This window comes from Trichosurus vulpecula, chromosome 3 (genome assembly GCF_011100635.1).
Source record: "Trichosurus vulpecula isolate mTriVul1 chromosome 3, mTriVul1.pri, whole genome shotgun sequence".
Taxonomy (NCBI): Eukaryota; Metazoa; Chordata; class Mammalia; order Diprotodontia; family Phalangeridae; genus Trichosurus; species Trichosurus vulpecula.
The window spans coordinates 356,383,199-356,527,377 of record NC_050575.1 but is presented as its reverse complement, the minus strand read 5'-3'; the positions used below and the strand labels follow the sequence as shown (position 1 = coordinate 356,527,377).

The window sequence follows — 144,179 nt, the reverse complement described above, 5'->3', positions numbered from 1 at the left end:
TGATACATTGTTTCAACAATCCGCCTAGCAGCTTCTGTGGGGGTATAAGATCCACCCACAGCCAGCACCTAGAAAGCTGCCAACAGCACAGGTTCTTTTGATCTGCTTAAGCAAGAGAAGCAAGGTGAAGGAGTTGATAAGCTTACTTTTAATTCAGCATTCAAATATTATTCAGTTAGTTCAGGGGAAAAAGCCAGCACCCTGAACCTCAAAATAAAATGCAAACAAATTACAAACATCAACAGACTTTGTCTGATTCAAATCCTAACACAGTTACCAGAGTTCAACAAAGTTTCAACATCCAGGTTTACAAGCTGGAGGGCTCCTTAGCTACAGCTGCCCAGAGTCTCCTCATCAACACCATTTCCAGAGCCCCGCACAAATGGCTCTGTCCTCCCTTCTTATAGGGCTTCAGACATCATCAAACGTCATCTGAATCACCAGAGCTCAGGCTCTGGTGATTGGTTCTTGAGTTGGCCTCTCCCCTTAGGACCCTGGGAGGTTCACATCCACATGGATTACATTAACACCTAATGGGGTTTGGGCCTGGGGCTTAGCACCTAGTAAAGCTCACTGAGATAAATTGAGTCACTCAAAGAAAACAAAGGCCATTCTGGTTACATACATATGAAGGATGGAGGAAGCACGGTGCAATGGAGACTCACAGAACTTTTGAATTGTACAGTTATCATATGACATTGGACAAGTGACTTAACATCTCTGGGACTCAGTTACCCCATATGTAAAGGGAGAGGTTAGACTAGGTGACCTTCGAACTCCCTTCCAGCTCAGGATATATGATCCTGCACCTTAAACCTTAAAGTGCTATATAAACACAGTCCATCAGCCTCCACTAACTACTTATAGGTAGAGATGCCAGCATTATCTCCATTTTACGGAGGAAGAAACTGAGACTCCTATCGCCCCAGGCTACAGCCGGTCAAGGGTAGGGCCCAAATCCAAACCCAGCCCTTCCACTGCAAGTCTAGAGTTCATTGATTAACCCACACTGGCCTTTCCTCAAATACTCGAAGCATTTGCCAAGTTAGATTCACATTTTCCAACTACGGTGGCAACTTGAAATGATAAAAAAGCTACCCGCCAGACTATTCAGCCATCACGCTGCTTTTGTTTCTGGCTTTCTTCCTCTGTAAATAAGAAGGCCCTGGGTAAAATGGGGAAGTCAGTAAGGTTTAGCTTGAGTTTCCTCAGACCTCCCATTGCAGGGACTCCCTCCCTTTTCAGGGGGATTCACTCACAGCCCCACTAGGCACTCGGTGACTGGATGCTGCCTTCAGCTTCTTTGCTGTATGGCCTCAAAAAGCCAGCAAAACCTGGCAGTCTCTCTGTCTTGTTCCTTGGACTCAGATCTTCTCATCCTCACCCCTACCCTCTCCTCTCCTCTGTTTTTTTTTTTTCCTATTCTCAGCTATCTATTTGGAAAGGATTTTTTCAAATTAATTCCCATAAAGATGATAGGACCATAGGCCTAAGGTTGGGAGGGATCTCAGCAACTAACTGGTCCAACCTCCTCATTTTAAAGACGAGGAAATTGACATCCAGGGATGTTAATTGCCAACATACAAACTGTTAGAAGCAGAATTTGAACCCAGACTCACTGACTGCCAAGTCTCTGATCTTTGTCCTATGACATACTCCTTCCTGGTAATTGATATTTACACGATAATGCTTTAAGGTTTGCAAAATACTTTAAATTATCTCATTTGATCTTCACAACAAGTAAATACTTCAGGTAATTATTATCCCCATTTTACAGATAAGGACTGAGGCTCAGTTGTCACACAGGAAACATCAGAGGTAAGATTCAAACCCAGGCCATTCTAGCCTCCAGGTCTAGCACTGTATCACATTGTTGCTCCACGATCAATAATACTTTTCTTCATCCCTTCTCCCCCTCTTCCTTCCCCCTTTTCTTCCCTCTCTTATTTTCCTCCCTTCCCCCCTTCCTCTCTTCCCTATTTCTTTCCTTCTTTATCCTTCCCTTGCTATCTCCTTTCTTTTGTTCCTTCCTCCCTCCTTCCTTTTGTCTCTACCCCCCTCCTCCTTCTTTTTCTCCTCCCTTCCTTCCTCATTTCTTCCCTTTCTTCCTTCATCTCTCCCTCCCTCCTCTCTATCTTCTCCTCCCACCCTCCTTCCTTCCTTCATTCCTTTTTTCTTTCCTTCCCCCTTCATTTCTTCCTTCCTTGCTTTCTTTTCTTCTTTCCTTCCTTCCTTCCACATGTATTAATTCCTATTTATTAATCCCTGCAAAGCAGTATTCTAGGCACTAGGAGAAAGGAACAGTCCCTCCAGAAACTTAAGATGCAGTAGAAGAGAACAGCTAGACACATATAACACTAATGTGATAGATACATGCATTTTCTAGGATCTATAGTTTCATAGTGTGGACACTCCCCCTACCAAAACAGATCACAACTTCTCTATCACCGTGATCTTCAAGAATTGTTGTTGCCAAAAAAATTCATCTATGCGGTGATAAAGCCTATAATCTGACCTTGGCTAATCTGGTCCTCGAATGACAGATTTATGATCCATCAAAGCCAGCACTTGCAGCCTTCCCAGCTAGACTGGATGTGCCTGGGCTCCAACAGCATAGCCTTCAGGAATCTAAAGTCACTTCCATACCATGACAAAACATTGGGCAAGTCTTTAGTGGAAAGATGAGTGCATGAGAGAGGTACAAATAAAGAGTTATTCAAGGACAGAGTAACATAAGGAATTTCCCCTCCAGAAACCAAGAACAACTTCATGGGAAAGAGTTGCATCTAAGCCAGGTCTTAATAGATGAGAAGCATTTTTATAGACAGAGATGGGGGCATTTCAGGCCCAGGGAGTCGTATGAGCAAAGACATTGAGGTGGAAAGGTCAGAGACCAGAAAACAGATGATTTGGATGGATGTGGGAACGGTGCATGCCCCAGATTTCCCACTAAGCTGGAAGTCAGTCAATCAACTAGGATTGAAGTACCTACTATGTGTCAGACACTGCTTGGGATACAAGAAAGACAAAAAACAATTGGTGCTCTCAAGGTGCTCAACGTCTGATGGAGGAGACAATATTCAAACAACCATGTGCAAATATGATATATGCAGGAAAAATCGTGGGTAAACTCAGAGGGAAGGTGCTAAGATTAAGTGATATCATGAAAGGGTTTTTGCAGAAGATGGGACTTTAGCTGAGAATTTAAGGAAGCCAGAAGGCAGAGATAAGGAGGGAGAACATTCCAGGCATGGAGGATAGCCAGTTATTTAGGAAATGGAGTTTCTTGCATGAAAAACAGCAAGGAGTCAGTGTCACTGGATCAAAGTGGTGTTGTTTGTACAACTGGGTCATAGTAGTTTGAATGGGTGTGGGATATCTGGTACTGTGTCTAAGATGGTGGCCCGTTTCAGTGCATGAAAAGACCTTAATGTAAACCAGCAACTCTACACTGAAAATAGGGATAAAAGTGAGTTCCAGTTGTAAACTGATGATCCTATGATCCTGTAGCAATGCTCTGGAATGATTATCCCAACCACCCTTAACACCGGTGAGGTGGATCTTCAGAATGTGGCTGCTATATCCTCTCAGGACTCTAGGGGTAGCCCTGAGGGTTTGAGGAGTTGTTTTTCTAGTGTTATAACTCATGAGCCCCCACCAGTATGCTTCCTGCTATGATTGTCAGTTGATTAGCTCTTAGTGAGCCAGACTGAATTAGCTTTTAGAAAGAGATATTTATCACAGTGGTAAAGTTGGCACAAAATATGCCCAGCCATAGGTCTGTAACATATTTTCCCACAAATACATACAGAGTCCATGTGCTTAAAGTATGATAAAAGGGTAACTCACAGCTCCTGGAAGTCCTTTTTTTAGAGTCCTTAAGATGTTCCTCATAGATAGCTTTTCTCCTGTACTCTTTGTCATGCTTTGAATCTGTGTCTTTGGCTCCCATTGCAAATAGATAGCTCCATGAGTTGATCTAGGGATGCTGCTAGATACATAGTGGGACATAGGAAATTCTCCAGGCCCTAATTGGAGATAGTCTGTGTGGAAAGCCCACACAAATGAATCATCTTCTTTAGAAAAGAGCAGTCTGTTTGTGGAGCAGACTAAACATAGGTTTGAAATAGAATTATTTCAAATGACACATTCTCGATAAATGCCCTGTTCAATATCATGGTCAAGGAGGTATAGACATCAGAGCCCCCCTAGCTTCCACTAGAGTTTCTTCATATACTGGAACAGATCTCAGTCTCAGATATAACATATAACATGCGCATTTACTGGTGCAAATATTGATTGTGGTTTAAAATTTTGTGTATGTAGCTCAGCTGATGAAAGAATGAATTTTTTAAAATATTTAATAAATGTCTACTATATGCAAGGCATTCTGCTAAGCCCTGGGGATACAAACACAAAAATCAGATAATCCCTGCCCTCAAGATGCTTAGATTCTACTAGGAGGAGGCAACACATACAAGGAGGGGAGTGGTGGCCAGAAAAGAGAATCTTCATCCAGGGAGTCACAGGGGTCACGAGAGAAGCCATAGGGCATTGCTAAGAACTCACCCTAAATGTACCTATAACCTCCCAATAGGATGCTACCATCTTACAACGCAGAAAATGGCTAAAAAAGAACAATTCGTATTAATTTCCTATCAAAAGCCACTCACACCTAATCTGTCCTGGAATGCTGGTTCCATTTTCCAAAAGCCCACATTTCCTTTTGCTGACTCTTAAAATGTGTGTGTTGGGGGATAGGATGGAGCAGAGTGGCCATTTGTGGTACTGGAGAGATATCTACAGTGAACAACACAGGCCCTGTAACCACTACCAGCAACTCACAAAGCCTCTCCCCAGAGCCTGTGCACAATTTCCATCATGCAGTCTAGGGGGCAAAGGGGAATGAGGAACTGTACTAATGGTGTTGGTGATTCCATGTCTAGAGATCACAGGCAAATCATGAGATTAATGGAACAGAACCCCATACAGTGACTATCTCAAATGATAACCAGGCTGACTCAGCAAGGTCAGAACAACGTAGAAACTCCAGTCCCAGAAGCCTGACACACCCATCCACCTCCAACACCTAGCAACTGGGGAAGTACTAAGGGTGGCTGAGGCAAAAGAACACCCAGGAGGAAGCGACAGGAAGATACAGATCACAGAGCCCTCTGGACCAAAGAAACACCCAGATCCTAGACACAGACACACCCTTTCTAGGTCCAGATGGCTTAGCTGGGTGTGAATCACTCTCCACGACTGACTAAATTTGCCACAAGGCCATATAATAGCATCCAGGCTAATAATCACTGCAAATACCTCTCTCTTTCTCCTTCTCAGTCTTGCTGCTGTGTATTCCATCCCATGCTCCCACATAAGCAATGAAATGTAGCCTAGATCTAACAACTCCCTTCTTTATTCAACCTTGGTACTGACTGAGCTAGTGGTTATTTGGTCCTCTTGGGCAATTAGTTGGCACAGTGGTGGGCCCAGGGTTAGGAGGACCTGAGCTCAAATCCAGCCTCAGAGGCTTACTAGCTGTATGACCCAGGGTAAGTCACTTAACCCTGTTTGCCTCAGCGTCCTCATCTGTAAAATGAGCTGGAAAAAGAAATGACAAATCACTCAAGTATCTTTGCTAAAAAAAAAAAAAAAAAACCCAAATGGCATCATGAAGAGCTGGACATGGCCGAACAACGAATGTTGGGTCTACTGCTATGTCTGATTCTGGTACTCTCACCACAAGACTTAGCAATATGGCTGCAGCATGTCTCCTGAGTGGGGACCCAAACTTTGACTGGAAAGTGAAACTTTTGCGTCCACCAAAAAACTGATTAAAATGCAATCAAGTAAAGTCTTTGTTACGAGGGATAGCTCTTTGGGAGAGAAGAGAGGGAATGATGTGGGGAAACTTTGGAGCAATACAAAAAGTAACAGTAACATTTATTTTAAAAAGAAATAAAACTATAATAAAATATAGTCTCTCCCACTTTCTTCATCACAAAGGCTACTGGTGCCCCGTCTCTTGAAATGTGTGGGGCTGTGTCCAAGAGACCGATTATAATAGATAGCCTTTATATAGTGCTTTGAGGTTTGCAAAGAATTTTGCCTAAGTTACCGCTAATGATGATGATGGTAATTATACAGCGGCTACTATGTGCCAGGCACTGTGCTAAGTCCTTTACAAATATTATCTTATTTGATCCTTACGACAACCCCGGGAGGTAGGTATTACTGTTGTTCATTCATTTCAGTTGTGTCCAACTCTTCGTGACCCCATTTTGGGGCTTGCTTGGCGAACATACTAGAGTAGTTTGACATTTTCTTCTCCAACTCATTTTACAGATGGGGAAACTGAGGCAAGTAGGATTAAGTGACTTGTCCAGGGTCACACAGCTAGTAAGTGCCTGGGGTAGGAACTGAACTCATCAAGATGAGTCTTCCTGATTCCAAGCCCAGTGCTCTATCCACCACACCACTTAGCTTCCCGAGGTGTTATCCTTATCTCCATTTTATGGATGAGGGAACTGAGAGTTAGAGAAATTAAGTGACTTGCCCAGGATCACAAACTAGTAAGTATCTGAGGCTAGATTTTAATTCTGATCTTCCTGACTCCAGTTCCAGCACTTAATCGACTGTATCAGAGACAAGTGAAAACTCCTTCAGAAAGACTTGTTTCTTCCTGCTGTTTCCTGAGAATGGGCAAGGACATGGTCACAGTTCCCAGATCCAATGCCTGTAGCAGCTATGATTGGGAGCCCAGGCTCTGCACCAAACCACCCCATGTGACAAGGAAAGACAGAACTGCTTCTATTATTTCCTGGTGTGATTGTTTGGAGTGTCCCTCCTGCTGGTGATCTCCTTCTCAGTGAACAGGAACTAGGAACAAGCTCAGCTGATGCAACGCAGATGAACACTATTAGTCTGGTTCTGATATGATAGCATTGTCTTAGCTGGTTTCCTGTGCTGCTATACCCTGGAGTGGGGGGTGGGGGGGGAGGAGAGATGCAGTAGTAACACCAGGCATGACCTAGATCAACACCTATGCTGTGATGATTCCCCATATACCACAAGAACCATTTAAGGGGAGGAGACCCGAGGCCAAGCCCACAGCACTGCTAACCCTACCTTTCTCAGCTTCTGCTGTTTTCTTTCCTGCAAACATTCTTCTTACTCTATACACAATGTTCTCATACCAAGTAATTCTCTGCTCATAACTCATCCACTGCCTCTTCCTACATTTTCAACATCATTACGTGTTCTTTGCACCAAGGCCTGTCTCTCTCATCTACCATCCTTTGTATCCCACACTCTTAACAAGCGGCATCACAACTCCATGTCAATAAAATACAAGAAGAGACCACAGTCAAGACTGCCCTTCTCCTTACCCCATCTGATAAACTATTAATGTAGCTTCTTATTGAAGTTGGTATTCAAAATAAATTCCCATAAAGAGTTCTTATTCCTTACCAAGACTTTTAAAAAAAAATTTCAATGAAAATCCACCTTCTTATCCTCTTATACCACCACACCCAAATGAGAAAGAATGAGAAACAAAACCCTGATATAAATATGTATAGTCAAGAAAAAAAAACATTCCTATTTTGGATTGGATTAGCTATGTCCTCCAAAAATCATCCCTATACCAGGAGATGGGTGGCATGATTTGTAATGAGTCCTCTAGGGCTGTGGTTTTAAATCTTTGGAAGTTGTTTATCTTTACAATATTGTTATTACTGCATAAACTGTTCTCTTGGCTCTGCTCACTTCACTCTGCGTCAGTTCATACAAGTCTTTCCCAGGTTTCTCTGAAGCCATTCCCTTCATCAATCTTACAGCATGATAGTATTCCATTATATTCATATACATGACTTGTTCAGCCATTCCACAATTGATGGGTGTTACTTCCATTTCTAATTCTTTGCCACCACAAAAAGAGCTATTATAAAATCAGTACTTTCAATACTTTAAAGTATTATCATTTTAAGCCCTTATTGATAATTGATCATCTCTATCAAATTTAACAATCCTTTGATTATCACTATCCAGTAAGACATAAAAAAGGGATGCATATGTTCATTAAAGGCATACATCACTTTCATTAGGAATATAATGTGTAAAATTTAAATAAAAGACCATAATTTGTTCGGCCATTTTCCTGATAAACAAATTATGATCTTTCATTCAATCACATGGGAAGTGGTTGAATAAATTATGACACGTGAATGTAATGGAATACTCTTATGACATAAGAAATGATGAAAGGGATAGCTTCAGAGAAACTTGGGAAGATTTGTTTGATCTGAAGCAGAGAGAAACAAAGCAGAACCAGGAAACCAATTTGTACCATAACAGCACTGTAAAAACAAACAACTTTGAAAGACTCGTGAATTCTAATCAGTGCAACGACCAACCACAATTTCAGAGAACCGATGATGAAGCAAGTTTGCCAACAGAGGGGTACAACCAACAAGATTCAGAATCAGACATACATCATTAGATCTGGCCAGTGTGGAAATTTGTTTTCTTTGGCTAAGAATATTTGCTACGAGGATTTTGCTTTTCTTTCTTCCTTTTTGTCCAAAGGGGAGGGCTTTGTAAGAGAGAAAATAAATGTTTCTTAATTGAAAATAAAATGAAATTTTGAAAGAAAAAAAAATTCAAATGGAAGAGAGATTTCCTAAGGATGACAAGGTCTTCTATATGCAAATAGACATTGCTCTGGTTGAATCTAGCTTCAGAATACTACAGGACCTCTTTAATGGGATACATGGCCACTCAAAAGAGACTGGCCTAGAAAACACATGGGAAAACCCAAGTGAATTGAAAAATATGCATTGCTCAGATTATACTAATCAAGTGAATGGACAGTCCTTTGAATTAATCCATCAGTCCAAACCTATATCCTGGACAGGCACAGCAGATGGATAGCGAGATGAGTTACCCCCAGAGTTGAACAGAAGCAGGGAGAAAGGCTAAAATAATTCCAGATCAATCTCTGACACCAAAGCCCATCTTTTCCACAAAATATTCTCCCAGTGATGATACTTGGCTCTGATTCCTGGCACACTGCAATATCCAAAGGCTCAAAGCTGCAAATAACTCAAAGAGCAATAGAGAGATGCATAGTGATTATAACCAAGCTACACAATATTATTAATGATGATTTTTGTGCAGGATCTTCTGTAAAAAATATATAGATCATCAAGAACAAATATGACTGGGAAAAGAGATGGGCTAGTCACATATTAGCCCATGAAATAACAGATTGACTGCCCCTGTGTTGCACTGGTATTGATGAAATGTTAAAAGACCTGTAGGAAGGTTTTGTTGAAAGTTATACTGACTCAGTGACCCATTGTTCTCAGACCTCCTTGTCAGTCAGTGTTGGGGGAGGTGTCGCCCAGTCTGCAGCTTTGTTCTGTCTCCTATTTATCACATTATCAAGTCACGCCCTACCTTTTTGTACCTATTGAACATCACATAGCCCTCATGCATCTGCTACCTTGGGGAGGTGCTGAAATGCAGTGGTCCATCCTGTTCACTGACAGGGACCCATCCAAATTGTCTATATCTCATTAAGAATGTTACGTTATCAATAAAAACTGGCTCCATCTTGAATCCCTTTCTGATCTCCAATGATCAGCCTGTCAAGGTGTTTACTGACAGGGACCTATCCAAATTGTCTATATCTCATTAAGAACATTACGTTATCAATAAAAACTGGCTCCATCTTGAATCCCTTTCTGATCTCCAATGATCAGCCTGTCAACATGTTGCTACCTCGATGTGCTTTTAATAAACTCCTTTTAATTCTCTTTGTCCTGAGTTTGCATGAGAGCCCAAACAAAGAATTTTCCTTTTAACAGCTTCCAGCACATTGGGTGAATCGTCTACAGAAGGGCATGAAAAATAACTATACAGGTTGAGAAAACATGGTTGGGTTGAAATGTGTATCTGTGGAAGGAAAATCTGCATTGATAAGTTCATGGAATGGATGAAATAGAATAAGTAAGCATTTATTAGGCACTTACTACGTGTCAGATACTGTCCTAATTACTTTACAAATATTCTCATTTGATTATATGATGGACACATTATAGCATCATAATATTTAAAAATAATTTTTACTTTATTCACTAATTTTTTAGTTTATTATTATGATACTAGGTGGTAGTGGAGATAGAGCCCTGGATTTTGAGGAAGATTTGAGTTCAGATTTGACCTTACTAGCTGTGTGACCCTAGGAAATCACTTAACCTCTGTCTATCTCAGTTTTCTCATATATTAAATGTGTTTAATAATAGGACCTACCTCCCAGGATTGTTATGAGGATCAAATGAAATAATATTTGGAAAATGGTGTACATTTCTTAAAGCATTATATAAATGCTCGTTATTAGAAGTAGTAGCAAAACCACTGTAATAACAAAAAGCTTTATCAAGTGGTTTGAAAAGATGAAGAAAATAAGAAGAAATTCACTGGTAGTCTAGGTACCAAAGATAAATATGCAAAGTGACTCACTAAACACTGAGCTTAATTCTACAAAATGTCCCTTGGGGCAGATCCAAGTTCTGAGTTGCCACTGACTTCAAAATGATATGCACTCAATTCTGGAAAATAAGGAACAAAGGGAAAATTTAGTTCGAAACAATTTCATCTCAGCCACCTACACCTAGTTATGGGCAGACAAAAACCCAGGGGATGTTTGGTTTCATTGTAGAAAGAGTTTAAAATATTTTGTCAATGCCCATCTTGGGGTCATTTTAGGAATTCAGTGTTAAACATAAGAAGAGAAGATGAGTGGTGATTTTTAGCATCAAACAATATGCCATATGAAAAGAAATTTTTATCTATTTTAGCAAGATACGGTGGGAGGGGGGAAAGTTAAAATCAGTGTCTAAAATATTTTGATAATTAATCTAGTTATTTTATACCTTTCCTCATTAGCACAGATGATTAAAAACTGTATTTGACATTCCTAATGAATGTGGTCAAATAATATAAACAACCAGTTCTCAAAAGAAGAATTATAAAATATTGTCAATCATATACAAGATTGCTCCAAATCCATAATAAGAGAAATACAATCAAACAACTTCTGAGGTTTCATCTCATACCCCCACAATTGGTAAAGACGACAAAGAGGAAAATACTCAGTTGTTGGAGTAGTTGTGGAAAGTCAGGCTAATACAGAGTTGGTGGAGCTAAGCAGTGGTCCAACTGTTCTGGAAAGCAATTTGGAATTATACCAAGTGGCAAAAAAGTCTATACCCTTTGACCAAGTGATCTCATTGCTAGATATATACCCCAAAAAGGCCAATGATAAAAACAAAGTTTTCATAAACAGCAAAATATGCTTGGTAGCATTTTTTTGGTGATAATAAAGACCTGGAAAAGAATTAGATACCCATTGATTAGAAGGGGCTGCCTTTCTTTGTATCTTTGTATTCTCAGCATCTAGCACACTACCTGGCACACAATAGGCTCTTAATAAATGCTAACTGATGACTGACTGAATGGTTTAATAAATAGGGTACATGAATTTAATGGAACATCTGTAAGAAATGATGAATGTGAAGACTACAGAGAAGCATGAGAAGACTTATATGAACTGATGCAAAATGAGGTAAACAGAACTGGAAGAACAATATACATGATGACCACGACAATGTAAATGGAAAAAACAAACAAACAAAAAAAGATGAAACTGGATGCTGTACAATTATAATGACTGAGCTGGTCCCTAAAGAAGAATTATCAAAATGGATCTCCCTCCCTTTTTTCCAGAGGTAAGGGGTCTAGGGATATAGAACACTGTATTTGTTGTTAGATTTAGTTGATGTATTGGTTAGTTTCGTAGAATTGCTTTTTTTCACTTTTAAACAAATGTCGTTATAAAAAATGGCTCTGGGGGGGGGGCGGAGCCAAGATGGCGGCTGGTAAGCACGGACTAGAGTGAGCTCCGTACCCGAGTCCCTCCAAAAACCTATAAAAATGGCTCTGAACCAATTCTAGAACGGCAGAACCCACAGAACAGCAGAGGGAAGCAGGGCTCCAGCCCAGGACAGCCTGGATGGTCTCTGGGTGAGGTCTATTCCACATGGAGCTGGGAGCTGGGAGCTGGGAACGGAGTGGAGCAGAGCCCAGCCTGAGCGGCGTGGACGATCCAGACCAGAAGCCGGGCGGAGGGGGCCCTAGCGCCCTGAATACGTGAGCTGCGGCAGTTACCAGACCCCTCAACCCACAAACACCAAAGACTGCAGAGAAGGTTAGTGGGAAAAGCTGCGGGAGTGGAAGGAGTTCCCGGTTCAGCTTCCAGCCCCAGGGGCAGCGGAGGTGGGGCAGCTACAGCTGTTGTTACTTCCGGCTCCAGGCCCACCTGGTGGGAGGAATTAAGTGGCGGATCAGAGCAGGAGTGCAACAGCCTGCTGAAGATCTAAGCCCAGTCTGGACTGGGGGTCCTTGGGGAAGGAGGAGTGCGGCTCTGACAGAGCTGGCACCTCCCCCCGAAACGTAGAACATAGAATTCGTAAGTCTACAAGCAGTCATACCCCACTGAAAAACTCAAGGGTCAAGTTAGTTGGTTGGGAATATGGCCAGGCAGCGAAAACGCGCCCAGATTCAGTCTCAGACTTTGGATTCTTTCTTTGGTGACAAAGAAGACCAAAACATACAGCCTAAAGAAGACAACAAAGTCATAGAGCCTACAACCAAAGCCTCCAAGAAAAACATGAACTGGCCCCAGGCCATAGAAGAACTCAAAAAGGATTTGGAAAAGCAAGTCAGAGAAGTAGAGGAAAAATTGGGAAGAGAAATGAGAAGGATGCAAGAAAACCATGAAAAACAAGTCAATGACTTGCTAAAGGAGACCCAAAAAAATACTGAAAAATACACTGAAGAAAACAACACCTTAAAAAACAGACTAACTCAAATGGCAAAAGAGCTCCAAAAAGCCAATGAGGAGAAGAATGCCTTGAAAGGCAGAATTAGCCAAATGGAAAAGGAGGTCCAAAAGACCACTGAAGAAAATACTACTTTAAAAATTAGATTGGAGCAAGTGGAAGCTAGTGACTTTATGAGAAATCAGGATATTATAAAACAGAACCAGAGGAATGAAAAAATGCAAGACAATGTGAAATATCTCATTGGAAAAACCACTGACCTGGAAAATAGATCCAGGAGAGATAATTTAAAAATTATTGGACTACCTGAAAGCCATTATCAAAAAAAGAGCCTAGATACCATCTTTCAGGAAATTATCAAGGAGAACTGCCCTGATATTCTAGAGCCACAGGGCAAAATAGAAATTGAAAGAATCCATCGATCGCCTCCTCAAATAGATCCCAAAAAGAAATCTCCCAGGAATATTGTTGCCAAATTCCAGAGCTCCCAGATCAAGGAGAAAATCCTGCAAGCAGCCAGAAAGAAACAATTTGAGTATTGTGGAAACCCAATCAGAATAACCCAAGATCTGGCAGCTTCTACATTAAGAGATCGAAGGGCTTGGAATGCGATATTCCGGAGGTCAATGGAGCTAGGATTAAAACCTAGAATCACCTACCCAGCAAAACTGAGTATCATGTTCCAAGGCAAAATATGGATTTTCAATAAAATAGAGGACTTTCAAGCTTTCTCAGTGAAAAGACCAGAACTGAATAGAAAATTTCACTTTCAAACACAAGAATCAAGAGAAGCATGAAAAGGTAATCAAGAAACGGAAATTGCAAGGGACTTACTAAAGTTGAACTGTTTTGTTTACATTCCTACATGGAAAGATGATGAGTATGATTCATGAGACCTCAGTATTAGGGTAGTTGAAGGGAATATGCATATATATATATATATGTATATATATATATATATATAGATAGATATATGTTTATGTATATATATAAGTGAATGTGTATGTATGTATATATCTATGTGTATATGTATGTATGTGTATGTATGTGTATATATATACATATATATATGTAAAAGAGAGAGAGCAGACACAGGGTGAGTTGAAGATGAAGGGAAGATATCTAAAAGAAATAAAATGAAATTAAGGGATGAGAGAGTAACATACTGAGAGAGGGAGATAGGGAGAGATAGAATGGGGTGGATTATCTCGCATAAAGGTGGCAAGAGGAAGCAGTTCTATGGGAGGAGGGGAGAGGGCAGGTGAGGGGGGAATGAGTGAACCTTGCTCTCATCAGATTTGGCCTGAGGGGGAATACCATACATACTCAGTTGGGTATCTTACCCCACAGGAAAGAAGAGGGAGGAAGATAAAAAAAAATAAATAAATAAAAAATAAAAGGCGGGGGGATGATGGAGGGGAGGGCAGATGGGGGTGGAGGTAATCAAAACAAACACTTTGGAAAGGGGACAGGGTCAAGGGAGAAAATTCAATAAAGCGGGATGGGTTGGGAAGGAGCAAAATGTAGTTAGCCTTTCACAACATGAGTATTGTGGAAGGGTTATACATAATAATACATGTGTGGCCTAGGTTGAATTGCTCAACTTCTTAGGGAGGGTGGGTGGGAAGGGAAGAGGGAAGAGAATTTGGAACTCAAAGTTTTAAAATCAGATGTTCAAAAACAAAAAAATTTTTATATGCAACTAAAAAATAAGATACACAGGCAATGGGGTGTAGAAATTTATCTTGCCCTACAAGAAAGGAAGGGAAAAGGGGATGAGAGGGGAGGGGGGTGATAGAGGGGAGGGCTGACTGGGGAACAGGGCAACCAGAATATAAGCCATCTTGGAGTGGGGGGGAGGGTAGAAATGGGGAGAAAATTCGTAATTCAGAATGTTGTGAAAATCAATGCTGAAAACCAAATATGTTATATAAATAAATTGCATTTAAAAAAAAAAAAACAACCAAAAAAAATGGCTCTCTAAGAGGGGAAATGAGGAAGGATGCATTGGGAAATGAAGATGATATAAAAATGAAATATAGGAATTAAATATTTAACTTTGAAAATTCCATCAAAATATTTATCCGACTGATGTCTCAGAATATTTGCTGAATGAACTGCTCTTTTTATAGCCTTCGATCTAACAGGATTCCAGTAGTTAGCTACAAAATTAATTTCTGTAAAGCAAATTGTTTTTCCATTGAATGCTATTGTAAATTTTAAAAATTAATCCCTTCACAATAATAACCCAATAGACTGAGCTGAAATTTTGAGAAAGAAGAAGTCTAATATGGCGGCAAGGCTTGAGTATGGTATATATGACATGATACCAGGAATGTGCTGGAATCTGTGAGTCCCTCCCTAACCCACCCCAATAGTTCACTTTTCCTTTGTGATATTTTCCCAACTCCAGGGTTTCCTCATTGCTAATATTCATGCCTGAGGGCTCCAGAAAATCACAGGAATTTCTCCTATTCCTGGACTAACATTTGCTCAAAGTTAGCTATTTCATAATTAATTTAATAATAATAATAACAATAGCTAACATTCATATAGCACTTATGAAACACTTTGTGTGTGTTATATGGTTGGCACACTGTATTGAGTCCTGGACCTAGAGTCAAGAAGACCTAGAGTTTAAATCCTGTCCCAAACACTTGCTAGCTGTGGAACTTAGCTAGCAAGTCACTTAATCAATCTACCTAAATTTCATTATCTGTCAAATGCGGATGGTAATTATATGGACCTCCCAGGGTTGTCGTGAGGATAAAATAATATAATGTTTGGGAAGTACTTTGCAAACCTTAAAGTGATGTAAATGCTGCTATTATGATCTCCTTTGAGCCTCACAACAATCCTGTGAGGCAGGTGCCGACTAAGACTGAGAGAGGTTAAGTGACTTGCCCAAGGTCACACAGCTAGCAAGTGTCTGAGGCAGGATTTGAACTCCCGACGTTCTACACTCCACTTCCTGACTCTATCCACAAATTCTGCTGCCTAGTAGCCTGCTGAGACATGGCTCCTCTGAGCCTGGAGACTTGGATCCATTTAGTGCAGACAGCAGTACTCTACTGATATTCCATTTTTTCCCCCATCTTGGATTTCCAATTTCCTTTCAAATGTGTTTGTCCTATTATTTCTAGTTTGAAGATTCTTGGAAGTGATTCATGAGTTAAGCAGTTCTATCATCAGTTAATATTATATCTCCCCAAGCAATAGATTAGTGCTTCCTTAGTTTCCTCTTGCTCCCACCAGGACCCAATAAAGTCCTTTATGGTGTCTTTGACCTGTTTCACAAGTCTCCATCCATTCTGGGCCTTGGCTTCCTGACACTCCTTTTACAGGCTCAGCTCCTATTTTTTTTTACAGCCAGCCCCAGTTAGTACATGCTCTCTCTTCCACCTTTTGATGGGCTATTTTAAAACTCAAGGTCATTACAGAAGTTTCTGCAATGCCACATCATAGTTCCTCTGGTTGCTTCACACTTTTCTTCCTCATCCTGCCCATTTGTGGTTTTACTGTGAAACTGGCATGTTTTGGCGCCTTCTCAACCCCCTCTCAGAGACCTCTTCTGTGCCATCACACCAATCCTATCTCTGAATATCTTGAAGTACGCTTTCCTAAAAGTCAAGGGTTGTGGATGATCATACTCAGCAATTCCTTCCTTCATTAATACAAACTCTGAGGTCACAAGATCACTTTCATTCAAGATGCCCAGTTCTTATTTGTTGGTCAGAATTCAGTTCAGACTTGGCAGCTGCCCTTGGGCTTTTGCCAACTTTCTTAAAGGAAAAGTGTCAGCAAAGCAAGAATTTATCATAGAATAGACACGGCAGTGTCTATTCATAGAATGACAGGGCTAGAAAGGGACCTTAGAGATGGGTTAGTTAACCCCCTCATTTTACAGATGGGGAAACTAAGGACCATCAAAGGGGGTGTGTCTTTCCCAATATGACTCGATAATTAGGAACAAAATAGTTCCTATGCCTGTTCCACTATACCACACTAAACTGTCCCTTGGATGTTCAGTTATCAGAAAAACAAGACTAATCAATTCTATGTCCTGGTGGTTGAGTTTTTCCCCAGTCTATACTATCTTATCACTGTAAGCCAGGTGGAGAATCAGGGTGATGTAATCTGTACCTCAAAAGCAGCACTTTTAGAGATAAGATAGTATAGTTTGGAGGAGCCTCAACTGTTGAAACATAGAATTGATTAGCCTTGTTTTGCTAAAGACTGAACATCCAAAGGGCAGTCAGTGTGGGGTAATTAGATGGTGCAGTGGATAGAGCACTGGACCTGGTGTCGAGAAGACCTGAATTCAAATCCAGACTCAGACACTTACTAGCTATGTGTCCCTGGGCAAGTCGCTTAAACCTGTTTGCCTCAGTTTCCTCATCTGTAAAATGAGCTGGAGAAGGAAATGGCAAACCACCCCAGTATCTCTGCCAAGAAGACCCCAAGTAGGGTCGTGAAGAGTTGGACACAATTGAAACAACTGGACAACAAATATATCAGGTTGAATTTTTTTTGTGGGGGGAAGGAAATTGTTCAGGACTTTCAATGATCCCAAGCCATTCCTTAACACGAAAGTCTATCTTTTACAGGGAAGAAAACAAGTATTTATTAACTGCTTACTATGTGCCAGACACTATGCTAAGCTCTTAACACATATCTCACTTGATCCTTACAAGAACCTTGGGAGGCAGGAACTTTTATTATCCCCATTTTACCAATGAAGGAACTGAAGCTCAGAGAAATCACATGACTTGCCTTGAGTCACAAAGCTAATAAGTAGTAAAAGCTCCATGCTGACCCTGAGCGATCTTGACTTCAAATCTAGGGCTCTTTCTAATTTGACACAACACTTGGCTATATGTCTGTGAGTGTGAGACTCCCTCGAATAATGCAGATTTCAACCCAGCCACCCCTTCTTAGCCTAGGTACCAGGAAGATTCCTTTAGTTGTCTCTTCATCACATGGATGCTAGTTGTACCTATGGATTTGTTGTTGTTGTTCGGCCGTGTCTGTTTCTTTGTGAGCTCCATTTTTCTTGGCAGAGATACTGGAGTGGTTTGCCATTTCCTTCTCCAGCTCATTTTACAGATGAGGAAACTGAGGCAAACAGAGCTAAATGACTTGCCCAGAGTCACACAGCTAGTAAGTATCTGAGACCAGGTTTAAACTCAGGTCTTCCTGACTCCAAGTCCAGTGCTCTTATCCACTGCACCACAAAATTATAAATCTTCTCTTTGGTGCAAATGTGCAATACCTCCTAGAATGAGACTGTTTTTGAGGCAAGGAGGTGAGAAGTCAGGCATTTGTGCTGGCATCAACAATACCTGCATTTTCAGAAAGCCTGTAGAATGCTCCCACAGAGGATTCCCCTGTACTGGCAAAGAAACAGTGGAAATTCTCCAGGGAACTAATAGCTTTTCAAAGTGGTAGAATTTAGTATATCTATTTTACCAGAAAATCAAACTAATACTATGAGTATGTAATCCTTACCATTCAAAATTTGGTATGGGGAGACAGAGACAGAGAGAGACAGAGACAGAGAGATAAAGACAAAGAAAGAGAAAGAGACAGAGACAAAAAGGAAGGAGAAAGGGCCAGGGAAGGATTAGGTGTCTTTAAATTAAACTATGAAACACCTGGAAACATTGAGCTCCACCTTTGCTCTGAAAGCTTAAGAGATGCTAGATCCTGTGACATGCTCCTGGAAGACTAATAATAAAGAAAGTTCTACCTTAGCCTTAAGATTTCCCTCTCCCCAAGACAAAGGATATATTATTGCTAAATAAGACAGGAATCCATCAAGGTCGTAATGTCCTGATTTTTCATGGTACAAAAATTGGTCCAAAGTTATGTGACAAAGATGCCAGCAATGCTGAGTAAAGGCTTGGCACCAGAACAAGTTGGCATCAGGCAAAAAATTTTGCCCATTCATTGGATAACCCACTGGGAAGGAGAAATCTGAGACCAGGGCCTTCCTTGGGCACTCCCCTGTTAACAAAGATATTAACTGGTATCATCCCTCCAAAGGTAGTTATTTTTTTTAATATGGTCTCTCAAAGATCAAAAAGACTTTCAAACCTAAAGGAATGACTCTATGATACCGGAATTTTAGAAAATATGACTCTCTGAGGAAGGAAATTTGAGCAACAAGAGTTTTCCTAAAACTTTTAAAATAAGAACGTGTAGACAGACACCTGCTCCCTTACTTGTAAGGTCTATTCTACCTTCTCTGCATTGCTATGAAGAAGAATTTAGCCAACAACTGGGGGGCTCCTCTTCCATCACTTTTTTTAAATGCTAACAGCTCATGGGTAATCCTTTGATTACATATGACCATATCCTCAGGCAATGGTAGCAAACCTCAACTGGTCAGATAGATTTAGCAGTTCTTAATGATTATAAGACTGAACATGTTCACAAAGGGCTTTTAGGAGAATTGTAGCAAAAGCCACATAGAGCTGAAGATAGGTCTTATTACAGAGAGTACTCCGTTCTGCTAACTGAGGGTGGCCTTTTTGTTGCTAAGAAACCTCGGTAAAGTTTGTCAGTTTTTTTCTCAGTGCCAATGATCATGAAGACTTTAGCTGGCTAACCATGTTTATTAACCACCTACTATGTGCTGAGATGTTTAAAAAGTTCGAGAGACATAGTTTCTGGGTAACTAATCATTTTATTAATAATGCTATCATATTATTAATAAAAGGGGTCAGTTATACTCTCAAATGCCAAAGACCCCTCATGGAAGCCACTCAATGCTTATATGCCTTTGGAAGGGTAGGTGTTCCTGAGGGTGGCAATCAACTCTGATTGGTTAACAAGTCATGAGAGAGAATATTATAATGAGAAGAGAACTTGTTCTAATGAGGGGCTGTAGGGACATAACTTTTTTAATCATGTCATTTACTTCCAAATCATCCCCAGCCTTGGGCAATTTAATCAAAGAATTTATCTCTACCCAGACCTGAGTGGAGTACAATGGGCTTCCCCACCTGGATGGGGTCTGAAGGAGACTTTTTAATAAAGTTAATCCAATCTCAGTATCAGCAAAATCCTTCAGAGACTGAATAACCTATAGACTTCTGAAAAAATCCTGTTCCTTATTCAATAACTGATCAGCAATATGAGAAAGAAATAACAATCATTTCTCTCAGTGCCCAGTACTATTAGGGGTTATTGGGGAATAAGAAAGGGAAAAAACAGTTTCTGTCTCCCATCAAAGCACTTACAATTTGGCTGAAGAGAATAAAAGTACATGAAATGTGGTTCATTGGAAGGAGCCAGGAGACTGGGTTCAGATCTGTGTGACCTTGAGCTCTTGGTCATTTATCTTGCCTGGGCCTCAGTTTCCTCAGCTGACAAATGATGGGGTTGGACTAGATGGCCTCCGCGGTGCCTTCCAACTCCAGATCAAGCATCCTATTAAATATATGTATGTATGTATGTATATGAGTGTGTGTGTATACATACACACATCTAGGTGTATGGATGTATGTGTGCATATGTATATATGTGTGTGCATTATGTATATATACACATATATGCATACACATATATATGACCAAGAACAACTACAAAGAACCATATACGAAATAATGGACACTCTAAAGGCATAAATTTTTTAGCCATCCAGAATAAGGGAAGCATAAAAGTAGAAAGAAAGAAATTGATGAATGCTTCCTGAAAAAGTTTAGAGCCAGATTTCGAAGGATAAAAATGGATGGGTAGAAAGTAGAAGAGAACTTTCTTTAATCAAGTGGTTTAAGCAAAGGGGATAAAAGCAAGATGTTGTAAGCCCTGTGAGTGAGAGAGTCAGACCACAAGGAGACTGGCCTAGTTGGAGCTGTGTTAGGGAGGAAGACAGCAATACCTAGAGTGTCTGAGAGTCTCTTCATGTTGCACTGATACAGATCATAACTCATCCTTAGGAAAGCAATCCATCAGTAAGCATTTATTAAGCACCTAATATTACCAGGCTCGGTGCTAAGTGCTAGGGATGTAAATGCAAAATGAAGCAGATACTCAAGGAGTTAACCTTCTGTTGTGGGATGGTGCAGTGGATAGAGCAAACCAGTTCTGGAGTCAGGAAGACCTGAGTTCAACTCTGGCCTCAGACACTTACTAGCTGTGTGACCTTGGGTAAGTCACTTACCCCTGTTTGCCTCAGTTTCCTCATCTGTAAAATGAACCGGAGAAGGCAATGGCAAACCACTCTAAGTATCTTTGCCAAGAGTCAGACATGACTAAACAACGACAACAAAACACATCTAAAGCAGCAAATAAAGGTAATATGCAAAATAAATAAGTGATTTTGGAGGACTAGGAAGCTCTCTCTAACAATGGAGGAAATCCTGAAAGATCTCTCGGAGGAAGTAACACCTGGGCTGATTCCTGAAGGGAGCTAGAGTTTCCAAAAGGAGGAAGGGAGAAGGGAAGAGTATTTCCAAGAACGACAAATAGCCTGTTCAGAGGCACAGAGAGAGAATATCGAGTATGGGGAATCACAAGAAAGCCAGTTTTTTTCTGGAACAGAGTACACATGAGAGGAAGTAATGTGCAATTAGCTTGTAAAGATAGACTGGAACCAGACTGCAGGACTTTAAATTCCAAATAAAGGAGATTATATTTATTAGATATGTCTTAGAAAGTTGTCTGAAGCTCAGAGTTTGAGTGGCTTGTTTAAGGTCATACAGTGACAGATGCAGAATTTGAATCCAGATCTTCTTGACTTCAAGTCCAGCTCTGCCACACTACCATACAATGGACTAAAATAATTGATAATTAGAGATACTGAATTAATATTAGCTCAGAGCTAATTTAGAGCATTTAGAGACATCGAGGTGGCACAGTGAGCAGAGGTCCAAGGACACTTTCAAGGCCTCTCTGAAGAACTTTGGAATCAAACGTGAAACATGGGAGACACTGGCACAGGACCACCCAGCACAGCGTGCCTGCATCAAAGAAGGCACTGCACTCTATGAGTGATGCAGAATTGCAGCAGCTCAAAAGAAACGTGAGATGTGCAAATTTAGAGATGTCTCCACTTCGTATGTTAATATGGACTATTTGTGCCCAACCTGTGGTAGAGCCTTCTGAGCTTGTATTGGACCAATCAGCCACCGTCAGACAAATTATGCCTTGACTCCAACATAATGATGTTATTTTGGTCCTCTTTGAGAACAAAGGACAACAACCGCCATGATTTCTTTGCCACATTGAGAAAGAAAGAAGACCAAAACTCTTTTTACAAATATGTATAGTCGAACAAAATAAATTCTTGCACTGGCCACGAACCCTCTCAATATTCAATCTGGATCCATCATTTCTCTTCCAGGAGAAGCTTACAGTTCATCATGAGAATCATGGTGCAAGTATCTAACACAGGTGGAGCATTGTGCTAAATACTGTGATGAGGTGGAGATGGAAAGGGAAGCAGAGGACGTAAAATTGGAAAGGACTTTAAGGACCACTTAAACCAATCCCCTCATTTTATAGAAGAAACTGAAGCCTCAGAGATGAAGTGACTCCACAGATGTCACATAGCTACTAAACAGAGCCGGGATTTGAACACAGAATTTCTATTCCAAACCCAGCGCTCTCTCCACTATACCACACTACACAGCAGAAAGCACTGTGGTTAGGATTAAGGGAGGAAATGGGAGACGGGACCATAGAGCCAGCCAGAAGAAATAGATAATTCCAGTTATGTAAGCCTTACTGGAATAGAGGTCAGATACAATTGTGATGGAGACCTTCATAATATGGGGTCTGAACAAGATTTTTAAGAAATTTAATCCAATCTCAATATCAGCAAAATCCTTCAGAGACTGAATAGCCTACAGGCTTCTGAAAAAATCCTGTTCCTTCTTTAATAACTGATTAGCAATATGAGAAAGAAATAATAATCATTTCACAATACTGAACCGGCTACTACAAATTTCTCCCTACCTTTTTGAGTAGAACTTCTGATAAATTCTTGACTTGCTTTATTAATGATTTCATCATTTAGAAACTAGAGGAAGTAATTCATGCAAATACAATTCTGGCCTTGATTCAGACTCTTAAAGATCAAAGGATTCTTGAAGTAACCATAACCTCCTAAAGCTCTTGATAGATAAGGAAGGAAGACTTCATGATAGATAAGGAAGGGAACACTGAGCATAGCTTGATGAGTTCTTTTGACTTTAAGAGAGCAGATTTCAGAGTTCAAAGATGAATTATGCAGGATGAAGGTTCGTGCCAATGGAGGATGGATGATGTACGATGCCAAGGCCTGAGATTCTAAAAGGTATTATATTATGTCTTGTGTTTAGTTCTGGACACCGTATTTTAGAAAGAACACTAATAAGTTAGAACATATACAAAAGAAGTTGACTAGGCTCATGAGGTAACTTGAAACAATGCCATTCAAGGATAAACTTAATTATCTGGAAATGACAGCCTTAAATAAGAAGAGGCAGTATAACAAATTGAACAAACAGAGTCTGTTAAGTAAAGATGTGCTTTGAAATTCACTGAGCTAGGAGCTGGCAATACAAAGACCAAAATAAAACTGTGCTTGACTTCATGGACTTTATATTTTTCTTGAGGGATGAGGGATATAGGTCTTCAAGTATCTGAAGGACTGTGATATGGAAGGAGGGATGAGACATGTTCTAATTGGCCCCAGAGGGCAGAAATAGGACTAGTGAATAGAAGCTACAGGGGATAGATTTTTACTTGATGTAAAGGAAAAACTTCTTCAAATTATTTGTCCAAAAATCAAATGGGTGGCCTTGGTGGGTAGTGAGCTCCTTATCATTGGAATTCTTCAAGTGGCTAACCACTTTTCAGGGTTTCTGTAGAAACAAAATTCATTCTTTAGATAAGGGTTGGACTAAACCAAAGGTTTTTAACCTTTTTGTGTGCGTCACGGACCCCTTTGGCAGTTTGGGAGTCTATGGACTCCCTTCACAGAATAATATTTTAAAATCATAAAATAAAATCTATAGAATTACAAAGAAAACACATTTTATTGAAATATAGTCATCAAAAAAATTTTTTCCCCTAACTTCATGGACCCCAAGTTAAGAATCCCTGGACTAAATGATCTCTGAGATTCCTCTCAACTCTGGGATTCAATGATTTCATGAAGGCATTAAAAGTATTCCCCCTCAAACAAAGTATTCCCCCAAATAAATTTATTAGGGATTATATTATAAACCCTATTTAAATGTGTACCAAAAAATTTCTTTCAGAGAAATGTAAATGTGGAATTTAGATAAGCCAATGTCAGAGCTGATTGACAGGCAAGAAGATAAAACCAAGGCTTTGGCCATCTATGTGGGCTGATGACCTAGAATTGAGAACAACGATAAGGAAAAAAGGAAGCATTTAGAGAAACCAGTTCAGATAATAGAATGATTTGATGCAGGCTAGAAGGCTTCAGGAGCACAAAGAATATATTAATTGACAAAAGTTAGTTGGGAAAAGCTGGGGTATAGGAAAAAAAAGAGCAACTATATTGGAGAAATTATCCAGGCAAGCAGAAAAGACCTGGGGAAGACAAATGTATTAAAAAGGTGCTGAGCCAAACAGGGAGTGGAGAAGACAAATTAGGAGGATCTGTCTGAAGAGGCTGATGTGGATATAGAAGATCCTCAACAGAGACATGTACCAAAGCTGGAAGAAAAGGGTAAGTAACCTAAGATAAATACAAAAGGATGGCCTTGAATAACAGCACAGGGGTACAAAATGACAGAATGAATAGAGATTGGAAAGGAAGGTCAAGAAGAGTATGGAAGGATTATTGGTATAGCTATCCTGGAGAAAAAATGATGAAGGAAGGGAGAATGCCACAGCTTAAAGTACATGGGAATGGTGGTAATGGATATGGGAGAATAGAGAAAGCTGCTTCTCCTTTATTTTGCTTCTATTTTCTCAGCCAAGGAGAATGAACCTTGGATGAAAAAGGCCCAAGGTAATGGATGACATAATAAGAGAACACTGGCCTTTCCCTGATGAGTTCAAGCAACCCGGACTGTGAACTCATCCAAGGGTAAACATTGTTGGTAATCTTTGCAAAATCGTGGAATTGGATTGGAAAAGGGCAAGTGCCTGCAAACTATAAGAACATGAACTTGACATCAATTCTTGACAAAATTTGAGGTCATATTATTAAAAGGACAGTTAGTGAGCATCTAGAAAAGGAAATGGTGATCAAAGAAGGGCAATGTGATTTTATCAAGAGCAAGCGATGTCACCTTGATGATTTTTTTATATCAAAAAAAAGTTCCTTTTTTTTCACTATGGCACTAGACAGTAAGTTCTCCTCAGAGCTAGGAATGTCTTTTACCTTTGCCTGTATTATCAATGCTTAGCATAGTGCTTAATAAATGCTTGTTGACTGACTGACTAACTGACACACTGGTATATCAGGGGCAGCAGTCAAGCATTTATTAAGCTCTTACTATGTGTCAGGTACTACTCCAGTGCTAAGCACTGGAGATACAAAGAAAACCCATCAAACAAACGAACAAATAACCACAACAACAAAAAACCCAGTCCCTCACCCCCCAAGGAATTCACAGGAAGAGATGAAGGAGACAATATGAAAATTAATATGTATAAACAAGACTGAATAAATTGGAAATAATCAACAAAGGGATGCATTTCCATTACGAAGGACCGGAAAAAGCTTCTAGCAGAAGATGGGATTTTATCTGGGACAGAAGCCAGAAGGAGGAGATGAGGATGGAGAGTATTCCAGGCAATTTTAACTGAGCACTAGATAAGGACCTTCATACTATTTTTGTGGAACAGACAAAGGCTTTCATACTATTTTGTGGAAAAGACAAAGACTTTCATGCTATTTTTGTGGAAAAGACAAATAGACTACTTGATAGCACAATTGGATGGATTCTTCAATGGCTGAATGATGTGTCCAAAATGTAATGATTCAATGTGAACTTGGTAGCGGGTCTCTAGCATAGTGCCCCAGGGCTCTTGGCTTAGCCCTGGTTTATTTTTATCAGTGACTTGCGGATGGCAAACTCATCAAAGCAGTAATTAACATAAAGCTGCAAGAGATACATAGTCAACAAAGTGGATGAAAGACTTTGGCTTAGAAAATACCTTGACAATAAGCAACTTTGTAAGACTTAGAACACAATGACACAATGTAATCAACACAATGACCCACCACAGTTCCAGAGGATTCATCATGAAACACGCTATCCACCTCCAGAGAGATAACTGATGGACTCAGGGTATACTACAGATTAAAGCGTATTTTTCCCCTTTCTTTTTCTTGCTTTTTTTTTTTCCTGGAACATGACTAATGAGGAAATTTGTTTTGCATGACTATACAAATTTGTAATAGGTTTTGTGGGTTTTTGTTTTTTGGGGGGTCTTCTCATTGGGTAGGAAAAAGGGGAGCGACAGAATGTAGACCTGGAAAAAAAAAGAATCAAAAAGTCTCTGTGTTTTAAAAAAGAAAAGAAAGGAGCTAAAACACTAGGCAATACCTAATAAGACGAAATTTAATAGAGATGATGAAAAGTATTATACTTAGTTGTTTTTTTTTTTAAATCTTCCTGATGTGGTCAGGTCAAGAGGTCCTGGTGAACAGCATCCAAGGGCACTTAATGAACTGTCCAACCTGTGATTGTGGAGATATTATTAGTGATCTTTACATAATCATGGAGAACTAGAAAGTTGGGGGACTTCAAAAAGTTGGGGTAGGTGAGGGCTAGATGGGGAAGGTGCTGCTAGAGAGAGCCGTCTATCTGAAAGATCTAAGTGATTAAGTGGCCTGTAAGGTCAATATGACATTAACAATGTAATACGACAGTCACCCCAGGAAGCTGCTCACCCCAACACCCCATCAGGTAACTAACTTTCTATTTTAATTACTTATTCTTGCTATCTTAGTACTAAACTGTTGTTTCTATGCTGTGGATGGTGGTCAAGTATCAGAGATCTCTAAATTTAGCCCCTGGCTAAAAGCTCTAGTCACCCCGGCCTAGTGCTCAGAGCACACCCCACCCCCAAAAAAATTAAAAGATACCGCAGCAGAGGGTTTATCTTTGGCAGAATACTATTAGGCTCTTCTGTTTGGAGGATCCTTGGGCCTTGTATATCCAAATGGAAAACCAGCACAGTGCCTGGCATGTAGAAAGTACTATATAAATGTTAGCTACCATCGTCATTATGATTAAGACACAGTCCCCAAGAAAACAATTGAGGAGACAACCAGTATCCACAGCCATATATAATAGGGAACAGGTTAGTTTGGTATGGGCCTGGAAGGAAGTAAGAAATTATTTTGATGAATAATTGGTAACTCCTCATTTGACTCAGCCTCATCTACTGCCCCCATACCTCTGCCACTGATCACTACCAGGACCATACGCATAGTTCCCTTAGGGTAAGGGTACTTAACCATTTTGCGTCATGGACCCCTTCTATGACTGTCTGGTGAACACCCTCCTCAGAATGATGTTTTTAAAATGCATAAGATAAAACACATAGAATTACAATGGAAATCTTAATGTACTAAAATATAATTATCAAAATATTAAAAGTTCCAAGTTCATTAAATCTATCCCCAGATCCCCTTGTGGGTCCCCAGGTTAAGAACCATCTTTTAGGAGGTAGCAAGAGTGTCTTAAGCTAAAAAATAAAATAAAACAAATGCTTCATTCTCTAAGTGGCTCAGTAATGAGGAGAACTAAGCCCAGACATGGATCAATTTTGTTATTGTCATTTCGGTTGTGTCTGACTCATTGTGACTCCTTTTGGGGGTTTTCTTGGCAAAGATACTGGAGCAGTTTGCTATTTCCTTCTCTAGCTCATTTTACAGTTGAGGAAACTGAGGCAAACAGGGTTAAGTGACTTGCCCAGGGTCACACAGCTAGTAAGCGTCTGAGGCTAGATTTGAACTCAGGAAGAGGAGTCTTCCTGACTCCAGAGCTGATACTCTATTGCATCACCTAGCTGCCCCATTTCATTTTATAGATAACGAAATTCAGAGGGACTGAGGTAAACAGTGTTAAGTGACTTGCCCAGGGTCACACAGTAAATGTCCTGATAAAAATCTGCAATAGAGAGAAACTAAGGCACAAATTTCTTAGCACGATCAATTTATTAGTTACTAGCAAATATCAATGGGTTGGATCCAAGATGTCTCACTAGTTAAGGATCCAGCTGCTAGTCAGAGCAGCTCCCTTATACAGTTGAAAAGGTAGCAGATTATATAGATACAAAAATAGCCCAATGATGGGGGGCGGAGCCAAGATGGCGGCTGGTAAGCAGGGAATAGCGTGAGCTCCCTACCGAGACCCTCCAAAAACTTATAAAAAATGGCTCTGAACCAATTCTAGAACGGCAGAACCCACAAAACAGCAGAGGGAAGCAGGGCTCCAGCCCAGGACAGCCTGGATGGTCTCTGGGCAAGGTCTATCCCACACGGAGCTCGGAGCTGGGAGCTGGGAGCTGGGAACAGAGTGGAGCAGAGCCCAGCCTGAGCGGCGTGGACGATCCAGACCAGAAGCCGGGCGGAGGGGGCTCTAGCGCCCTGATTCAGTGAGCTGCGGCAGTTACGAGACTTCTCAACCCACAAATACCAAAGACTGCAGAGAAGGCTAGTGGGAAAAGCTGCGGGAGTAGGAGTTCGCAGTTCGGCTTCCAGCCCCGGGGGCAGCGGAGGTGGGGCAGCTACAGCTGTTGTTACTTCCGGCTTCAGGCCCACCTGGTGGGAGGAATTAAGTGGCGGATCAGAGCAGGGGTGCACAGCCTGCCGAAGATCTAAGCCCAGTTCGGGTTGGGGGTTGGGGAAGGAGCAGTGCTAGTGTGGCAGAGCTGGCACATCCCCCCCAAACGTGGAACATAGAACTCTGTAATCTACAAGTAGTCATACCCCACTGAAAAACTCAAGGGTCAAGTTAGTTGGCTGGTAATATGGCCAGGCAGCGAAAACGCACCCAGATTCAGTCTCAGACTTTGGATTCTTTCTTTGGTGACAAAGAAGACCAAAACATACAGACAGAAGAAATTAATAAAGTCAAAGAGCCTACAACAGAAACCTCCAAGAAAAACAGGAACTGGTCCCAGGCCATGGAAGAGCTCAAAAAGGAGTTGGAAAAGCAAGTTAGAGAAGTAGAGGAAAAATTGGGAAGAGAAATGAGAAGGATGCGAGAAAACCATGAAAAACAAGTCAATGACTTGCTAAAGGAGACCCAAAAAAATACTGAAAAATACACTGAAGAAAACAACACCTTAAAAAACAGACTAACTCAAATGGCAAAAGAGCTCCAAAAAGCCAGTGAGGAGAAGAATGCCTTGAAAGGCAGAATTAGCCAAATGGAAAAGGAGGTCCAAAAGACCACTGAAGAAAATACTACTTTAAAAATTAGATTGGAGCAAGTGGAAGCTAGTGACTTTACGAGAAATCAGGATATTATAAAACAGAACCAAAGGAATGAAAAAATGGAAGACAATGTGAAATATCTCCTTGGAAAAACCACTGACCTGGAAAATAGATCCAGGAGAGATAATTTAAAAATTATTGGACTACCTGAAAGCCATGATCAAAAAAAGAGCCTAGATACCATCTTTCAAGAAATTATCAAGGAGAACTGCCCTGATATTCTAGAGCCACAGGGCAAAATAGAAATTGAAAGAATCCATCGATCACCTCCTCAAATAGATCCAAAAAAGAAATCTCCTAGGAATATTGTTGCCAAATTCCAGAGCTCCCAGATCAAGGAGAAAATACTGCAAGCAGCCAGAAAGAAACAATTTGAGTATTGTGGAAACCCAATCAGAATAACCCAAGATCTGGCAGCTTCTACATTAAGAGATCAAAGGGCTTGGAATGCGATATTCCAGAGGTCAATGGAGCTAGGATTAAAACCTAGAATCACCTACCCAGCAAAACTGAGTATCATGTTCCAAGGCAAAATATGGATTTTCAATAAAATAGAGGACTTTCAAGCTTTCTCAGTGAAAAGACCAGAACTGAATAGAAAATTTGACTTTCAAACACAAAAATCAAGAGAAGCATGAAAAGGTAACCCAGAAACGGAAATTGCAAGGGACTTACTAAAGTTGAACTGTTTTGTTTACATTCCTACATGGAAAGATGATGTGTATGATTCGTGAGACCTCAGTATTAGGGTAGTTGAAGGGAATATGCATATATATATGTTTATGTATATATATATAAGTGAATGTGTATGTATGTATGTATCTATGTGTATATGTATGCATGTGTATGTATGTATATATATGTGTGTTTTTGTATATATACATATATATGTATATATATATGTAAAAGAGAGAGAGCAGACACAGGGTGAGTTGAAGATGAAGGGAAGATATCTAAAAGAAATAAAATGAAATTAAGGGATGAGAGAGCAACATACTGAGAGAGGGACATAGGGAGAGATAGAATGGGGTGGATTATCTCGCATAAAGGTGGCAAGAGGAAGCAGTTCTGTGGGAGGAGGGGAGAGGGCAGGTGAGGGGGATGAGTGAACCTTGCTCTCATCAGATTTGGCCTGAGGAGGGAATACCATACATACTCAGTTGGGTATCTTACCCCACAGGAAAGAAGAGGGAGGAAGATTAAAAAAAAAATAAAAGGGGGGGGATGATGGAGGGGAGGGCAGATAGGGGTGGAGGTAATCAAAACAAACACTTTGGAAAGGGGACAGGGTCAAGAGAGAAAATTCAATAAAGTGGGATGGGTTGGGAAGGAGCAAAATGTAGTTAGCCTTTCACAACATGAGTATTGTGGAAGGGTTATATATAATGATACACGCGTGGCCTAGGTTGAAGTGCTCCACTTCTTAGGGAGGGTGGGTGGGAAGAGAAGAAGGGAGAGAATTTGGAACTCAAAGTTTTAAAAACAGATGTTCAAAAACAAACAAAAAAAAAGTTTTTGCATGCAACTAAAGAATAAGATACACAGGCAATGGGGCATAGAAATTTATCTCGCCCTACAAGAAAGGAAGGGAAAAGGGGATGAGAGGGGAGGGGGGTGATAGAGGGGAGGGCTGACTGGGGAACAGGGCAACCAGAATATATGCCATCTTGGAGTTGGGGGGAGGGTAGAAATGGGGAGAAAATTTGTAATTCAAACTGTTGTGAAAATCAATGCTGAAAACCAAATATGTTAAATAAATAAATTTAAATTTAAAAAAAAAATAGCCCAATGATGCAAATTACGTCTGCAACTGTGATTGGTCTGACCCCAGATTGGAGGACAGGCTATACTTGGCTTAATTCAGAGGGGATTTCCATAATCCGGAGCAACAGGAAAAAACATGGAGTTGACTAACATACTCTGGAAAATCTCATGGGGAACAAACATCTAGTGACCAAACTGACTCATCTCCTCCCGTGCTTGGAAAAAGCTCACAGATTTGAATCTTTGTGGTTGGACTTTAACCCATAGGAACAGGGAAGTTGATTTTGACTATTACAAATACACAAATTAGCTACAAAGAAATAAAAAGGAAAATGCTATTTGTGTCCAGAGAAAGAACTGATAAATAGAAGTGTTTATGGAGTGTATGTATGTGTATATATAGATATATATACCTATACCTATACACATATGCATTCATATTTGTGTTTAATGGTAGCCATCTCTAGGGTGGGGGAAGGGAGGAAAAGTAAAAACAAATTTACATGACAACTTTTTTATATATTTAAAAGGAATAGCAAGTTGTACATAATAGATTTGTAGTTTCATGTGCAAGATCTTTTTTAAAAATTATACCAGGTTATGGAAATGCTTGTTTTATTTCATAAATTCAAAATAAAAGATTTTTTAAAATACAGATACATTTTAACATGTGTTAATTAATTTAATGATAACGATAAATCCATTATATGTCCAATACATAAGCTAACATGTGAAAAAATATTAATCATGCGATATCAACATTTAAATTTCAAAATAGGCAACTGAAATTACAGGCTTAAGGAAACTCAAAGTCAGATAATAAGGGGGCCAACCAATACACAGTGAATTGATCTTTAATATATAATAAATTGAAAATAATACAGAATAAACTGGGGAATCAACTTTCAATTTCACAATAGCATTAAACACCTGTACATCTGTTTCCCTTCATTTTCCCTCAATTACAGTACGCCAGGGGGGCCAAGGTAAGTGAATCAAAATTACAGCTCAGAAAACAAGAAAAAAAAAGAACAAAGGGAGCTTACAGAGGTATGTTGCTAGTCAGTTCAGACTGGCATAAAAACGAAACTAAAGATTTTTGAGTTTCTGGGTCAATTTCTTTTTTTTTTTTAAGTGTGGTTTCCACAGATATCCTCTGGCTTATGGTTTAGTTTGTGTCTAAATAGTCACCGGTCTGCCATCTTTCTTGGCGTCTGCAAAGCTGTCCAGAGGATGTCCTTTCTCATCAGTCTCTGGGGGAGGGGGAGGGAGATGGTAATGAACATGACCTAGTATGCATAAGCTCACAGCTGTGGTTACTACTGTTAAAATCCACTTTGAAGGCACCAACCATTTATTTTTGTCAATGAAGAATTTGAACAATAAAGTAAAGGCAATGTAGCATAATGGGTAGAGAGGTGGCCTCAGAGCCACCCCCGGGTTCAAGTCCCCACCTTGGACGCATCCTGGCTGTGTAACCCCGAGCAAATCACTTAAGCTCTTGGTGTTCTAGGGAACTCACATTATAAACTGCAGAGAAGTTGCTGAGCTCCATTGGTAGAGGGAGTTTCCTTCCCTGGGACTTCCCTATGCCAATGAAATCATCATTCCAATCCCCATCCCTATTGATCCATAGTGAATGGGAACAGAAATAATTCCTTTGAGAGTAATGACATATTAGCCCTTTTTCCTGAACTTTTAAGACTAATGTAAATTGTTTGTTTCGTTTCAACTCCCTAAAGTGAGGTCAATGGTTTAAAACCTTACAGAGGAAAAAAAATGTTACCCTAATTTCTTTTCATTTATGTTCTCTTTACTCTCTTTTGTCCTTCCTTTGGATTCTGCAATCAGATGCATCCTTTTCATGGAAAATGAGGAAATTCTGACATTGCTAAATTTTTTTTTAAAGAAGGGAGAAAAACGAGGCCATTCAAATTTCATGGAGCCTATATAATGGTAAGTGATAACAGCTTCCAGCAATTATTTTACTCTTAAGAAAAGTAATTACCATAGCAACCACTTTCTGCATCAAGCATTTCCAAAAAGCTCTTCCTAAGCTCAGTGCAAAAAGCAGTGAGGGAAAACAGATTTCAGAGACCACATGTGCTCTGCCTGGAGGTAAGGGAGTGTGCAGCTAAGAGTAATAGTAATGTCTCATACCATGGAATAGCTTACTTGTCAGATCTATGGAGAAGGGAAGAATTTATGACAAAACAAGAGATAGAGAGCATTATGGGAAGCAAAATGGATAATTCTGATTACATTAAATTAAAAAGGCTTTGCACAAACCAATCCAACACAGTCAAGATTAGAAGGAAAGCAGAAAACCAAGGGGAAATTTTTAGAGCAAGCATCTCTGATAAAAGCCTCATTTCTCAAATACATAAAGAACAGAATTCAAATCTATAAGAATATGAGTCATTCCTCAATTTACAAATGGTCAAAGGATATGAACAGGCAATTTTCAGAAGAAGAAATCAAAGCTATCTATAGTCATGTGAAAAAAATGCTCTAAATCAGTATTTATTAGAGAAATGCAAATTAAAACAACTTTGAGATACCACCTCATACCTATCAGATTGGCTAAGATGAAAGAAAAGAGAAATAACAAATATTGGAGGGGAGGTGGAAAAATAGGGACACTAATGCACTGTTGGTGGAGTGGTGAACTGGTCTAGCCACTCTGGAGAACAATTTGGAAGTATACCCAAAGGGCTATAAAACTATATATATAAGTATGTTTATATAAATATAAATATATAAAACTATAAAATCCAACATGGCTGCTACCAGGTCTATATCCCAAAGAAGTCAAAGAAGAAGGAAAAGGACCTAATGTATAACACTATTTGTAGTAGAAAAGAATTGGAAACTGAGAGGATGCCCAGCAATATGGCTGAACAAGTTATGGTATATGATTGTTATGGAACACCATTGTGCCGTAAGAAATGATGAAGGGGATAGTTTCAGAAAAACCTGAGAGGACCTGTATGAACTGATGCAAAGTGAAATGAGCAGAACCAGGAGAACATTGTACACAGTAACAGCAATGTTGTAATGATAATCACTTGTGAAAGACTTAGCTACTCTGATCAACACAGTGGTCCAAAAAATTCCAAAGGACTCATGAAAAATGCCACCCACCTCCAGAGTGAGAACTGATGAACTCTAAGTGCAAACTGAAACATAATTTTTTTTAACTTTATTTTTCTTGGGTTTTTTTGCCTGTTTTTTTCTGCAATGTATGTAACTAATATGGAAATGTGTTTTGCATGACTGCACATGTATAATCTAGATCAAATTGGTTGCCTTCTCAAGAAGGGAGGAGGGGAGAGAGGGAGGAGAGAATTTAGAATTCAGAACTTTAAAAAACCCAAATGTTAAAATTATTTTTACATGTAATTGGAAAAATAAAATTTTAAATTTAAAAAAAATTTCAAATAGCATGTCATATTTATATAGTACAGGATGATTTTACAAAAGTGCTTTACATATATTAGCTCATTTGATTCACAGTTAGACCCTTGACAACATTTTAAGTTTTGAGAAGCAATGTGCATAGTGGTTGATGTGGCAGAGTTGGAGTCTGGAAGTTTTGAGGGTTTGAAATCTGCCTCAGACTACCTATGGGACTCAGGACAAGTCAATTAACCTCTTAGCCTCAGTTTCCTCACCTGTAAAATGTGCATGATAACTGGAACAAGTGCCTTATGAGTTTGTTGTGACAATAAAATGAGATGATGTATTAAAGCTCTAGATGGGACCATCATCATCAAGTTTAAACACCAAGGCCCCAAGCTAACATTTCTGAATGGATGTGACCTTTGATGCCTAGGACTTGTTTTGAGAGGGAGAGCCAGATGCGGATGACACATTTTCTTTCGGACAGATCGAGTTTGAGACAGCAGTGTGACATCCAAATTTCTGCGTGGCCGAATGTCCAGAAAGTAGCTAGACACAATAATGTCACAATTATATCAGACTTTAAGGTTCACAAAGCACTTTCTTCCCAACAAAATAGCAAAGTAGATCGTATAAGCATTACTATCCCTGTTTTGCAGAAGAAGAAACTGAGGCCCATTGTGGTTAATAATAACAATAGCTGACACTTTTAGGTTTATTAAATGTTTTTGTATTTTCTATTAGTCCAGTCCTGTATTTGAAGGAAGTGTTCCATACTTTATTGATCTGACTATTGGGTTTGTTAATTACCAACCACTTGTGGTACATGCAATTAAAGAATACAAGGAGACTTGTGAATCTGCTCTGCTGCCCCTTGGGCCATTTCGGTCCTGAGACCACCAGCAGTAGCTCCAAGAAACTGTCCTTACCCAGAATTTCAGGCTAACTCTGACTGCCCATGACTAAAGAGAGAAAACCTTTACAAATATTCCATTATACAAGAAGCCAGTCTAGGTGGTTCAGTGCCAGGCCTGAAGTCAGGAAGACTCATCTTCCTGAATCCAAATCCAGACTCAGACATCTACTAGGTATATGACCCTGGGCAAGTCACTTAACCCTGTTTGCTTCAGTTTCCTCGTCTGTAAAATGAGCTGGGGAAGGAAACAGCAAACCCCTCCAGTATCTCTGCCAAGAAACCCCCAAATGGGGCCATGAAGAATCTGACACACCTGAAACGACTGAATAACAACAAACTAACCTGCCTATGAATGTGCCAATCATGAATGAGCCAGGTAAGAATATACATAGGGTTGGGTAAAATTCCTTTGGTGTTCAATGGTTGTTCTTAGGTCACTCTAGCTATTTCTGCCATCATCTCCCATCTTCTCCCTCTGGGGTAAAGGGTTTAGTCTAATCAGACTGATCCACAGGTATTATCTTATCTGATCCTCACAACTCTATGAAGGCATCATTTCCATTTTACAGATAAGGAAATTGAGATTCATCATAAAGATATGACTTTGGCCAGTGTTACTTAGCTAGTAAGTGTCAAATGCAGATTCACACACACATCTTTTCCAGCTCCAAGTCCAGAATTCTTTCCACTACACCAGGGGTTCTTAAACTTTTTCCACTTGGGACTCCTTTTCATCAGAGAAATTTTTACGCAACCCCAGGTATATAGGTATATAAAACAGGTATACAAATCAAATATTTACTGGTAATAAATCATAAAGAAATTTATTTTAAAACAATTCTTTGGAATGTATATAATTTTACCATTTATTAAAGATGAAAGCAAATTTGCATACTAATGAGATGGATGTGCTTCTTCATTTTTACATAAAGAATTAAATCTTTGCAGAATATTTAATACTGAAAGACACAGAGCAACTTCAATGTTTTTCAAAGTTCTTCAATATTTTGATCTCATAACCATCAATGCTGAGAACACCCCATAGCATAAATATGTAGTACAAAATGGCAGAAGTATGTTTAGGGCCAGTTCAGATATCATTGGAAATTCTGTCCTAATGCCAATACTGCAAGTCGTAACATACAATAGTCTTGAATCTGAGGTGAGGAGTTTCTAGCAGCTACGTTTTGTGGCCTGAGGGCATGCACTGTGCAAAGGGCACATTACTTTGTGCTCAGAACCAAGGCTGCAGTGAAGCTGCATGATGCAATTTGGACAAGCGCTGCCAGAAACACCTTGGATTCATTACGAGTTTGATTTTTAATTAATTTTTGGTCCTTCCTCAGAAACCATTTACAGTTGTCAAATTTTTCATATAAGGTCACGACCCACAGTTCACTGTGTAGAACTGCTATCACTGGGACTGTAGAACAGAAGCTCAGGTGAGGGGATTAGAAACTGAACCAATTGAAAAACGTTAGACACCAAGGGAGAAAACAGAAGGAAAGAAGAACAGAGGGATAAACCCCCAACTTGAATAAATTAGAATTCTTCTAAGCTCTTGTTGCCCAGGAGTCAAACATTTATTAACTGCTGTGTTTCAGGCATTGTGCTGAGCACCAGGCACTCAAAGAAGGGGAAAAGACAGACAGTCCCTGCTCTCAAGGAGGGAAGGAAGGAAGGAAGAAAGGAAGAAAGGAAGGAAGGAAAGAAAGAAAGATAGAGGGGGGGAGGGAAAGAAACATTTATTAAATTCCTACTATGTGCCAGGCACTGTGCTAAGCATTTTACAAATATCATTTCATTTTGTCCCCACAACGACCTTGGGAAATAGGTGTCATTATTATCCCTATCTTATAGTTGAGGAAACTAAGGCAGAAAGAAGCTAAATAAATTGTCCCAGGATCACAAAATTAGCAAATATCTGAGGTCAAATTTGAACTCAGGACTTCCTGATTCCAGGTCCAGCACTCTGATCACTGTACCACCTACTTACCTTGCAACATACAAACAAGTACATAAAAACAAGATCTATATGAAATAAATTGGAGTTAATCTCTGTGGGAGGGCATTGGTTTTAAATGGGACCAGGAATATGAATTTCTAAATTTACTGTCAAATTGAAAATCCTTGCCTTTGCTTGGTTTAGGAAGGGATCAAGAAATGGATATTTATTGCTTCCTTAAAGATGGAATGAATAGTGATTTTATCTACCAATCTAGCATCCATATTTACATAATTATAGTTTTGAAATAAGAGATGAATATGCGATGATACAGACTCCATTTTTAATGGTCCTGCTCCTGAAACAGAATAGAAAATCTTCAAAGCTAAAATATTCAGGGTAGGTTCCTGCAACTTCTATCTGCACATTTGTTTTTGTGTTCAGTTGTTTCAATCATGTCTTTGTGATCTATTTGGGTTTTCTTGGCAAAGGTGGGGTGTTTTGCTATTTCCTTTTCCAGTGGATCCGTTTTGTCAGGCAACCAAAAGTTAAATGACTTGCCCCAGGTCACATAATTAGGCAGTGTCTGAGGCTGGATTTGAACTCAGGTCTATCCTGACTGAAGTCCCAGTACTCTCTCCACTGAGCCACCAGCTGCCTCTATCTGCACATTAAGAAGTCTCAAGGAATTGGCATCATCATAATGCTCTGTCACAGCAATCCGAGGGCAGATCTTCTCAAAGATATTTGTTCTATCCATACCTTCTTGAACCTTAAGATCAGAAAGACCAGCTAGAAAGACATTTCAGCTTTTGTTTAACTACCACTTTTTGGTGCCTTGATGATAAGCAACTATAGTTTCCTGTTTTCTGCTATTATCTGAAAGACAGGTATCACAGCAAAGCAGGATGTAGCAGCTAGATGGAATATTGCAAGATGCACATGAAAGTATGAGTTGTGAGTATCAGCTTTTGTTTTGACTCAGGAGGTTAAAAAAAAACCATTCATGGGCAACTATAGCTTTTCTGTTCCCCTCCTCATCCTTGAAAACAGAAATATCAAGGCAAAAAGTCAGCAGGTCACACTCTTAAAAAGTGAGCTCCTGAGTAGATATTCCAATTGGAATACATAATAAAAGGCATTAAATTTGACAATAAGAACCCTGCTTGCTCCCAGTGGATGGAACGCTTTTTTTAAATCATGACTACACTTCTTTTAAAGTATTTTATTATTTCCATTTACATGTAAAGACAACTTTTACCATTCTTTTTTTTATGAAATTTTGAGTTCCAAATTTTCTCCCTCCCTTTTTTCCCTTCCCCTTCCCTAAAGCAGTAAGTAATTTGATATAAGATGTGCAATCATGTAAAACATATTTCCATATTAGTCATGGTGTGAAAGAAGAAACTGTTTGCAAAAGAAAAAAAAAACCATGTAAAAAAAAACAAAGAGAGTGAAAGTAGTATGCACTGATCTGCATCTGACTCCATAATCCTTTCTCTGTGGATAGCATTTACAATCATGAGTCTTTTGGAATTGTCTTGGATCACTGTGTTGCTGAGAAGAGCTAAGTCAATCATAGTGGACCATTGCACAATGCTGCTGTTACTGTGTACAATGTTCTCCTGGTTCTCCTTATTTCTCTCTGCATCAGTTCATGTAAGCATAACTACACTTTTTTAATGTGTTAGAAGATGTAATGTTTTCAATCAGTGTGGGCACTCTCTTCACTATTTTAGATCTGGCATAGATTTAGAGGAGGAACTGAACTTCAAGATCACCCCAACAAAATCAAAGAGAGATGAAAAGGTCCTATAAAGGCAGAGTAAAACCTTACTGTTTTAGTAAAAACTGGCATTATTAAGAAAGATTTTTCACTCTAAAGCCTTTTTCAAGCTCAACAAAAAAAAGCCCATTGGAAAAATGGATGATAGATAAAGGACAAAGGCTTTTCCTAGAGAAATGGATTGAGTAGTACAAAATTTCACAACAAAGAGTAACTTATGTCTTGTTTACATCATTGCCTTCCTCGTTCCTGAAGTGGTTTGATCATTGGTCCATCCATACAGGTTCCCAAAGTGTGTGATACTGCCCTCTGGGAGGTGCTGAACTGATGAGAGAGGCAGCAGTAGCTTCAGTGCAGTTGGGAGGTGTTGAATAAAAATAAAGAGGCAGTAGAAGCATGAGGAAAAAAAGAGAAGAAAATTTTGAAAAACCGTCTGTATATGCTTCATCTGTTGTATAATAGAATTAAAGTCATAGCCATTACATTGTTTTCCAAATAAACACACAAAATGAACACACCAAATGCAAGTTATAACCAATCAGTGGTCAAGTCCTCTGACAGGTCTTAACAAGCAAGTGTTGGTAGGTGAGTGTGTTGCACATTATAGGGAAGTCCAGCATGCATTAGCAGGAATATGTAGGTGTAATGACTTGTTTATAATATGACACTGTATGGTTACATGACACAATATGCAGAAAAAACCCCACAAATTTACAATAAATTATAAAATTTAAGATGCACCATAATATATTTTTTATTTTTTGAAATGACACAAATTTCAAAAAAAAAAACAAAACATTAAAGGGTTAAAGAAAGTAGATTTCCATATGGGTGCTGAGTAATTTTTTTTGAGGGAGAGATAGGCCAAATAAGTTTGGGGAACCTCTGACCTAAAGGCAGTCTCCTCTTTATATGCTGACCTAAAGTGATTACCACACTAGGGCCAGATATCAATGGAAGATATCAGTGGAAGAGAGGTCCTTTTATTTAATCCCAGAAATGAGCAGGTATTCAACAATTATGGAATGTTAATGCAGAATCTATTTTGAAATATCGTTTAGTTGTGTAAGAGTGCTACAAATATTACCTGAAATTTTCCTGGGGCAGAGAGTCATGTCAGAGACCATGGAGGATTATGTAGCTTGGACTTCTCTCGAAGAAAGAGATGGCTTAGATATTAGAGTATTATTGAATTAAATGAAAAGTTGTTTCTGGCAGACCTGAACCTGATTCACAGAGTATAGTATTAGCATTATTATTTTTTCTTCAACAGTCCTATATGGCACTAAAATATTTGTAGCGGCTCTTTTCGTGGTGGAAAAAAACTAAAAATTAAGACCATCAATTGTGGAATGGCTGAACAAATTATGGTATGTGAATATAATGGAATGATACTATGCTGTAGGAGATGATGAAAGGGATGGATTCAGAGAAAGCTGGGAAGACTTGGATGAAATGATGCAAAGTAAAATCAAGCCAAGAAACATATGTGGTCGTTATTCAGTTGTTTCAGTGGTATCCGATTCTTCATAACCCCCTTTGGGGTTTTCTTGCCAAAGATAGCAGAGTGGTTTGCCATTTCCTTCTCCATTTTACAGGTGAGAAAACCGAAGCAAACAGGATCAAGCGACTTGCTCAGGGTCACACAGCTAGGAAGTGTCTGAGGTTTGAACTCAGAAAGATCCATCTTCCTGACTCCAGGCCCAGCGCTTTATCTACAGCACCACCTAGCTGCCAAGTATTTATTAAGCCCCTCCTATGTGCCAGGCAGAGTGCTAAGGCAAAAAAACAAAAACAAAAAAAAACAACCCTGCTTTTTAATATCTCACAATCTTATGGGAGTGAAGTGAGCAGAACCAGGAAAATAATTTATGCTATATCACCAACATTTTAAAAAGGAACAATTTTGAAAGAATTACAGACTCTGATCGATGCAATAATCAACCATGATTCCAAAGGAGTGATGATGAAGAATGCAACACTCTCCCAACAGAAAGGGAGGTGATGGACTATTACACAGTATGAGATGCACATTTTTGTACATGGCCCGTATGGAGAATTTTTAAAATATATGTATACATACACATCTTGACTATATTTTTAATTTAATCAATTAATTATAATTATAAAATATTACATTACATTTTATAATTATAAAAATAAAATATGTTAATTAAATTTTACTTTTCTTTCTCTTTTTCACTGGTGGTTGGGAGGTAGGGTGGGAGGGAGAAAAACAAATGCCTGACAATTTGAAAATATATAATTTAGTTTTTTTAAAAGGTCATCCAGTCCACCCCTCTCATTTGACAGTTGAGGAAACTGAAGCCCATAGAAGTTAAGTGACTTGCCCAGGGTCACTAAGCTACTGTGTGTCAGAGACAGGCCTTGAGCTCAAATCTTGATTCCAAGGCCAGACTTTCCATCCATTATAATACACTGACTTAACTTGCATATGATCCTTTATAAACACACATATATGTGTTTTATAAATCTTTGTTCATTTGAATTGCTTTTTCTCTCATTCGTCTGGCTATAACAATTACACAGAGTATACACCTACCATAACGCCTGGGACATAGTAGGCACTTAACAAATGCTTGTTGATTTTTTAACTTTATGTCCCCACCCTGATCTTCTCTCCCCCTCCCCACTCCTGCCACATCCTAGGGGCTTTATACATTGGTGCCAAACTTAGTGCCGACATCCAATCTCAGACCCAAGCAATCCACCATCCTCAGCCTCCTCAGTAGCAGGGACCATAGCCTAGCTATGCCACTGTGATTTAACAATAATAAAGTGGTCTTTGAACCCCGAAGAGAAGACCATCCTTAAGAGGGCTAAGAGATGATGCCCACAAAGCAGATGCAAAACATGTAACGTGCCTCCCAGTAATATCCTCTTTCCCCCAGGATAAGCTGATCACCTGCAATGTCATCACCATTCAATCTGACTTGATTTCAAAATTCAATACTTTCTCAACTTCTCCAGTGGCCTCTCCCCTCTGATTGGAGGGCTCAGAACTTTTAAGGTAACCCTCCATTTTCCTTCAGGAGCTCTGCTTGGTTTGAACTCCAAGGAACATGACGCTCTTGAGCTGGGGTACTCCCTGACAGTGCCCTCCCCCACCTTTTCAGCTTCCTTTTGTGTTTGGTCTTCTTCCATTACATTGTAAGCTCCTTAAAGGCAAGGACTAACATTCTTTTTCTTATTTGTATCCCCAGTACTTAGCACAGTGCCTGGCACATAGTAGGCACTTAATAAATGTTTATCGAATGGAATTGAATTTTAAGTTAACATTTATGATAGACTTTGTGAGGCCCAAATTGAATTCATCTCACATGGAAGGAGATATCAACCATATATATTAAAGTTGTGTCCAGAAGAATGACTCCATAATCTTTGAAACAAATTATCCCCCACTTCCCTACCTTTGTATTATCATCTACTGGAAACTAGAATTGGGTAAAAATAAGGAAGAATGCGATCCTTAACAAATATGGCCCAATTAGGAGGTATGGAATTCTCTTCAGTGTCAAAACACAGCTGCCCAAAACACATATTCTAATTAGCTATTTCATCAAGTGTTCCCATGCCAAGAGACATAGCAACACTATTTTGTGTTAGCAGGGGTTGTGGTGTCAGGAAATTATTGCTGGGGTATCTGGGATACTCAGTAAGAATTTTAAGAAACACTATTTTCAGGTTCTGCAGCAACGGAGACAAGCACATGCCTGTAATTAAGAAAATCCCTCAGCTGAGGTAGGGGAAGAAGAATAATTAGCACTTGAGGGAGGAAAAGCCAGGCTCAAGATGGGAGAAAAGGAGCCTTTGACAAAATACAACAGCCATCCCTATTAAAAACACTAGAAAGCATATGAATCAATGGAGCCTTTCTTAAAATGATAAGTACTATCTATCTAAAACCCAAAGCAAACATTATCTGTAACAGGGATAAACTTGAAGCCTTCCGCATAAGAGGAGGGGTGAAACAAGGATGTCCATTATCACCGCTATTATTCAATATTGTACCAGAAATGCTAGCTACAGCAAAAAGACAAGGAAAAGAAATTAAAGGTATTAGAAAAGGCAATGAGGAAACAAAACTATCGGTCTTTGTAGACAGTATGACGAAAACCTAGAGAATCAACTAAAAAACTAGTCCAAACAATTAACAACTTCAGCAAAGTTGGAGGATATAAAATAAATCCACATAAATCATCAGCATTACTACGTATTACCAACCATATAAAACTATATATTATCAACCATATAAAACCCAGGAGGAAGATATAGAGAAATTCCATTCACACAATAACTGTCGACAATATAAAATAATTGGGAAATCCACCTGCCAACAAGAACCCAGAGATTATATGAACACAATTACAAAATACTTTTCACAAAACTAAAGACAGATCTAAGCAATTGTAGAAATATTAATTGTTCATAGATAGGCCAAGCCAATACAATAAAAATGACAATTCTACTTAAGTAGATCTACTTATTCAGTGCCACACCAATCAAACTGGCAAACAATTATTTTTATAGAACTAGAAAAAAATAGTAACAAAATTCATCTGGAAGAACATCAAGGGAACATCAAGAGAATCAATAAAAAAATGTTAATAAAAGAGGTCTAGCAGTTCCACTTTTCAAATCATATGAGAAAGAAGTATTAATCATCAAAACGAAGAAATAGAGTGGTGGGTCAGTGGAACATATTAGGTCTACAATACACAGTGGTAAAGGACCATAGTAAGCTAGTATTTGATGAACCCAAAGATCCAAGTTTTTGGAGTAAGAACTCAACATTTGACAAAAATTGCCAGGAAATCTGGAAAGCAGCTTGGCAGAAACTAGGCATAGACCAACATCTCACACCATGTAACAAGATAAAGTCAAAATGGATAAATGATTTAGACAGAAAGGATGATATCAAAAGTAAATTAGAGAAACATGGAAAAAAATGTACCTGTCAGATCTATGGATAAAGGAAGGATTTATGCCAAATAAGAGATAGAAGGGATCATGGGAAGTAAAATAAATCATTTTGATCACAGAAATTAAAAAAACTTTTGCACAAAATAATAAAGCCAATTATTAGAAGGAAAACAAGAAACTAGAGAAAAATTTACAGCAAGTTTCTCTGGTAAAAGCTTCATTTCTCAAATATATAGAGAACTGAGTCAAATATATAAGAATACAAGGCATTCCCCATTTGATAAATGGCCAAAGGATAGGAAAAGGTAGTTTTCAGATAAAGAAATCAAAGCTATCTATAGTCATATGAAAAAAATGCTTTAAATTGCTATTGATTAGAGAAATGCAAATTAAAACAACTCAGGTACCACCTCACACTTATCGGATTGACTAATGTGAATTAGGAAAATGATAAATGCTGCAGGGGATGTGGGAAAATTGGGGCACTGATGCACTGTTGGTGGACTGATCCAACCACACTGGAGAGCAATTTGGAACTATGCCTAAAGGGCTATAAAACTGTGCATACCCTTTGATCCAGCAACACCACTACTAGGTCTATATCCCAAAAAGACAAAGAAAAGAGAAAGGGGTCTATTTGTATAAAAATCTTTATAGCGGCTCTTTTTATAGTGGCAAAAAATTGGAAATTGAGGAAATGCCCATCAATCAAGGAATGGTTGAACAAGTTGTGGCATATGATCGTGATAGAATAGTATTGTACTATAAGAAATGCAAAGTGAAATGAATAGAACCAGGAGAACATCATACACAGCAACAGCAATATGGTAAGGATGATTGACTGTGAATGACTTAGGTACTTTGATTAAGACAATGGTCCAACACAATTCCAAAGGATCCATAATGAAAATGCTGTCCACCTCCAGGGAGAGAACTGATGAACTCTGAGTGAAGATTGAGGCATATTTCTTTTTACTCTCTTTATTTCTATCATTTCATTTTGTTTGTGATTTCATTTGGAGCATAGCTAACATGGAAACGTCTTATATGACTTTGCATGTATAATTGAAATCAAATTCCTTGCCTTTTCAAGGAGGAGGGAGGAATACAAAGAATTTGGAACTCAGAATTTTTAAAAATTATTTTTAAAATTTTTACATGTAATTGAAAGATATCTAACAAAATAAATAAAAATAATTAAATTTTTAAAAAGATAGAAGGAAAGCAGACATATTCCAAAGGCTGGGTACTATCACTCAAGTATCAAAGAGGTACCAATATCTACTGATCAAAGTGAGCAGCTGGGCCTCTGGGTCTTGGGTGAAGGAAAAAGTCTCTAATACTAAACATACTGGGTAATATCATAGTATAATTACAGCCACCAGAAGGTTATAAATCAGTATCCATGATCCAGCCTGGCCCTGGGCTGTAGGACTGAAACATTGGTCAACTAGCCTTGTCGAGAGGGAGGCACAAGTACAAATGGAAATGTGAATGGCTATCTGAGATCATCTTGAATGGGATGTCTAGAAAACATTTTAAACTCAACGTGTCAAATGAAACTCATTTTCTTTCCCCCTAAACCCTCTTCCCTCTTCCCCACTCCCCACCTCCACCCAGCCCCAATCCTACCTTCCTTATCACTGTAGAGAGCAACATCTTCCCAGTCCCTTAGGTTTGTAACTTCAGAGTCATCCAGGATTCCTCATCTGTTGCCAAGGACTGCTGGTTTCACCTCTGTAACATCTCTCAAATATGCCCCCTTCCCTCCTCTGACGGTGATGCCACTCTACTGAAGGTCTTAATCTCCCAGTGCCAGCATTATTGCAATTGTCTGCTGGTGGATCAGTCTGCCTCAAGTCTCTCCCCACTCCAATCTATGCTCCATTCAGTCACCAAAGACATTTCTCTTAAGCTCAAGCACAATCATGCCGACCCCCTACTAAATACATTCCAGCGGCTCCCTCTTGTTTTTCAGATCAAATACAAAATCTTCTGTTAGGTCTTCAAACATAACCCCTAGACCCTCCCTCACCCCTATTCTTTGATCCAGTGACACTGGCTTTCTGGCTGTTCCACAAACAAGTTTCTGTATCTCTCAGCTCTGGGAATTTTCTGTCTTGAATGCTCTCTTTCCCCAGCTCCCCTTATTGACCTCCCTGACTTCTTTTAAGTCCCAACTAAAATCCCATCTTTTACTGGAAGGCTTCCTCATCCCCTCTTAATTCCAGTGTCTTCCCTCTCTTGATTATTTACTATTTATCCTATATATAATTTGCTTTGCATATGTTTGCTTGCATATTGTCTCCTCCATTAGATTAGAGCTCCTTGAGGGCAGGGACTGATTCTTTCTTCTTTTTAGTACCCTCAATGCTTAGCACAGTACCTGGCACATAGTAGGCTTTTAATTAATGTTTATTGACTAAGTGGCTGACTGACTGACTATATATATACTTATATTTGTAAATTACTGTGACATCTAAAAAGAGATATAGTTTCTGGGTAATTAGTCATTTTATTAATAATGCTAGTATATTACTAATAAAATGGACAAGTGACACTCCTGAATGCCAAAGCTGAATCATGTCGGTGGTCTCACAGTTTATATGCCCTTGGAAGAGTGTATTCTTGAGGTAGCAATCAAGTCTGATTGGTTAACAATTAATGAGAAGAATGGATATCGCAATGAGAGTGGACCTATTCTAATGAGGACCTGGGGGGGATATAACTTTGACCTTGTCATTTACTTCCAAATCACCCCCAGCCTTGGGGGGATCTGTATCCCCCCACCCAATGCTGAGCAGAAGACAGTGGGCTGGAGTTTCACTTTAGATTAAATTTCTTGTAAGACTGGGTGGGGTAGCAATACCTAGATTGATAAGAATATTAATCCCATCTGCTATCTTTAGTAATGTCCTTCAGAGGCTGAGCCTTGAAATGAGGACTTCAGAAAAAGGGGGAGAACTGTGTTCCTCCCCAAATCATTGGTTATTAATAATAATTTCTTGCATCACCTCTGACAAATTCTATCGTAGAGGTTCTTAACCTGAGGTTTGTGAGCTTGTTTTTAAAAATATTTTATAATTATATTTCAATATAATTGGTTCCCTTTGTAATCCTATAAATTTTATTTTATTAAATATTTTATTCACTTATAGAGACAGTTAGATGGAGCATTGGATATAGCTTTGGACCTGGAGTTCAAGAAAATATTCAAGAGAGAATCAAGAAAATAATATTCACAATGGCTAAAATATTGTAAAGGGAAATAAGAACCAAATCAAGGCCGACTGCTAAGGAATTATAATAACCAACATGGCCCCAAAGATGAGATATGAGAACACATCTCCTTCCCTTTTTTATAGAGGCTGTGGGGGCTCTATGGGTGGGGAACATTGTATATAACGTTGAATTTGTTCAATGTGTTGGTTACTTTTGCTTGCTGTATTGTTTTTTCCCTCTCCTATTCTTTGTTATAAAAGATGGCTCTTTGAGAGGGGGAGAGAAAAAACATGCTGAGAAATATAGGTAATAAAAAAAGATATCAATTAAAAAATCATTTTCAGATTAAAGGGAAGTGGTTCTTGTCTTCAAGGAATATGCATGCTCACAGGGAAGACATGCTCCTGTATTGATGTATGCAAAGTAGATACGTAATATTGTGTTTATGAACTTGGAAATTCCCTTATCCAAGCACAATTTATTGTCATTCCGTTTCCCCCTCTGCCTTGCCACCCCAAACCCTTTACTTTGTCTACATCTTGACCTCCAATCCCATGACCCCTCAGTTCTTTCTCAGGTCATCAACTCTATGCTAGCTACACTCTCCTCCTTTCCCTGTCTTGAATTCTTAAAGAACCAATTCTACTTCACACCATCTTCTTGTCTTGAGTATCTTGTCTCCTTATTATATCACCAATTTTGCCCTGCACAGCCTCAGACACGGATCATTCCCATCATCCATTACCTTTGCTCTACATACTGAATCAAGCTAGAGAAAATCACAAAACTGCGCTGATCGGGTCTACTACAAATTCATATTACATAATCTCAACTGGGCTCTCGTCACTACAAGGAAAATTTTTTGTAGTTCCCCAGTTAACTCACTATCCCACTCAGCACAGTAGCTTTTCCAGATTTTTTCACCCTTCCTCAAAACTCCCATGGGTCTCCCTTTCTCAGCTCTGTCAGCTGAGAGTCTTGTCCATCTTTTACTGAAAAAGCTGAGGCCATTTGGCTGAGAGCTCCCTATTCTCCCCTACTCTTCATCTGGTCTCTAGGGAGAATAGGCTCAGCTTTAGGACAGTTTCAACACAGTATTGGTCCCACTAAGTGCATGTCAAAATGCCAGATTGGTTCTTGTCACAGTTACTGGGATAGGGAGGTGGGAGGGGTGGGGTTGAGACACTGGGCCTGGGTGCAGGGAGGGGAAAGGAGGGCAGGCCCCAAAGGTCATTCCTTGCTCCTTGGGGCTGGCTGCAAAATCTATCTTGACTCAGACTCTCAAAATCCTAGACTTTGGGATTCTCCTGCCCTTTTGAAACTCACAAGGTCAGAACCTCCAGATAAATCTCCTTTACTTAAAACAAAAGAATAAATGCTAAGACAAAAAGCCTAGACCCATTTCTATGGCAGAATATGTTGGCCTCAAAGAGAGAGGACCCAGGGCCTTTCCCTCTACACTGGTACTCTCAGTGGAGTCAAACCATCTGAGAAATTCACCATGGAAAAAGAGAAGTAAATACCCTTTAAGTTGGTCAAAGAATCTGCTATCTACTACATGGTTAGAATGCTTACACAGGTGATGAGGTTAGAGAAAATGATGAGGGTAGGGAACCATAGTTTTTAGGGGTGCTTGAGACCCCCAAAATACCGACAAACTGAGTCCTGCCGAACGAATTTGACTCAAGCCTTCTCAGCCAAAGAAAAACAAAGTTTATTAGAGGTTTGCCATAATGTTAGGGACTGTTAGGGAGCCTGAGCATTTGTGACGCTAATGCCAGCGAGCCAGAACAATCTGAGCTGAGCTAGATTGAATCTGAGTGCCTTCATGGAGGCAAGATGAGACTTACATACAGAAAGACTGTGGGAAGGAGTGGGGGGTGGTCAAGTAGTCTGGGGTGACTAGAGGAGGGGTTTAGGGAGGGTCTTGAGGAGGGGTCTAAGGAGGATCTTGATAGGACTGGGGTGACTAGAGGTCAGGACTCCAGGTGTGAGATTAGGAGTGGGAAATAGCTGAAGGCTACCTGGAGATAACAGACCACACAGGGCTAGGCTAGGTTTAGGGTAACAGAGATTTGGGCCTAGTGATAAGGAAAGGTTTATGGCCTCGGGCGAAGGCCAGATCAAGTGGGAAGATTCAAGGAGAGTTCAAGGAGGTTCCCAAAGGCTGTAGCCCGTCACAGGTACCACAGTTTCTCTCCAAAGCACGTCCATTACACGTTATCACCACACTGCCTGAAACAGGCTCCCCCTCCTCTTTAACAATTTGCATCAGTTGAGCACACTGAAGCATTCTGCCTGGTGCCAATCCCCCAATACACTTCAAAAAGGAGCCACACCACAGTTAAACAAGTCACGGACACTTTCTTACCAGCGTGATCCTGTAAGGACCCATGGCTTCCTAAGGAAATGCCCATCTTCCTTTGATGGTACAAGTACTTCAGAGCTCAAAGAACAGACTGCTGAGAAAAAAAATACACAATCCTCCTCTCCAAAGAAGGACACCTGCATCTTTGTCAACAAAGCATTGCCAAAAAAGGGGGGGCGGCGGGAGTGTTATACATCAGAGTTATACATGTAAAAGAGGAAGACAGGCGCTTTTCACAGTTTATGGGAATTTCTCATAGAAAGCAGCAAACACTGGCACTTGGTGCTGCCTGAGTACCATATGCAATGTCATTTGGTGTATTTTGATCCTGGTATCTGTAATGTGTTTCAATTTCACTGAAGACACTTATGAGCTCCCTCTTCCCTTTGCTTTCAGATCTTTGCTTCAAAAGGGAAAGTCAGAGCTTGTGGCTGAAATCTAAGCAGGCTGTGAAGAAAGTGCCCGCATTCTTTGGAAAGGGCTGAGAGACTGATGATATGTTTTATTAGCATCTCATTCTGGGAATGCAGTTGTATTTCTCCTAATTCTCAGGTCCTATATGTATTTCTGTACTCTCAACAACTCTATATGTCTGGTCAGAGCATTAGTTGGGAAACAGAGGCTGGTTGATTTTGGTGGGGAATGAAGAATGCCTTTCCCTCAGGCCAAGCCCCAGGGCAAAATTGGGAAGGAAGTCAAAGTTTCTTTCTGTCTCATTTTTAGGCTTTGTTGGGGCCATTATTTCTCTTCCCAGGTCTCTCTCATTTTGTCTATTCTGCAAACATTTATTTCAGGCCAACAATGTACAGGAGGACTAGACTTGGGAAATGGAAGTCCTGTGTTCAAATTCTGCCTCTGACACACAATAGCTGTGTGACCATAGATAGGCAAGTCACTTAATCTTCTTGTTCCTCACATACTCCATCTCTCAGCCCTTGTCCTAGTTGTCCCCATGTCTCTTCACCCCCACTTCCACATTGTGAAATTCAAAGCTCAGGGCCAACACCAACTACTTCTTTTTATGTGTAATATTTTCCCCCAATTACATGCAAAGACAATTTTTTAAAAGAATTTTTTAAAAAATTTGGGTTCTACAATTTCTCTCTCCTTCCTTTACCATCACCCCCTCCCAGAGACGGTAAGCAATTTGATGTGGGTTATACATGTTCAATCACGTAAAACATATTACCATACTAATCACATTATAAAAGAATACACAGCCTCAAAGGATAAAAATAAACCACGAAAAAAATACAGAAAGTGAAAAATAGTATGCTTTGATCTGCATTCAGACTCAATCAGTTTTTTCTCTGGAGATGGAAAGCATTTTTCATCATGAGTCCTTTGAGATTGTCTTAGATCATTGTATTGCTGAGAATAGCTAAATCATTCATAGTTGATAATCGCACAGTATTCCTGTTACTGTGTACAATGTTCTCCTGATTCTGCTCACTTCATTCTGCATCAGCTCATATAAGTCTTTCCAGGTTTTTCTGAAGTACACTTTCTCATCATTTCTTATAGCACAGTAATATTACTATTGCAATCACATACCACAACTTGTTCAGCCATTCCCCATTTTATGTATATCGCCTTAATTTCCAATTCTATGCCACTATAAAAAGAGCTGCTATAAAGATTTTTTGTACCAATCGACCCTTTTCCCTTTTTAGAAATCTCTTTGGGATATAGACCTAGTGGTAGTGTTGCTGGATCAAAGGGTATGCACAGTCTCATAGCCCTTGGGCATAGTTCCAAATTGCTCTCCAGAATGGTTAGATCAGTTCATAAGTCCATCAACACTCTATCAGTGCCCCAATTTTCCCACATCCCCTCCAGCATTTGTCATTTTCCCTTTCTGTCACATTAGCCAATCTGATAGGAGTGAGGTGTTGTTTTAATTTGTAATTGTATTTAATTTGTATTTCTCTAATCGATAGTAATTTAGAGCATTTTTTCCTATGACTATAGATTGCTTTGATTTCTTCATCTGAAAACTGCCTGTTCATATCCTTTGACCATCTGTCAATTGGGGAATGCCTTGTATTCTTATAAATTTGACTCAGTTCCCTTTATATTTGAGAAATGGGGCCTTTATCAGGACTATGCTATAAAAATTGCTACTTTGTTTATAATCTTGGTTGCATTGGTTTTGTTTGTGCAAAACCTTTTCAATTTAATATAATCAAAATTGTCCATTTTACATCTAGTAATGATCTCTATCTCTTGTTCGGTCATAAATTTTTCCCTTTTCTATTCCTTGCTCTCTCAATTTTAAGCACCAATTTCTACATGAGGCATTTCCTGGCCACCCTTTTTAATCAGTCAGTCAATAAACATTTGCAAGCACCTAAGTAGCAAAGTAGATAGAGTGCCAGGCCTGGAATCGGGAAGAGGCATCTTCATAAGTTCAAATCCAACCTCAGACACTTACTGGCTGCTTGACCCTGGGCACTGAACCTGTCTGCCTCAGTTTCTCATCTGTGAAATGAGCTGGAGAAAGGAATGGAAAACCACTCCAGTATCTTTGCCAAGAAAACCTCAAAATGGGGTCATGAAGAACTGGACATAAATGAAACGACTCAACAACAAGAAGCACCTGGGGCCAGGTGCCAGGCCCTGTGCTAAGAAATGGGGATACAAGAAGGTAAAAGCCAGTCCGTGCCCTCAGAGGAGCTCACGGTCTAATGGAGGAGACAGGCCAATAACTTTATACAGGATAAATAGGATATACTCAACAGAGGGGCTATTTTTATTGATAGCTTTGGTTTTTACATATTTCCCACATGACCCTCCTCCCCCCACCCCTCCATTCTTAATGTACAGTTATTGTTCTCCACACATTCTATGATCCTGACATTTCTCACATATGACCCTCCAGTTCTCATATTTGTACCTGTGTATCTCAAGCCTGAAATGTATTCTCTTCCTCACTATTACCTGGAGCAATCTCTAGTTTCTTCAACAAATGAGCCGACTACGGCAGGAGGCCTTTCTGGTTCCCTCAGCCACCAGTTCTCCCCAGTTAAAGATACTTTAGGCTTTAGGTTCACTTGTAATGGAATGTAAACTCCCAAATCAGGCCAAAAAAAAGAAAAGTGTAAGACGCTGTCCCGGGTCAAGTAGGAGTGAAGATAGGAAGCTATAAGACATGATACCTAACATCAAGGATTTTGGGAATGTGGATTTAGAAGTAAAAGGTCTCTTAGAGGTCATCTGGTCAATCCTCTCATTTTATAATCTCTCAGAGGGGAAGGGAATAAACACCTACAAGTTGCCCACTATGTGCTGGACACTGGGCTAAGTACTTTACAATTATAATCTTTAATTCTCACAACAATCCTGCAAGGTCGGTGCTTTTATTACCCCATTTTACAGCTGATGAAACTGAGACAAAGAGAGGTTAAGTCACTTGCCCAGAGTAATACAGCCAGTATGTGACTGAGGACTGATTTGAGCTTAGATCTCGGGGCAGCTAGGTGGTGCAGTGAGTAGAGCACCAGCCCTGGAGTCAGGAGAACCTGAGTTCAAATGCGGCCTCAGATACTTGGCACACTTACTAGCTGTGTGACCTTGGGCAAGTCACTTAACCCCAGTTGCCCTGCCTTCTTCCCTCAACAAAGGTCTTTCCCATTCCAGGCCCAGTCCTCTATCTGCTGTGTCACACAGCTGCTTAATTAACTAGTCACTCAAATAGTTTTTATCAAATTCTTAGGGTGTGCTAGGTATTGTGCTAAATGCTGGAAATATAAATAAAGGTAAAAACCGGTCTCTGCTCTCAAGGAGCTCACAATCCAATGAGGGGCAGGGGTGGTGATATGCAAACAACTGTGTCCAAATTAGATATATGCAGGACAAATCTCAGAGGGAAGGCACTTTGATTAAGGAGGACTAGGGAAGGCTTCTTGCAAAAGGGTGGTCTTTGGCCACAGATTGGATGTGGAGGGTAAGAGACGGAGGTGTTGAGGATGACTTGTAGGTTTTGAGCTTGAGTGACCTGGGAGGATGGTAGTATCCTTGCCTGGAAAGGACAGAAAGTTAGCAAGAGAGAAGGCTCTGGTGGGAGGGAAGGATAGTTTTGGAAATGTTGATTTGAAGATGCCTTTGGGACATCCAGTTTAAGATCTCCAGTGTGAGAAGGAGGTCTGGCAAAATGTTAGGGATGAACAAATCCGAGACTCATCTGCATAGTTGTGATAATTGAATCCTGGGGAACAGATGAGATCACCAGGCAAGATACAATATTCAGAGAAGAGAATAGGGCCCAACCCAAGGCAGAAACTTGTAGGACACCAAAGGTTCCTAAGGTTGACTTTTCCAAGATCACACACCCAGTAAGTATCCAAGGCAGGATTCAAACCTAGGTCCTCTAACGCCACATATGAATGATCCTTGGAAGAGGGAGAGAGAAGTAACAGCTGGGGAGTAAAACGGGGACACGAGGAAAAGTTTCTCACAGAAGGTGGCACCAAAACTGAGTATTGAAAGGAAGCAAGATTTATAAATGTGGAAAGAGTACATAATAATAAAATACACAAAATAAGTAAAAATAAAGGAGTACATAATAGTAATAGCTAGCATTTACACAACACCTTAAGATTTGCTTTACAAATAATATCTCATTGGATCCTTACAACAACCCTGATCAATGCTATCATTATCTACACTTTACAAAGGTGGAAACTGAGGCAAACAAATTAAGCGGCCCACCTAGACTCATACAGCAAGTAAGAGTAGTCACTGAGGCTGGATTTGAACTCAGGCTTTCCTGACTCCAGGTCCATCCATCCATCCAACACACCATTTAGTGTATTCCAGACATGGAAAAACAACCTGGTCCAAATTACAGCAGCAGGATGGGCGAGCAGGTCAGTTTGTCTGGAATGTGGGGCATGTGAATAGGTGTGGAAGGGTAGCTTGGAGACAATTTGGAAAGGGCTTTAAACGCCCAAGATAGGAGATTCTATTCTGTCTGAGGAACTATAAGAGGCCTCTGAAGTTTTCTCAGCGAGGAAGAACATAATCAGACTTGTTCTTTAGGAAGATTGCTGCAGCAGCTCTGACTTCAACTCTTTCATCATTACTATGGTTTTAAAAAACAGCTATTAGAAAGAAACATTAATAACCCCTAAAATTTGTATATATGTCTCTTTAACAAAGTCCTTTCTGATGCTCAAGGACTTTAGAAACCATCCCCGCTAACTTGAGATGACCTATCCCATTGGGAATGCTCTCTTTACTGAATTCCTATAATACCTAATGGAGGCTTCTCAACATTTTTTCCAGTGTTTTGCACCTCTCTGACAACCTGGTAAAGTCTATGGAGGATGACAGCGGTCATCGAGGTGGCCAAGTGTCTGAAAGCCCCAAGTTCAAATGCAATCTCAGACACCTACTAGCTGTTTGTTTGCCTCAGTTTCCTCAACCATAAAATGTAGATAATAATTGCACCTCAAGTGAGGCTCCAAAGAGATAATCATCGCCATGGCTTAGCAACTCCTGGGGTTGAATGAGATAAGAATTGTAAAATGCTTGGCATCTCTAAATTGAAGTAGTGATCATCGTAAAGCCCTTAGCACCTCCCGGGGTTGAATAAGATGACAATTGTAACACACTTTGAAACTCCCCGGGATGTGGTGAGAATTCAGTCGGATAATTGTAAACCTCTCAGCACAGTGCCGACACATCGTATTATTATTATTATATTATTATATATTATTGTTTTTAAATATCTAAAATAAAATCCAAGCGATAAACAATAGAAAACAATGATATGGAAATAACTATTATTAAAATGTCACAGCTATTAATTAAAAAAAAAAGTTCAATCCCAGGTTAAGATTCTTCCCATGGTGTCCGCGGTGACTGTATCCCCGATGCCCACAGCCACGGAACTCTCTCCTTATCGGTGGAGATAAACGCCCTGCCCTTGCCCCTAGCTTCTCTCTATCTGTTAGGATCTCTCTGATTTGGGAATTTCCTCCAAGATCTAATCTTCTCTTTCCCAACTACGTGACCTTGGTTCTTCAATCACTTGACCAACCCTCTGGGTGTGGAGCGTCCAAAGTACGCGCCTCTCTCTCTCTCTTACAGAGAGAGCCCCTCCCAGGCTACACCCTCCCTGGTTACAGTTTAGAGCTATGGAAAAATTGTAACCAGGATGGGAAAAAAAAAAATCCTCCATGCTTAGCTTACTCTCAGAGAGCAGCCTCGCCCTTGGAAGACTACCACTCCCAAAATGCAATGCAAGAAAAGTTGCGAAAAAGAAGGAAAGCACGTGCTGCGTCCGTCTCTTTCCTGCAAAGTAACCTGAAATCTAGGAGCGGGCCAAGTTAAGTGGGGCTCGTCCTCCAATCCCGGAGATACAAGGGGCGGACGGGAGGAGGGGTTTAGCTTCTCTTTTATAAAGTAATTTCTGTCCGCCCTCCCGGTGCGTGACATCTGCCCCTAGGTGTGCTTGCTACCTGCGCTGCACCTCGGTGTTGTGGTCTCGCTGGTTGCTTTCCTTCCCCTTCCTCCCATGACTTCGGTGACCAGAAGTGTGTTTGGGGACCTCCCCGGTGGAGGAGGGATTGTAGAGAAGTTCCATCTACAGTCAGACCAGCTGAGGGTGGAGATAATCACCCTGGGCTGCACCATCACCGCTTTGGAGGTCAAAGACAGGGATGGGAAATTCTCAGATGTGGTGCTGGGCTTTGCCGAGCTAGAAGGTGGGTCGAACTGCTTTGGGGTAACCTAAAGTCAGAGATCAGAGAGCTGGAAGGAACCCCAGAGCCCCTGGAGTCCACCTTTCCTCCCCTCCCCCGCTCCTGTATTTTACAGACGAGGAAATAGGCCTAGAAAGTGACTAGCCCAGGGTCACCAGGCCAGTAAGTGTTGGGAGTGGGAGCGGAACCCAGGATTTCTTGATCCTTTTTTGACCACTACCCCTCGTGGGAAAGATTCAGGGTGGGTTCCATCCCTTTGCTCTGGGTGTGGAGATTCAACCTAACTTAGGTGCGTTTGGCTAACAAATGGAATTGCTCTGGGCTTGGTAAATACTTGCTAGAGGAACATGAATATGGACTTAGCCTTCTAGTTATATGCTGAACTCATTTAACTGGTCCAGAGTCCATTGAAGGCGAGTTGGAGATTAAAAAACAAAAAATTCAAAAACTGGCCTGAAAGTGATCTTTGAACTGTTTAACACTGAGGGAAAGTTCCACCCTGGTAGGGACTCAGTCTAGAGGAAATTGGCTTAGATGGATTGGGTTTCCCCCATGCACAAGGAAAAAAATAATGGCTGTTTTCTTTTTTTTTTCTTTACCAGTTTTTCTGCAAGAATTAGGCATCCCAGATAATTTATTTTAGTGGCCTCAGCTTCTTGGCTGGAACTCTGGCACATGAGTTAGACTGCAGCTTTTTTTTTTCCTTTGGAAATCTCTCTTTTGCATTGTGTTCTAAGAAGTTAGTTCTGGGGTGGGGCAGGGGAAAGTAATAGGGCAGAGAGGATGGGGGGAGGGGAGAGACCCTCAAGAATGAATGAATTCAGCCTTCTCGGTGAGCATGGGTCACCGGCTTTGAGGTTTATCTTTTTAAAAGCCTGCTTGTATGGATTTTTTTTAACTTCAGAACTTGCTTTTCACCCCAATCCCCCCCCCCCTTAAAGGTTTGATTATTGGTAAGATCTGAGTTCAAAAAACAACCACAGATACTTTACCAGCTTTGTGACCCTGTGCGAGTCACTCAACTTGTGTATGCCATAGTTTACTCGTCTATAAAACAGGGATAATAATAGCACCTACCTCCCATGAGAATCGAATGAGATAATTATAAAGCACTTTGCACATAGTAAGTGCTACGTAAATGTTAGCAATTATTGCTATTATTATTATAAAGAGCTCTTAATGGTTCAGTGGATAGAGGCTCTGGAATCTTAAGTTGTTGTTGGGTCATAAGTAATGATTTCCTTTGGCGTTTTATCAAAACCTGCCTCTGATGCTTATTACTTGTGTGACCTTGGTTGGGCTTGGCATCAAAAGTCTCTGGGCCGCTGTTCCCCAACCGTAATGAGAACTGGAAGAGGTAGCCTAGAGCTATTCTAGATCTAGGATCCCTAAACAAACTTCCCGGCCTCCTCCTAAATTCAGTGGCCAAAAATATTTATGGTGCCTTTAAATGTCTTGTGAAACCTCTACTCTGTACCCTGTGGTTTTCACTGAGCTCCTGTTATGTTCCATGGTTTGCCATGGTGCTGGTTTATTTTGAAAAAGAGGGAAATTCCTTTACCATAAATTACTGCATTTAGTCATTTCATCTAATTTCCCTGGTAGGAAAATGTACAGATGTGGGAAAATCTTTCCTTCTCCCCCACCCCCATCCACCCCTGGGTTTTCCCCCAGGGTTCTAGTGTATGGTGAGGTGAGGTTAGGGAAGAGCTGTTGATTGATGGGGTTTTGCTTCCTACTGAATCAGAAAGTGAGAATCAGGATGATTTTCAAAATAATCTTTACCCATGAAGACATTTTCCAAATTCTCTCTCTCTCTCTTTCTCTCTCTCTCCCTTCCTTCCCTCCCCCATCTTTTTCTCTCCTCCCCATCCACCTGACCCTCCATCTCTCTCTCCCCTGTTTCTCTCCCTTTCTCCCTCTGGTTCCCCATCCCCTCCCCTTTCCTCTCCCTCCTCCTGTCCCTCTTCTTCTCTCTCTCCAGTCACCACAGTTTACAACCTGAATCACCTTCTTAACCACAGAAAGGTTACAGTTTGCAACCTGAATCACCTTCTTAACCACAGAAAGGTTAAGTGACTAGTGCAAAATACAGCCAATGGAGTCAGAAGACATCCCCAGACTCCAATGATTCAAAGAGAGGTGATTTTCTCCACCATTGCTTCTATTCTGCATCATTAGTTGATTTGAATAAGGCTGCCTCTTCTGGTTTATCTGCCCATTCCCACCACTGCCTAATTTCCAGAACATGACTCTAGGTGATCAAATGATAATATCTAGTATTTATTTGATTATTTTAGTACTTTTAGATTTGCCAAGTGCTTTACAAATATTATTTCATTTGCTCCTCTCAACAACCCTGGAAAGATAGCTGCTAGTATTATCCCCATTTTACAGACAGAGAGACTGAGGCAGAAAAAGTTGCCCAGGTTTGTGGAGCCAGTAAGTGTCGGAGGGTGGATTTGAACTGAGGCCTTGCTCCAAGTCTCTTGCTCCAAGTGGAGCACTTAATCCGCTATGACACTTAGCTGCCCTGTGTTTGTGTAATTTGAGCCGTGTAACTCAAAGCCCGAAAGTGTTTTGGACGTGCATAATGGGCTTACATTATCACAAGGTAGGAGCTAGAAGCCAGCCAACTTCTTAGAGTCTCAGCTTCCACTTCCTCATCTGTCAGAACCAAGGGGGTAGAACCCAGGTGATATTGGAGGTCTCTCCTAGCTCTTAACGTTCTATGGTGAGCATCTCTTGTTATCCTGCTAACCCTTAGGCATCTCAATAGAAAAAAAGATTACCAGAATGAATATAAGAAGGAAAAAGGAATTAACCAAGGCTTCTACATTGTAACAGGCCAGACATAGTAGTCTGTGGAAACTTTCCATTCGGAGAGTTCATGGGGAAAGTCAGTGATCAAATTTTTCCTCCTGGGAGAATTGTTCAGTGTTGAGTCATGGTTTTTAAAATATTTATCTAGGTGCTGGATTGATATTGACATGGCTTTAAAAATATTAAACTGTATAATTTAATATAGTTTAATAATTCAATTTCCTTTTTACTTAAAGGCTGATAGTGAAGGGGGAGGTGGAAGGAGGGGAACTACTTTTAAAGGAGTGGAATTTGGAAAACAATCCCTGAATACCAAGCCTCCAACATACACACTCAACACTCCTCCTGGATTATCCATGGACTCCTGTTTCTCTTTTATGATGCAGTCTTTCTATTCAGTCTTCCCTGAAATATTAGGGGCCGTCTAATTCTTCTAATTCTTGGGAACAGCCACCGTGGCCAGCTGTTAACAGGAATTGCATCAACAAACTCTGCTATTATATTGCTGAATTCTAGTTTATTAATAACCTGCAGTAAGCAAATTTCAGTAGTAAAGACTTGACAGAGGAGGAAATAGTTACTTTGAGATAATAAAATCCTCAAGACTGTCTTTGTGCACCATAGGGAACAGCTGAGAATGTCTAATCCCCTGACTCACAGCCCCTTTAGACGGAACGTGAGCTATCTCCCAATTTCACAGATAGATGAAATAAGCTTCTCAGATGTCTTGAGGTGACAGATGAGGTCAGAGTGATTCAGATGTCTCCGGGAAAATGAGATCTGTCCTCTATAGCATTCTGAGGAGGTAATCCAAATGTTCTTTTAGTTACAGCCCAGAAAAATGTCAGCAGAGTCTTATGTGAAAAAATTTTTACATTTTGAAAACTGGCTCCCCTCTCCATCACCACCATGGTTCTCTTAGGCCATGTAAGGAAGTCCCAGGTACTCACAGTACTTGGGTTGCTTTCTTAACATGTCATTTTGGCCACATTTTACATTGTTGTACAAATCCCCTTTGTTTAGGCCAGTCTGTGAAGGGATTTTCACAGAGGAAATTGGGAGGAGTTAGTTTTTAATGACCAAACTGAACTCTGTACTGCTCATGCAGATGAAGGGGGTGGCAGCTGTTTTATATGTGAAATATATCCTGAGTATAGACTGTCAAGACTCTCAGCTGCTTGGGGGGTGAGGAGGGGAGGGTGTCACAGCTGAATAAAATAGAGATTTATGGTTCCGGCAGTATGGTTAATATTATCCTCATTTATTTTCACCTTACAGGAGAGTAAAGCAAAGCCTAGAAAGATGAAATCATTGCCCAAGGTCCCACTAGAACTAGTAAGGACTGGAATCATAGATGGAACACCACTCTCTTGTACAGCAATCCTCTCAGGAACTGAGCAGTTATACAGATTGCCCAAATTGGAATGACTAGTAATGGATAGCGCAAGGGTAGCCAGCACTTGTTGGGAAAAAGGTACTGCCTCCCTCTGATAACTTGCATGAGACCCTAGCTGTGTTTTACATCCCTTCCTCCAGGTGTTTGAAGGAACTTACCCACCCTTGCAGACCATCTCTTCCTCCCCTCTTCTTTTTGGGGGAATCAGTTCACATCCTTCTGATACTGCCCACCCCTCTGGATTGGTCATCTTTTTGCCATCTTTGACTTTTTTCCAACTTAGGTATTAGATTGAACCATATGCCAACCATCCCCCACTTGGGTTCTGTTTTTTCTCTGGGTGACAGAATGATTTTAAGCACCCCAGGGCAGGAACTTTCATTTTTTTGTGCCTGTATTTCTGGGGTCTAACACACAGTAGGTGATTAATAAATGCTTGTAGATTTATTGATTGATAATTGCTAATCTTGGACAGAGTCAACTCTGCTATCTTCTTTTCCCTCTCTCCCCCCAGCCTCCAAGGGTTTTGGGGACACCTTGTATAGGCATATATACAAAACAATAACTATAGCTTATCATTCATATTGTGCTTTAAGGTTTAAAAGGGCTTTTACAGGTGTTATCTCATTTAGTCCTCATAAAGAACCCTAAGGTATAAGCATGATATAAACGTAAGTTACTGTATTTTGGAAGGTAGATGTGGGACGCTGGACTTAGAGTCAGAATGCTTGGGTTTGAATCTCAACTCTTGCTACTTGACCCTAAGAAAGTGACTTCTTGGTAAAGTATATCAATTTGCTGAATTTCCCTGATCTACCAGTATGGCCTCCTTGCAAAGAAAAAAAAAAAAGAATTTCTTTAAGTTTATGGCCTGTTCTTGATGAACCCATGTACATTGTTTGTGATCACAGCTTCCTTTTCTAGAAGTGTGTTAATCATCCCTCTGATCATATACTGCACAATTTTTTTCAGGAATGAAAGTCAAGCTCACTAGCTAACAGTCTGCAGGCTCCACTTGTCTTCTTTTTTTGGAAAATCTTTTAAATTGTCCTTTTTCACTTCGGTATTAACCATGGGATCCCTGATAGTGAGTAGCTCAGCAGGACCCATCTGTCAGTACCTGTGGATGAGGTTAATCTGGGCCTGGTGAATTGAACTTTTTCTGTCCTTTGGTGTCAATTCCTTATTAGCCATTTTTATTACATCTTTTCCAATCCAAAGATCATTCTTCTTTGCATTGAAAAACAGATTCAGATTAAGAGTTGAAGTGCTCTGCTTTTTCTCTGGCATCTGCATCTTTTATCATCATTACATCCATGCCAAGCAGCTGTCCTAACCTTTCTTTGATCATCCTTTTTTTCCCTAATCCCTGTTAAAAAAAAAAACCCCATTACCCCTTTTTGTTAGCTTTCTTCAGCTCAATTTCCATAATCAATCAGTAAACATTTATTAAGCCCCTAAATATGTACCAGGTACTATGGTAATCTCAACTTGAGCTTTAGGGCTCCTGACACCACTTTTACTGGATCGTACCACTCTTACGTATTCATCTGCCATTACCTGCCCTTGCGTCCATCTTTTTCTGTACACATCTTTTAAAAATTTAAGTTCATCTGTGAGGTCCCCTTGCACCCAAGCCTCAACAATACCTGTGTCCAATTTATCTTTTTTAGGTCACCTTCCTTTTGTTAATCGTGTTTTGTGCATATATGTATAGAATATCTGAGGCCAAGGGTTTTATTATTGATTCTAGATTTGATCTCCTGTGAATTTCTAGAGGACCTGAAAGCTAATCTTCCTGCCGTGTTGTAGCTGCTCTTTGGTGTCTAGTTCCATAAATATACATAAACAATTTTGTGTCTCTTCATTTCCTGTTTGAAATTTTTTTTTGACTATCATGGTTTCAAGACTCCCAGCAAATACACTTTTACCAGCCCTTTTTAGGTATACTTCATCTCTGGCCAGGTTTTTGGTCTTCCCTGTAATTTTAAGCTAGGGTCCAGAAATCCAAATTATGTTCGTATACCTCATTTTTTAAAACCCTTTTTTCACTTCTCAAATCTCCCTCCCGAAGTCCTCGTCTTTGATGAGAAGCATTGATGTGTGTGTGTGTGTTGATGGTCTTCATTTTCTTGCCCCAGACTTCATAATCTTTGCTGATGCTTATTTACTTCGTTGCTTCACACAGTATCATTTGTGCCCACACCCATCTCCAGAAGCGAGTAGTATTTGTCTTTGCGCCAATTAGACGGTAGCTTCCTTGTGAGCAGAGTCTGGGTCTCATCTTTGTACTTTGCGTAGGGTGGGCACTTAATCAGTTTGTTCATTGGAATTGGTTGTCTCTCCTTGGATTATGCTACAAGGAGAAGAAACATTTTAGCTCCAAGGTTACTTTGCAGAGTTGAAAATAATAATTGAAAAATAATTCATTATTATTATTATCATCATGAAAAATACAACTAACCAATGTTTACATGATAACGTACCATATAATCCTTACAGTATCCTTCGAAACTCAGTAGCAGACAGGAATTAGTGCCCTTCCTCTTGTTTAGCAAATTAAAGGAATGATCCTGTTTGTTTTGTAGGGTATCTCAAGAAGCATCCATACTTTGGAGCAGTAGTTGGTCGAGTGGCCAACCGAATTGCCAAAGGGACGTTCACTGTGGATGGGAAAGAATACAAGTTGGCCATCAACAACGGACCTAATAGTCTACATGGAGGACTAAAAGGCTTTGACAAGGTAAGCTTGAGGATACTTGGTGAGAGTTCTCACTAAACTCTATTTGTGGCTCACGGTACTCATTGTCACAGTCCTCCCCTCCCCCATATCTTCCATTCACTCCGCACAATCCTAGACTCAAACATCTTAGCAGAAAACCAACTCACTGCACAACGTGAACAGTATAAGGGAAGGAGGAGGAAGAAGACTACTCTCGGTTACAAGGGTGCGAGGATGGGATTCGTCTGCTAGTCATAGGAAGAGGTTGGATGTGATCATAATAGCTAACATTTATACAGTGCCTTCAGGTTTGCAAAGTACTTTACAAATATTATCTCAAGTGATCCTCTAAATAACCCTCTGGAGCTATTAGTATCCCCATTTTATGGGTGGAGGAGCCTGAGGCAGATAGAATGAGAAGTGGACCTGGAGTCAAGAAGACTTACTGGGTTCAAATCCAGCCTCAGACACTCACCATGTGATCCTGCGCAATTCCCTCTCTCTTCACTATGCCACCTAGCTGCTTTGTCTCTGAGGAGGAGAAGAGGCAGGGTTGGTCCTAGTCAAAATGGCAAAGTAAATTAAATCTTTGAGCCTTTATTCTCCCCCTAAATTCTGTGTAAATGTCCTGGAAATTTTTGTAGCTGTGATAGAGAACAAAATCAACAATACACAGTAGTTGTCACAGTTTGGTGATGTAGAGAAGTTGACATATTTTTTTTCCAGAAAAAAAAAAAAACAACCTCTTTCTCTTCTTTGTTTTTAGAAATTATTTGGTGGAGGCAATAAAAGCTGGGGACCCATACATGAAAACCTTACCCTAACTTCATAGGCCTGCCTGCCCCCGCAACTGTCCTATGTTCCAAATTATCTGTAACTTCTCTGAAATTTGCTATTTTCTCAGTGAATTTCAGCCAAGCATTTGAAAAGCAGTCTGATTAAATGATTTCATGTTGAAGTATGAATGACAACTTGACCTTAACTCTCCCACAAGCTCGGGCAGTATAAAGGCCACTGGATTTAGAGCCAGAGAACCTGACTTTGAATCTTACTACCACTTACTACCTGTGTGGCCTTAGACAAGTCACTTCACTAGTCCAGGCCCTTCACTAGTCTGGGCCTCGGCTTCCTCAGCTATAAAATGAAGGGGCTGGGCTTAAGTAATTGCTGAGATCCCTTCCAGTTCTATATCTATGAGCCAAATATAATGTTTGGTTATTATGATATGATCTATGAACCTAATATAATCCCTTCCAGTTCTGTAGTCCTATGAACCAAAATGAATCTCTAGTTGGTAAAAATTTCAGATAGTGTGCTAGAAAGGAATGGATAGTCTTTCCTGTAACCACAGCATTCCATTTACTCCCACACATAAAGCCTGACCTAGGAAATAGAAAAGGAATGAAGAATTTGAAAATTCTAGGAACCATGAACTTTCCTTCCCCTTACCCCTTTCCAGGGCTGGACAGAAAGGCTAATAATTGCTCTGCTTGACCCACTCCTACCAGCTTCTTCATCTGTTTGTGGGACTCAAGTTGCCCTGCCTGACCTTCCTTCCTTCCTCAGTGGGCAAAGCAAGTTCCACTGCAGAGGGGAGAAGGCTGCCCACCCCAAACCTGAACCCTGCATACATCAGTGCCCAGCCTCTCCTGGCTGGCTCCTAATGCCCGAGGGATGATGGACCCAGCAAGACTATTTTCAAACACCCGGTTCATTCCTTTCCCTCAGCTGACTCTCCCAAATGCTTAGTTAATCTGTGGAAAAGTAATATTAATTACAGTCTTTTGTGTGGCCTGCTTATCATTTATTCTTAGTTGCCATGCACCACAGTGATGATCGTGTGTCCCATTAATTATAGGCCGGATTAATTTATTACAAATGCGTACCAGATTTCTGCACTGAGCTCTGTTCATGTATTCTCAGTTTTCATAATTCATTGCTCAAGTGACACCATCATCCATCTCCTCGTGATTATTTAAAAATGAGGATACCAGTTGTTGGATGCTCATTTCTGAGAGCATTTTTCTATTTGTGACATCCATGAAAGACTATTTCTTCTTAGAGTCCTATCAGAATCAGAAATGCTGAGTGTAGGCCTGGGCATAGAAATGTCCTGGAAGTTTTTGTAGCCAAGATGGAACAAAATCCATAACACACAGTAGCTGTAATGGTTTTGTGATGTAGAGAAGCTAACTTTTTTTTTTCCAGAAAAAACAGACAAACCAAAAAAGGCTCTTTCTCTTCTTTGTTTTTAGAAATTATTTGGCAGAAGGAATAAAGGCTGGGTGCCCATACATAAACATCTTACCCTAAACATTCTATTTATCATTCTTTAAAAAGTCTTCATGATCTAAATGTTATAAAAAAAACACATACAGGCATAGGAAAAACAAATATGACGGCATCTAAATAACAATAATGCACACATATAATTTAAATTATAGAGCTATATATTATATGTAATTGATTATTTTAATTAGGCAATATGGATACATTGTTGCTGCTTTTATTTTCCCCGGCCTTCACATTTTTAGGTTAGAGCTCACATTTTAAATTTATTTAGAAGTCAAAGTTTCCACTTAATGATTTGCATAGGAGATTGATCTCACTGAAGTCTGGGACTTAATTTCAAATTCAGCTGTTTTTCCTGTGGTTGGGGACATGAATCTTTTCCAGTATTCTTGTGTTCTAAAGTCTTGCGACAGAACAGACTCAGTCCCCAGGACCAATCCATCCCACAGCTATAAGATGGAAGAGTTATAGCTAGTTGTATTGGAAAAAAAAAAAAAGGAGTAGGTATTTTAGTAAACTGCCATCTCAACCCGAGTCAGCAATGTCACATGAGAGCCAAGAAAATTCATGAGATCTTATACTCTAAGGATAATAATATTAGTAGCCAACATTATAGGGCACCCACTATGTGCCAGGGCACTTTACAATTATTGTCTCATTTGATTCTCATAACAACCCTGGGAGGTAGGTACTGTTATTATCCCCATTTACAGATGAGAAAACTGAGGCAAACGGTAGTTAAGTGACTTACTCAAGGTCACACAGTTGATAAGTTTCTGAGACTGGATTTGAACTCAGGTCTTCCTGAGGCCCAGTACTGTATCCACTGGGCAACGTAGCCACCTCTCTATCTTGGGCAGGCTACAGCAGGTGTTATAATATGTTCAGTTCTAAATGCTTTAATTTTGGAAGGCCATTGATGAGCTGGAGAGTATCCAGAGGAGGGCAGCCAGGATAGCGAAGGGCTTTGTGATTCATGCTATATGAGGACTGGTTAAATGAACTGAGAAGATTCCCACGTGGGAGGTGCTGGAGCCAGCTCTAACCAGCTCTGCAGATTGTTAAATGTTCAGTCTGAGCATTTACACCTCCCAAATCTGCAAGCACTATAAATCAGGATTTGATGTATTGTTTTGTTGATTGTCTAGACTGAAGAAAGTGATAGAGAAAATGGTAAAAATAGAGGGCAGATTTTAAAGTGTGCCTTACATAATTTCTTTCTTTCTTTTTTGAAGATAGTGCAGAGCTGGTTGTTAAACATTTATTAGCACATCAATCTAGAGGCCACCTTGTCCAGCCTTTCCCACTCTCCCCCTCCTATTTTATAGATGAGTAAAATGAGGCCCAGAGAGATTTAAGGGACTCACCCAAGGTCACGCAAGTAATAAGTGGCAGAGGTGGGATTTGAACGCAGGTCCTCTAACTTCAGAGTCAGTGCTTTAACCTAGAGAAGATAGAGGAATTTGATTTCTGGTTCTTGGTCCCAGAAGGCAAAACTCAGAGCAAGCGATGGAAGCTGCAGAAAGATAGTTTCCACAGAATCCAATTTACAGCTAGACTAGAGGTTATCTAGTCTGACTTTGTCATGTTATAGATAAAGAAACTGAGACCAGAGAGGTTCCCAGTTCCAAACTGTAACAAGATCTGATTTCATTTTCCACTCCCGTTGGTGGAGGATCCCAGGGAAGGATTAATTTTTTAAACCAAAGCCCAAGATAGCCATACCAGTCTCCAGTCATCATTTGCTAAAGCAATTATTTTGGTATTGGGCCAGAATGTGAGCAAGGTGCTAGGAGGAAAAATGGAAAAGCTGAGGATTTTTTTTTTAAATCGAGTTCAGAAGGGGAAGAAGAAATAGTATGTTATATACTTCTTTGCAGGAAAAAAAAAAGAAATAAAGACTTTTTTTTCACAATTTTTTCCATATCGAATAAACAACAGAAAGATTAAAAATTAAACCCTGCTCTCAAAAAAATTAGGGAGTCGGTGTAATCATTTTTATACTCCTGAGTTTAGATTTCCTGGAATATTTTGCATGGGATATTTACTTTGTGTTTTGGTTATTCTAATATCTTCCTCCAGGTCCTTTGGACCCCTCAAGTGGTACCAAATGGCGTTCAGTTCTCCCGGATCAGTCCAGATGGAGAGGAAGGCTATCCTGGCGAGTTGAAAGTTTGGGTCACGTACACGCTTGATGGGGGGCAGTTAATAGTGAATTACAAAGCCCAGACCAGCAGCACCACACCAGTCAGTCTGACCAACCACTCGTATTTCAACTTGGCGGGCCAGGTAAGTGTTGGCATGTTCTTCTGAACTATATGTATGCTTTGTGGGGGGGGGGGGGCCCTGAGGTGAGAGAAGCCCCAGTCTGGGCATTGGTTTGATAGGGATAATCCTGATGATAATGATGCAGATCAGGTAAGGATATTGGACTGATGTATTAATGTTCTTTCCCATGTGTTAGTCACCAGCTATTTCTGTACCCTGGTTAACTTCCAGCTCCCCTTTTCCACCTCCCTCTTGGGGCTGACCCACAAGTGCCCATTTATGTAAGCAGCCTGGCGAATAAAGAGACTGGCTTGGAGTCCTGAGTTTGAACCACACCTGATGCTTATTAGTCGTGGGAGTATGGGCCAGGCATGGAACCTCTTTGAGGCTGTTTGGATATAATGGATATAAATGGATATAATAATATACGTAACACCTAGTTTACAAGGTTGTTGTGGGAATCAAATTAAAAATTACGTGTGTGTGTGTGTGTGTACACATATATATGTGTGTACATACATACACTTGGTAAAACTTAAAGCACTCTCTAAATGTCAGCTATTAATATACTCTGCATCTATACTAACTTCAGCTCTGACCTTTGCACACTTTCCTTCCCCAAACCCATAGACTTTTTGCTACAGGAGACTGGCAGGAAACCAATTCTAGGTTGAGAGGCACACTCTGTTTCCTTTTAAGGGCTGTGCTCAGGTCAATTACTTGTCCCTCCATGCTTTCATCTTAGTTATCCTGCCCATCTTTGTGGTCTCCCACTGTGTGCTATGCTGTCGCTCCTGGGGTCATGTGAGGATGGCCGTTTAATGCCCTGGTGATTCACCCAAGAATGTTTCTTTCTTTCTTTCCTTCCTTCTTTCCTTTTCTTTCTTTCTTTCTTTTTCTTTCTTTCTCTCTCTCTCTCTGTCTCTCTCCCTTCCTTTCTTCCTTCCTTTCTTCCTTCCTTCTTTCTTTCTTTTTAAATTAATCTCCCTCTCATGTTGTTAAATATTGAATGAGCACCCACAGTGTGCTAGCTGTTGTCTAGAACATACATATGAGAGTAGCCTGGTTTTGCATGGGAACAGTTCCATCATGCTGTTTGCAAAAGAACGGCTTTGCCCAAAGTCTCACAGTAGGTCATGAGTCAGGACTTGAGCATCAGAACAGTGTTTCTCTCTCATATTCTTTCTCCTCTTCCTTCTCTCTCCCTCTCTCTTTCTCTTTCTCTGTCTCTCTCATTCTCTGTCTCTGTTTCTTTCTGTATCTCTGTCTCTCTTCCTTCTCTCTCTTTATCTCTGTTTCCCTCTCCTCTTCCTTCTCTCTCCCTTTCTCTGTCTCTCTCTCCTCTTCCTTCTCCTGCTCCCCTTCTCTGTGTCTCTATATCTTTATCTCTGTTTATATGTGTGTGTGTTCTCCTTTTCTCTCCCTCTCTCTTTTTCTGTGTCTCTATCTCTTGTCTCTGTTTCTCTTTCTCTCTCCTTCCTTCTCTCTCCCTCTCTCTTGTCTCTCCTCTCTCTCTCTGTTTCTGTCTCTCTGTCTCTCTCCTCTCTCTCTGGTCCCTGTGTCCTCTTTCACCCTTCTATTGACCTGCTAACAGGCAGCCAGCAGTGCAGTGGATAGATCACTGGAATTTGAGCAAGGATTTCCCAAGTTCGCATTCCACCTGAGATGTACTTAACAGCTACATGAGTCTTAGGCAAACCACCTAACCTCTCCGCAGCCTTAGTTTTCCCCTCTGTGAAATGGAGGTAATAGCACCTTCCTCACAGAGTTATTAATGAGGATCGATTAAAATAATATGTGTGAAATGTTTTGCAAACCAGGTATAAATGCCACCTCTTATTACTGTTATTGGTAACATGAAGTGTGTGACTGGAACGTAAGGGTTAGGAACAGTCTTAAAGTGGACGAGTAGCAGCCTCTTTTCTGCCAGTGGTTTTCCACGGTCTCTGAGATCACTCTCTGCTGTGCTGGCATATTCCTACTCATTTCTCGTCTTGTGTTCTTTGTGGAGCTTTTATACTCCATTCTCCATATCTCAGTCGTACCTTATCCAGATGCTAGCAACCTCACCAAATGGAGTCTTCATAATCAACAGGGCAGAGGGGGCTGTTAAATTGAACCTGCTGAAAAATAATAGTCCCTCTCCCCCCGCCCCCCGGATCCCCATGGCCTAATAGTGCCCCAGGATCTTTCATCTAGTGTAAGTTCAAATCTGGCCTCAGACACTTCCTAGCTGTGTGTCCCTGGGCAAGTCATTTAACCCTGTTTGCCTCAGTTTTCTCATCAGTAAAATGGCTGTGATAATAGCGCCTACCACCCGGGGTTGTTATGAGGATAAAGCAAGATGATATTTTTAAAGTTCTTTGTAAATATAAATGCAAGCTATGATTATTCTTATCATCAAACCAAAAACAACAGTTTGCTAAAACTCCCAAAGTGTTAGTAGTCATGAGATCATTGCAACATGAATTATTAAATGGGGAAGGGGTTGCTAAAAGGCAGGTACCCCACCCCCCACCCCCATTTGCTTCCCCTTCCATCTGCGCTGTGGTGGCTCCAGCTATGAGGGCTTCATAAAAATGGCTGACACATCCATCCCTCTTGGAGTCTCCCTGTGCTGTAACCTAAGTTCTGGGTTTTCATTTCCAAGGTTCCTACGTCTCCTTTTCCAAATTCGTCGGATTAAATTTCAATAAAACATGTTCTCCCAGTTTTGTATAATGTCCAGATGGGAACCACTGAACAGCCCACACACAGTTTTTAGAGTCTTTGAAAAACTGTCTTCGTTCTTTTTTTCTTTTTCTTTTGCAAGATGTGAGGAGTTCACAACCGGTTTTTGTGGGCCTCAATTTATTAATAGCCAGGCCGCATTGAGCCGGGTTTTCAGTTTCCTTAAAGCTTTCTCAGCAGCTGGGGTCCTTCAAAAGGCCTTTTGAGTGTTAGAGGAAACCTTTGAGGGGTTCAGGTCAGGCCGAGTCAGAAGACATGAGAGAAAGATCTGCAAATCACCCCTAGTCTTTTATCTTCATGGGTGACCCCCCCCAAGCCCCCGCAGCATCTCCACCTTTTGCAGGTTCATTTAGACCTCACTCTCTCCCCAAACTCCCCCTGCCCCTACCCGACCCCCCCCCCATCTTGTTCCTCTCCCCCAACTTCATAATTAATTCTGGCTCAAGTGCTGGTGGATAGTATTTACCTGACATTCAAGGCCCTCTATAATCAAGCCCAAACCAGCCCTTCCATCCAGTCCTTCCTTTTCCTCCCTTAGGGGGCTTATGCTTTAGCTAAAATGGATTTGTTATCTGGCACTTTAAGGTTTATAAACATTATCTCATTTGATCTTCGCAACAACTCTGGCATGTAGTGCTAGAATCATCCCTGCTTTACAAATGAGGAAACTAAGGCAGGCAAGTAAAAGCACTTGCCCATTCGCTGCTTCGTGTTCCCCATGGTATATATAGTAGGTGTTTAATAACCATCTCTTGCTACAAGCTGATTTAAATATCAAATGGAAACACCAAATATGGGCACCCTAATCCCATCCCCACCTTGGGAAAGTATTCCTAAACTGTCAAATAAGAGGTAGTGACTTCCCTTCCAAGGAGATAGAATGTTGGAGGTAGAAGGGACCTGAGTCCATTTTCTTGATGAAAAAACTGAGGCTCAGAGAGTTTGTCTTGAGATCACACAGTGACGACCGGAGTTTGAGCCTGGTCTCCTGATGTTGCATTCATTTACCACCCCTCCCCCTGCAACTACCTTGCATCCAAGGGTTATCCCTCTAAGAAGAAACTGAGGAAATGGTCTCTGAGCCTATACAAGAGGAGTCAAAGTTTAGTGCCACAGAGCTAGTGATGGTTATCTAAAGCAAACACTCATAAACCCAGAGATAACAGACTGTCAAAGCCTGTTTATGCAGCCACGCTTCTTGCCAAGTGTTTTATGATCATCCTTAAAAAAAAGAAGTAAACACCAGCAGGGCACATGCCACTGTATAAAATCACAAACGTGATTGCTTCATTTGTGGTGTCGACAGCCAGATCTGTCTGCTCTCACCAAATACAGTGCAACCTGAGGTTCACCAGGCATTTAGGAATGAATGAATGAATAAAAGAACATTTAGAAAGTGCTTCCTTTGTGTCAGTGTGCAGAGGCATAAGGCTAGGTGCATCTCATGCATCCATTCCCTTCTTTTTCTTCACCTGGCCCTAACCTGACTTAAGTCTCTTACTACCTTTCACCCAAACTATTTCGGGAGCCTCCTAACTGGTCTCCTTCTCTCAAGTCTCTTCTCCCTTTTAATTCTTCATTCACACAAAAATTATTCCTAAATCATAAGCCTGACCCTAGTACTCCCTGTTCAAGAAACTTCAATGGTTCTGCGTTGTTGTTGTTTGTCCTTCATTCTTGAAGAGGACCATGACACCGGATAGGCAATGCTATGACATGCAAGTGAATTGGATTTAAGTGAGGGAGGACTGTGCCGAGTCACCAGCCTCACTTTCTCCTCCAGAGCCATCTGGGTCTAGTGGCCAGACAGAGATCAGGACAACTGGAGATGGCCGTCCAATGGTTCTCTATTCTCTTTAGGACAAAATATAAACGCCTCTGTTTGGCATTTAAAGCCCATCACGGCCCGTCGCCATCCTACCCTTCCAGGTTCATTACATACCCTCCCTCTTTATGCCTTCCTGCCTTTCAGTGAAACTGGCATGCTTACTGTCCCACAGAGACAATGTTCCATCCCCCCCGTCTCCATGCTTTTCCCCATGTTTAGACCTCTTATTCTTCTCAGCTCGAGCTTTTAGAATTTCCACGCCTCTTCAAGCTCAACTCGGATGACATATTATACTTCCTAACCTCCTCCTCTCCCTCACCCTGAGACCCTTTCCCACCCTACTCCTGCTAATTATTTTGTGGTTGCTGGGAACATATTTTTAATTTGTTTGTGTGTGTGTGCGCGTGTGTGTGTTTTGTTTCCACCAATAGAATGTAAGCTCCGTAAGAGCATGGCCTGTTTTAATTTTGTCTCTTTTGCCTGGCATATAATAGGTGCTTAATAAATACTTGATGATTGATTGCATTCCAGCCTGCTTGGTGCTGATGAGAAAGCAGGCCATTTGGGGCACATCATCGTCGGTTCTGACGCCTGCTCCTTAGTTCATAGGTTGCTTGCAAGAAAAGGGAGCAAGGTCAGCTACAGACTTATCTGGTGGTCGGGAGTGAGAATAATTGAAAACCACTCTGGTTTCTGACCTCTTGGTAGCAGAGTTGTATCTAGGCAGGAAGGTTCACTCTGTGGCTGATGGTATCGAAAAGCCGTTTCTAATCTGGTTGGTTCCTCTATTTATGGGATGGCCACAAGCCTTCTCTAGCACTAAAGAAATATAAAGATGATATGAATTATAGATGATCATTGGCTCACACATTGTGAGGCCATGTTTGCCCTCATCTTTCCCCTCTCAAGTTTATAAACCAAATACAAAGCAAGATTAAATGTTAAATCCCTTTCTCCACCACCTTCCCTCATTTTCTTTCTCTTCTTCCAGGGTTCTCCGAATATATATGATCACCAAGTTTGTATAGATGCTCAAGCTTTTTTGCCGGTCAGCGATAACCTGATCACTACTGGTTAGTAAATTCGAAGGTGTTTTTTTTTCCCTGTGTCAGGGATGGGGAAGTGTGGATGCACTCCTGGTGATCGAGTGATGTATGAAGATCAACAGAAAGCCCAGCCTGTCTCAAAGCCTTCTCCCCAGTGTCCTGGCAGAGTACCTAAACTTCCCATCAGAGGATCCTAGGATTTCAGAGCTAGAAGGAATCTGGGAAGTCACAGATCCAACTGCCTCATCTCCCAGATGAGGAAACAGATCCAGGGTTTGCAAAGGGGCAAATCAAGGTTTGCTCATTGCAAACATCTCCTGCACCTAGTACAATGCTTTGCATACAGTAGGCACTTAATAAATAATGTTCATCAGTGCACTGTCCAAAGTCAAACCGGGTGGTAAGAAGAAAAGCCTTTCCTATTTCAAATCCTGTGCTCTCTCTACTTATACCAGAAGGCATTATTTCCAGAAGACCCCTGAAAATATATACAATGGAAAGAGTGCTAGATTTGGAGTCAGAGGAATTCCAGTCCTGTCATGTATTCCCTGAATAAGTGACTTGATTTCTCAGGGCCTCAGTTTTCTCATCTGTGAAATGGCGGCATTGGAAGCCCTTCGAGTTCTCTACCAGGTTTAAATCCATGATTCTGTGATTAGGGAGATGTAACACATTCTCCTATTTAGTACTGATCAAATACAGTGCTGGGATGGAGGGGTGGGGGGAGAAGGAAAGGAGTAATTATTTAGCTCCTACTCTGTGCCAGACACTATGCTAAGTGCTTTTACAAACCTTTTTTTTTTTTAATTTTTTTCTTTTAATTTTATTGGGTTACCTAGAACTCGTAAGAGATAACATAGCCAGTATGTGTGAGGCTTTTACAAATCTTATGTCATTTGATCCTTACAACAACCCTGTGAGGGAGGTGCTCTGATTATCCTCAGTGGCAGAGATTTGTTCATTATTACAGCCCGACGAACGGCTTGGTCTGTGAAAGAACAGGATGTAGGACAGATAAGTATTGATAGAGGAAAAGGAAGGATCTGGAGGTTGAGCCTGGGTCAGAGGCCTTACCTAGGGAAGAGGCAGCAGGAAAACATTGAACTCAGTGAGATGAAAAGAAACTGTAAAAGTCATACTTCACCAGCCTTCTGATTTTGCTTATGGTTCTCTAGTACATTAGTGCTAAGGCTCCCTGCAAGCTGCATATTGACTGAAAAAACCACAAATCAACATTATCTACATTGTATTGTATTTTTACTTTTTCTGTTCAACATTGTCCAATTATGTGTTAATATGGTTTGGATTGATTTTTGGGAGTTTTGCTGGCTGCAAGTTTTGATACCTCTGGTCTAGTAGACATCAGAGGCACCTAGATGGGATAGTGTCAAAGCTTTGAAAAAGATGACTCAGATGGTTCCTTTGGTGAAGAGAGAGTTAATTTTCCAAGACAATAGAAGCAGTGTGTGTGATGTAGTAGAATGGACATTGGATGTAATTAGATGACCTGGCCTCCATTTATCCCCTAGTAGCTACGTGATTCTGTACAAATCAGTTATTTGACAAGCATTTATTAAGCACTTACTGTGTTCCTGGCACCATACTAAGTCGTAGGGGTACAAATATAAGCCAAAAGCAAGATAGTGCCTGCCTTCCAAGAGCTTACATTCTAAAAGGAAGATAAAACATTTTAAAAGGGGAGCTAGAAAGCAGGGTTTTGGGAGGTAAGGAGGTACTGAAGGATGGCTGGTCTGTATCTTTCCTCTAAAGTCCTCATTTGAGAGTTGTTTCCTCTATGGGTTCTAATGGGCCCCATTGGGATGTTGAAGATGACAGGTCTTAGGCCCCTTAGGCAGCCATTCCTACCTTGGAACTCAGGGATTGAGTTGGCCCTGTCTTCTACCTTTGCTTTGATGACTGTACAGATGGGTCTTGTATTCCTGCACCTTTCTGGGAAAAACTCACCAATGGGAGAAGGGGCCCGAAGACCAGAGTGAGATGGCAGCTGAGGCATGGAGGTTATGTCTGCATAACTGATGTGCTCCCTGAGTCTCCATTTCCTTATCTGTAAAATGAGGATGATAGTACTTGTAATGTTTATCTCACAGGATCGTCGTCGTCATCAGAAAATTTCTGTATAAATCACAAAATTCTATCCATATGGGCCAGGATGGTTATGTCAGTCCATGTGTTCACAAGGGATGCCGTTGTTACAGCTCCAGCCAATGTTGAGGCTTTTCTCTGATCAGCCAGACTTGATTGAGATGGTTCCAGGGAAGTGGCTCAGACAGAACCATCCACACTGCCGTCTTGCTCCCAGTATCAAGCGATCTGTGTAGTTAAGATGGTTGGCAGGAGTGAGGATGTAATCTCTGGCTGCTAATTGATATCACTTTGAAGCAGTTCCCACCGAGGCAGGCGAATAAATGTTCTTTTTTGAAATTTCATCGAAGGAAGGTCATAGATTTAGAGCTGGAAGGGAACAGATTGTTGAGTCTCACAGAAGAGAAGATTGAGATGCTAAGATCTAGGCAGCTTTCTTTTGTGGTTTCTTGAAATGTGACGTACAGGCTTTTTGTTTGGTCACGGTTTTCCAGGAATCCTATAATTTCTTAAATTATCTCTTGACTTGTTTTCTAGGTCGGTTGTTTTGGATAAAAGATACTCTACATTTTCTTTTATTTTTTTCAGTCTTTTGATTTTGTTCTATTTGTCCCTGTTGTTCTATGGAGACTTCATGTTTTGTTTGCTTCCTTTCTGTTTTTAAAGGAATTTGCCACTTGGGTAATGATGATAGCTACATTTAAACTGTGCTTATTATGTGTAAGCAAGTGTTTTACATTCGTCATCCCATTTGATCCTCACAGTCACCCCCAGAGGCAGGTGCTAAGGAAACTGACGTCAAGTTACTTGCCCAGGATCACACACAACTAATAAACATACGAAGCTGGATTTGAACTCGAGTCTTCCCAACTCCAGTCCCAGGGTTCTGTCCATTGCACAACCTGAAGTATTTTTCTCCTAACTTCTAAATTATTTTCTTTTAAGTTCTAACCTATTTTCTTTTTGGAGGCAATTGGGGGTTATGATTTCCCAGGGTCACACAGCTAGTAAGTGTTTGAGGTCAGATTTGAACTCAGGTTCTCTTGACTCCAAGACTCTATCTACTTTGCCACCTAGTTGCCCCAACTTCTAACCTATTTTCTAAACTATGTCCCTTTCACTTTTTTTCCTCCTAAATTCTCATTTCATTTTTTTATCTCTTTCTCTATTTCACCCTCATACTCTTATAATTCTCATGGCCATTTTTTTCTGAGTCTGCTTTTGGTGGGGTTACTCAGTTCTCCTGGGTTTATCTCTTGGGCTTCCTTTAAGCCATAATATTTCTCATTATGTTAATATTTTCTTCTATTTACTCATATTTTCAGCTTCAGTTCTACATTTGGGATTTTGTGTTCAGGAAAATCCCCTCTGCAACACAGATAAGTAGGGTAGGCTTTATTTGGTTTCTTCCTCTCTGTAAGAGGGCCACTACCTCTGCCAGTCTGGATGACTGACATAGCTTTCAGTCAGTCCATAAACATTTGTGGAGTGTCTACTGTGTGTCAGGAATGGTGCCTGGGGGCACAAAGAAGAAAGAAGACAGTCCCTGCCCTCAAGGAGTTTATAATCTAATGGTAGCATTAGACCCCACTCTCTGCTTAAATTCCTGGCTCCTTTGTCAGCCTCCTACTGCCCCGAGATGGTTTCAGGACTTGGCTCATCTCTTTCACCTTTTCCCATAGTCTTCATTTGAGAGTTGTCTCTTCTATGGTTTCTAACGGGCCCCACTGGGATGCTGAAGATGACAGGTCTTAGGCCACTGATGCAGCCATTCCTACCCTGGAACTCAGGGATTGAGTTGGCCCTGTCTTCTACCATTGCTTTGATGACCGTACAGATGGGTCTTGTATTCCGGCACAGTAACCCAAGGAGTCTGGTTCTCTCCCCTGCCTCGGACATGAGATCTGGCTTCAGCCCCTTGGTTATTGGAGCTGGCCCTGGTTCCCTGGCCCCTTGCTCAGGGGGCTTTTCTCTTTGAGAGAGTTTGGGATGGCTTCCCTCCTTTCTGCCTTTATTGGCTTCCAACCTGTTTTCTGGAGTGTGTGAGATTTCCCATTGTGGTCTTTCTTCCTCAACTGCTGGTTTAGCTGAGCTGGCACTGACTTCCTTAATTCAACCCTTCTATCAGTTTCCACCCTCTTCCGGTCTGGCTCCAGACTGCGTGGAAAAGCTTACTTCTGTGTCTTTTCAGATTTCTCTATCATTGATTTTTTTTGGAAGCCATATTCAGATGTTTGCTAGCATTTATGTCAGGGAATTGGGTTTCTCTGTAATTTTTGATAAGACCATCTTAACTGGAAATCCAGATGAGTAATTAAGAATCGTCTTTTTTAAAATTTTCAGTTAATTCTTCCCCCCCCCACCCCCTCCCCCACCCATTGAGAAGTCAAAAAATACAATACCCATGTATATGAAGTCATGCAAAACATTTCTATAGTAGCCTTGTTGGAAAAAAAAAGCAAGAAAAACAAAGAAAGTGAAAAAAATATGCTTCATCTATGCTCACAGTCCATCAAGCAGATAACGTTTTTTATCGTGAGTCCTTTGGAACCGATCAGAATAGTTAAGTCTTTCACAGTTAATTTTCATTAAAGTATTGCTGTTCCTGTGTACAACGGTCTCCTGGTTCTGCTTCCTTCACTTTGCATCAGTGCATATAGGTCTTCCCAGGTTTTTCTGAAACTGTCCCCCTCATCATTTCCTAACAGAGCAATAGTATTCCTTCACAGTCGTATACCACAACTTATATACAATCTCTTGCTGCTTTTCTCAGTTTTGCCTCAGTATTATATACACTCAATAAATAACATTGACTGCCTTTTGCTATTGGGCACATTAGAACCACTATCTTCAGGGGTGGGGACCTGTGGCCCCGAGGCCACAAGTGGCCTTTTGACGGAGTCAAAGTTTTACAGAACAAATCCTTTTATTAAGGGGATTTGTCTGTGAAGTTTGGATTCAGTCAAAGGGCCGTACTTTAGGACCTAGGGGGCCACATGTGGCCTCGAGGGGTTCCCCACCCCTGTCTTGAACTCTAGAAGACATTAAAGGAGGAGGCCTAGAATTTCTATACCCAACAAAAATCAGAACATGAGAGCTGTGTACTCATCCTAACAACCGAGATTATCAGGAGGGCATATACTACCATTTCAGTGGCTGTCAGTGTGGTGTTTATCAAAGCTGAAAGAGATAATTGTGAGAGGCAGAGATAAATAGACTTCATCTGGCAGCTTGGTGGTACTGGAAGTTCTCCCAGTTTTCAAGGCCTGATGTAGAGGCTTTTCTGTTTGTCTCAGTGATGTGTGTCTTCCTCTGATGTTTCCTTTTTGTGATGATTAACTGGGGCAGCCTTCTCTAGAGAAGTTATTGCATTATTGGTGACATGTTAGGAAAAAATAGAAATAGGAGACTGATATTAGCCATTTTGTGGTTGATCGTTAAGAGTAAAAATTAAACATCTTATGATTGTGGCATCTATGTGTGTGTGCCTGTCTGTCTGACTCTATGGGTCTTTCCTTCACTGCTGAACTATGTAACTCACATTTTTATAGTGCCTTAGTGTTTATAAAAATCATTTTACTCTCAACAGCCTTGTGATTCAGGGCAAGTATTATCCCTCTGTAACAGAAGAGGAACTTAAGTGAAGTTGACTTGCTTAGAGTGGCAAATTAAAATCAGAGCCAGAACTCAGACCCAGGTCTTCTGACTCCAAGATGAGAGGGAAAGGAGGAAGAAATATTGAAGAGCATTATACACATATATACAAAGTTCTGTAACATCCCTCAGTGTCACATAAAAAGTCATTGGCTGTGCTCAGCTAAAGCCTGCTTTCACCCTAAATGAAGTCATATTTTTTTGAGATGTAAAAGTTATTCGAGCCGTGTAGTAGAATGTGGGGTGTTGGCTGGGCATTTTATACTGGTCAGAGACTTAACAAGGTGACTCGAGGTCCCACCTAACTAAACTTCTATGCAATGAGGTGATTGATGGTACGGTCGTATTTTGAGGGTTCTGCTAGATGGCTGTTTAAGTGAAGCTAGACTAAACGTGACCTTGTATAGGACCAAACAGCAGGATGGTGCACACAGTTTGACAAGCCCTTTTGTCTCTACTAACAAGAATTGCTCCATCGATTCAAGAATTCAGTTGCTTTCAGTCATGTCTGACTCTTCGTGACCCCATTTGGGGTTTTCTTGGCAAAGATGCTGGAGTGGTTTGCCATTTCCTTCTCTAGCTCATTTTACAGAAGAGGAAACTGAGGTAAACAAGGTTAAGTTTCTGGTGTCTGAGGCTGGATTTGAACTCAGGAAGATGAATCTTCCTGAGTCCAGGCCTGACACTCTGTCCACCACACTACCTAGCTCCCCTTGCTCCATCCATCAGTAAGATTTATTTTCTTCCCCCACCACTGTTTCACAACTCTTGACAACTTCTCCCCTAGCTCTTCATACTTTAGGACCTGTCTTTCTGGAGAATTGAAGTTCCTTATTCATCTGACACCCCCAAAGAGAGAACATTATTTTTATACAGATGAAGGCACCAAAACTGCTGGGGATTCTGAAAAAGTAGGCTAAGCTTGGCCGAATCGTTGCTCTTTTCCTACCTGGTCACATTGTACTGAGAAATAAAAAGTACTTTGGATATGTGTGGGTTTCCACAAACAGGCCTTTTCAGGTCTCCAAGGTGAAGCATTTTAATGAATTCTTGGGCCTCTTTCCAGGATCAAGACCATCAAGAACCTATTGGTTATTTTTATATGGCTATTTTAGATTAAGGAACTGCTTTAACCGAAAAAGTACATCTCTATAGCGTTCTTTCTTAATGATTGACTTCAGGTTCCTCAACAGCCTGCCTATTTTTAACCAAACCACATCGTGTACCTTCTGATATGACAGCCCTCTCTTATACATATTTTAATAGTCACCTTTTTGTGGCCCTGGGTGCAGCTGTCAATGTACATTTACATCCGTCTTCTAAATGCCTTGCCTATCTGTTGCTCTTCTCAAAAAACCATCAGATGAGCCGTTCTTAGGGGAAAATGCTGATGCAGAACTAAACCATGGGGTTGTTTCCACCATCGCTGTAGGCAGTCGGTAATTCTTTAGGTATGTGCTGGGGGAAAAACAGTTACAATGAGAACACAGTAGATCCTTTCTTATGTTGACTGTAATAGTCCTTCTCTCTCCCATTGGTGATATATGAGCCCCAGTAGCTCAGGCATTTGGGGTTAAAGTGGTTTGGTGTCTTGCCTTTTTGAAAGGAACACAAGCTGAGTTTTGGGGCCGAAAGGTTCATAGAATCACATATGTAGAGCTGCAAGAGACAGACCTCAGGGGCCACTTCGCTCGGCCCTCTCATTTTTTTTTTTAAGTTGCAGAAAACTGAGGCTTAGCATGGTTAAATTAAGTGTCCTCAGTGGGACTTGAACTCCTTTTCTCTGACTCTAGAGCCTCAATCAGTCTTTCTATGCTTCCAAGAGACCTCAGAGGTCCTCTAGTCAACCCTTCCCCTTGTTTTACAGGTGAGGAAACTGAGGTGTTGTGTAGTTAAGTGACTTGCCCAGGGTCATACAGCTCTTTGTCTTAGGCTAGCCCCTCTTCCTCAGCTCTTTCCAGTGTACCTATGGGCCTCAGAGGTCTTCTACTCAAACCTCTCATTTTACAGATAAGGAAACTGACACCCAGGGAGGTTAGTGACTTACCTAAGGACACACAGATATAAGCATCAAAGGTGAGATTCGAATCCAGTCCTTTGACACAAGATCTAGCACTCCACTGTATCATTTTATCTCTCGAGGAGGATGTATAAAGCTAAAAAAGGTCTTACCCCTTGTCCATTACCTGCCAATGAGCCAAAATAAACAGAAAATAAGGGGCAGCTAAGTGGTGCAACGGATAGAACACTGGGCCTGGAGTGAAGAAGACTCATCTTCCTGAGTTCAAATATGGCCTCAGACATCTACTAACTGTGTGACCCTGGGCGTGTCACTTAACCCTGTTTGCCTCAGTTTCCTCATCCCGTAAAATGAGCTGGAGAAGAAAAAGGCAAACCACCCCAGTATCTTTGCCAAGAAAATCCCAAATGGGGTCACAAAGAGTTGGGCATGACTGAATGAACTCAACAACAAACAGAAAATAAAATACAATTTTCATGTCATTTTTCAGGCCTGATCACAGGTAGTGTTCTAAGGACCCACTTTCTGTCCTGTTGGTTACTTTCTCTAAGTACATCCGGCAGGCAGTTCGGTGCTTATGGGGCTTTTATAATCTAGGAAAACTATTCCTGGGATCATAGATCTATGGAGACATTTGGAAAGCGCTGGAAGCCTTGTGTGACATTTTCTCTCCCTTTCCAGGGAGCCTCTTTGATTTTTCTCCTTTTCTGAGTCACAGGCAAAGGTCTGGTGGGATCAGGTCTCTAAAGCAGTACGCTTCCGGCAGCCTGGGCTCCTACGGAGCTCCCTGCTTTCCTGGCCAGCTGGCGGGCTCCAGATATAGCTGAGATGCCCTTTTTCCTCCAGCCAGCTGGCCTAGAAGGGCGGTATGTGGATGGGGTTATTTTCACCCTCCATTCTTTCAGAAGCTAAATCTATATAAGTGATGTCCCTTCCTCACAGCTCAGTGGGGAAGCCTCAGAGCCAATTTGGGAGTAAGTCAGAACCCTCCAAAGGGCTATGCAAGTAGTTTCATGTCATTGGATCTGATACAAGCTATTCCTGACCGTCTTGTATGCTGTGGGAGTTTCTGAGCACAGCAACCTTTGTTGTGTTTTTAGTCTGGAGGATTTTATCTGTAGACTTTTTTCCTTGCCAAAAGGGAAAAAGAAACCACATACAAGTGAATTTAAGCCTTTTGTTGTTAAATGCACCGAGTCGTATCTTGGAGAAGGAAATTGTCTGTTTTAGAGATTATGAGGCTCCCGGGAACCCAGAACAAAGATTCTTAACTGGGGTCCCAAGAATTTTTCTTTAATACTTTGGTAACATAATTAGTTTACTTTGTAATTATATGTGCATTTTATTTTATGCATTTAAAAAAAATTTAATGGCAGCTAGATGGCACAATGGATAGAGTACCAGCCTCGAAGTCAGGAAGACATGAGTTCAAATCTGGACTCAGACACTAGTCACACAACCTTGGGCAAGTCACTTAACCCCAGCTGCCTTCACAAAAAACACAAACAGAAAAAGCAAACCCAAAACTTTATTCTTTCCTGGGAGGCTGTGGGGCTGGCCAATCTCTGGAGCTCAGGAACTCAGAACGTCATGGGGCTAAGCCAATCTGGCATCTTCATGAAGCCCGGTGTCAAAAGTGTGGACCTTTTGTGGGATGTGTGGGGTGGAATGGGAAGTTTGGAGGAGGAGGGATGCACCAGGATGCCTAAGGAAGGGTGAACCATCCCAGGTTAGAAATGAAACAGATCAAAGTACCCATATCTATGCAGACTGAGATTGTCTCTTGAGTAAGTAGCCCCTTACATTTCCAACCTGGATGAGTTCAGGAGGCCTAGTCTTTACACACACACACACACACACACACACACATGCATGCACGCACGCACGCACACGCATTCTTCTGAAAAGAGGGCCACAGCCTTCGCCAGACTGCCAAAGGAGTCCAAAATAATCCAAAATTTGATTGAGAACTCCTGCCACAAGACAAACAAGAGGGCTGCTCCAGGTCTCATTTCAGCCCCGTGAGGTCAGGGGATGTTGCTGGTCACCTGCCTGTCCAGGTAGAGGATAGAAATCAAGCAAGGTTTACAGAGCTGTAGCGTATCTTATAAAATCATCACCTTTTCATCAGAACATCAACCCAGTCCATATTTTTGAGCACGTTGTATTTGGGGGTGAGTAAAACGATAAACTGGCTCACAGCGGACGCACGGGGACAAGTTTCTCTAAGCAGCCATGTTGACCCTGTAATTTACATGGAGTTGGGCCCAGTTTGTAGGAGAGGCTGCAGGTAATCAATCCTCCCTCAGGGAGAGAAGGCTAGCTTTACTTCTTGTGCTGCAGGGTTAGTTAGGTATTGAGGACAGGAAAGACACCTATATGCCTGGTAGGAACAAGACGACTGTTACAGGGTGTTACAATGTCGCAGTAGCTCTGGATTCCCATCCCTGATGCCTACTTACCTGTGGGATCTTGGGCAACTTACCTTGCCTCCCAAGGCCTCAGTTTCCCCATTTGTAAACAAGGGGATTGGACTAGATGCCGTACATTCATCTCCCCCTGCCCAATCTTTTCCAACTCTGGATCTATGATCCTCATGAGAAAAAACCCATTCTCAAATACCCCTACCCACAGGTCGATGATAGCACATAGGAAAATGAAGTCCTTCCTTCCGTCTTTGGGGTTCCTTCCATTCATGCCTAGCCTGTGGTCTGAACTTTGGTTTCCTCATCTGTAAAATGAGGGTGTTATACCCTCAGGTCTATTCCATTTCTAGATCCAGGATCTTAGTATAAACATTACCATCCTCCTTCTCAGTCTAGAAGAGACCTAGAGGATTATGGAATCCTAGATTTGGAACTGTGAGAGACCTCAGATGTTATCTAATCCAACCCCACCCCCTTTTACAGATGAGGAGACTGAGGCCTAAAGAGGTTATGTGAATGACCAGTGATACTTGGGAGGTTGTCTGGTCTGTCCCCCTGCCTCCAGTTAAGGGGCAGCAACGTTAGATAGAGCACCGGACATGAAGTCGGGAAGACCTGAATTTGAATCCAGCCTCAGAAACTTATAAGCTGTGTGGCTCTGGGCGAGTCACTTAACATCTCCCCAGCCTCAGTTTTTTTGCCAGTAAAATGGTGATAATTGGTAGCACTTACCTCTCCAGAATTGTTGTAAGGATTAAATGAGTAATCTGTGTCAAGTGCTTTGCAGACCATAAGGCACCATATAAATGCTGGCTGTCGTTTCATTTTTTATTATTATTCACAACAAACATGGCAGTAGTCATTGTCTTCAGAGAATCTGCGATCTCTAGATTCTGTTTTATTCATTCAGTAAGCTCATTCTAAAGTGACATTTAGGCAAACCAGTTTTAGACTAATTAGCATCCTGGTTGGGAGCAGCATGTCATTCCGAAGAGGGACAAAGAGATAGCATCTGTAGCTTATCTCAGCTTGCAGTTCAGTTCTTAGAATTGCTGCCCCAGGCTGGCATACAAGCTGGCACATGCCATTCGCTCTGTTCTAGAGTCCTAAGAGATAACCCACAAAGTCTCCGTCCTCAGGCTCATCCCAGTTGAGCAAGTGAACAGTTGACACGGTTCTGGTCGGTATGTATTAATTGGTGTTCTGATCGGTATGGTGTTTGACCTTTCCATGGAGCTGTACCCACTTTAAATCTTTTTGGAGGCTTCTATAGTGTTTTATCTCTGAACTGTCCAGCAAAACTTTACTATCGGTGATGAAGTATCAACAGTTTGCTTCCTGCTTTCCTCCTCCACCCTGTTCACAAGTTCAGTCATATAAAATAATACTAAACTGAACCCCTCTCCCCATCCCTACCCCCTTCCTCCCTTCTAGCTGCCCTTCACCCTCTCTCAGGTGTTAACTGTTGGCCTGCTCTGATTCTTTTCCGATAGAACCTCTGACTGAGGCTGTGTATAACTGGGCTCCATTCACATTTGTTGGGTAGCTGATGTGTACATAGGACTGTGCTGAAGCCATGGGGGAGACAGATTAAAGTGAGATGGGCTCTCTGCTAGCCACCAGATTCTTATGTCTGACACTACCTGTTCATTTTCTTGGCTCTTAGACCCCATCCAGGAAACCCCAGGCTAATAAATGAATGGAAACTTAGCCTCCTCCTACCCAGGGCAGGCGACTTAATCTGTGCCTGCCTCGGTTTCTTCAATCGTAAAATGAAGAGAATAACTGGGCATGGTTGTTGTGAGGAGCAAATGACATAATACTTACAAAAAGCACTTAGCACCATGCATGGCACATAGTAGGTACAATATAAATATTTATTCCTTGTCCCTCCCCCAATCCTGTAGCTGATTTTCCCGCTTAGAGGGACCTCTCCCCACCTTGTCCACCCTACTTCTGTTTTCTCTTCATTCCTGCTGATCTCCATGGCTTCCTCGTACACAGTGTGCCCATTTTTCAGATGATGGTGCCAGCAAGTCTCTAGTGGGCTTCGGTCTTAGAGAGCTAGCTAAGAACAACCCCCAGGCTTTTTCTTCCCACCCTCTCTCCACGAGCGTACTTCCTTGTATTTCTCCTTGCCACCAACCTTTATCTAAGGTGGAGGGAAAGCTTTGCTCACATACCCCAACGTCCATCATTCCTTGGGAGAGGGGGAAGAAGGCTCAGTCTCTTTAGCCTACAACCAGAATCATGCAATATTACCTTAAGCAGAGGAGTAGAGGGGCACAAAATGAAGTGCTCTGAGAAGGCTGAAGGAGAAGGAAGGGGGTCATAAAGGGAGATTGACTTGAGAAGGGGACATTCCTGTTTTCTAAAAGTTTTTTTTTAAAGTTAATACAGATGCTTGTTACTTTTAATGATCAGTAAATAAGAAAAATACATAACTAAGTATAAAATAATTTAAAATACTTTTTCGTAATATTTAGGTTCCCTTGTTTTTTGAATGCTTAGGCTTGTGCATGTGGGAGAGATGAAAAGTTAAAGTGAGAAGGGAGAGTCGCCACCCTCATGGAGGGAACAGACATTGTTAACTATGTGACCTTGTGTCAGAGACTTAGGGCACATGTTTACTCTGGGAGATGTTCTCATTCTCTTGGCACTTTCTTCCTGAATGGATGCATTAAAGTTCAGAGTGTTTCAGGGGCTGAGAATAGTCCCTTTTAAAAAGTTAGGGAGAAGATAAAGGTGAATTGAATATATGAACTGCTTCAGCTTAAAACTAAAGCCTTCCAATCAAGCTTCTCCAAAGAAGACATTAAAAATATACCACCCTAGGTGGCACAGTAGATAGAGTGCTGGGCCTGAAGGCAGGAAGACTCATCTTCCTGAGTTCAAATGTGACCTCAGACACACATACTGGTTGTGTGACCCTGGGCAAGTCACTTGGCCCTGTTTGCCTCAGTTTCCTCATCTGTAAAATGAGCTGGAGGAGGAAATGACAAACCAGTCCAGTATCCAAATGGGGTCACAAAGTCAGACACAACTGAAAAATGAAAATGACAACCTACTACCTTGATCTTGACCAAAGAATTCATATCAAGGAATAATATGAAATGGAAAAGGTGACAGCAGATTATAAAGGGCCTTCATTCCAAAGCAAAAGAGTTTAAATTACTATGTGCCAGGCCATGTATGTATAATAAAAGAAGATATTTCCTGCCCTCGAAGAGCTTCCATTTTAATGGGGGAAGACTACTCTAAAGGAGACCTGGTCAGGGTATGGAAAGTTTTGGAGAAGAGGAGGCCTGGTTCTGGGTGAGATAAGAGGAAGCCTTAAAGTCCAGTGCCCAGTGATAGTAGTCCAAGGTCCTGGGGCCGAGGGGCAGGAATGATGATTAAGGTGCTGGCAGCCCATTGTGGAAATGGCATAAAGAAGCCTGTCCTTGAAGCAGAGAGAGTCAGGTTATGCATTCTATATAATGTTATGTCAAGCTGAATCTTGGCAAAGCCCCAGAACAGAAACCACAGAATTTTCTCTAAGCTCAAGGGTAGTGAGTGGTGTTTTTAATGCTTTCTTTGGAGAAGGTTGATTGGAGAGCTTTGTTTTTTAATCCGAGCAGCCTCCATAGCCAATTCACCTTTACCTTCTCGTCTTCCTACTTTTCTCAGACTTAGAAATGGAGCTTAGCCCTTGACTCGGAGAAACTAACTAGAAAACAGGTGTTCCTACTTTGAACAGCTAAAAAGGTTTTATTTTATTTTATTTTTTATCTCATTTACCCTCACGCAAGGAATTTGCAAGATGGTCTTTTCAACCCAGACCCCCATGCTAAGGAAATTTTTAAGTGAGAGCAACTTCTGCCCATCCTTGAGGTCATTGGCATTTCTTTTTTCTACTTTCCCTATGCCTTAGCATAGGCTGGCTACTTTTTCTTTTAATTTTTATTGATGTCTTTTGTTTCGACATCACCTTCATTTCCATAAATATTCCTCTCCCCTCCACCAAGGTCACCTCTTATAACAAAAAATGGAAAAGAAAAACAGGGGGAAAAGTAGTTCAACAAAATCTGCCAACACATCAACTGACTATACAGTGTATACAACATTTCACACCCATAGTTCCCCACCTCCATAGGAAAGCAGAGGGGTGTCTGTATTTTAAAATTTCCTCCTCTTCATCCCCTCCCCTCTTTTTAAAGAGCATATTGTAAGGCTATGTAATCCACTAAAACGCTTAAACCTTTTTCAGAGAAGTTGTTGCCTAAGTTGGGAGGAACCATGACAGCTATCTGCCTGAGGAAAGGTCTGGGGGTTTTACCCCATCTCACTTTAATCTGTCTCTCCTATAGCTTTAGCACAGTCCTATTTGATTTGATAGAGCCTTCCCAGACCTATGTATGGTTTTGGTTCCACAGTTAAATTCTCCAAGCATTTATTAAGTGCTTACTGTGTACCAGGTGCTGTGCTAGTCCCTGGGGACATAAAAGCAAAAAAATGCAGCAGTTCCTGCCATCAGTTTACATGATGGGCACAGTCAGGGACCAGCAACAAAATATACACAAAAGAATTCTGGGAGGTGGGCACCAGCAGTGGGTTCCAAGATGGGTTTCCTGTAGGAGTTGATATTTGAGTTGGGCTTTGAAGGAAACCAGGGATTCTCTGAGGCAGAGATGAGGTCCGAGTGCATCCAGGCAGGAAGGACAGACAGTATGTGGAAAGACGTCAAGATGAGAGATAGAATGTGTTTGGCATGGAGAGCAGTGAGCAGGCCAGTTTGGCTGGAATGACAAATGCACAAGGGAGAATAATGGTCAGAAAGCCTGGGGAGGTAGAGTCCTGTGCAGTCACAGTGTCGTGTCACATATAGATTCTAGGTGGCACAGTGGATAGAGAACTAGACCTGGTGTTAGGAAGACCTGAGTTCAAATTCTGAAGATACTGCCTAGCTGTATGTCCCTGGGCAAGTCACTTGACCTTTCAGCCTCAGTTTCCTCATCTCTAAGATAGTATAATGCTGAGATCACATATATCATGGGCTTGGCAAACTATAAAGCACCATGTAAATGCTAGCTCTTATTTTTGTGAAGGGGTTTAAAAGCCCATCAGAAGTTATTTATACAAAAAGTTATTTATGCAAAAGATCCAAAGTTTGGTTCTTACTATTCTCTGTCCATACATTTTAAGAAGATGATTTTAATAATATTTAAATGTAGAGGCAGATTGAATGCCTGACACTATAACTACTTAGCTGGGAACCGAGGAGGGAGGATTACTTCATAGACCTTCCGACATTTCTCAGGTATTACTGTATGTTATTATAGTCGTCATAATAACATGAGCTGATTTTTCTGCTTAGAGGAATTATGATCATATGGATTATATGTAATGATATATATATATCGACAATATAAAGGGCAGCTGTGTGGCACAGTGGCTAGAGTGGCAGGCCTGACGTCTGGAGGACCTGAGTTCACATCTGGCCTCAGACACTTATTAGCTGCATGATCCTGAGCAAGTCACTGAACCCTGTTTTCCTCAGTTTCCTCACCTGTAAAATGAGCTAGAGAAGGAAATGGCAAACCACTCCAGTATCTCTGCCAAGGGAACCCTAAATGGGGTCATGAAGAGTCAGATACGTCTGCACAACAATAATCAATAATATTATGACGATAACTAACATTTATTTGATGCTTTTATAAAACATATTACATATATTAATTACCTCATTTAAGTCTCTCAGCAACCCTGTGAGACAGGGGTTACCATTTTATAGATAAGAAGATTGAGGCTGAGAGAGGTTCTAGAGTGGCTGGTCTCCAGATGTTTTTGTCCCTGCCGGCCCAGTTAAGCTGAATTGTCTTTACAAGTTTTCAGGCCAGCCAGGGAGAGGGAAGATGTCACCCCTAAGCCTTGCTCTCCAACCTAGCCCAGCTCATTGCCATCCATCCACCCTCTCTAGAGGGGCTGAGATCAGTCATTATGAATCTTTCCATCTCTTGTTTCCCCTGTTCTTTCCTCCCACCCTGACTCTTGATTGATCCAGTTTTTCCCATCCACGTTTTCATGATCCACTCATATATATAAACATAGGTTCTGTCCTAAAATAAATAAAGCTATTTCCAAGAGAGAACGGCTATAGAGAAATGAACAACTCAACCCATGACCCTGGGACCTTGCTATAATACCCTTTGATGGAGAGTAGGAGCGAATATGAGACGGGCCTCTCTTGATGTAGATCCACAGATGATCTGTTAAGAGGAAGAGATTCAGAATTGGAAGGTCTCAGCTCGGACACCTGCTACTTGTGCAACTGGGGACAGGTCACCTTGGCTCTGAATTGTCCTCACGTAGTGAAGTCACACATGTAAAGTGCTTTGCAAACCTATAAATGCCAGCTGCTGTGATGATTCATCTGTGAAGTGGCAATGATAATATTTGCACTGCGCACCACATGGGGCTGTTTGGAGGCAAATGTTTTGAAAACCATAAAACACTGCAGAAGTGTGGCCGTTCGCTAGTCACTGAAGTACCTCAGGCCAATCTTTTAAGAATGAAACATCTCCAAGGGAGTTTAGTTACTGAACTGTTAATTATAAAGCAGTTTCACAGCATGAACCTTGAAGACAGTTTTTTAATGATTCTCCAAAATACTTTCTAAAGATGCTGATACTACCTGCCAGATGTACCATTGCTGTAAGATGGCTAAAAATATAGATTGAGGGAAAATATATAAATATATGTTTAGGTAAGATAACATTATCCCTGTGACAGCCGCAGTCCAAAATCAGATTTTTGACAAGCATATTTTTTGTCTAACACCTCAGCTCTACCTTCCCTCACCCTCACTGTCTCCCGCTACCCCCCGTCAAAGTTGTGTTTGGTTCAGGACCGGCTCCTTGGATTTAAACAAGGGTTGATTCCAAGATGAAACATCAAGGTCAGTCTTGCCCAGAGCAACGCTTAGAAGTCTTTCTCTCCCACAGGTGAGCCAGTTCAACAGATTCATATAACAGTTACCTGCTGTGTGCAGGGACAGGGTCTAAAGCAGGGGTTCTTAACCTGGAGTCCTTGGACCTGTTAGATTTCTAGGGGGTCCGTGAACTTGGATGGGAAATATTTTGCATCTTTATTTCCGGATAATCAGTTTCCTTCATAGTCCTATTTATTTTACTTCATGCATTTAAAAACATTACTGTGAGATGAGGTCCGTAGGTTACACCAGACTGCCCAAGGGGTCCATCACATGAAAAGATGTTTAAGAACGTCTAGTCTAAAGGACTGTGGAAAAACCAAGGATGTCTTTGGGGACTACAGACTGAGGAATATCCTAGAGCATTTTTGAAGCCTTTTTGGTGATCCTGAAGTGACCCACACTTTGGGACCAAAAATGGCAGAGGCTGCCTAAGTCTAGACCAGCGCAAGTCTCTGGGGACGAGAACGCCAGGGGCATCAAGCAAATAACTTTTCTGTCACACAGCTTACTTGTACTTGGGCCATGTGGAAAGATCTCAGTTGCTTGCTATCCAGAGTGTAGCTGGTCTGAGATGGGGCTAATATGTCCCTTGCCAATACAGAGCTCTGGGAGTGAGTACAGCAGAGGAGGCATTCCTCTGAAGCTCTTAGCATAGTGTCTGGCATACAGTAGGCCCTTAATAAATGTTTATTTGCTGAATGCAAAGCTGTGGACACAACTCTTCCTTCAGTACATGTGGTTGGTGAGAGGAATTTTAAAAGGAGGCTAAATTGGAGAAGAGAGGTTGGGAAAAATGGTGCCCTGCTAGTCGAGCCTTTGCATTCTCTTTATTTTCTTGCCTGGATGCGACTGTGATACCCAGATAATTTATTCCTATTGGAGGAAATACTGCTTTCTTCCCGTCCTCCAGGTAGGCCCAGTGTGAAAAGGGCCAGAGACCCAGTGGCAATGAGCTTTTGATCCCACTGGATACTCCACAGCAATCCCTGAGCTTATGAGAGAAAAAAGAGACACCACCTAGAAAGACATATAACTTGAGTGGGGAATGACAGCCATCTTTCTGAGAGCCAGAGAGTTAAGAGTATCTCGATGGCTACTCCAGATCTCCACCTTGTGTTGGGTAGGTAGTACATATAATATCTGGGGTTGAACCCTGTATTGACATCCTATATAACTCCAGTCCAAAATGCTGAAAAGGACCAGGCCTTGGTCACAGCTTCCTCAGTGGTACTGTGTGTAATATCAAGTAATATATTTCCTCCCTCAGCACAGGTTGAATGCATTCAGCAGCTACTTAGTGGAAAAATAAATAAAAGGTAGTTTAGGGAATAAAACTAGAAATGAAAAGAACCTGTAGAGTCAGGGAAGAAATTTCAGCAAAGATGGGCCCCGGAGGCATGAATGGAACTTATGTTGCCTATAAAAGAAATCAGAGATGCCTCTCCTGACAGCCACTGAAATGATGTCAAAATCCCTCCCCAGGTATGTCCCAGAGAATGTCATTTTGAATTAGCATTCTCTTTATGTTATTTCTCTAAAATAATGATAGGCATTTTAGAAATTATCTACTGAGATGGTTTAATTAGATACCAGATTGGTACCTTTGCCCAAGAGTATGATTATAATTCCCGACATCCTTGTATAGATATTGTTGGCTGCTTTTGGTTGAAACAGAGAGAGGAAAAAAAAGGTTAGATATAATGGGAACAGATGTGGCTGGGAGCACAGCTGTGCCGTCCCCATGGAGATATGACTCCCATCCCAGGGAGAGCATCCCCATTCGTCCTAGAGATTCTGCTTCCATTGTCATCTCTAAAATGAGGAGGTCAAGCTAGGTGATCTTATGGGTCCTTTCACCTCTTAAATTCTGTGATTCTGGGCATGCAGCAGCAGTACATCTGAAGGGAGACTTTACATTTAGTTCATCTCTACATAAAAATAGCACATATTTGCATAGGAAATTGAGGTTTCTGAGCCACTTTTCTCACCTTAGCTCTGTGAGGAAGGAGGTGCAGGCATTATTATCCCCACTTTCCAGCTGAGGAAATGGAGATTCATGGGGTGGCGAGTTGGCCTTGCTGACACAATTTAGCAAGTGTTGTGTAGAGCAGATTTGAACTCTGTCCTTGGTAGTTCTAAACTCCAAGGCTTTTTCTTCTGCTTTTTTCCCATTGCCGCTGCCATCCCATGGCTGGCCTGTGGAGAGATTGAAGGTTGAAAGTTTGTCTTCAGGCCCTCCAGCCTCCTTTGCTTCCCTTCTGAGCCCTCCTGTAAGTATCCAACACCTTCGGGCCAACCGCTGATGCCTTCCATTTAATCCCGTGGTCAAAGCTTTGAACCTAACCTTCCACCCTGTCCACAGTCAAAATTCTGTGTTATTTTGAGAGAACTCTTCCAAGTCAGTTATTAATGCCAAAGTGTAAGTAGTTAATGTCTTCATGTGTTTTCCTTCCTGAGGAAATTTGCATTTTAACATGTTTTAAAGTAGGAGCAGAGATAGGAGGAAAATACCAAAATGGAGACCTGGCTTCCCAGACTATGTGGCCTTTGCCAAACCAGTTTAAACCTCCTGTACCTCAGTTTTCTCATTTGTGAAATGGGGAGGTTGGATCGGATGATTTCAAGGGTCCCTTTTGGTTCTACTAGGATCGCAGATACAGAGCTGGCAGGGGCCATGGAAGCCACCTAGTCCAACCCTCTTCATTTTATAGATGAAGGACCTTGGGTCCAGGGGATTTAAGTGATTTGCCCCATGTTACTCAGGTACTACATACTAGAATTTCAACTTGGAGCCTCTGACTACAGAGCCAGGGAGCTTTCCATGGATCCATGCTGAATATTCTAGGAGTCTAATGGTGACATTTCAGGCATCACTGGATGAAATAACTTTTAGGCAGACGCAACCCTTCTTGCTGATCCTCAAATCGTATCTCATGAGAGACTGTTTAGTTGTCAAGCTAGTTCACACATATCTACTAGTATCGCACGTCACCGACCACAAATGTTTTCTTATGTGTGTGTGCTCTCCAGCGTGATGCCTGTGCTCGCTTTCCTCATCTGTCAAACGAAGGGGCTCGAATGGAGGGTGTCTAAGATTTCTTCCAATTCTAAGTCCTGTTAACCTCGAACAGGGGTGAGGAACCTGCAGCCTCGAGGCCACATGTGACCCTTTAGGTCCTCAAGTGCGGCCCTTTGACTGAGTCCAGACTTCACAGAACAAATCCTTTTATCCTTGTTTGTCTTTGTTGTTGTGTCTGACTTGCCATTTGGGGTCTTTCTTGGCAACGATACTGGTTGGGTTGGCCATTTCCTTCTTCAGCTCATTTTCCAGAAGAGGAAACTGAGGCAAACAGGATTCAGTGACTTGCCCAAAATCATACAGCTAGGAAGTGTCTGGGGCTAGATTTGAACTCAGAAAGACTCCAGGCCCAGTACCCTATCTACTGTGCCACCCGGATGTCCACAGAGTCAGATAGCAAGAGACAGAGGCACACATGTAAATTAAATGCAATAGGTACAGAAAAGTCATGATATTTGTCAGGCATGAGATGGAGGAGAGAATATTTGCAGATCAGAAGTATGATATTTTATTTTCAGTAGCCTTGTTTGAAACTGGCCCATGCTAGACATTCAAAGAGTTGTCTGATCTCGGTGATAATTCTATTTAGAAATGCCAGACCTTCTAAGGGCAAGCTGCTCCCTTGGAGGGATCGCTGTGTGATTGCTAATACTGACAGCCCCACTTTCCACCATACTGCATTTGACTGTTCCACTCATTTGACACCGCCTAGTAATAAACCCCTGGGTTTTCCATCTCACCGGCCTCTGCCCACTCGTTTACAGTTTCTTCCAGTTAGGTTGTACGTGATCTGATGAATGCGGCAGCATGTCAGTTGACTCCAAGACAGTCTGTTTTGTGGCACAGTTTCCAGGAATGTGTTTCATCAGAAGAGGGACTTAATGTCATTTGATGGGAAGACTTAATTTGACAAACCCTTCTTAAGTACCTGCCAAAAAAAAGTCACTATGCTAGAAGTTGGGGATGGAAAAATTTAAAAACAAAAGGTTTTTTCCTTCAAGGAATTTACATTCTAGTAGAAGAAAAGGGCACACAAATAATTATAATAGATTAGAACAAGATTGAATGTAGAGAAGAGGTCAAATGCAGGGACCCGAACAATGTAGAAAGCAGGTGTTACTTTTAGGGGAGAAGATGTTAGAGGAAGTGGTCCCTGGGCTGTGTCTTGATGAAAGCAAAGGATTTCAACAAACCGAATGCAGGGGGAACCTGTTCCAGGGATGTTGGCCTGGCAGTGTAGAGATTGAGAAAGGCGTCATCCAGGCAAGTAGTCGAGTTTGGTTGGGACATAGAGTGAACAAAGGGGATATCAGAGACCACCAATTTAATTCAAAAAATATTTATTGAGCCAAGTATCAGTTATTATTTTGTACAGTGTAAATGTTGAGGTTTCAATTCTGCCCACACAGGAGTGCCAAAAACTGTTTCATTTTCATAATGTGTTGTGGTGGCACAATCTCAAAGAGTTCAGAGTCAGACCACCTCTAATCCAAGTATAGGCATTTATTGAGATTGATACCTCTCATGAAGTGTGCTAAGTTCCAAGAGGAGCCAGCAACTTCAGAGAAGGCAAGATGGATTTTTATAGGGTGAAGATGCTGATTAAACAATCAAAATTATATAGAATATAGGAATATGATGAATATTAAAAAGGCAAGAGGAGTTTGTTAAGGGAGTAGGTAATAGGGGAGGGGTCCCTTCTATGGTTTGGTGGTCAGACATCCTGGTTGTGCTGCCCTCCTATTGGCTAGCCATCGTGGTCCTGTCTGATCAAGATGGATAGTTAGGTATTGTGGTTTTGTCTTGGGCTAAATGGATGGTGTGATTGTGGTTGAGTGTGAGAATACACCTGTTCAAATATGTGAATTGGATCTGAGGGCAGTGGTTAGCTACGGGCAGTCACTATATTGAGTCTGTAGACCAGAGGGGTGGTTAAAGCCAGATTGTGGGGTCAACTCAGGACGTGCCTGCTGTTCAGTGGGAAGTATGAGGAATGAGTCTGGGGTCAGTGGCTAGCTGGAGGCAGTGGCAGGGATCCCATCACATGGACATGCCTGCTGTTCTGTGAGAAATGTGAGTTCATCGACACATTTGTTCCAGTGAGCAGTGAGGCATATACAAAGACGTTAGGATTTTGGGGGTGGGGTGGGGGGTGAGTGGCTAGGTAGGTGCAGTGGACCTGCTGCTCAGTGGGGCCTACAATGAAGTTAAAATATTGGGGCTGGGGGCAGCTTTATTAAGATTCCATCATAAATGCAAAGTAATATGAGGGTAGGGGCAGCACGAATAGCTGAGGGGATCAGGAAGGATGGCTCCTGAGCTATGCTTGACATGAGGCAAGGAAATTCTATGAGGTAGAAATTGAGATAACATTCCAGGCATGTGAGGTGGGAGAGTGAGGGGTGGGATACATAGCCTGTGCAAAGGCATGGATGTAGGAGGAGGATTATAGTACAGACTGGAACCAGTTCCTTTTGCAATATCACTAACCATTAGACACCCAGCCTGTGCCTGAAGACCTCTAGAAGCGAGAACCCACTACCTCTTGAGGCAGTCATTGCTTTTGGGCCTCTTGAATTGTAAGGAATTTTTTTCCTTACATCAAATCTGAATCTACTTCTTGGTACCTTCCATCCATGGTGCCTGGTCCTGCCCTAAAATCATCCAAAACAAGTGTAGTCCTTCTTCCGAATGATAGCTGCCCATCCCCCAGGGAGTGGTGTGGGGAGGGGGGAGGAGAGGTCCTTTGTTCCATCTGGGACATAGTCTGGGATATTTGTTACAGGCCAATATTGTATGTGATGGACAGGAGTTTGGAACAATGGATTTGGGGTTTAGGGCAATAGCCCTTCCTGTGGCATACCTGGCATCTTTTGTTGTTGCTCTTCTCAACCTGTTCATATGCATAGCAAGCCCCAAAGAATCTTCTTGCAGGGCTGAAAGAAACCACAGGGCTTCATGTCCCCAAGAGACCTTCGTGGTTTCTTTGGTAGATCCCCACAAAATGGTTTGAGGGTGGTTGTAGGTTGGTGATTGGGAACTGATGGTCAGAAAAGGGGACTTACCAGCCTTGGTACCCAGACATTGATACTTCCAGCAGGAAGAAACAGAGTTCAAGAGGCAGGCTAAAAGCTTGAGGGCTCCAAGGAGTTGGAAGAGGCATCAGAGACAGTTAGTGCCTGGGGGATAAGATCCTTCAAGCTGTCAGACTCTTTCTCCTCTCTATGAAGAGAAAGCCACTTTTCCCTGGACCAGTGCCTGGTTGTATGAGGTACCTGCCTCTCCCAAAGGGCTAAAGCTTGGCCTCTGAACCCAGAGAGTTGGCCAAACCCATTCCTTCTCTTATAGAGAAGAGGTAGCAAGCACCTCAGCTGAGTGGTTCAGTAGGTGACAGCAGTGGGACCACCCTGGGAGGGATCTGATGTCCAGGAGAGAGTAATGAAATCACCAGAAGACATTGGTGGCCTGGGACATTAGGGGGATCAATTGTCCCTCAGCACGTTTGCCTGGAGTATAAGAGAAGTGCGACAGAGAAGGACAAATGTCCCAATTTTCAAAAAAGGGAAGAAAATAAAGTTTGTACTCTGTAGACCAATGAGCTTGATTTTCATTCCTGGGAAATTTAAAAGAAAATAGATCACTAAAGAAATGATTAATGGACATCTAGAAATACTAGTGGGTTTTTTGGTTTGGTTTTGTTTTTGGCAAGGTAATCAGGGTTAGGTGACTTGCTCAGGGTCACACAGCTAAGAAGTGTCAAGTGTGTGAGGTTGGATTTGAATTCCGGTCCTCCTGACTCCAGGGTCACAGTTATATCCATTGCAGCACCTACCTGCCCAAAATTAGTTTTTCTTACAGTGAGCCAGCCTAGCTTCATCACAGAAGCTAATCCAACATACCAAACGAACTTCAACTTCCTTTTTTTTCACAAAGTTACCAGACTGGTTGATCAGAGGAATGTTGTAGGCATAGTTCACCTAGACTTTAGCAAATCATTTGATAAAGTATCTTAGACTGTTTTGATAGGAAAAAAATGGAGAGATTTGGGTTAGACAGTAATGTCAGATGAATTCAAAACTCGTTGAATAGTTAGAATCAAGGAGTAATTGATAATGGGTCAATGTCAGATTTGTGGGAGGTCTCCGGTGGAGTAACTTAGAGATCTGTAGTTCATCCTGTGTTATACAGTATGTTTTTTAACTGGTGACTTAAATAAAGGCATAAATATCATGCTTATCAGATTTACAGATGACACAAACCTGGGAGGGATACATTGGTAGTTAGGCCAGAAAATAAAATAAGGTGAAAATCACCAGGAATCAATGTAGTCTTACTTACTCAGTCATTTCAGACTCTTCTTGACCCCATTTGGGGTTTTCTTGGCAAAGATACTGGAGTGGTTTGCCGTGTCTTTCTCCAGCTCATTTGACATATGAGGAAACTGAGGCAAACAAGGTTAAGTGACTTGCCCAGGGTCACACAGCTAGTAGGTGTCTGAGGCCATATTTGAACTCAGGAAGATGAGTCTTCACTCCAGGCCCAACACTCTATCTACTGTGCCACCTGCTCATAAGTCTAATACTTGGTTTCAAAAAATTAGCTTCAGAAATACAAGATAGGGATGGTGTTATGGTAATTACGGTAGACTTTTTTTTTTTTTTTACTGTTGTCTCCTTTGGAATGATGAGTTTTGCTTTTCAAATGTAGTGGCAAGCAAAGTGGACTTTGTTGTCTTTGTTTTGGAGTGTTTCTCAGCACAAAGGAATCTTTGATTGAATTGGGAGTCTTTGGTGACCTGCTCATGTGAAGAGAAGGCCTAGTTCTGCCCTCTGACCCTGAGCAAGCTTTTAAGATGTGACTTAAGAAGGCCGAAGTCATGTGGGTTTGAGTCCCATGGTTGTGACGCCCCTTGACCCTGAAGAAGTGTATATAAACGCAGAGGTTCGTGTTTTGCCTTTGGAGGCTCACTCGTTGGAAGAGTGTTGGTGACGAGACTCTGGGTAGCTGCTGAAGCAGCCCCCCTGGCTTTGAAAAACCCAGATGTTGGTGCTTCTCTGATAGCTATGTATTGTGATTTGGTCTGTTTATATTTTCTCTGTTTGTGATTTCTGTTTGTGTTTTCTCTGAAGTTTAGGGTGCTTTTTCCCCTGAACTAAGTGAATGATATATCCATGTTTAATTGAAGTGAGGTTGTTAACCCCTTAAGTTGCTTTCCTTAGAAAAGCAGATCAAAGAACCTGTGCTGGCAGCCCTCCTATGTGCTGGTGTTGTTGGTCTTTCATCCCCACAACAGCTGCTAGCAACATTGTTGTTACAGATGGTCTCAGAGTGTCAAGTGGGACAAAAAAGTTATGTGACTTGACCGGGTCACATAGCCAGTACTGTCAGAGTCAGACCTGACCCAAGTCTTTCTGACTCAGAGACTGACTCTGAGGGCTTACTGCCTATCGCTGGAATAATATTAGTGTTTTTAAAAGACTTGTGTGTTTGTCTCATGGAGTGCCTTGGGATCATTGAAAACAAAGGAAACATTAATGAAAAGCAAAGAAATCATGTCCCTGTGATATAAGTGAGTAGGTGGAGCTCTGAAGTTGGGATCAGGAAGGCCCAGGGTTGAATCCTGCCTCAGACACTTATTAGGTGTTTGACTGTGGACAAGTAACTCAACCTGTCTGGGCCTCAGTTTCTTCATCTGTAAATTGGGGGAGTTGGACTCGATGACCTATAAAGTTCCATCCAGCTCCTAATCTATGATCCCATGACCCTTTCGATGCTTCCTAGACTTCATGTCCTCAACAGTATAAACAAATGCCGAAAATACATGTTCAGGAAAAGAGCTGAGGAAAGAAAAGTTTAAAAGTATCGATAGAGAGATACAGCATTTATTAAGCCCTTACTGTCATCAAGTAGTGTACTAAGTATAGGGTAGCTAGGTGGCACAGTGGAGAGAGCACTGGGCTTGGAATCAGGAAGACTCCTCTTTATTAAGAGTTCAAATCCAGCCTCAGACACTTACTGTGTGATCCTGGGCAAGTTAACTTCGTTCACCCTGCTTGCCCTATCTGTAAAATGAGCCAGAGAAGGAAATGGCAGACCACTCCCACATGGGGGCTCCTGAAGAACAACAAAAATAGAAAAGCAATTAAGACTTTTTTTAGTTGGAAGGGACCCTTGAGGTCATTTAGTCAAGCCCTCTTATTCTACAGAAAAGGAAGCTGGTCTAGAGAAATTAAGTGATTTGTCCGAGGTGACATGGATAATGAGCATCGGATCCAGCATTTGAGCCTGGGTCTTCTGACTTCAGATCTATGTACTCTGCTACCTACTTGTCTTCCATGTACAGGAACTGTATTGATCTGACATTGAAATGCACAAATGGCTCTCATTATTGGACAGTGTTTCTTCCAATGATACATATCTCAACCCATCTACACTGACTCTCCCCTTGCAACTCCTGGCTATATCCTGCTATAAGGTTCCTGTCTTCAAGGAACTTAATTATATTGAAGGAGACCATTAATCCAATACCATAGATAAGGGCACATAATTTTTTCTAATTGCACAGCTTTTTAGAAATAATTTTGTGGAAGTAAGAATTCAGTCAATAAGCATTCATTAAGCACCTATTATGTGCCAGGTCTTGTACTGTGAACAACAGATGATAAGCATTTTATTCATTATTCTAATAAAATTATAATCCAACATTTTCCAGATTTTCCTGTGTAGGGAGCAATGCCCTTGAAAAATTTTTGTCCCCAGTTTTTTCCCATCTTTTTTCCTTTTAGCTCCCTTTACAAAAATTCCTAATTGTTTAATTATGCAGTACTTGGCGGGGACTGTCATCCTCTTAGAGCTGTGTTGGATTGGCATTGCTGTCAGTGGCCTGTGGGTAATTAAGAAATCTGGCTACTCTCTGAAAAGCTGGCTTTATAATTTCTAACACCTGGTCTCCTGATAGCCACCTGTTCATTTTCTCTGTTCCTTTTCTGAGGGTACTCTGCATTAGAAACTGCTCTTTTCTCTTTGACACGAGATAAATAGATTGGCCAGACCAGGGGAATGCTGTAGGCTTAGTGTACCTGGAGTTCACCAAAACCTTATTTTGACCAGTGCTTTTACTTACTAGATGGAGAAATGTGGGTTAGCTGACAGTACAGTTAGATGAATTTGGAACTGCTTGAATGATCAGAGCCAGAGTATGGTGATAAATATATTGAGGTCAGCCTAGGGGAGGGAGAGCCCTGGCTCTCCTAGAATGTCATACTATCCCTGTTCTATTTAATATTTTGGTCAATGACCTCGCTACAGATCCAAATGGCCCCCTCATAGGTAGGCAGTAGAGAATGGGCCCGTATTTAATAAGGAGAAATCACTTCACATAGCATGAAGTAGAGATGGGTTGCAATCTAACTTAAAGGAGGAAGTACCCACAGTGAGAGACCCATAGAGCTTTCAAAATAGTCATAGTGTATGGTGATGATCAACCCTTGAGTTCCAAGATTTATATCAACTACATAAATATAGAATAGGGGATATATGGGGCGGCTAGGTGGCGCAGTGAGTGGAGCACCAGCCCTGGAGTCAGGATGACCTGAGTTCAAATCTGGCCTCAGACACTTGACACACTTACTAGCTGTGTGACCTTGGGCAAGTCACTTGACCCCAATTGCCCTGCCTTCTCCCCTCAAAAAAAAAAAAAAAACAAAAAAAAAAAACCCCATAAAAAAAAAAAAGAATAGGGGATATAGGGTTAGTCAAGTGAACAGTCGTTTATTAAGTGCTTACTGTGTGCCAAGAACAGGGAATATAGAAACAAGCGAAAAGAAAGACAGTCCCTACCCACAAGATGTTTCTGTTCTAATGGTGGGTGACAGTATATAAAAAGAAGCTGAAAGGTGTGAGTGGGAAAAGATGAAGGTACCAGGCTGGAGGTATTGTGGAGAAAGTTCAGCAAAGTCTGGAGCAAGGGTGGGGAATACTGTGAAGTTTGGATTCAGTCAAAGGGCCTCTCTTGAGGACCTAGAAGGGCCACCTGTGGCCTTGGGGCCAAAGGTTCCCCACCCCTGGTAGAGTAAGCCCCAGAGAGGAACGAACTTGTAGCTGGCCCAGGGATCCTCCTTCTAGGAGGAACCAGCCAGTCAGAGCAAGAGGCTGCAGGGGTAGGGGGGTGCTTCCATTGTGTGAAGGTCAGAGTAAAGAAGTTTCTGCTTAATAACAATTCATATGGAAAAGATCTGGGGTTTTTAATAGATTCCAGGGTGGGTGTAGGTCAACAGTGTAACAAGACAGCCAAAAGACCGCTAGGATATAATAAAAGAACATTAAACCTGGGTGGGAATTCAAGGTCTTACTACTCTTCTGACCTTGGGCAAATCACTTACCTTTCTAAGCCTCAGCTTCCACATCTATAAAATGGGGACCTTAACATATATCAAATTGTTTGCCTTCTCAAGTAGGGGGCAGAGAAGGGAGAGAATTGGAATTCAGAATTTTTAAAAACATGTTAAAATTGTTATTACATGTAATTGCAAAAAAAAATACCTTAAAATAATAATAATAATATACATACTTCTTCCTACATATTCTTCAAAACATAGAGTCAGGGGGACACCCGGGTTTAAAATCATGCCTCTGACTCATTAATTCTGTGTCCATGACAAATTATTTTATTTTTCTGGGCCTTGGTTTCCCCAATTGTAAAAGGAAAATAGTAATGTCTTCCTGATGGGGTTGTAATGAGATTCAAGTGAGATAATACATGTAAAGTGCTTTATAAACTTAAAACTACTAGATGACCTTTCTTTTTTCCTTGTCTCATCCAAACCCCTGCTGTCATTGGAATTCCTACCAATATGGACTGGCGCCTATTCCTCAACTTAGTCACAGAGAGTTGCCTGGGGCGCTGAAAAGTAAAGTGATTTGCCCAGTGCCATACAGCCTAGTGGTATGTGTCAGAGGCAGGATCTGAACACAGGTCTTCCTGATTCCAAGGTCAGGTCTTTATTACGATGCCATGTCCTCTTTATATGCCAGTTATTATTCTTATTCTAAACATAACTTTTTTTAAAAGCCTCTTTTTATTGCCTATAGCATTTTTCACGCACCACGGTCCTTTCTTGTCTTTAGAGCCTTGATGTTACTATTCCTATCGTTCCATTCCCATTCCACACCAGACTTCTGGATTCTTCTTTGGTGAGGTCGTCCCTTTTTCTTCTTGTGTCTGCCCTTTTAAAAATCTGAGCGTATCTATCTGACAGCAAGAGAGAAGTGTGCACCTTTCAGAAGTTTTGCTTAGAAAACCAGAGCTTAAAACTTTCTGACTTTTTTTTTCTATCTGAGAAAAATCCCAGAAATTGAGGAACAGAGATTACACCTTGGGCAGCTTCTTCGTACTGGAACTGCCACCCTGTTTCTTTAGGATGAAGTCTAATCAGTTGGCATCTTAATACTTGGGCCAGAATGCCTGATGAAGCACCAAGAAGGCAGGAAATCCTCTTCAGAAAACAATTGATCTGTACGATAACCCAGGCCTTTCTGGTGTGTGAAGGAACAAAACCCAATGAGTCAACAGTCTGAGGACACCATTCTGTCTCTTAGTTTCCTGTACTCTGAGTTTGAGAACTGCTTTGACACCTAGTTCTGTTCTTAGCCTCAGAAGCACAGCCCTGTTTTTTTTTTTTTTTGCAGACAACCAAAGTTAGCAGAACTACAGGTTCATTCTCCTTGATCCTTGGTGAGTGAGAAAAATAAATTAAAAAAGAAAAACCCTTACTAGTGAGGGGAGGGCCAGAAAGGGACTGCTATCTGGTGATAGGGTATATTTACCCCACCCCTGCTTAAAGCTTTAGGGTAATAATAGCAGCTTAGGTTTCTATAGCTCTTTAAAGTTTGCAAAGAGCTTATGTATGCTATCTGCTTTGATCTTGTACAATCCCTTCTATTATCCTCACTTTGCTGAAACTTAGAGATACTAAGGGACTTGGCCAAGGTCACACAGCCAGTATGTGTTGGAAGCAACAAGATTCCAACTCAGGTTTTCCTGACTCCAGGTTCGGCATTCTCTCCCCTTGGACCTCCTAGCTGCCTTGGTAGGACAGGACCTTTCCTCTTTTCCCCTTCAACTCACTTCTCTTTTTTCTTGTTCAACAAGAACCATATACTGTTTAGGCTTTTACTTCTGAGGAGAATTTTGCAGCCAACCTTGTCTGCTTTTCTCTGTGGATGTTGCCCTCTTTGCCCTCTGGCATCATCACATCACATCTAAAATGTGCTCATTTCCTCTCTCCCGTGTCTCCATTTCTTAACACTCAACTCATAGCTCAGCCCTTGTCATCTGCTAAATCCAAAAGACTTTTCTCCATCCTCATCCTCCTTCATCTCTCTGCTGCCTTTGATGTTGTAGTTCACTCCCTTCCTTTTGGATGCTTTTATCTTTCACTGGCTTCAGGGCCCTCTTCCTCCAGGTCCTCTTGCTAGGATCTAGAACGAGATCTCTCATACTCCTTTTCTTCTCCTACTGGCACCGGTGAATCTGCTGGTATGGGGCAGCCAAGCAGGCAGCACACCTCAGCTTGACCACCAAAGTGAAGATCACTTTGTCCCAGTCTGTGGAAAATCCTCTGGGGATAGAGCTGTATAAACAACTTGAACTGGGCCCAAACTCCAGCCCATTTGGCAAAAAGGGTTTGCCAGCCATTGTTCTGAGGGGGCTCTAATCTGCATGAATGAATTCAGTCATGAGCACCAAAATGCTTTTGCCATACTCCACATGCAGGCTAAACCAGATGAATGTGTTCACACAGGGGAAAGAACTGATAATTTTAACAGACCAGATTTCTGCACTCAGAAGGCTTTTGTAATCAGACTGAAGATTCAGTCCAAATTTAACTTCTAGAGTCCTGATTCTTTGTTTTGTCTTATTTTCATTTCTCTCTGCCTTTGAAATACAGTGAGTTGGGTTTCACTTCTGCTTTTAGTGGGGAGATGATGTCTATAACAGCACCACTGGGCATGTTCCATCTCATAACTTTTGCCAAATTAACTAACTTTGAAGGAGTCAATGTCATAACCCCATATGGGTACCAAATGGAGGGTAAAGGGGTGGTCCTTTTTCAACATAGAGTAGTTTCATTATGTAGTTTTAAGGGCCTCTAAAAAGACACATGCATACAACTAGTTATTTCCCTTGGATGCCTGAAATTTTGTAAGTAGTAACTGACTTCTTAAATCTACAGCAGACCATTAAAGTCATTCCTTTGGGAATATAGCATGGTGTAGTGGAAAGCGCACCGTGCTTGAGGTTTCTGAGCCCTGAGTGCTAGTCCTGACTCTGTCATGAGTTAGCTTTGTTATCTTGGGCAACTCACTCCCTTCTCTGCATCTCCTGTTTCTTCTCTTCTCAGGTCCCATCCAGCTGTAAAATTATATTAATCATCACAGGACATTGTATCTCCGGGAAATCTGATTCAAAATGCAAGTTTGTTTTCTGGGAAGGGTAACAGTTAAGACTCTAGCATGCATTAGTAATATTTGCATGGATGGGTTTATTGAACGATGAGAGGGAAGTTTAGGGGCTTGCCTCAGGGTCGGGAATATCTGGGCTCAGGTCCTGCCCCTCAGCGTGGGCAACCCAATTGACTTCTCAGTGCCCACAGGAATCCTTCTAAGAGTTAAAAATGGATTGAAAAATGCACAGGTGAAGGGAATTTCCACACTGGAAGTTCCCCCCTCACAGGTTCCTGGCTAAGTTTTTTTCTTAAAGTTTATTTGTTTGTCTGTTGTTCTTGAGTGGTAGGAAGTGTAGGCCTTGAAGGGAATGGGATGTAGAATAGATGGGATGAATGGCTTTGATAAGGATAAGGGCTGTAGGGTGGGATAGGTAGATTGGCAAGGTCCAGAAGGTAGAGGTCCTAGGGGCAGAGAGAGGAATAAAGGTCTTGTTGAGGAATCCCCACCCCCACCCCCCAACACACATATCCCTTGGCCTCTACGGGGAACACCCAGTCTCCTCAGTAGTGTTACCAAGATGACTGTGTCCCCATTACAGTGAAACCTGCTGTAGAGTAAGAAGTCAGTTACTACTTGCAACCTTTGAAGATGCCAGCCTTCCCAAACTAACTTCATACCATTCCTAAAACTCCTAAAGGGAGAGCAGATAGATTGTACTGTAGAAAAGGGGGGTGGGGTGGGGCTTACTCTTTGACTCAGGTAGTTGTTTTGGAGGTGTGTGTCTCCTTTTGTCATCTCATTTAGGAACCCGCAAAAAGCAGAAGGGTACCAGCCAATTCTTTCTTCCCCAAATTGTCACATAGAGGTTCCTAATTTCTCCTTGTCTCTGAGGTATCAACTCATTTCTCGCATTTTAGTCTTGCCACAAATAAATGGCCAAATCCAAATATTTGGAACCAATATTACAGAATTTGATCTTATGGGCTCCTTCTAAGAGCAGTGTGAGTAGCTGTTGAGACCTTGTTCAAGATGTTAAATTGCTTATCTGGTCAGTAAAGCTTTATGTAGTTATGACTACATCTAATTTAGAGGGATTGAGGTCACTTTGCCCAGAGAAAAGAAGACTGAGAAGATAGCTAGCTACCCAACCAACCTCTCCTCTTCCTCTCCCTTTCCTCCTGTTACATATAAACATTTGGAGAGAGAGAATGTGTTCTTTCTGTGAATACATGTATATTCACACACACCCACACATATACATGCATATAGAATATACATATGTGTATGTACAAACATGTATGTGTGTCATGTTGGCACTTGTTAATAGAATTTTTTCCTTTTTTTCCCTTTTTTGCTACTTCTCACTAGGAAAAGTGGAATCTGTACAGGGGACTGCGTTTGACTTGAGGAAGCCTGTGGAACTTGGAAAGCACATAGAGAAGTTCCAGATGAATGGTTTTGACCACAACTTCTGTCTGAAGGATACGCAAGAGAAGCAATTTTGTGCAAGGTCAGACATCTTTCATTCATTCTGTGGCTGGGAAAGATTGCCACCTCCTGTTTTACTGAAATATTCCCGCACCAGGCTACAGGATACTAAAGGGGAGACAGCCCTCCCTTTGGAAATCTTGTAGGATTTGGATCAAACACATCATTTCACTTTACTGGGCCATAGTTTGCTGAATTGGAAGACGAGGAGTTTGATTTTAGCTAAACCAAGAACCCTTTAAATGTATAATCTTGGGATTTTAAATCTGGACTTTGAATCTGGATCAATTCTGCGATCTCTAGATCCCGACACTTACAGAGGATAAGGTAGCATTTTTAACTCAGAGAAGAAATTACCACCTTTCTATATAGATTGTTTCTCCAACTCCTTGAATCTTTCTGAAAAGGGATTGCAGCCTGGCCAGTGCAGTAACTCCACCTCATTCCTCCAAGTTTACTGTGTGAGGAGGTGCTAGGGGTGGGGAACCTGTGGCCTCAAGGCCACGTGTGGTCTTCTAGGTCCTTGGGTGCGGCCTTTGGACTGAGTCCTTTTATTAAGAGGATTTGTTCTATGAAATTTGGATTCAGTCCAAGGGCTGCAGTTGAGGACCTAGAGGGCCACATGTGGTCTCTAGTCTGAAGGTTCCCCACCCCTGTTGCTAGACTGACTGGGGTGAATTGAGTTGGTCTATACCTATGATTCTGGGTGAATGACTCAGAGCCACTCCTCAAAATAACCTTCATTTAGGGCCTGGTCATTCCTCCCCCAGGAGGCCATGAGGTGGGGCTGAGGAGCAAGATGGCCTCCCTACCCCAAATTACCTTCTATCTATTTTGCATACATTTTATTTGTATCTATATATGTACATGTTGTCTCTTCTGACTTGCGTTGTAAGCGCCTTGTGGACAGATTTTTTCACTTTTGTGTCCTCGATGTTCCTAGCTTATAATAGGAACCAAAATAAGTATTTGTTAACTATCAGCTAATAATTGTCTTCCAATATGTGAAAACTTTTCTTCTTTTCATTTTTCTGCCTCTCGCCCATGTCTCCATTAACTCTTCTTACCTTTGTTCACCTCCCAATTCTTTGTATCTCTCCCCTGCTCCTCCTGCCTCTCTAGGCCCATATATTTCCCAGCAGTTTACCCTATCTCTTCTCTTTTCTACTTCTCTAAAACATGAATTATTTATCATTCAATTTTTTTCTCCCCAGGGTCTATCATCCTCCCACCGGGCGGAAGCTAGAAGTATACACAACCCAGCCTGGGGTTCAATTTTACACGGCCAATTTCCTTGATGGAACGCTGAAGGGAAAGGGGGGTGCTGTGTACCCCAAACACTCAGGTTTTTGCCTTGAGACCCAGAACTGGCCAGATGCAGTCAACAAGGTAAAGTCAAATCTGTAGGTGGCTCTTTCACAGCTCTTCTCCTTGCTAGTCCCTGCTGAGACCTTGTATAGGACATCAAATTGGTTTTCTGATCATTACAGCCTTACACAGTTATGACTATGGTAGGGGGATTGGTATCATTTTGCTCAAAGAAAAGAAGGCTGAAATAGGTGGGGGCGGGGGGGGCAGCAACCCAAATCTCTCTTCACATTCTTTTCACACATTACTTTCCTTCACTCTACCCAGACTGGCCTTCATACTGTTCGTCACCCATGATTCTCCATCACTCCTCTCAGTGTCTTGGTTGACTCCCCTGCATGCCCCAAAGAGGTGGGATGCAGGCAGCTGCTTTGGGCACCCCATTTATCTGCTGGAACTCCCAAGCCTATTAGTAACAGCTTACCTTTCTATGTGGTCTTAAGGTTTGGGTGGCACTTTACGTATATTTTCTCCTTTCATCATCACAGCAACCTTCTAAGACAGGTACTGTTCTAGCAGGTTTTATTAAACCCATTTTACAGGTAACAATACTGATGTCGTGTGGCTTGTCCCTGGTCAGCTAGGAAGGGTGAGAGGAGAGATTCAAACCTAGGTCTCTCCTGATTTTAAGTCTGGCACTCTCTCCACCAAATCGTGCTGCCTTTTCATATTCCTTAATTTCAGGGCTGGAGGTTATTGCTCAATCCTCATTCACCTCGTTTACACACACAATTATTTATTATTACAATGGCTGGAGCCCTCCTTCTAGGACTGGAAAGAATCTGTGAGGGGATGTTTGATCTGGGTCCCCATGGGAGGAAAGTAGGACTTTGCTCACACTTCCCCACTGGAGTGTTGTTTGGGAGGAAAATTTTCTCCGTAATCAATTCATGAAGTATGTGATTGGGAAGTTCCTCTTTTATGTATGACCTAAATCTCTCCTCCTTCCATTTTGGTTCACTCCTTATCACCTGACCTTCAGTGAAGATGGAAGGGGATGGTTGGCGATCTTCGGAAACTTTGCCTTTCACCTACTGGAAGATAATCATTAGTCAATCAATCAACAAACACTTCTTATGTTCCTATTATGTGCCAGGGACTCTTGGGATACAAAAACAAAAGAGAAAAGGTCTCTGCTTAAAGCCTCTGGACCCCTTCTCAGAATAATGTTTTTAAATGCATAATATAAAATCTGTAGGATTACAGAGGAAGTCACTGATATTGAAGTCAAATTATCCAAAAAAAATTAAGTTCACAGGTTAAGAACCCCTGCATCATTTGAAATCTTCCAGTGCTGGCATCTAAGCCTGGTTATAGGCAATCTGGTACTTCCATGGGACAGTCTATAATAAAAGCCAAATTAAATTAATGCAGAAAGGTCTGTGAAGGTGAGAATTTTTTTCTGATGATCCTTTCACCAAAGGATCATCAAAGGAAAAATCAAAGCAACAACAGGGAGAGGAAAATGGACATTGGGGGTCCTGGCCCTGCTGTTCCCGTGGCATTTACATGTGATCATTTCTTTTCTTCTTGGTTACCTGACAACACTCTTTTCCAATTAGATTTTTGCTGTTCTAAAAGAGATAAGACATTCTTAATTATGTGATCTATTCATGAGAAAAAGCATGTTGTGATAGAAAGAGCAATAGACTTTGGAGCCTGGCAATATTCAGCCTCTGATATTTAATAGAAAGATCACTTGACCTCCCTAATTCTGTAAATTGGGGCCAATAATACACGTATCTCAGGGACTGGTTATGAAGGTCAAATGAGACAATGTATAAATTAACCTTAAAGTGCTGTATAAGTATCAGCTGTTATTTGGGGGAGGGGAGGGTCTGAACCTGTGATATTCATTGGCATAGGGAAATTCCCTCTACCAATACAGATTGGCACCTTCTCTGCAATTTGTATTTAGTTGTCTGGGGCACTGAGAAGGTAAATAACTTGTCAGGCATCACCCAGCCAATATGTGTCAGGATTCAGACACAGTTCTTCATTAGTCTGAAGCCTGTTCTCTCTCCACCATACCATATTGCCCCTCATAAGGATCATTGTCATCATTATCGAGAAGGCATTGTGGCCTGGCATCCTGGATAAAGAACTGGCCTTGGAGTCAGGAAAACCTGGGTTCAAGTCCTGCTTCTGACACATCCTGGCTGTGTGACCCTGGGCAAGTCATTTGATTTTATAAAATTTTATACAAATGATTAAGTTGTCCATCAGCTACCAATAAGCATTGGGATAGGGAATTTCCTCTATACCAGTGAAGTCACAGGTCTAATGCAAAAAAATTATCGTCACTACTGTTGTAGCCCCCAGGGCCTGGGTGTCAAGGTGTCTAACTGGTCTCTTTTCTTCACACAGCAACATTTTCCTCGTGTACTGCTCCATCCGGGTGAAGAGTATAACCACACTACTTGGTTCAATTTTTCTGTGGCTTAAGGAGGTCCACATTGGCCCTACCAGATGAAGAGCACAAACGATGGAAATGCACCTAAAGCCTCTTTGGAGACCGAGGTCCTAGGTCTCCCCTTCATAAAAGGGGAGGTGTATGTTTCAAGGAGCTAAAAGTAATCAACTGGGTTGAAGTAATCGCAGTGACAGATGCTAGATTAATTAGTCAGATTCTCAAATACTGGTGATCTTCTAAAATGACTAACTCCAGGCTGTGCTTAAAGGTCAGCTCGGTTCCCTGTGCTAATGAGGGCAGCAAGAAATGATAAGGAACACCATTCATTGCAATCCAGAGTCTCTTCCCATAGACTAGGTGGAAGTAACTGGGGGCATTAGTACTCTGAGGACTAGGGACAGCGAAGGCAATTGTGGGTGGCCCATCGCCATTCATATTTCTCTCTTCTCCTTTCCCTTTCCCCGTCTTTTTTCTTCTCTCCCTATGCCTAAGGGCATTACTTGTGGAACTCTAGGTAAAGAGTTTCTGACTCCTTTTCTGGCTATTTCATCCCCCACTTGACCTTCATAAAAATTGCTCCCAAGTAGGAGAGAGCTGAGCAAGGGACATGAGGTACTTGTGCTTCGTATTATTTGCCTTTAATATGTGGTGGTGAGGGAGGTGATTGGTTCCCCACCTCTGGTTTAACCCAACCCCCTAAGGCCAGCAAAACTTCAAACTGTGTAGCATATTCTTCTGTATTCCACTTTAGTATGAGTGAATTAGGCTAAACTCAAAACTTAATGGAGATGACCTGTTGGAAGTAGACTAGGATATTCGATACTACTTGTCAGTCTGGCTGCCAGAAACCTTATTTTGTAGAACAACACAATTGCCAGTATTTGTAGTATGTTAATGATCTTTAGAGTATCAGAAATACCAAATAATTTTGTTATGCACTCGTGCCCATTCTGAATCCAATAAAATTCTGCATGTTGAAAAGGCCCCGATTCATTCTTTCAATTAGTGGGTCACTGTCCTAAGGAGAAGCAGCCAAGTCAAAGGCATGTGGTTGGTTTCTGCCCTCCCATCCCTGTCCTAGTGCTGGTGTTTTTCTAAAGGAAAGAAATCCCATTAGAATATGCTTCAGTGAATCACGGTCTCCCTGTATTCACTTCCTATCACCTGTTCTGTTGAAATCAGAAAATAGTCCTCTCTTAAAATTCTGTTCTGTGTCTATATCTTCAGTAACTGGGTTAGACGCTGTGCGTGATGAGATGATTTAAAAGCTGCAGAGTCTGCCTTACAGGGAACATTGTCTTTTGGGGGAGACTAGGCTAACATGCTTACTTAAAGCAATGAGACAGTGATTTTTTTTCAACCAACAAGCATTTCTTTTCTTTCTTGCCCACCCTCCTGCATTTAAAAGGGGAAAAAAAAAACCTTTCTAACAAATATTCATAGTAGAGAAAAACAAATTCCTATATTGCCCATGTCTAAAAATATATGATTAAGTGCCAAAATATGAAATGCTGATAATATGCCTTAGGGCACAGGGGCATAACCCCATTTTGTTCTCTACTTCTAAAGTCTTGGCAAAAGATAGAAAAACACCATGTCATTTCCCTTTGTGGAAAACAAACCAGAGTAGTACGTCCAAGGCATAGGAGTTAAATGTGTCTCCTAGTAAGCCTCCCGACTGAATGTTGGCAGTGGTAATTCTCACCCATTATCACCTTACTTCAACACCCCTCCCTATGATCAATTCATTCTCGCCTCCTGCTTTTTGTCACACTACCACCTGTGGTTCCCAAGTCCCAGTGTTAGGAAGGTTATTGGATCCTAATCCACATGACAAACTACTCACTTCATTGCTCATTTGGGGACTTGGCAAATTCAGTTATGATTTTGCCTCTGCTCTGAAGGACTACCATCATGGGTATTTGAAGGAGTACCCAAGAGTCCCTAGAGGGAAGAAATTTGGGAATCAGTAAATGGGAATAGTAGATAGCATTCCAGGAAAATAGTACTTAGATCTTGGGGGCTTAAGCAATACCAACAGCAAAGACAGATGCTTTGCCACAGTAATTTTCCATAACCATGTTTTAAGACCGATTGAACTTTTATCTTGATGAAATGCCAGAAAGCTTGACCACTGGGAGTGAGTGTTGAGTGAAGACTTCCCCTATGGTACTGTAACTCAAAATAGAAATTAAGCAGTAGGGAATGTTCTCAAATAGCAATGGGAAACAAAACTTTATCCTCTGATCCAACCTCCTTCCTATAGGGAACAGGTGTAACTTAGGACTCAGCTTTCAAAACCCAGCTGCCACCAAATAGCTGTTGTAACACAGAGAGATACAAGTACCCAACCACTAGAAATCAGGACACCCTCTGCCCCAAACTCTACTAGGCAGGATGGGGGCTGCCCTGTAGCATGTTGGAAGAACATTCCCACCCACACAAAATGCTGCTTATAGCTCCTGGATGTTACGACATGGTGACCAGTCATATCAAACGAGTGGTAGGTTGACTGTAGTGCTAAGCCCAGATTTAGCCCCCACTTGCTCTGGATTCCATGTGTTTGAGACTGATGCAGTGAGGATAACATGGGCCCTAGAACAAATGGCCTGTTCCCCTGAAAAAGATGTGAATGTTTATCCCACTGAAAATCCAACCTTTGGCTCACTTGACCCTGAGCATTTTTTCAATTCCTCCATCAGGACAGAATGCCACAAGTTAAGCATATCTATATAATTTGCTGAGACATGAATTAGCTTTAACTGGCCAGAATTCAGGTAGCTAAACCAGCTACTAATAGAAGAAAGGTTTAAATTTACTAATATTCAAATATAACTAATCTGCATGATTTAAAAATATACTGCCTTTAAAAAAAATACATTTCCAATATAGAGTCCAGGTTGAGGAGGGATTCCCAGTTGATGAGCTCCTTCAGATGCTCCTGTTTGTGGATGACATTGTATTGTATATCAATCCCTAAGACATTTCCAAGCCTCCTGGAAAAGATCTGTGATCACTCAAAGTTCAAGAGTTTGACCTGTCCATTCACACAATAAGGACCAAATGGATGAAGAATTTTTATTGCCCATGTTTCAACATCCTACAGAGCTTGTCCACCAGTATGTGCATCTGAGACAGACAATACAGATGGACAATGAGCTGGACCCAGAATTGAAAAGGAAAACAGGCTGGAATGCTTTGGGGAAATTGCAAAACCCTTTTACTGACCTACCTTCCCCAAGTTGCTTGAAAAGACAAAGGCCCACCATTTCAATTTGCTGGCATTTCTGTGTGGCAGGGCAATCTAGGATACCACTGCCTCTGAAGAATTAAAGATGAGTATCCCTCAGAGGGCAATGGAGAAGGACACATGGTAGATGTGAGTGAGCAGTCTGCAACATTATAATCCATGAGGAATAACAAAAAACAGGAAGAAATAGAAGATTATATGCCAGACAGAAGATGAGCTGGTCTCATGGTGATAGCAAGGGATGATGGCTAGATGACAAGAGTGCTCCACTGGTGCTCTTGGGATTTCAGAAGAAAGAGGGGAAAGCCTCCAGCATGTTGAGTGACATCTAAGCTGAACTTTCAGAAGGGCACAGTCAAGAGTCACACAGAGATGAATTGATGAAATTGTAGAGCCCTTTGCATACCGCTGTACTGTCATTCTCCTTAAGGCAGCTACAATATTTCACCATACCGTTTCCTTATAGAACAGATTAAGCAATTAAGGCATATATACAACTGGTTTAGTGAAGCAGAACTTTGGCATCACATGAGTTTTTCTTGGCATCAGATTTGCCAAAAACAGGTTTGGGGAGAAGCATAACTCCTCCCATCCTCCACCATGTCTGTAGCAAGGAGATGGGAAATGATTGGGTTCAAACCACTTGAGTAAAGGTGCTATTGTAGTAGGACATTAAATTTTTCATTAAACTTAATTAAATTGACATTATTAGCATTATACCTTGTATCAGAGATTTCCTCAGAATTTTTCTAATCAAATAAAATTATTGTATATCTTTGTATATATATATGTATATATATATGTGTATATAAAATCTCACTACAAAAGAGCATATTGAACGATGACATAAGCCAAGTGACATAAACTCTAGTTCTGGGTCTGCTGGTGACTAGCTGTGTAAACTTGAGAGGAAAAACAACTTTGGTGGGAGACTTTTTCTGTTGTTTAATAGTCAACAATCTAGGGGGTTGGTACACCTCTCACTAAGGGTCCCCTGCACTGACCAGGTTTAACCCTGAGAGGGGAACCTGGCCTCTAAAGAGAGAGGTCAAGCTCTTTCTCATTGTCTACTTTTTACCCCTTTACTCTGGAGCCATGGGTAAAATCCCTTAAAGCTAAAGTATGGCTTATGTGTAGGATCTCTCTGAAAAGGATTAACAGAGTTCTTTCTAGAAAGGTTTTCAATGAACAAAGTAAATTATGTATTTTGTTCTGTTGTTTCAATCTTGTCCGACTTCATGACCCCATTTGGGGTTTTCTTGGCAAAGGTGCAGGAGTGGTTTGCCATTTCCTTCTCTAGCTCATTTTACAGATGAGGAAACTGAGACAAATAGGTTAAATGACTTGCCCAGGGTTGCCAGATTTGAACTCATGAGATGAGTCTTCTTGATTTCAGGCCTGGCACTCTATCTGCTGTGCCACCTATGTCCAAATCATGTATAGGACAGTTATTTCCTCTACCATAAAATTCTTGTAACACAAAAGACTCATAAGGGCACAATGTCAAAAACTTAAAATATGTAATGGTAACTCACAACTCCTATCAAACTCTCCCAGTAGGTTGACATTAAAACATAAAAACATGAAACACTTTGTGGGACTTTAGCTCTGCATTATCTAAACAATTCTCCCAACATCTGTATATTTTGGCAAGCCAGAATGTGGCTTGGGATCATCAGTGGTTATCTTCTCTTCTGCAAAAAACTGTAGTAACTTCATATAGTATCTTCTGCTGCCATTCACTTGGACCTCTCAGTGACTCCAAAGCTCTTAAATCCACAAAGTAGCTAAAAAGGCTGGAAACTTCCTTCTCAAGATCACCGTTAAGGAATGGCATTCAAGGCCTTGATCCAGTCTCATGTTCATTTAGATGAGCATAGAGCATATTCTCTCTCTTTTTTAAAAAACTATAATTTTCCCCTAATTGCATATAAAGACAATTTTTAACATTCATTTTTTTAAATTTTGAGTTCCAAATTTTCTCCTTCCCCATCCCCCTCCCTGAGACAGTAAGCATTTTAATATAGGTTATACATGTACAATCTTTCAAAACACATTTCCATATTGCTTATGTTGTGACAGACCCAAAGGGGAAAACATGAACACAAAAAAGAACATGAAAAAGAGTATGCTTCGATCTGCATTCGGACCTCATCAGGCCTTTGGGGATGGATAGCTTTTTTCATCATGAGTCCTTTGGAATTGATTTGAATCATTAAATTGCCGAGAATACCTTCATATAATATATACTATATAATATATATTATATTATATTATAATATAATATATTATAATAATACCTTCATTGCCGAGAAGTCATTCATAGTTGATCAAACAATATTGCTGTTATTGTGTGCAATGTTCTGATTCTGTTCACCTGAGCATCTTCTCGCAATACCATGTGCAACTTCATAGCTGCTGAGGGAAACACCCCAGCCCCCTGTCCTCTTAGCATATCCAAAAGAGAGCTGAGTCCTAAGCCACTTGTTCGGAGGACAGTAAGAGGGAAAGCTGAATTTCCTCTTAAGCCTACTGAGCAATTCTTGCCTCTTTAGCATACTCCCCACCACCACCATCACGATCATGAGGACCAAGGAACCAATCAAGGGTTATCTTCATCCTGTCAAAGGGAAGAGTCTTTCTCACTGAGTCACATGTGTCATTGGATATAGCAGGAGAGTTCAGCTCAGCTCCAGGCATGCTCTGTGGGATGAACCCCACAGGCCATTAACTTTCCTACACCCTACAATCCTTAGGTAGAAATTGAAGAGAACTTAGTAATGTCACAAAAACCCAGAAAAGAGAGTATCAAGGAGGAGGGTAGAGTCAACAGTACCCAAAGTAGCAGATAGGTCAAAAAAAGCTGAGTATTCAGGTTTGGCAATTAAGAGGTCACCAGTAATTTTAGAGACAGCAATTTCAGTTGCGTGATGAGGTCAGAAGCCAGATAGCAAAGATTTGAGTAGTGAATGATAGGAAAGTGAACGTAAGGAGCACAGGCAGTTTTTTTCTATGAGTTTGACTGAGAGAGGTGAGAGATAGGAAGAAAACTTAAGTTTCTTGCAAATAAATATTATTTTGTTCTTTGTATTTATATTTATACTTTATATTGCTGGTGTCTGGCACATATTAGGCTTTAATAAATGCTAGTTGATGATTGATTGAGTCTTGTGACTCCTGCCTCTCTCCTGGGTGTCTCCGCTCTCTACTGGGCATTTCCCTCTTCTGGTCTCATAGTTGCTGCCAGGCATTTAACCCTCCTACAAATTTCTAGGTTCCATCTTTTCAGGGCCACCTGCTGGCCAGCCTGCCAAGGTGTAGTAACTAGAAAGCTTCTCCTGGCTTAAGGGCAGCGTGAGAGCCCTTTAGTCATAGTCAGAAGCTATGAGCTATCACCTTACCCAACCAAAGTAGAGTGCCCCTAGGCAAAGATTGTCCTTACAAAATAAAATGTCCTTCCTGTGTCTGGGGCTAAATTCTAGTGCTTTGTCCCTGACTACAATAGGATAATAGATCTAGAGCCAAAGAGGACATAGGAAGTCATCTAGTATAACTCCCTCATTTCACAGTTGAGAAAACTGAGACCCTGGGAGGTTAAGCAATTTACCCAAGGTCACAGACTTACATAATAAATGACAGTCAGGTCCTTTGAATCCAGAGGAAATGCTGTTTTTACTATACCACAATATATTTTCTTGACTCTCCAGCCATCTTCTCCATAGCCTCTCCAACTTACCTTCCCACCCTGGAGAAACTTTCACCTTGGGGCTCCCCTTCCTGATTGGTGACAGCCTCTCCCCAAGATCTCCCCTGGCTTCTCATGCAAATGATTTTGTGTCAGAAGCAAAGAAAAAAGTCCACTCACCTATCTCCTATTCCCAAATTTATTGTATGTATCAGCTAACAGAAAAGTTGTTATAGTTTGACCACTGAAATATAAAATTCCTTGCTTAGTATTCAAAGCTTTTCATAACCTGGCCCCTTTTGTCTTTCTAGTCTTCTTATACCTTGGTACTCTTCATCAAATATTCTTGTCCAGTGACCCTGGCTTCCTATACACAAAAGGGGGCCCCAGACTGGCCCCCTTCCTGAAAAATTCTTTCCTTATCTCCACCTCTTGGCTTCCCCAAGTTCCTTCAAGTCTTAGCTAAAATCCCACCTGCAAAAAGCCTTTCCCCATCTTCCTTATTTTTAGTGCCTTTCCTCTTTTGCTTACCTCCAGTTTTGTTTATGTTTTGTTTTTACATAGTTGCTTATATATTGTCTCTCCCATTAGACAATGAGCTGTTTGAAAGAAGGGACCTTTTTTTTGTTTTTATTTTTGCCTTTCTTGCATTCCCAGAGCTTAACACGGCACCCGGCACATAGTAGGTGTTTTAATAAATGCTGCTTGACTTGATTTGACTTAACTTAGTGTCCCCTGGTCATAAAAGTTTACTATCTCTCTACATTAGGGTTAATTGAAGGAAATAAGAATATTTAGTCTGAGGAAGACAAGACTTAAGGGGAATGTGATAGCCATCTTCAAGTATTTGAAGAGATTTTATACGGAAAAGGATTGGCTTGTTCTGTTGAGTCCCAGAGGGTAGAACTAGGAACAGCAGGTTGAAGTTGCAGAAAAGAGGCAAATTTTGTCTCAATAGAAGGGAAAACTTCCCCAACCCTCATAGCTCTTCAGAAGTGGACTGACTCCATATAGGAGATAATGGGCACCCCCTCAGGAGAGGCCGTCGCACAAAGGCTAGATAAAGTGCCCAATGTCTGTCCCTTTCGCCTGACAGACTGATAGTAGTCGTCAAAGTGCTAAGCAGTCTTCCTCAGAGATGAAAAGGATTGTGTCTCTCTTAAAGGTCACAGGGGACAATGAAGTGTTCTTTAAGAAAATGAAAGAAGGGTTTCAACAAAGAAGAAAAAAGATCTGAAGAGGCAGTGGGGAAGTCTGAGTGGAGGGTGACACAGAGGAGAAAGAAACGAAGTACCTTTGAGCATTTGGAGCTAAATACTAGGAAGGAGGCTCATTCTCCAGTCGATAAATGGTCAAAGGATGTGAACAGGCAGTTTTCAGAAGAAGAAACCAAATCTATCAATAGTCATATGAGAAAGTACTAATAATTAGGGAAATGCACATTAAAACAACTCTGAGGTACCACCTCACAACCATCAGATTGGCTAATACAAAAGAAAAGGAAAATGACAAATACTGAAGGGTCTGTGGAAAAATAAGGACCATAATATACTGTTCATGGAGTGGTGAACTGGTCTGACCATTCTGGAGAGCAATTTGAAACTATGCTCAAAGGGCTGTAAAATTGTCCATACCTGTTGACTCAGCAAAACCACTTTGCTAGATCTGTATCCCAAAGAGGTCAAAGAAAAGGGACCTAATGTATACAATGTATAACAAATAGCAGCTTTTTTTTTTTTGCAGTGGAAAGAATTAGAAACTGAGAGGATGCCCAGCAAGATGACTGAGCAAGTTATGACATATGAATATGATGGAACACTATTGTGCTACCAGAAATGATGAAGGAGATGGTTTCAGAAAAATCTGGGAGGATGCAAATGAAGTGAGCAGAACTAAGAGAACATTGTACACAATAACAGAAATATTGTAATGGTAATCAACTGGGAAAGACTTAGCTACTCTGATCAACACAATGGTCCACAATGACACCAAAGAACTTGTAATAGAAAATGCTATCCACCTCCAGAGAGAGAACTGATGAACTCAGGGTGCCACTTGAAACATGTTTTCTTTCACTTTCTTTCTTTTTCTTGCTTCCCTTCATAATAACCTGGCTAATGTGGAAATAAATATGATTTGCATGACTTTGTATATATAACGGGTATTGTAATTTCAAGCCTTCTCAATGAGCGGGAGAGGGGAAGGGGGAAAGAATTCAGAATTGGAACTAAAAAATAAAGAATAAATGAATAAACAAATAAATTTTTAAAATCCTACTAAAAAATATGAGGCTCTTTTTAGTGAGGATGGCAATAGATCTTATGAGGAAGAAAAAGCTGTTCCTTCTTGAACAAATGATCATAGGAATCCATTGGTGCCATCAGAGTTAAGAGTCAATAAACATTTACAGTGTCCTCTATGCTCCAGGCCTTGTGCCAAGTGTTGGGGATGCAAAGAAAGATATAATAGTCCCTACCCTCAAGGAGCTTACAGTCTAGTGGAGGAAGACAACACATAAAAAGAAGTTTGATGAAGTCCTGTGGCCAGGGCGGGAAATGATCTGAAGAGATATGGGTTACAGGGTTGATTTCATCTTTCAAGATGATGAGTTTTCTGGAGATCATGAAGTCTAGGAGAGCAATGAAGTGGGAGATGATGAAGTGAATGCTCTTGGGTCCCCTCCTCAAACAGAAGATCTGGGAGATATTCCCAGATACCTGCCCTCCACCTTCTCCACTCATAGTGGGGTGTCTCTGGCGGGGGGTGAGGAGATGTGACGTTCTCAGTTCATTTCTTTTTGCAGAATGATGAGTCTCTGGAGATCATGAAGTTCAGGAGAGCAGCGAGGTGGGAGATGATGAGGGAAATGCCCTGGGTGCCCTCTTTAAACGGTGGAGGATTTATAAGGACTTCACTGATGACTACTCTCCATCTTCTCCAATCAGAGAGAGGGAGGGGCCCCTCATCAGGTGAGAGATTATTCAGTCAGGCTCAGAATAGAGGAATAGTGTTTGATTCCCAGCCAAGGGCTATGGAGGCAGTAATTTGTCAACCTGACATTTAAAATAAAGATGTTTGCTGTCTTCCCAGATAGTGTAGCCAGGACGTACCAGAGAAGCCCTCAAGACTTATCAGATCTTAGGACTGGTAATTCATCTGAGTACAAATGATACTGCCAGAAGTTATCTAGAAAACTTTGCTAAGGATTATGAAATCTTGGGCAAGAAGCATAAGACCTGAGAAGCACAGGAAGTGTTATCATCACAGCTGCTAATTAAAAGCAAAGGTTTTAGAAAAAAAAAAAAGGTACATTTGTATTTATTTGCTTTTGATTTCTGCTCTACGCATTTCTATATATACTTGTCTTGTCCATTCAAACACAAGCTCCTTTTGGGTAGAGATTATTTTGTTCTTTGTACTTATATCCCTCGCACCTAACACAGGACCTGGAACATAGTAGGCATAGAGTTGTACAAAGTCATCAGCCTTGCTCTGTCTTCCAGAGTCATTGAAGTCCAATGGCAAGACAAAACATCAAGAAAACTGGCAATGGCCCAGGATGCAATGGATAACCTCAGAGTCTTCCATGTCTGACCAAGCTCTAAGCGCTTCACAGTGTGGCCTTCATAGCCATTGCAACAAATTGTTCTCATCCTCCCATTCTGCCAGGGGAAGTTGGGGTGGACAACCCCCTAACTCACCGAAGGGCTTGAGGCCTGTTGGTTATTCTCAAATTGGTTTAGGCCATCTGCCAAGATAGTTTTACTGGAGTATGGCTGCTAAGCATGCAATAGCTTCTTGGAGTCACAGGTAAAAGATGGAGACCAAAGGTAGATGAGCAGCCCTGAAAAGGGCTCAACAAACCCTTGCACAGAACTGCTAGTCCTCCCTGAACGTCCCATGATAAATGCTTGTCGATTTTTGACTGATTATTTTCAATGATCCTGAGCTAATTGACGACACACATACCAAAACAAACAAAAACACACAACTTTTTTCTCTCAGTGCCTAACATAGCACCTATGCTTAATATGCTTAATAAATGTTTCTTGACTTGACTTTAGCTGTAATATCCATATCTGGCGATACTATATATCTGAAACACTACATACTCCAAGGAACAAAATTAGGCATGGCCCAAAGAGAGACAGAGACAGTAGAGGAAGGCTGACAATGACTTTCACACAAGAAATGTACTTATAAAAGTCATCCCTAAGTACATGAATGCTCAGAAAAAGAAATTACTGATGAATAGGCCATCTACTACACCTGCACCCATAAAGTAGGAAAAGACCAAGAGGAAGACCAGTGCATTGGGTAAATCCAGTATAAGGGATTTATGGACAGCTGTGAATAAAAACAGAATTGAATAAAAAGGAATAGATGGGCCATGAACTGTACTGGTTGTGTTCGTAAAACCAGAAGGAACTTTAGCTATTCTTCAGCTGGAAGATACTAAAACCCAGAGAAGTTAAAATATTTGTTCAAGATCGCACAGCTAATATGGGATATAACCTAGGCTTCGAATATCTAATTCATTACACTGTGCTTCTTAAAAGGTATTTCTTGTTTCTTAGCTTCAAATGAATTGCTCTAATCTTTCTCACAGAATAGGGAGTGATAATTGCTTTTGAAATAATGTAATTGACACCAAATGTTCATCTCATTCTAAATTAACTTTGGTCACCTCTATAGTTAGATTAAACTTTCAAAGAGGAACTTAGAGAAATCTTCCTCTATGAAATGTAGACTGTTCCCTTAAATGGTTAAAAAAAAAAAAAGGATAGCTTAGCTTTAAAACATACACAAAAATTGAAAACTGAATAATCTTTCTGATTGGCCTGATATATTCCCCAAGTTTAATAACATCCGATCATTTAACATTCAAAACCGATGGGTTTGAAAATGCATTTTATTTTTCCTTTGTTTTTCAAAACAATTTTATTTCAATACATTTTTTCCCAGTGCTCCAGGTCTAAGTGCCCTTTTAGGACGTTTGAAAGGAGTTTCTGCTTTTATAATTGGTTAGGATTGTAAAAGACAGACAAAGTCACATGAAACATATGATGAAAGTTAAAATAAACTTGGAAAAAAAAACTTGACTCTGAAAGAGAATAGAAACAATAAACAGAAAACAATCAAAATCGTTCTGATTTATTCTCAGAAACAGGGCTTTTCCAGAAAGGTTCGTGGAGAACTTTAGGGAAATTCTAATAATGAGGATTTTGGGTTGATATGACTGTTAATTCTGCTTCCTAAAGACACATAGAAAAATGGAGTTTAAAATGGCTAATAATAATACCTAATATTGACCTAGGGTTTGCAAAGTGCTTTTCATATTTCATTTGATTCTCCCAACAAGCCTGGGAAGTTGATGCTATGGTTGTTTCTGTTTCACAAATAAGGAAACTAAGACAGAGAGAGATTAGATGGTTTGCCCAGGACTGCACAGCCAGTAAGTACCTGAGGTGGGACAAGACCTCAGGGCCTTCTTGACTTTCCAGATTCAACCCACTATCTGCTCTGCCAGGCTGCCTCTCTGAGGAAGTGCGGCCAGGTCCATGCAAACCCCTGAAAAGGTTTAACGTGGACTGTCTCATTATGGTGATGTGGCATAGGGCCTACATGACTCCAGAGACCCATCCCCTCACTACCCATCCCCAGGCTCAGCTTGAGAGAATCATTCGATAAATATGACTCATCGCCATTTCCTCCCTGCCCGGCTCCCCACTCCCACTCTCACCCCCTGGTGCATTTTCCATTCAAATAGAAAAGCTTTTAATTAAGAGAGAATAACAAAATTAATCACAAGGGAAAGGCAAGCTGTAGAATCATCTCCCATTTCCCCCAGGATACAAAGGGAGATGAGGGATGCAGCTCTCACTCATAGGGTTGTGTTGTGATGTGTCACGCTGTGCTGTAGTGGGTTATGCTGTGTTGTGGTGTGCTTCGCTGTGTGTAGTGCTGTGTTGTGTTGTATTTTGTTGTGCTGTATGTTTGCTGTGTCATGGTATACTATATTCTGCTGTGTTTGTTGTGCTGCAATGTGTTGTGCTGTGTGTTTTGTGTTGTGCTATGTTGTGGTATGCTGTGTTGGTTGTGCTATATTGTGGTATGCTGTGTTGTGTTGTGCTGTGTTGCTGTATGCTGTGTTGTGGTGTATTTTGCTGTGTTGTGTTGTGGTATACTGTGTTGTGTTGTGCCATGTTGTGTTGTGCTGTGTTGTGGTATGCTGTGTTTTGCTGTGTTAGTTGTGCTGTGTTTTGGTATGTTGTGTTGTGTTATGTTTTGGTGTGCTGTGTTGTGTTTGGTGTGCAGTGTGTCATGCCGTATTGTGCCCGGACCATCTTTCACAGGTCTGGCTCGCTGCCTCCCCTCTGCTGCCTTCTGCCTGGGCATCTGCCTAGAAAAGCGTCTGCTCCTTAGCCGTCTCTGCTGGGCAGCTGCTGCCACCTGCAGGGACTGTGGCTGGGGGCTTGGCTTTCTTCTTCCTTGTTAGGTTCCTCCTTTGTGAGCCTGCGATCACGCCTTAAGCTAAGCATGTCTTCAGTTCTGTGAAGTCAGGCCTGGGGGCCGCCCTCTGCTTCAAACAGAAGGGCCCCTTGAGTGGCAAAGACAGTTTTTCTCAAGCTGACTACTCTTCACTTACCTGGAGATCCTCCAGGTCCTTCGGATCCTGTTTAAGTGAATGAATTCCTTTCACCTCCAGGTATGCCCCTGGAAATGATTACCAGAATCATTCCAATTAACTTTGGTTTTAACTAGACTGAACACGAAGAGGTAGACGAGAAAGAAGCAGTAGAGTCCAGCTTCCCCCGACAACCACAGGAACAATGGTCTAAGAAGGCCCTACCACATAGCAATTAGAAAATGGAAAAAGAAAATATAGCAGCCCAAGATTACAAACTCAACCTATAGGCAAGTGACCAGGGCAGATACTATAGAACAGGAATGGACCACGAGCACTCTGAACACCAAGCCAGACCAGCAGCATAGGGATACCCAGAATGGACTGTGCAAATAGGTCAGCAGCTCAAGCCTAGGAGATGATTCAGTGGTTATTGCTCCAGGCTAGGCCAACAGTAGAGGGACACCCACAGGCCATCTCAGACTCAGTCCTCTGCCCTGGGAGTGCGGGCTCAGAAGAGGTAATTCAGAGCACATTCTGGACTCAGTCTCCCACCCAGGAAGGCAAAGGAAAGGAAGGGTGTCTCCGAGTAAGGTTGGGATCACAGACCCAGTCCCCACAGCTCCCAGCTGGGCCAGCAACTTTTTTGTGTTGCCCAGAACAAGTCACTGGAAGAATGACTAAACATGAAAAGATGAACAACTATTATGAGGTGAGGGATGTCTAAGACATAAATCCAGAAGAGTGTAACTCTAAAACACCTACAATGAAATACAGCTTCCCTATATGGTGAATTAGAATTCCTAGAAAAAATGATGTAAAAGTTTAAAAATCAAATGTTTAAAAATTGTTTTAACATGTAATTGGAGGGAAAATTAAATATATGAAAATGATCTTAAAATTGTATTATAAATGACATGAGTGGAGAAAACTGGAAAAGAAATGAGAACTAGGAAGGACAGATTTGCAAAGAGAATTAACAGCTTAGCACAAAACCTTACTTGGGTAATAAAGTCCCTGAAAATTCAAATGTACCAAACAAATGCTGAGACAAAAAAAAATCAAAACGATGTCAAAAGATGGTAAAATAGAAGGAAATATAAGGCATATCATTAAAAACAACTGGCCAGGAAAACAGATCAAGAATCACTGGACAATCTGAAAGCCATGATCAAAAAAATGAGCCTAAGTATCATATTTCAAGAATTCATGCAAGAAAACTCTTAGAACCAGAAGACAAAGTCAAAACAGGAAGAATCTCGAAAGAATTCCCAAAATTAAAACTCTTAGGAACATCATAACTAAAAATCAGAGCTTCCAGATCAAAGAAAAAATGCTGAAACTTTCAAAAAAGCAACAGCCCAACTACCAAAGAATCAGTCAGCATCACACAAAATTTAGCAGCTGTAAAGAGTAGAGTATGGAATACAGTATTCCAAAAGTCAAAGATACAAGCTTACAACCAAGAATAATTTACCCAGAAAAACTAAGTATAAAATTACAGGAGGAAAAGAAAATGGACCTTTACTGAATTAGGCATCCCTGTTGAAAAGACCATACTTGAATAGAAATTTTGAAATACAAACAAAAGAGTAAAGAGAAACATAAAAAGATAAATACAACCAAATCATTGAAAAAGACTTTATAAGGTTGAAGTGTTTGCATTCCAATAGGAGGAGAATGATGAAAAAAAAAAGCATACTGTAAGAAGAATGATGTCAGTAGGAATCAAATAAGCTGGATAGTGGCCTTCTTGTTGCTCCTTGCACATAATACTACATCTCTCAGTTCCAGGAGTTTTCATTGGCTGTCCTCTATGACTGGAACACTCTCCATCCTCATCTCCAGCTCCTGGCTTCCTACAAGTCTCAGCTAAAGTCCCACCTTCTGCAAGAAACCTTTCCTAGTCCTCAATCTTAGTGCCTTCCCTCTGAGAAGTTAAGGGGAGTGGGGAAAGATACACTAGGGAAGAAAAGGAAAGAAATATGTGGGGAGACATATCTGACATAGGAGCAAAAGCAGAAGCCTAGACAAAGAGGAAGGGGTGGGAGCAGCTGTCAATTTCTGAAATCAACAAGCATCTACTAAGCACTTATTATGAACCTCGTTTGAACTGATGCCGAGGGAAGGGAGCAGAACCAGGAGAATAATTTTTAACAACCACATTGTAAAATCAAAAAATTTTGAAAAGACTTAGGAGTTCTGATCTGATGATTGAATTTAGAATGCTGCTTACCTCCTCCCTTTGAAGTGATGGACCAGATTATGCAGAGTGAGAAACACATTTTTGGACAAGGCCAATGTGGAGATTTGCTTTGCTTGACTGTGCCTATTTGTTGCAGAGATTTTGTTTTTGTTTCTTTTAGACGGATGAGGGGGGAAGAAGGAGGAGAGAGAGAAAGATGCTTGCTAATTTTAAAAAAAATACGTATATTCTGTATTTTTAGGCCCTCAACCACAATGGATGGGTCACGGCAGAACTAATGTTTGCCCTACTTTACAGTTATTAAAGCAGTAAAAATCTGTATTTAGTCCCTGCATCCAGGCACAATTCCCACAGAGCAGTGTTGCATGCACTCAAATGGCATAGCATGGGTAAAGCTCTTTGAAAACCTTAAAGCATCATATAAATGCTAGCTATTATTAATTACTAGCTTCAATATAGAAGCTACATGAAAGTAACAGAAATCAAATATCAAAATTGTATATAAATGAGCAATCACAAATATTCAGTACCACATAATGTCAGATGTTGGGGTTATATACAAAATATATTCTGTTACTAAGGTACCATCTAAGCAATATGTGCAACTTCATCTGTTACTCCTAGCTTATTATGTCGACTAACCTCTCAAATTCCTCTTCATGAAGCCTAAGATTACATTCGTTTCTTCGATTGCCTGATCACATAGTTGACATATGAGGCAGCATGGAGTAATGGCAAAGCCTGCTCAAAACTTTGAAAGAAAAAAAAAAACCCAATAGAATTCCATTTTTTGGTTAATTGGCCCTGATTTCCTTGAGAACAGTGCCCTCTCCTGGTAATAATAGGCATAAAATGCTATTTCTATTCCAATAGAAAAGTCTAGTACAGTTATTCCTTCCACATCACCTAGGCTAGGGGTGTGGCGCCCCCAACCTGCAAAAATCTGCATAAAATTTTTTGGCTCTACCTTTGTACCAGAGAAGAATTCTGAGGCTTTTTTTTCTTCTATGGAGCGTTTGCAGTGCCTTATTGTAAAATTTTGGTTGATGTTACACAATATTACACATATATTTTATGCATTTCTGAGTTCCTAAACTTTTTCTGTGTCATCTTCTGGTCTTTGTGTGTTGTCTGTGGCTTCTGCAAAGCTCCCCTCAAATGCCCATTTAATTTCTTGTACCGACCTGTGATGTATTGAAACTGCAAAGGGGAAGGTCTTGATGTGGAACAGACAACTGTCTATGTATGTATTTCCACTTAAACAATTATTCATTTCAGAACCAGAAAAAATTTCTATGTTCCTCCTTCTGTGTTCCTAAGGAGATATTATCCCCCCCCCCTTTTTTTTTTTGAGGCAATCAAGATTAAGTGATTTGCCCAGCTTCACACAGCTAGTGTCTGAAACGAGATCTGAATTCAGGTCCTCCTGACTCCAAGATCAGTGCTCTAATCACTGAGCCACCTAGCCTCCCCATTACCCTTTTCAATAATAGTTTGTTTTTGTTGTTTGTGGAGTGGAGAGGAATGGAATTCCATGACCTAGCATAGTAGCCATGGAGAGGTGTGAGATCCTTCATCAGGGCCTGCTCTCTCTACTGCCCTCATTTAAATTTCAGAATCTCTTTGGATCTTCTCCACTACTACCCCTTTCCCCATCCAAACTCAGGTCCATTTTCCAGGACCTTGCTACATTCATGATGCTTTCTTCTTGCCATATCTTCATTCATTCTTTCCCTCTTCACCGCCTCCTCCCTCTCCTACAAATATGCTTAGGGTGATGTGTGTTTGACTGGCCTCTCCTCTGGTAGTTTAGGTTCAGTATTGACAGATGAGATACTCACAGACATTCAACAGTAAACACAAGGAGATATACTTAGCCATGGCAGGAGAAGACTATTCCATAAGGAATTACATCTAGTCCATTGAGGACATACCAAGCCAAGTGAAGATTCCTTGCCTGAGTTGCCCATAGAGAGCATTAGGCGGCTAGGTGGACCGACTGGCGAATAAAGTTTTGAGCTTGGGGTTAGGACTACTGGTTGTGTGTCCTCAGGCAAGTCACTTAACCTGTTTGCTTCAGTTTCCTCAACTGTGAAACAGGGATTATAATAGTACCTACCACCCAGGGTGGTTGTGAGGACCAAGTGAGGTATTTGTGGAGTGCTTAGAATCATATTTATAGGTCATATAATTAGTTATAGATTAATAATAGTTATAATTGTAGCCCAATTCCCCTTCTTGCAATACCTGCCTCGGCAATCTTGGATCCTGCCTGCCTCTACCCTCCAAGCTAGGCCCTGGAGGTGACAGCATGGCCCTCCTCCTACTCTATACAAAAATGGACTAGATTCCAGGTCATATTTATCCATGCCACCCATGAGCCATGTCCATATTTACAAAGCCCCTTCTCCACCAATTACCTCTGCCACCCTCCCCATTACAGATACTATGATCTCAATATTGTGGATTGTTGTATAAATCACAACCCTGTCGTTTCTTCACATTCTGCAAGATTTTGAATTATGTCTTTCCATAAATCCTCCATGGATATTTTCCCCAACTCACTAAATATTTAAACTTTTTTTGATCACAGACCCCATCGATAAAATTTTTGAGCATATACCCACAATAGGTGAATATTTATACATTATGTACATGTACTACTTTTATACTAATATATGTTACAAAACTTATACAAAAATATGATTTTAAAAGAAATAATATTTTAATAATTTAAAAGATGAAATACTATTTGATCCTAGAGGCAAAAAGGGACCCCCTAGAGCTTATCAGGTAAGTGATCAAGATGGTCTGACCTGCACTTTAGCAATACCAATTTGGTAGCTGTGTGATGGATGGATTGAAGTAAAGGGGAGTCAGGAAGACTCAAATCGTCTTTGATAAGGGGCTGGATGAAGGTGGTAGCTGTGTGAGTGGAGAGAAAAGGGATGGATCTGAGAGATGTTGTAGCAAAGGTAGAATAGACAAAACCTGGCAATTGATTGGACATATGGGATGCGATAGTGAGCGGTTGAGGATAACACTGAAGTTGTGAACCAAGGTGACCAAAAAAGTGGTAGTGTCCTTGTCAGAAACAGGAAAGTTTGAAAGAAGGGTGGAAGGATAATGTAAGAAGTGGGATTCTCATAAAGGTAAAGGCTCTTCTAACTAGCTACTCAATCTGGTTGCACAGAGCCCACAGACTGGCCATAGCCAAAAGGTGATCTGGAGGCAAGATGTACCAGTGGCAAGAACTTCATGCCCAGGTTGCAATTAATTTATAAACACTCTGGAAGGCTTCTCAGGCCTGGAGCAAAAGGGAAGAGGTTGGAAACTCATGTAGCCATAGGAGTCCAGAATCAGGAAGGGATAAAATGGAGGAGTGCTAAGCCCTAAAATTGGCTCCCATGCAGAGGGTGGGTGTAATCTTCCCAATCTTTTATTTTCCCTTGGAGTCATGTTAAACACCCACTACCCCTTGAAGTTATGCCTGGTTTATCAGGCGCACCTACTATGCAGGCTGCTGGTCTTCTAATATATCATGGATGCTATGGCAAGCCTGGGATTGCCTATCAGTTATTCCTTTTCCACATGAGACGTGTCTCTTATACTACCCACCCACCCCACCACACAAAAACAAACAGAAAAATCATTTCCTTGCCTCTAGCATATCTGTTGAAACTCTTTTTCCTGTTCCTTCACTGCTAAATTTCTAAAAGTATCATATTGATACTGACTTCACTGCTGCCTTTGCTTCCTCACCACCCATTCACTTTTGTCCCCCTACAATCTTGCTTCTCCTCTTATTACTGTACTGAAACTCCCCTCTCCAAGGTCACCACTAAATTCATTGGCAAATTCAATGGCCTTTCTTAGTCCTCGTGCTCCTTGACCTTTCCACAGCATTTGCAAGTTAACCAACCTCTCCTTCTTAACATCCTTTCATTTTTTTTATTATCAGGGAGCAAGGGAACAAGCTCCTACTATGTGCTAGGCACTGGGCCAAAACTTTCAGATGATTCATTTGATGTCACTTTTTTTCTGGTGCTCTCTTGCCCTTATGAACGCTTGTCTTTTTTTCCAGGCTTGCTCTTCCTCCCCTCCTCTTCTCTTTACACCAGACCTGCACAACTTGGCAGTAGGTAGGGGCCAAAATTGAAACAGGCTAAAACTTCTTTGGCCACAGATAGGTTAGACTAGAGATGGACTGCTGGTAGTTGGTTGCTGTGGGTCATGTGACAAACTGGGGTGTTGGCGGCCTGAAATCCTTTGGCAGGTTGCAATGTTGTACATGACTGCTTTACACTATGCTTTGATGATCTGATTTACTTCCATGGCTTTAATTATCCTCTCCATTCAGATGACTCCCAAATCTCTATGTCCACTGCTAAACTTTTTTTCCTATTAACTCTCCCAAACCTGCCTCGTTTTGACCTCATTCTCAGTCAATGGCACCACCCAATCACCCAGGTTCAACTCTTTCCCCTCCCTCACTACTCCAAATCTTTGACTTATTTCTAACTCCTGAAATGTTTGTATCCATCCCAGTTTCCACTCCCACTGTCACTGGACCTTAGTAGTATTTGCTTTAAGGTTTTTCTAATTGGAAATAACTGTCCTTTGTGAACCTGATCACTGTTTAAGAAAAATCACGAGGACCTTTAAAAAAAAAGGGGGGGGAAGGTACTACTTTACCCTCAAATTGGAAAAAAGGCAGCAACAAATATCTTTGGGTAGAGGGTCAAATGAGACTGAGATGGTACTCTGGCTCAGCTCGGAAATGTTTTATTTAGCCAACATTAAGTTTGAGCTGTAGTAGAATAATACCTGTTTTGGTGACAGTTGGGCCTAGAGTCATAAAGAATGAGTTCAAATCCTGCCTTGACCCTTACTAGCTGTGTGACCCAGAGCAAGTAACTTCTTTTGTTTGCCTTTCTCATTTGTGGAATGGGGATGATAGCATGACAAGAGTTGTTGAGGACAAAATGAGCTCTTTGTGAAGAGTATAGCACAACATCTGGCACATAGAAGGCATTCCATAAATGCCATTATCTTTCAAAAAAAGGAGTCATTCAAATTGATTCCCACCCTCCCAAACTGTTCAGGGCATAGCTTTGGAAAGCTTTGAAGTATAGCTGGCAGGGGCTTAAAAGTAATACCTTCAGCCAAATCAATAATGCAATGACACAATAAATACTACTTGGCCACCTCCCCTACGATTCTGTGGTCACATCAAGTAGGATTCTAGTCACCATCTTGAAACAGTAGTACCGGAAACTAACCTTTTTTAATCCCCACATCAGAGAAATACTGCCTAAAATAAAGGCAGTAAAGATCCATGGACTAATTTTCATAGCTGGGTAGTTTCCAAATAAATCCCAACATTAAGAATTCATAAAGAACACAGTACTAGTTTGTTTTTTTAATCTCTGCAGATTTATTGTAGAGTAAATTTGCCTTAATATAGTACAGAACAGTTAAAGCTGATAAAATGCAACAGATAAACCTGTACACTGTAGGTGGTTTCTATACCAAATCATACTGCTCATTCAATATTCAAATCCCTTAACAAAAAGGTTTCTTCAAATAACCTTAGCATATAAAAAAAATGGCTCTTAGGTATGTCAAAGCATTCAAAAATTACCAAATAAACTCATTTGTGGCCAATTACTATTACTACCTGATATATTTTAAACTTATGGCAGGAAGTCAGTACCAGGTGCACTGGAAAAACATGGCCCTTGAAAGTTAAGCTTTTTGTACCAAAGCTAGGATGACTGGCAAACAAATATCTGTGAATCGATCATTCGTGCCTTTTGGTGAAATAATATTCTAATACTACTATTTTAAGGTTTGGGGAACGTTATTAGTCTTCATTAAAAATTTAAGCACATCAAGTGATATGAGGCAAACCAAAAGCTAACAATGTAAATGTACTGCTTGCGTACAAACCACATTTTAATTTGTTTTATATTTTAAATACTTTGCACCAGCCTGGCAAAATCTGCCCTATCTGTGGGGAGGGTCAGGTAGGGTGAAGTTGGGGCAGAATTTATTAAGGACATGGAAGATGGAAAAGGTGCTTAGGCTGGGAAAACGACAATTTTGCAAAGCTGGTTTACATTTGTCTTTGTCCTCAATCCAAGCAATTCTTAAAAAAAAAAATAAAAAATAAAAAAAACCAACATGCACTCATTTTTGGCATCTTCAAACAATTTAACTTAATACTAAAATGTATATATTACTAAAAACAATTGCACAGTAGTGAGCAATATATTCCCAAAATGCTGACTTTTTCAACACTCATTAGTACCTATCTGATGATAACTTGCCTATAATGCTCTTATTGCATTTATTTAAACTACGACACAACACAGTTGTCCAAAAGTAAAATTTGTGCTCTTATATTACTTGTCCTGGACCCTTCAGCGCTTCCCAAAATTTACTTTAAGCTCTGTCCAATTGTTATGCCAATTTAATTGAATGAATTATGGTCCCTTGGTGAGAATCTCATAGGGCATTTGAGTCTGCCACAGATGACAGGCAGTCATGAAGAAAAATTGAGGTTATTTAAACTCTCTAAAACATAACTACTTTCAAATTTATCCACTATGAAAAAGTAGGCTTTTTTTCAATGCCCCAAATGACAGTTAAACTATCCAAATGTATGAAAGATTTCATGAGTGCATTCAACTTGACTACTTTTTATCACCTTCTAGCCACATCCAGATACTGACCCTGAACAGGCCTAACAAGCTCTCTAGGCTTGAGACTTCCCAAGCCAATTTTAACAGTAGTGACCACAAATCAGAAGTCTAGTTAGAAACACATTTTTATTCTTAAATGTGCCAATAAAAAAAATCCCATTTTCAGATCATAAGATGTTAATACATACAACAAAAAAAAATTTACACTACTCTACTGATGTAAATTTACAGAGCTCTTAAAATATCCAGATCCATTCTGATTATTAGATGGTTCAAATAGCCTTCTAGGTTACACTTACATTGAACAGACATCACAAAATCCCTTATAATAATGTAAACAAAATAACTTTCTTCCTAAAAGGTTAATTTTTTTCATTTCAGTCCATTCTTTCAGGACTTGCACTCCTACGAGGACTTCCAGAAGGTGAGCGACTAAAATAAAGGAAAAGAATTATTGAGCTTATCAAGACAAAAATCAAACAAAATACTCTATACACTCCCAACTCAACTTTTCTTTTAAGATAAAATTAGTACAATACGTCTATTACCTTCTATGCCACGTTCAAAAGCAACATATGTATATGGGTAAAAAAAACGAAAACTGAGAAATGTTAAGATAATAGAAACTTAAAAAAAACACTAAGTAGTAAGTACTAAGATCAGCAACTTAGTACTCACCTTGCCCAATTACAGTATTGGTTGCCAGGTTACCCCAGTCTCATGAAAAGACCTACATAAATTCTATTAGCAGGTGGACAGAGTCCTATTTATGCATGTAACTCTTGCCTTATTTTTGTAAATTTAAATCAGCTAAATTAAGCGTATTATTTTGTCCACTAATTATTAAGTTTTTTCTTTCCTAATCAATCTCTCTTTTATAAGGTTATTAGTTCTGAACACTCACCAGATACTATAAAAGTATGATGGTAGTCAGAAGCTTGACTCAGAAGACTAAACTTACACACCCTATTCCATCAAAATTAGATGTTATATTCAAAACTTGCCTGTATGCACATCTATCTAGACCTTAAAGCAAGTAATGAATCCCCTAAAGTGTTCAAATCTGTACTATTTGAAGTTATAATGATGTAAAACATGTTCATTGATTCCAGTTTAATATAAGCATGCAGTGTAAATGCAAATAATGGGACCACTTTGGGGAATTCATCAAGACCTAGCTATAAATCACTTCAAAGATATTTTGAGTTTTTTTTTTTAAATCTGTACTTTATCTAGGACTATACCTGTGTGTGTGTGTGTGTGTGTGTGTGTACATATATATCTAGATACACTGTATATAGCACCAATTCACCAAAGAGCCCAGAGATTGCAGATCGTAAGAAAAAACTCTTATAAAAAGAACACTAAAAACAAATCAGATACGGCAAGTAGTATCAGCCATTGTCTGAAGAAGTAAAATTCAACTTACCTTCTCTTTGGAGATGGTGATCTGGACTTTGATCGGCTGTCAAAACATGAGAAATTTTATTAAGAGAAAAGGTACTTACTAGTCCTTTTCTAATAGCACACCGTGAAAATGAACACCAAATGTGATCCATTAAAAGACCAAGTGCATCATGGTATATACTATGAAGACTCAGGAATTTGAAGGCCATGAGTTCAAGAAATCAGCGCCCAGATATATAATATTCAAGTTAACCCATGGCTATAAATAAAATCTGCATTCTACACCATTAAACTAATCATTAAAAGTGATAGCTAAGACTCTATTCTGTCAACCTGTAACATTTTCAATTTATTTTTGCCCTGAAGACTGTTGGTATTTTCCCAATATGACAGCTTAGTTCAACTAGAACTCCTAAAGATGATTTAGAATACAGAATTCAAAATAATCTGAGTTAAAATGAGAAAGATTTAGACATAAGGGAAACCATGAACCTTTTTAAAGTCATGGTATACAAATTCTGTCAGTATCTTTCAAATCTGGAGTAATTCCATTCAAACATTTGGTAATGTACCAAATTCATTCAGTTTTTTCATTTAACTCCTGGTTCTTCCAAATATATTAAGTTTCATTAATTTCCTTCAAAGCACTTTGAGCTCTTTGGAATTTGGAGCTATTAAAAACAAGAATGCATTACTAATTCACCCTACCTGCTTCTTGGTCTTGAAAGAGACCTGGATCTGGATCTTGAGCGGGATGATCTTGGTGGAGGGAGAGAAAAAAGATGAAATAAGATCAATAATACTATAAAATGAACCTTTTCCTAATAACACTGGCACTTATGCCTGATTTTAGTTTTTTAAAATCATTAACACACCTAATTTGAAGATGGTGGGAAAAAAAAAAAGAAAAAAAATTGGGGGGGAAGGGAAAAAGGGAGGGTTCCAAGATCTCTAATTAACAGACAATATGACTCAAATCTTCCAAATAGGGATAACCTAAATGGACAGTAGGTCTTAAACACAAATCTTCAAGGTGGGTTCTCCTAACCAAGAGCAGTTTTTAAGACTTGTTATGACTATAGCACCTGAACAACACACTGAGAAAGCCATATTACATTGGGAAAACGAGTGATTTCACATTTGGCTAAATGGTCAGTTTATACACCACAGAATGAATGTAATTATTAGAATACTTTTAAAAGTTTGGCATCCAGGTTAAGAATTCCTGCTGAAACCAGAAGCCCTCATTTTAAAAACAAAATAGATCAAGACTCATGTATGAATAAACTAACTGATCTAGTAAGACCAAAGAATCCTTATATCATATCAATCTCCAAGGATTAGCATACCTATAAATATTTCTAGTTTTCTTTCTTATACATTCAATGCCTATTGAATTGACAAAAGTATTTCTGCTAAGGTCCACTAACTAGTGGAAACAGTGTATGTCTTTGTTTCATTTCCCCCAAACTAAATTTGTCTTTCCAACAAGAATTGAGCTGAAAAGAGGACTTTAAAAAAGAGCAGGCAATTTTACAGATTAGGAGACTTGCCCAAGGTCAAGATAGTAAGTGGGAGAGCTAAGACTTTTAGGTCACATGACTCTTAAAAACCCAACACTCCAATACGCTGTCTACACTGCCTCCACACATCTCAGACTATTCTGCCAAGGCATGCTTCTCCAGGATTTCCAACATCAACTAGACTTTGTGTCACAAGCTTTCAGCTCAAATCTGTTAACCATGCACTTTTCTCCTCAGCATTGTCAAGTGAAGAGTAAGCTGTGCAAAACAGCTTAGCCAAAGTGGCCCAGAGGCAGAAAAGCATACATGGTGCCTCTTTGCTGGGGGCATGAGCCTAATGACCTTTTCAACTAAGAAGTATCCATGGGAGAACTGAAACAAAGCATAAAACAGCAAGAAAGTGTGTTCATCACGTAGAATGACCACAAAACCCCAGACCTGGGTTCAGGACATGGCCTATGAGCGCAAATTGCAAATTGCTTTGGCAGAATCTCAGTTTTGGAATTCTGTGACAGTGATATCACAAAGGTAGTTCTCATCCTTTATAAATCACTCTAAGTTCAGTATGGGGGGGTGCGGGGAGATCAGATTTCCCCAGTAAGGAACATAGAGGGAAGATGGTACAGAACACTGGAAGGAACACTAGATTTGGAATTAGAGAACCTGGATTTCATTCTTGGCTCTGCTGCAGGGCCTGGATAATCCTTTAGGGTTTGAAGTTCTGATTCTAAACTTATGATCCTACAACTAATTCACTTTCCTCCCTATTTTTTTTATATCAAGATCAAACAAGATGGTACTATTTAAATCCCAAAAGAACAATTTTTTTAATCTAGTTAAACATAATAAAATTCAACATACTGGAAATACCTCGATCTTTTTAAAGAACCAGATCGAGATCGGATCGAAGCAGACCTAGATCTACGAAGAGATGCAGATCTTGACCTTCGAGGAGATGCAGATCTTGACCTGCAAAAGAGAAAGAAATTTTATTAAGTCAACCACCGCAAGAAACATTGTTTTCATAATGAAACTTTTTTTTTTTGAAAAATAGAAACAAGAGCCTACCTCCTACCACGGCTCCTGCTCCGTGAGCGAGAATATCGCCTTCCTCTGGACCGTGAGTGAGATCGAGATCGTGACCTATTTTCAAGTTAGAGAAAACAAATGTTAGATTTTAAAATTCCAATTTTTACTAATGTTTGTGTACCTCTGCTGAAATCAAATTTCAGACAACTATTTAAAACAGTGTCTGTCAGTTGGATATAAACTCAGGGCCTATTAATTGTCCAGTATTTTTTTTTACTACCTAGAAAAGATTTGTTAAAAGCTGAATTACATTTTAGAATTACATAATATAAAACACTATAATGTGTATTTAAAATAAACCTTGCAAGTTTGCAGGTCGACCCTCTTTGGCCCAAGGTCTAGCAGATCTAGACGATCTAGAAGTATCTATAGCCGATCGCTGCATCTAGAAGTTTTCTTCAATCTAACGACGATCAAACTGACAGCCAAATGAGCCAGGTGAGGCTTGATTGACGCAAGAAGATTTTTCTAGGTGGGAATGTGGTCAATCTGGTGTTCCTCTTTCTAAACCGGAGGGGGGCCCCAATTGAAAGCCAAATTTACTGTTACGGCGATCACCGTCTCAAATTTTCTGCCCTTTAAAGAATAAAGTGAAGCTAGGTGTAGAAGGCTCGAGGGGATCTGGCCTCTTATGCTGATCACCTCAAGGTCTAGGAGGATCTTAATTGTCGGATTTGCAAGGCGCCTCAGCATGATATCTTAAGGCTCGTGACATTCTGAATCAAGGCGACTGACTCAAACGAAGAAACCTGAAAGGTTTTGACCAGGTTGATTATTAATATATTAACATTTTTAAAATTAAACACAAACTGTAAAATACACCTGACAATTAACACATAAAAAGTTTATAGAAAAAAAATAGTATTTTCTTCTTTGCTAACAAAAGAATTACATGATTAACCGTCATATACCAACCGCTCCATTTTTTCCAAATAAATACCTGCTTCTCCTTCGTCTGCTGTAGCGATGGCAATCATAAGCATAATGACCTTTCTCCCCACACTCATAACATCTATCATTAGGATCAAATGGGCGACGTGCAGGTGGTCTATCATATCTAGATCTTCGGGGCATTCCTGTTGACAGTTCGACTCTCACACGAGAGCCACAAATCACCCTGCAAAAATTGGATAAATGTATATTACGTTAAAAACATACGAGTATACCCTAATATATTTGTAGTCCAGACTGAGACTCTAAAGTTTCATACATACTTTCCATCAAGTCCTCGAACTGCATCTTCTGCATCTCTTGGATCTTCAAATTCCACAAAAGCAAATCCTGGAGGATTTCTGGCAATCCATACAGTTCTTAAGGGACCATAGTAACTAAACGCTCTTTCCAACTCTCCTTTGCCGGCACCAGTTCCCAGGTTGCCAACATAGACTTTGGTCTCTGTTAGAAGAAACAGAAGATTCCACGTTAGGAGCAGAAGACCTCAATTCAAGTTCAAGTTGAGCCACATCAAGACGCAAAAGCTGATTGTTCCAAATGACCAAACAAATTTTGAATTTTTTAAGAAGCTGCTCGTAAAGCATTTTAACTTTTTTTTATCCGCACTACTTCATTAGTGTCAACATTTCCTTTTGTCCTTTTGGGCCACTCCATTAAAGCAGCGAGGTGATTACTTCCCGGGAGCTCGGCACAAAGGTAGGGAGGAGCGCCCAGAGCTCCACCCACCCTGGGCCCAAAGGAGGGGAATGGGAGCTTTAACCCAGCCTCAGGGGCAAGGGCCGGAGCCCGCTGCAGGAGCTAAGGCCCAGGGCCAGCTCTCCGCCCCGGGCGCCACAAACAGGCTGTGGGGGAAGAGAAGGCCTCCGGGCCGCATCGCGGGGGACTTCCCCAACTCGCACACCGCAATTTCTGACAACTGCTGCAAGCTGCTGCGGCTCGAAGTGCACCGAGCGCTCGCTGCGCTCCCTCCCCCAGGCCCTAGCCCGCTCTGGGGGGCGGAGGGGGCTGCAAGCCCGGCAGTTTAGGGGGAGGGGTGAAGGCCCCAGGACCTGCGCCACGGCGAGGGGCAACGTGCGCAAAATGGCAGCCACCTTCTCCCGCCGCCAACGGCGCGAAAGGCGGGGAAGCGGCTAGAAAAAGGCCAGGAAGGTCTGCTGCAGCCGGCCCGCCCCACCATCGCGGAACGCGGGAGCCCCTCGCACCCTTTTCCACCGAGGTCTCCCCACAAGGAGAGGCCCGCGCTGTGATGTTTTCCTTCGACGGCTCCCCTCCCCCTTCCCCCCTTCCCCCACCCCCCACTATGGCTCCGTATGGCGCCAAGACGAGGTCCGCCATTACGCACGAGGAACAACCGTCTCCCAACAGCCGCCAGCCTGCGCCCGCCTCGGGTCCCAACGCCTGGCCCATGATCCGTCCCATCTCCTTCGCTCGTTTCCCTCTCCGGACTCCTACCTCCTCCGTACCGCCCGTAACGCGACATAGTGTCCGGCTTTCGCGCTCGCTGCACTTCGCAATGACCAGGTCTGGGTCGAGACACTGCCTACCTCCACTCGGCGGTTCGAGCAACTCCCGGGTCGAGAGTGCCTGGGGTTCAATTTATATACCAGGGCCCCTCCTCCTTGGCCGTACGCACGCGTCATTTCGTCATCACGCGCCACACAAAGGCGCGAGGCGGAAACGGTAGCGAAGCGATACGGAAGGAGCTCGAACGCCTTGGGGGCTGGGATCCCTGGCGGCGGGGGTATTGGTTGTCATGGGAACACCGGGCTCAGCAGCGTTCGCCCCGCCTCTAGCCTGAGCTTTCCTCGCCCTTTCCTGCCCAACCCTCCTCCCGCCTTCCTCCTCTACCCTCCCCTTCCTTTCCTTCCTCTCCTCTCCCTTCCTTTTTTCTTCCCCCAACCCTCCCTGGTCAGGGACCCTCGGGCTGTGGTCATGTGTCTTGTGCAGCTGGAGCGACCCCAACACAAGACGTTAAAAGGCAGCTGCTGAAACTTCTTCCGCCGCCGTGCCAGCATCAGCCCTATGCCGGCCGCCGAAGAGGTCATCAACCAATCGATGAGTCGGGAGCCTGACCCAGGGTGAGGAGGAGACCGCCCCCCCACCCCCCCAGAGTCCGCCCGCGTCCAGGAACGGGAGTCACGACCCCCGGCCCCTTCCCCTTGCTAGGCCCGGAGGAGAGGCCGAATCTCGGAGCTGGAGGGCCCGGCAGCCTGCCTTGAGCCTGAACCAGAACCTCCTCTCCCCCAGCCTTTGCCGAAAGACCTCGGGGGAGGAGTGGGGCCCCCGCTCCCTCCAGAGGCAGTCCAGTGGGTTAGATGTGGGTGCTCAATCCCTTCCAAATTTTAGATCTCTGTTTTTGGATGGCCGTGTTAGGGAGCTTTTCTTTACATCGACCCCTCCACCCATTCATTGCACCTCTTCCTCCTTCCCTCCAAGTGTCTGCCCGTCCGCGCATTGCTCCTGTTTCTTCTGTCTAAACTTACCTGTCTGCAAACTCCATTGCGCTGCTCCCGTGTCTTCCCCCAAATCGTGCTCGTTGGCACTTGCACCTGTGTCTGCCCTCTGCGGCCGAGCAGAACGAGTCTGATCTCGGAGACCGCTGTCTTGTTCCTCCCGAGGCAGAGGGTCCTAACCCTCATTGTGTCCTGGACCCCTGCTCAGAAACCGTTCTTAAATGTATAAAATAAAATACTCGGAGGTACAAAGGAAACTAATTAAATAGAAATAAAGATGTAATTTTTACTCCATCCAAGTTCACGGACCTTGAACCACCGAGCCAAGGCCAAATTATCCCTGCGTCTTGAACTGCTTCTCCTATGCGCGATCCCAAGACTCTACCCCTAACTTAGGGCCGTGGGGACATCACTATAGAGTTATAAAATGCGGTGTGCACAGAATGAAGGCAAGTACAGATAGAACATTACATTATAAAGGGTCTACAATATGTAGGACGATGAATCTGATTTTGGGAAGAAAGAAGGGAGGGGTATATACAAACGTTACCAAACCTATGTCCTGTTTCCTGGTTGTTGATAATCAGTCTTTCCATCTATTTAGACTGACCATAGACACATACGAAAAATCACCAAGGAACACTTTGACAGAGCAGCAATTAAAGTGCAGATTTGATTCCTCTCCACCAGTCACATGTAGCAAGCAAGAGGCCTGATATTCCCGGATCTTCAACCCCAGGACCCAACACCTGGAATTGTTCCACAAGGTAGAAAGAATAAGAACGTTTCTTAAGTCAGTTATCTTGCTTGTCTGGTATGACCTCTCAGTGTGTACGAGGACAGGTTCTGAAGGATTTAGAATACAAGAAAAGGGCTAAGGATCATTTGTTTGGATCAGAAGTGATCAAGCAGTAAAAGTCTGATGATCTGAGCCTCTTGGTATAATATAGGACCACAGATTGTAAAATTTTCATAGAGACTTAAGAGTTTGTTTTTCTGTTTACCTACTTAAGTTTTTGGTAAGGATTAATCTAATATTTATAGAATGTTTCTTACATTCTTTAGTAAAGAAGAGTTATAAATACGATGAAACCTTATTAATGTGGACAAAGTAAGAATTAGGTGACCAAAGTTCTGCTTTATACCTCTTTGATAAGAAAGATTACTAAAAATGAATATTATAGAGTGAAAAGGGACATATTTTTTCTTTCTACATTTTATTTTCACTTTTAAGTCAAGTTTTCATTTTAAGTGTGAAAACATTAAAACAAAAGTCAAAAAGAAACGTAAGACAAAGTTTTTTTTTTAATATAAGGAGAAATAGTAGTATACAGCTGTAACATATGTGTTTCTGCATAATATACCTAGATTATCCAACATCTGTAGCAAAATCTTGTTTTCAGGTCCAAAGGCTGGAAATGAATATTTTGAGCTTGGAGTTCTCACCTGGGAGAAACATGTTTAAACATTTGATTACTCACATTTACCCAAAAAGTTGTGAGTTAATAAGTTTAGAAAGAGTTTTAGTTTGGAGGGAGAGTCACACTTTGTTCATTCAGTAAACAGATTTAGCAAACATACTTAATTCCTATTAGCAGAACTTTAATCATTTTAACACAGTTCCAAGAGTGGAATAGTATCAGAACATTCAATTTAGATGGAGTCAGAGAGCCCAGGTTCCAATCCCAGATGTGCTGTCAATAGCAGGAGAACTTGGGACTTGTACTAGGACTAAATTATTTGTAATTACTTTTCTCTATAAGAAGCCTGAACTTACAAAAAAACCAAAATTTAAAAAATCCAACCTATAATAAAATGCCCCCGAAAAAAGTAAATCGTAAGCACAGTAATTAGAGCCCAAAGAATTTCTAATCCAAAAGTTTCCCCAAAATCCATTATTTCCTCAATTGCTGTGTCCAAATATAGAATGTCCACGGAATGGGAAGGAAGGAGTTAATGATCTGTGAGGTGGGAAAATTGCCATTTTTAGTTCTGGAACTAAATCTTTGTAATGTCACTGTTTTGAAGTTAATAAGAAACTTGCTTTGCATTAAAATTTTTGCTTATGAACCCATCTAATAGTTTAACTCGGTTTAATAATTATACATTGACATTTTCCAATTAATGCTACTAATATTTAAAAGAAACTACAGTTCTCCTGTATGATTCCGAAATTTCTGACTTAACTTCATACACAAATATTTCTCAACACACAACCAAAAATATTCCAGGTTCAGGTTTCCAGTCCAGCTACAGAGTGTCACCTTTGTGCTATGCTTTCTTAAGCACTTTCCCAGATGAGAAAGAACTAGGTCATTCCTTTGACTTGCAATATAAATAAATTCACACTTAAAATTTCTCATTTGGTATCTGTTGTAATATCCTTTAGAACACAAATAAGATCTTTTAGGATTATGTTGATATACAAATACTCTTAAAGGTCAAAGCATCCATTTGGATAGATTCTGAGCTAAGGTTAAAACATGTTAATGAGTTGAGGTTGTATTTCTTATATGGGCCAATTAGGTTCCAACAGAGAAAAATTGTTCATGACCATCCACCGACACCAAATCTCCCTAAATCATAAATGCCTATAAATGTGTGTGCATTTTTTTATGAGGAATTCAGTAAGAATATGGATAGAATATGGAAAATACATCAAAATTTGAAATCTCAATTAAAAATGGGTACTATCTACAGAGTGAATCATAATGCATTTGGACTCCACAATTCACAATAATTTCTCTCACCATTTTTGTCTTATTATACTGTGGTGGCCTTTGTTCCATTTCAGATCAATTCTCACACTAGTTACGAAGTGCTTACTATATACTAGTAGAAAGAACACTGGATCTGGGGTCAGAAGACACAGATTCAAATTTTGACTGAACTACTTATCTGCCTATGGAACTTTTGGCAAATTAATTTCTTTGGGTTTCAGTTTCCTCATTTGTAAGATGTGACGTTTATAGTAGATGACCTTTCTGGTTCTAAATCCATAGGACTCTGAGCTTTGTACTGGGTAGATGTACAGAAAGGGTCAAAGATAATTTCTAGATTTCAAACCTGGGTAATTGGAAGGATGGTGATAAACTGACAGAAATGGAAGAAGTTAGGAGGTTGCATGAGTGGATATAGGGAAATGATAAATTCTGACACAGAGTGAAGAGAAGTCAGGACCTACCCCTGGGGTACTACTACACTAGGGGACATAACTCCTCAGGAGATGCCAAGGGGGAGTGGTCAGACAAGTATGAATGAAACCAGGAAGGAACAGTGTAGTAACAACTCATGCACATACTAACTGTGAAACATGGTTTAAGAGTTGAGTTTTCTAGTTAAATGAAGATTCACACATGCCCCAATTTAAAAAAAAAAACATGACCACACACTCCCACCTTTCTTTTTGTCAGGTATATGAGTTCACATCAAAGTAGACCTGCATGTTGAAGATTTTCCTAGCTTGTCTAAAGAAAAAGACAAATTTCCCCAGACTAGGATTTGAATTGGCAACCTGATTATACTCTGTAAATAAAAATAGGTATTTTTTGTTGATCTCTGGTTCCTTTCAGTTCTCAAATTCATAATTCTAAGTTTTTTCATTAATAATTGTTTTTGTCATCCAAGACTAATTTATACACTTAGGTGCTTTGATTAATAATACATAGGTGAAACCATAAAGAAAGTGTGTAATATTTCATCCACTGGAAATGAAAGTCATTGAAATTGTATAATATTCTAAAAATAATTGTCATCCGATTACTTTGCTGTCCTAATAAAAAATTTCATTATTTTAGAAAGTAATTAATTCAAGC

General features: G+C 41.0%; 2 protein-coding genes across 5 annotated transcripts; one reads left to right on the top strand and one right to left on the bottom strand.

Annotated features, from left to right (window-relative positions):
• The first annotated feature begins 55,994 nt into the window (after nucleotides 1-55,994).
• GALM (galactose mutarotase) lies at nucleotides 55,995-111,443 on the top strand. The gene is made up of 7 exons (XM_036751926.1): nucleotides 55,995-56,388; nucleotides 63,193-63,347; nucleotides 67,701-67,907; nucleotides 73,436-73,517; nucleotides 106,562-106,703; nucleotides 107,896-108,070; nucleotides 110,417-111,443. Exons 1-7 carry the CDS (start codon nucleotides 56,199-56,201, stop codon nucleotides 110,492-110,494), a joined length of 1,029 nt encoding a protein of 342 aa, XP_036607821.1. The 5' UTR covers nucleotides 55,995-56,198; the 3' UTR covers nucleotides 110,495-111,443.
• Nucleotides 111,444-131,648: 20,205 nt separating this feature from the next.
• Nucleotides 131,649-139,542, bottom strand: SRSF7 (serine and arginine rich splicing factor 7). Of its 4 annotated transcripts, XR_005009919.1 has the most exons (9): nucleotides 139,364-139,482; nucleotides 138,172-138,352; nucleotides 137,898-138,074; nucleotides 137,258-137,706; nucleotides 136,937-137,011; nucleotides 136,730-136,837; nucleotides 135,054-135,104; nucleotides 134,368-134,403; nucleotides 131,649-133,370 (listed from the first exon to the last, which is right to left on the bottom strand). XR_005009919.1 is itself a non-coding variant. In XM_036751147.1 (8 exons), exons 1-8 carry the CDS (start codon nucleotides 139,389-139,391, stop codon nucleotides 133,316-133,318), a joined length of 711 nt encoding a protein of 236 aa, XP_036607042.1. In that variant the 5' UTR covers nucleotides 139,392-139,542; the 3' UTR covers nucleotides 131,649-133,315. The 4 variants fall into 4 exon arrangements, 2 of the variants coding, with proteins under 2 accessions (XP_036607042.1, XP_036607043.1); XR_005009918.1 differs by having other exon boundaries at nucleotides 137,258-138,074; nucleotides 139,364-139,479; XM_036751147.1 differs by lacking the exon at nucleotides 137,258-137,706 and having other exon boundaries at nucleotides 139,364-139,542.
• Nucleotides 139,543-144,179: the final 4,637 nt, after the last annotated feature.

Excerpts from the sequence above, each read along its gene's own strand:
- GALM (XM_036751926.1), top strand. The coding sequence starts at position 56,199 with ATGACTTCGGTGACCAGAAGTGTGTTTGGGGACCTCCCCGGTGGAGGA. Across the intron at positions 73,518-106,561 it reads CGATAACCTGATCACTACTG|GAAAAGTGGAATCTGTACAG; the intron begins GTTAGTAAATTC and ends ACTTCTCACTAG. Across the intron at positions 108,071-110,416 it reads GGCCAGATGCAGTCAACAAG|CAACATTTTCCTCGTGTACT; the intron begins GTAAAGTCAAAT and ends TTCTTCACACAG.
- SRSF7 (XM_036751147.1), bottom strand. The coding sequence starts at position 139,391 with ATGTCGCGTTACGGGCGGTACGGAGGAG. Across the intron at positions 137,012-137,897 it reads AGCAGACGAAGGAGAAGCAG|GTCACGATCTCGATCTCACT; the intron begins GTATTTATTTGG and ends ACTTGAAAATAG. Across the intron at positions 135,105-136,729 it reads AAAAGATCGAGGTATTTCCA|ATCATCCCGCTCAAGATCCA; the intron begins GTATGTTGAATT and ends CCCTCCACCAAG.